The sequence below is a fragment of the Suncus etruscus genome, chromosome 14 (genome assembly GCF_024139225.1).
Source record: "Suncus etruscus isolate mSunEtr1 chromosome 14, mSunEtr1.pri.cur, whole genome shotgun sequence".
Taxonomy (NCBI): domain Eukaryota; kingdom Metazoa; phylum Chordata; class Mammalia; order Eulipotyphla; family Soricidae; genus Suncus; species Suncus etruscus.
Window position 1 is genome coordinate 60,799,193 of NC_064861.1, and position 144,179 is coordinate 60,943,371.

General features: G+C 46.9%; 2 protein-coding genes and 1 long non-coding RNA gene across 3 annotated transcripts; 2 read left to right on the forward strand and 1 right to left on the reverse strand.

The window, feature by feature from the left end:
• Positions 1-7,891: 7,891 nt before the first annotated feature.
• LOC126027485 (uncharacterized) lies at positions 7,892-72,587 on the reverse strand. Its single transcript, XR_007502275.1, has 3 exons — positions 72,552-72,587; positions 68,354-68,425; positions 7,892-7,911 (listed from the first exon to the last, which is right to left on the reverse strand). It is a non-coding gene; the product is annotated as an uncharacterized LOC126027485 (long non-coding RNA).
• On the forward strand, positions 25,425-56,492 carry CDH5 (cadherin 5). The gene is made up of 12 exons (XM_049786355.1): positions 25,425-25,459; positions 34,239-34,457; positions 40,014-40,302; positions 41,164-41,271; positions 42,726-42,890; positions 43,544-43,731; positions 44,208-44,458; positions 47,409-47,551; positions 50,324-50,448; positions 50,775-50,883; positions 52,933-53,178; positions 54,608-56,492. Exons 2-12 carry the CDS (start codon positions 34,257-34,259, stop codon positions 55,108-55,110), a joined length of 2,328 nt encoding a protein of 775 aa, XP_049642312.1. The 5' UTR covers positions 25,425-25,459; positions 34,239-34,256; the 3' UTR covers positions 55,111-56,492.
• Positions 72,588-90,545: 17,958 nt separating the features above from the next.
• BEAN1 (brain expressed associated with NEDD4 1) lies at positions 90,546-123,596 on the forward strand (the record flags this gene model as incomplete). Its single annotated transcript, XM_049787414.1, has 4 exons — positions 90,546-90,984; positions 117,883-118,396; positions 121,233-121,469; positions 123,042-123,596. Coding segments are annotated over 4 exons (1,608 nt in total), but the record flags the coding sequence as incomplete, so codon positions are not given.
• Between the last annotated feature and the right edge of the window lie 20,583 nt (positions 123,597-144,179).

Here is a 144,179-nt window from a genome sequence, read left to right on the forward strand (position 1 = left end):
CCCCATGGGCAGAAGTTGGCACATCTGCCTTGCCTTACAAGCAGATGCCTCCACTTTCAGCAGCTCAGGGCAAGAGTTGGATTTTGAGCACAACTTCTATCTGGGCCTCAGTGCCACTTTTGGCCACTCGGCTTCCTCAACCTACTATAGCCCAGCAACACAGCCCACACATGTGACATTATGAGCACATCCTATAAAGCCAGCCCTGATCCCTGCATGCTTTCACATGCTACATTATACATGCTAATTTTCTACAAGCATTTACATGCTATACACACGTATGCATACTATAGGCCTAGCCTACATGTCTGTACATGCTAGGACATATATACATACTGCAAACCCAGGCCTGCTCTCCACACACCCACACACAGAGCCACAAGGACACCACCACTCCACAGGGAGTTGCAAACATATAAATCACACACCCACTTTGTGACTGGAATTCAGAGTTCTTCACTCACACATTACCAACCAATCCTTTAGTCCCTAGTGGCACTGATGGGTGGGGAGTCAAGATGGGAGGGGAGTCAAGAAGTCAAGTAAGTTCTAGCTTGCTACAGGGCTCCTGGAACCAAACTCACAGCCAGGGCTCCCCTACCACCACTGGGATCATACATTCAGGGGCCCAGGGGAGTGGCTTAGTGGTAGGATACCCACCCTACACATGGAACCCTGTTCTACACTGTCTCAAGAAACCAGAGATGAAGTTGGAGCAAGAGTGGTCAGGCTGTCTCTGGCCTCCCTCCCCATGTCCAAACTCCCTGAAACCAGCCGATACTGGCCTTAGTGGAACAGAGATACCCCCAATAACACCATCTAACTTGATTACTGAAACAAAGACACAATCCCAGATAAAGCTATGTTCCGGGTTTCTGGAGTTAGAAGTCAACATTTTTTTTCCTGTTTAGTTTTTTCAGTATGGGAGAGATAAAATTGAATCTATGGCAACCTCTGACCAATGTGTTGTATTGACAGAATCAGCCAAGCCCCTGGGACCAACCAAGCTCTGCACCGAGGCTCATGACTAAGTTGGTGAGAGTCAGAGGCTAAAGCTGGTCAGAAGGTCCCTTGGACTTTTCCCGCTAACCACAGCACTGCACCTCCACCGGTCCCCACTCTGAGCTTAAAGGTTTTTCATTTTCAGTTACTCCTTTTATCTTGCAAGCTCATCTTTCTAGAAGGATGAATGGCTTTATCTGTGTTCTGGGCTCATTAGAACTCGATCAGCAAGGTCCACATGGGCCCATTTTCACAGTGGAATAAAGTCAGCCTCTTGCACAAAGCATAGATTACCACTTTAAGTGAACCGTTTTCTGCAAACGTGGTCACAAATTGAGTTCCCTGTAACAAATATTCATAGTCTCGGATGTAAAAGTCTACAGTCCTTGGAACTAGTAAAAGAACTCTTCCATATTTCAGGACTATTGTCCCCTTGTCCCTTTAGGAAAGGCACTTGGGCAGGAAAAAAATATCCACTTTGGGATGACAAAATACAAAATAAATACAGATTTAACTTGAATTCATGGTAATTGGTGTGTAAAGATTCGCTGCCTATTTATTGTGAATCTAACCAAAGGGTGAGGGTAAATCTGGGATTTCACAGCCTCCAAAGTGCCTGTCCCTCTCCACACACCAAGTTTTAATTTAGATTTTGGGATCACGCCCATCAGTACTAAGTGATCACTCCTGGAGGAACTAAGGGGACCAGGGATGGAACTAAAGTTGGACATAGGCAGGTCAAGTATCCCCTGTACTATCACTCTGAAACGTGAAGCCTCTGGCCTTGGCAAAATTTTACACAAATGAGATGAAAAGTGCAGCCCAGACAGTTCTACAGAGATCCTGCAGAACACTCCAGGGCCACCTTAAATAAGACAAAGCCAGGTCCAAAGCAGAGTCCCCCTCTTTGTCTGAGCTGTAATTCTATGTCTCAGTCCATGGCCTTGACAAAGTGGGTTAACTCTCTGGAGCCTTGGTTTCCTCCTTTGTACCTTGAGACAATACTATGCTACTGTGAGAACTCATGAGGGCCAGTCTGGATACTGAGCACTGTGAGTACACCACTTATTATTCCTGCCCCTCTGCTTGAAGATAGTCTTTTCCTATCAGTCCTCTTTGGCCCAAGTCAGACCTCCCTCCAGGGGCCATCCATGGTAATATGGAGCAACCCAAGGAAATAAAGGCCTCTTAATCCCAATTTAGGCAACTCTGGGGCCCATTTTAGCTGCAGATCTCCTGACAACCCTCTACCTGGTCCTATTTTCTTCCTCAGACATTGATGCCCAACCACATCCTCCTCCTCCTTTATAAATGTCCCTGACTTTTGACACTTCCCAGGAAATACCAGATGTTCCAGAAATGTCTGACTCATGGTGGGATATATTTTGGCACTTATTAGGCAAGGCTGGAGAGATAGTACAATGTATAAGGCACTTGCACAGTTCACATATGGTCACCTGAGCCCTTTACGAGTGATCTGAGTGAAGGCAGGAGTAAACTCTGAATGCAGCTGGGTGTAGCCCTAAAAACAATTAATAAAAATTAGAAGATGTTGGGGCCGTAGCGATAGCCTGGTGGTAGTTGCTTTGTACGTGGCCAACCCAGGACAAACCTGGGTTCAATCCTCAGTATCCCTGAGCCTGCAAAGAGCGATTTCTGAGTGCAGAGCCAGGAGCAACCCCTGAGTGCCACTGGGTGTGGCCCAAAAAACAAAAGTAAGATAAAATAAAGTTTTGGGCCAGAGAGATAGTACAGCAGTAGTGCATTTGCTTTGTATACAGCCTATCCAGGATGAACCAAGGTTTGATTCCTGGCATCCCATATGGTCCCCCGAGCCTGCCAGGAATAATTTTTGAGTGCAGAGTCAAGAGTAACCCCTGAAAGCTGCTGGTTGTGGCCCCAAAACCAAAAATATTAAATTAAAAGATGTTATAGGTCCAGGGACATCCTCTAGGATTGAGGAATCATGTGATGTCCAGATCCAATTTGCCTTAAAAATTAGAGCTTTAAGGGGAGATCTTAGAGTGAGGTATGAAAGGAAACCATCTAATGATGCCTCTTGGCCCTGGGGCTCTAGCTCTACTCCAAGGGATTGGGGGATAGGGAAAGGGGGGAACAGGGAACGGGGTCTCTACCTCATTGCCCCAAAGCTCCAAGGCAGAGACTGAAAGAAAGGTGGGAGATGTTGAAATGTCTTCTGGAGCTTTTCTAATGCTACTTTAAGAGGTCTCTGAAATGTCCATTATTATGCTCAACCCTATCACACAGCAAGAATATCTGGGGCAAACAGAAGAACAGGGCTTAGACCAGAGCAAAACAGATGTGGGGAACAGCCTTAGTCAAAGGAGCTTGCAGCAGGAGTTTCACTAAAATGTATACATAGCTCCATTTTTCTTTGCTTGATTTTTGGGAGAAGGCCATAACTGGCTATGCTTACAGTTTATTCCCAGATCTGTGCTCAGGGATCACCCCCAACAGTGCTCAGGGGAACCATATGTAGTTCCAGGGATCAAGCCAGGGTCGAAGGCAAGACACATTTACCCCTCTACCATATCTTAGGCTCAATGCCCCTATTTTTAAAGGGAATTCTCTCATTACTATAATAAAAGGAATATTCTCAGTCATGGGAAAAAGGAACTATCATGTAGATCCTAGTTCTTATCCTTAGTCATGGACTTGTGTTCATGATCCCCCATCACAAGCAGCCATGGACAGCATGAAGCTAGAGCTCAGTAAAGGAAAATCTGTGCTTGCAGGAATATAGAGGGCTTATCCCCAATAATAATAGAAGAGCTGTGTTCAAATCACCAAGGGGAGGCTTCCTGGAGAAGGTGAGGTTCTAAGGGCATCCTAGGAGATGGTAGAAGCTCTCCTGCCACAGAGTACAGAGACTTTCTAGGTAGATGAAACAGCACATCCTTGAGCACCTGGACCTGGACCCCTTAAACAAGCAAAGAATTTTTAAGAAAAGTTGAGACAATTTGGTTTGGTTAGAGCAGGGGTCTCAAACTCAATTTACCTGGGGGTCACAGGAGGCAAAGTCGGGGTAATCCTTGAGTGCAAAGTCAGTAGTAAGCCTTGAACATTGGGGGGTGTGACCCAAACAACTAAAACAAAACAAAACAAAAAAAGATTCTTCTAGGGCAGGCCACAAAATGTTGTATGGAGGACCGCAAGTTTGAGACCCCTGGGTTAGAGTTTCAGATACTTGAGCAAAGATGTGCGATTGGAAGTTGAGAGATGGTTCAGGGAATCTGGCCAGAATCCCAGATCAGAGAACCCACCTCTTGTTCTGAAAAGGATGGAGCATCCCCCAGGAGCTCCTCAGCAAGACACCTGCCCATCAGATAAGGTTTCTAGAACTTTCTAATGGAGGGTGCAAGGGATGAGGTGAAGGGCTTATGTGGCCAGAGCACAACTCTTTCTAGTTTGGGCTGGTCAAACAGAAAGTCAGAATTTGGGCTTTGCTACATGGAATCAGGAAGAGAACCCCAGGCTAGGAGAAAGGCAAGATACCCACAGTTAGAGTAAAGGAGGGAGCTAGAGCTATTTTCTTGAAAACAGCTGTGCTGTACCAGCTTTGGGATTTGGTCTGATTATTTAAATGGAGTGTACTACTCATTGCCTCTCCTTGTTTAATATCAACATCTGAGGTGGTTGCCACAGTCTCCAAATAATCCGGAAACTTGCTCCCCCAATGACAGATGCTCAGCCCCAGCTGGAAAGCCCATTATCCTGGGGAACTTTCATCAGTAAAAAGGCCCAGATGTTCTAGGATGATTTTCCTGGAACTGAAAAATTGCCAGATCTTAGCAAAGAACTGCCAAGGAGATGGGTGTCTTGGAACAAGATCCCCAGAAACACTCTGGATAGAGTGTTGGGGAAAAGAGGTGCTCCAAGGTGACAAACATCAGACCAGGTAGGAAGAGAGGAAGTAAGTAGGAATTCAGAAGGAGAAGCTGCTCTGCAAGATGGTGGTACTTGGACTTCAACAAGACCTACTGGGTTTCACAGCTGAGAATGCCGGCTCAGGCAACACTATTATAAACATTAATCACTTACTGTATACAAACAAGGCTTGTATCCAGCAGGCACTTAAGTATAAGAGGAAGTGGAAATCTATCCAGGAACTTCCCAATGAGACATGGAGCTGGGAACTTCCTAAAGCAGGGAATCTGACCAAGCACCCCACTAGCCCTCAAAATAGGGAAATAAATTACCCTCTTGGTATAAGAGATCTTGAAAGAGTCTGAGCAGCCAGGGATGGGTTCAGACATATCCTGTTTCCAGAACAGAGATGCTCATAGCTCCCACTCAGAGGAACCCTTGGGACAATATCATGGGATAAATGCTAAGTGGGAACAGGCTTCCACAGTTAGAAATGTGGAGTTTTATGTGAAATGTCCTGAATTTGTTTTTGTTTAAGGGACACATCCTGCAGTGTTGGGTGCTATTTCTAGCTCTGTGTTCAGGATTGATCCTCTGAGGGTGTCGAGGACCATATGTAGTACCCAAGATTCAAACCAGGGTTGCTGCCTCAGCAGCCATATACAAGGCAAATGCTTTCTTCCCTCTTGCACTTTATCTCCTGCCCCTGCATCTCCTCATTTGAAAGTTCGGCAATTTGTTCAAATATCCATACATGTTTTGGAAAATACATTGTAAAAGTTCAATTGATAACGTTCAAATTCTTTGTTCAAGTTCAAAAGTGCCAGTTTTGGCTTCCGGTTTCCTCTTTGATTCTAGAGAACAGCTCTTGCCAGGTATGGGGTTTGGGGAGGCCCTATACCAGAGCCTTTCTCCCTAGCCTGAGAAGTGCTGGGAGGCTTGGCAGGCCCCCAGCCATCCTTGTCTTTTTCCCCTGACTCCAGGCCTTCCCTGGGTGCCAGCTCAGATGGCAAGAAGTGGGTTCAGGTGGACTCTTAGTGGTCCTCAGGTTCCCCCCTCCCTCCGTACTCCAGGAGGGGAGGTGCATGGGGAGGAGGGCAGGCAGACATCTGGCTTCCAGTTTCCTCTTTGATTCTGGAGACCAGCTCTTGCCAGGTATGGGGTTTGGGGAGGCCCCATACCAGAGCCTTTCTCCCTAGCCTGGGGAGTGCTGGGAGGCTTGGCAGGTCCCCAGCCGTCCTTGTCTTTTCCCCCTGACTCCAGGCCTTCCCTGGGTGCCAGCTCAGATGGCCAGAAGTGGGTTCAGGTGGACTCTTAGTGGTCCTCAGGTTCCCCCTCCCTCCGTACTCCAGGGGGGAGGTGTATGGGGAGGAGGGTGGGCAGACATCTGGCTTCCTATTTTGTCCTTGATTCTGGAGACCAGCTCTTGCCAGGTATAGGGTTTTTCTCCCCTGGACTTCAGTCTTTCCCTGGGCACCAGTCTAGGTGGACTCTATAGGGGTCAACAGGCTTTCCTCCTATCTCTCCCTACACTAATGGTAATGTGCTCTGAGAGGAGGGCAGGCTGTTCTAGCACTGGTTTATATTGGGACAGTCAGTGGAAATTTTTTCTCTTTGTTTTTATATTGATAGTATTGTGTGCATATATTCTCTATTTTTTTTTTTTTGGTTTTTGGGCCACACCCGGCGGTGCTCAGGGGTTACTCCTGGCTGTCTGCTCAGAAATAGCTCCTGGCAGGCACGGGGGACCATATGGGACACCAGGATTCGAACCAACCACCTTTGGTCCTGGATCAGCTGCTTGCAAGGCAAACGCCCCTGTGCTATCTCTCCGGGCCCGTGTGCATATATTCTATATATCCATAATATCCATCTTGTATTGGGACCTTGATACTGCTCTACAGAGCTCTTTTCTAATATTTTACTGCCTCAGTCCCAACCCTTACTTCCCCCCATCCTCCCATGTAGGTGCAGCTAATGACATGAAGCTCACCACATAGAGTGATAAGTGCAGTTAGAGAAATAACTACACTGAAAACTATCATAACAAGGTGAATGAATGAGGGAAAAAGAAAGCCTGTCTCGAGTACAGGTGTGGGTGGGGTGGGAAGTAGGTAGATCAGGAAATTGGTGGTGAGAATCCTGCACTGGTGAAGGGGGGGTGTTCTTTACATGACTGTAATTATACAACTACAATTATATTTGTAATCACGGTATTTAAATAAAGATAATTAAATTTTTTTTCAAAAAAAAAGTGCCAGTTTTGAATTCACCCCATGCACCATATTTCCAACCCCAGATGGAAGCATCTAAAGATGGGTAGCTGCAAAGAATTAGTAAGCCAAGCCAGTCAGCAGAGAATCATGGAGTCGCTTGGCTTCTAGCCTTGGTCTCTCTGTGCCCACCAAACTGACCTTTCTTTATTCTCCCAATACAAATTCAACTAGGCAGGGGAGGGTTGAGGGAGATTCAGGTGGACTTTTATATATGAAAGGGATAGGTGAAAAGGAAAGAGGAAGTTGGAGGAATGCCTTTGTTTTGGGTAAAAGCATGATTTCATATAACAATAAAAGCTGCCCAATCTGGTTCTGTTTTGGAGCACAAATGCCTATAGATAACACCCATTTGGAAAGAATGAGGGTCTCTCCAGAATAGTGAAAACCCTGAGCTAACCACTATGGTTGACTCAGGGCTCTCCAGGCCAGCTTCCCTGGTGTGGGCTGCAGGCTGAAAGGAGCCTTGTGGTTCAGAAAATGTGACTCCCCGAACTTGCCAGCCTGCGGGTTGTTGGATCCCTCATGTGATACTGTTTCTGAACCACCTGGCAAACAGAACCTCATTAAATAACTGTTATTGGGGATTCCATAAAGCAACTGTTTTGGGGATTCTCCTTAAAGTGAAAGTTTTGAAGACGTATTGCTCCAGAAATAGAGGGCAATACAAAAATGAGTCATCTTTCCATGATCATTGGTTCCTAGTTAGGCTTGTCTTCAGACTGTCCCTTCTCCCTCATTGAGAGCTCTAGTTAAAGGAGATAGAAAGAGAGAGAGAAAGAGAAAGAGATTATCTATCAACCACTTTTATTTCCACTGTGCTGCTCCTGAGACATTACTAAGATTCAATATGTATGCTTATATTCTCCCTGAAAACTCATCTCCCCCTGACTATACTTCTACTATGCCCCTGGTCCTGCCATCCTACATGTAAGTCATTTCTTTTGACCTATATAAGCATTGTTAGAATGAAATAAGGTTTCCCTGATGAACAACCTAGGACCCATTCTTTCCCAGTTATCATTTGGGGGGAAGGTCCAAAACACACCAAGAGGATGGAAATTGACCCTCGCTGGTCAACTGGGTAGACAGGGAGGATTTCATATTGGATAGCGTCAGACAGTGGTTCTCAACTAGAGGGTGCACTGGCCCTGCCAGGGATATGGCCCATCAATGTTTGGAGATGATTTTATTGTTGCAATCTGAGGAGGGCCAGTACACTAGTGTCTTTTGCGGCTAATTCCAGATTTCTGCTAGATTGCCTATAACATATAATTCTACCACCCCCAATATCAAGCAAGAACCACACAGCTAATGTCAGCCAATGATGAGGCACAGGAGTAAAGGCACAAAATCCTGGGCATAAGAGGGCAGAAGCGTAGAGTCCAAAATAGTCATCACTAGTGGGCCAGAGCAATAGTACAGCTAGTGCAAGGGTGCTTGCCTTGCATGTAACCTTCCCAGGTTGGATCTCCAGCACACCATATGGTGCCCTGAACCCCACTAGAATTAATCCCTGAGTGCAGAGTCAAAGTGTGGCTCAGAAAGACAAATATATATGTACATATATATATATATACATATGGATGCATATATATATATATGGTCACCACTAGTTACATCTGACAACTAAGAATTTGCAATGTAGTACATGAAACTAAGGGACTATATGTTTTGTTTCATTGTCCTCTAAGTTTTATAGTTGGAGATCTAAATACCAACCAATTATTCCCAAGGAGATAGTAACAGCTCACTACAGTGGGCTACAAACATAAGATAGACATCACAGTTTCCAACACATGAAAAAGGACAAAATATATTACTGATATTTTGATGTTGCTGGCATGTTGACACTGTTTGGGATATACTGAATTCAATAAATACTATTGCAATTGGCTTCACCTGTTGTCCTTTTCTGGGACCCACCCCTAAGTGTGTACTTGCCTTGGCTGCTTTGTTCCCAGTTTGGAAGGTGGTTCCTGGGAAAGTTTGGATCCCCAGCAGACTCTCTATCTGACTAGAAGTCTCTAGCACAGAGAGACTCAGCTTGGACACAAATGGGACCTTTCAAACTGTAAGACCCTCACGGAGACTGGTTAGATGAGTCTTGAACTGAGCAGAGTAAACACAGGGATGAAGATGCAGAGAGTGTAGGTGGGAAGTTGACATGAGAAATGGGTCTCACAGATGGTGGGGAGCTCTCAGTGAATAGGGAGATTTCATGAGCAATTGGGTGATGGAGATTGGGTTTTAGGGCACCTCCGGCCACAGAGTGAAAAATCACATCCGAAGAAAGACAATTCTGGCTTTTACAAAAGCTGCTCCCTGAATGTGACTATGAGTCCAGTTCCATGTACCCCTTCTACCACCTGAGAATTCTCAAATGCCTGAATCTATCAGCCAAGCAAGCAGCACTTCTACTTTCCCAGGGCAGGGTCACACCTGAACCTTGCCCAGATGACAGCTGTCTGGCCTTTAATCTTTCCTGAATACGAATAAATCCCCTATTCTTTCTCTCCCCCAGAGGGGAAAAAAAAAAGAAAGAAAAAAGGAGGAAATCTCTGGCACCCCCCCCCCTCCTGCTCCAAGTTCCTAAACTAGACTATGCTGTTCGGAGGGAGATGCGGGTCATAAAGCCCAGCAACCAGCAACACTCCCTACACAATTTGTTTCCGTTCCTTTCTAGGAGGAGAGACGAGATGGTGCAGAAGGCAACAGCTGGGGAATGGGCGCTCCGGGATGTTCTTGCCCATCCACAGATGCGCAGGGAAACAGAGTGCGAAAGGAAGAGCAGCGGGCGCCACCTAGGGGTAGGAAGTGGTAGGACGCTGTCAAGGACCCCAAGGAGGAGCCCAGAACTGAAGCCTCTGGGGCAGTGGGACCTCTTTGGGCTCGCCTGCCTGTGCCTCTGTAGGGGCGTTGGGGGGCTCTTCAGCGCGAGAGCGCATCAGAGTGCAGGAGTGGAAGTTATCAGGATCCATTGACCGTGGGAGGGGAGGAAGCCGAGGAGCCTGGCTCTGCACTAGCTCAAGATTGCTGGGCTCCCCAATTCACTGGGCTATGAATGGGGCCCATACCCTCCCTTGGAGGTTGAGCATGTCATGCGCACTACGGAGCAGGGAGGTTCGACAAGAAGGGGCCAGGGTGTGGAAAGTCTAGGAGAGGGCAGCGACTCACCCCGTTTTCAAGGCCCCGCCTCAGCTCCATCTTCCACATGCCTGCTGACCCCCCAACCACCCTGTTCTGCACCCCAAAGTCCAGGCGAGTGGAAAAGACTTCCTGTTGCTCCCCTTATCATCTAGCAAGGAATCCACAAAATTTGCCACTGGGGTTCTGCCATGAGAGCACTGCATCAGGAGGAGAGAGGGTGCAGGGAAAAGATGAGAAAGACAGGAGAGGGCAGGCATGGTCCACAACAATTAGCAGAGGACAGAATCCCCCAAACGAGTGGAGGCACCACAGTGCATATGACTCAAGAGAGACCACAGAGATGGTGTCATGATGTTCTTCTGCTACTTGGGGGGGGGGGGGGCAGCTCCCCCGCCACACAGGGTTTGGTTGCAGCAACACACAGAACAAATATTTACTGAGCACTTCCCCTGCTCCAGACTGCGCCCCACCCTGGTGTTTTGGTCTCCCTGTCCCCCTCCCTCTGTTCCCCACCCTCTCTGCCACCTCCTGGGGTTCACCACTTATGCTCACTGTAAACCCCATCTCTGCTGCACACACTCCTGCTTCTTCAGAACTGATTAATAGAGGACCCCCAACCCTGTCTCATCCTCAGAATCAGCATCCGAAGTTGGTTTGCCAATGAGGACTCAGAGGCCTGAGGGGTCCTGGTCTCCGCTGGTGACAGCAAATATATGCAAATATTATGACGGGAGTGGACTCAAGGATACTCTTCTGACTGTGCACCCCGCCAACCATGGAATGCAAGATCATGACCAGCTGGCATGTTAAGGAGAGAGGAGCAAAGGCTTCCTGTCTAAACAGAGACATAAGTGCATCCTGACCATCCCTTGCCAACTTGTGGCCAGGCAAAGTATCTTGGCTGTCTCAGCTGCAAGTCAAGCTCCTCCCATCCCAGTATGCAGAAAAGCTGGAAAGAAATGAAGAGGCCTCACGGGCAAAGCTCTGTGCCAAGTAGGAAGAAATGTGTGATGTGGTGGGCATCACAGAAAGGCAAATCATGGAAGAGAAAACTGAAGCCCAGAGATACTAAGTTGATTTGCCCAAGTTCCCAGGACAGCCAGGTAGGGTTTGAGGCTGAGACTCTGCTCTCCCAGTTCCAGGATGTTTTTCCCCTATTGTTTCTCCCTGAACAAAGCAGCCAGGCCAGGGGCCTTCACCCAACTGCATATGCATCCAGTCTGCCAGCTCCAGGAGTTTGTCCTACAAGCACTACCCCCACCCCATGGCTGGTTGGCATGACATAAGCAAAAACTCTGGTAGGGGACTCCAGCAGCCATGCAGCTCTGGACACTTAGGAATTCCTGGGCATTTCTTATCCATAGCTGCTCCCTTGTGTTACTGTGAAGAAAAAGATCCAGAGCTCTGGGACTGACAGTTCTGGGATCAGAAGAAAATGCAGTTTTAGGGGCACAGGGAGACAGAGGTGTGGGCAAAGAAAGGGCCACTGGTAGTGTTTGTTTTCATTTAGAAACCATGACTTATGGGGCCGGCGAGGTGGCGCTAGAGGCAAGGTGTCTGCCTTGTAAGCGCTAGCCAAGGAAAGGACCACGGGTCGATCCCCCGGTGTCCCATATGGTCCACCCAAGCCAGGGGCAATTTCTGAGCATGTAGCCAGAAATAACCCCTGAGCATCAAACGGGTGTGACCCGAAAAACCAAAAAAAAAAAAAAGAAACCATGACTTATAATAGTATCTCAGATCTGTCCTATAAGTGGGTTGTGTCACTGTCTTGGCTTAAAGATCCTCTGAGTCTGCCCTCTAATGGCAGACATAATTATTAACTGTTCATCTCTGGCTGTCATTTGAATTTCAAGTAATTAAAATGAAATACGTAGGCATATAAGAGTGAAATACCATGATCAAAATGGAGCCCTTACATGTTTTTATAGCATCCACTTAAAGATGAGAATTATGCAGCAAGTTTTTAAAAATGTAATGAAACCAGGGCTGCTTCAATAAAAATAGAATGTCAGCACCTGAAATAAGTCATGTACCTCTCTTTCTTTTTCTCTCTCTCTTTCTCAAATGCACACATTTTTCTGTGTGATCCTCAGGTATTGTGTCTACCCTCTAGGATCATAAATAATGAAGTTGGTGTTTTCAAAGATATAAAGAGAAAAAAGCATTCTAATAAAAATTAAGATGGTGGTGGCAGTACAATTCTGCCAATATATTAATAATCATTGGGTTGTTAAGATAAAAATATATGCATATTATTGTACGAATATACTTGTTAATTATATCTCAGTAAAACTTTTAGTTTTGTTTTGGAATTATTCCTAGCTCTGCATTCAGAAATTACTCCTAATGGTGCTCAAGGGAATCCTATGGGATGCCAGGGATTGATCTTAGGTCACTGTGTGCAAGACAAGGATCCTACCCATTATACTTTCATTTCAGCCACCAAACTTGTTTTATTAATTTTTTTGTTTTGTTTGAGAAGGCACACCAGGCTATGCTCAGGACTTACTTCTGACTCTACACTCAGGCATCACTACTACCACACATAAGAGAAAGAATGGGGTACTGGGGATTAAACATGGGTCATCTGTGTGCAAGACAAACACCTTACCAGTAAAGTTGTTTTAAAGTGAAGAAGAAGGAGGAAAGAAGAAGGAAGAAAGGACAGAGAAAAAGGAATAGTGAGATTGACTTAGGAGCAGATGACCTCACACACATGAAACCCTGCACGCACACACGCACACACACACACACACACACACACACACACACACACACACACATTAGTACAATTAACCATTAAACCTCCTGGTAAGTGGTGCAGCCTCAAGCAAAGGCCACATGTGTGGAGAAAGGATGGAGACCTTAGGACACAGTATTGTGGTCCTCGCTGAATCAATTGGCCTTTCCCCAACTGGGTTCCATCAACTGTCATCTTCCATAGGGAGTGTTTAATGGGAGAGCTTCCTCCAACCCCAGAATGTCCCTCTGGACACTAGGAGTCCTTTCAGCAATTTTATTCATAAAATTTCTTTCTTTCTCTCTCTTTCTTTCCTCCCTTCCTTCCTTTCTTTCTTTCTTTCTTTCTTTTTCACTCTTATTCTTCCTCTTCTTCCTCTCCCCTTCTCCCCCTCCCTCTCCCTACCCCTTACCATCAACACTGATAGTAGATAGTGTCATGAGGACCACAGGAGCCATATGTCCCTGACTGTGATGCTCCCCAAGGGTCACAAATCAGGCTATAGTGCTCAAGAAGGTTGTATTTCAGGGCGGTGATCACACATGTGTTTTGTGGGGAGGGGGGAGTGCTCACTTCCAGCCAGTACTCACAACCCTCAGTCGTGATGCTCACTGGGGCTCACACTCCATTCCAGTGTCTACATCCCTGATTACTGCTTGAACAGTAATTGTCCTGGCATTAGGGATCTCAGGAAGTGGGGCTGCGAGGATCATGCTGAGCACATGTGGCAGCACTGAGAATTGAATTCACAACCCATTTTTTGCACAACCTTCACCCTAAGCTATGGAGCTAACTCTGCAGGTCCAAGATGAAATTTTGTAAGACTTGCAAGCTACATGGAAAAGATGTTCAATCTCACAAAATCATCACAGATATGCAAACCACACCATAATAGTAAGATTCCATTACATTACATTCCACACTGGTATCAGATGGCAGGCAACAAGACAGCAATTTTAACAAACTAAAACAACCAGTGTTGAAAAGAATATGGGGAGATTGGTGGCCTGTGTGCTGCCTGTGGGACTGCAAAAGGGTGAGATTGTGGAAAACAGAATGGCAGCTCCTAGAGATATTGAAGCCAAAATAAATTGATCCCTGGGTGAGAGAGATAGTACAGTAGATAGGGAGCTTACATTGCATTGCACACGGCTGACCCGGTTTCAATCCGCAGCACCCCCTTATGTCCCCTAAGTCTGCCAGAGTAATCCTAAAGCACAGAGCCAGGAGCACTGCTGGGTTTGGCCCCAAATAAACAAAATTCCATGATCCAGTCAGAGGATAGAACTGAAAAAATAGAGCTGGAATCAGGAGCTTAAATAGACACCCCATGTTCATAGTACCCCAAGTTCACAGCGGTGCTCTTCATATCATGAAGTAGAAACAATCCAAGTGCCATCAACAGCTAACGAACACATGATGAAATAATGAACACATGATAAAATTGTGGAAATTGTGCCAAGTACATCATGGATGAATCTTATAGACTTATTATTCAAGATAAAACTAGTCAGTCAGATAACTACTATCTGAGCCTCTTAGACAAGGCCTCTAGAAGAGTCAAGTGAAAGAGAGACGGACTTGAATGGTGGTTGCTCGGGGCTAGTGTATGTGGGCCAAGAAGCTGTTGTTTAATGGAAGCAACTTCCTTTTTGCAAGAGGCAGAGGTGGCAGAGTGAGGTGTGGTCACTAGCAGCCTGACATGGGAATGGGGGCCTGTACCTCACCTGCTGCCCTTCCTTCCTCTGATGCTTCCATTGGCCCAGGTGATAACCTCATCCTGTCCCAGTAAGGTGCCCCTGGGATACCTGCCTGGAATCATCCATCTAACTCATCCCCACAGGCTCCAACTCAGACTCCAGAAACAGCTTCCATAGGGACCTCCAACCCCACCCCCCACAAGCCAAGAGCAGACCTCTCAAACAGTGCTGCACTAAGCACAAATATTAATGCATTTATTCACTTACAGGTGAGCTAAGTAACTCCAGCCATAACAGTTTCAACAGATGGCACAGACCAATCAGAAGGAACTATGCCACTCCCCCTGATGCCTAAGAGCCTGCCTACGCCCTCCACCACCCCAAAATGCCCCACAGCCACAAAGGGGACTGCTCTTTATTCTGGAGATCTCTGGTCTCTCTCCCACCCCTGCAAACATTCCGAGTGTTAAAGAAAAAGATGGATTTATGATACTTGCAAAAATGGGGACAGGTAGTCTTTCTTGGGAGCTGTTCCAAGAGGAACAGAGCTTTGGAGAGACTGAGTTGGTTGCGGTGAGGACAAGCAGAAATTTCCAGGCTAAAAGCAGGGTGAGTTCAAGTCAGGGGAGGAGAAATGAGTGCCAGGAATGGGAAGGATTCTTGCTTTGTAGATCGCTCTGGGGTTTGAGGTTCTTGCTAAGATAGGCCAAGGAGACCCATCCTCTGGACAAATGATATGGATCCTGAGTCATTTTTGCAGGAAGGTAAGATTGGGTGATTAGTTTGGGGGCCACACTCCTGGCTCTACACTCAGGGACCACTCCTAGTAATCTCAGGAACTATATGGGGTGTCAGTAATTGAATTAGGTTTGGCTGTGTGTAAGGCAAGAGCCCTATACTCCCTCTGTACTATCACTCTGGTCAAGTCCTTCTGTAAGGGAGGGCAAAGGGGATTCTGGCCAGACTGACTTATCAGGGTTTTTGCTAAAATAGGATTTTACCAGAAAGTAAAATCACAGTCAGACCTAGAAGAAGGTTCCAGAGAGAACTTTTCCTGGGAGTGCGAATGGACTCAGGGGCACAGCATTTACACCTGAGACCTTCCTGCCACCAATCCACTGTCCTTCACTTCGTTCTTTTTGGTTTTTGTTTTTTTTTTTTTTTTAAGAAAAAAAATTGGGTCTAAAAACAGGAGAGATGGGGCTGGAGAGATAGCATGGAGGTAAGGCATTTGCTTTGAATGCTGAAGGACGGTGGTTCGAATCCCAGCATCCCATATGGTCCCTTGAGCTGGCCAGGAACGATTTCTGAGCTTAGAGCCAGGAGCAATCCCTGAGCGCTGCCGGGTGTGACCCAAAAATCAAAATAATAATAATAATAATTAATAAAATAATAAAAACAGGAGAGATAGATCTAAGTATGTCCCCAGCACTGCCGACCTGAGCACTGAAATCATATGGTCCAAGTGTCACCGAGAATGACACTGAGAATTCCAATTATCCTCAAGCACCACTGGGGATACTTCTATAAAATTCCGGTTCAAGCGTCTAAGTCCTTCCTGTCTATTTCCCGGGATTTATAAAGCCCCTGAAAATGCAGGTGAAAGGCCTGAAGACGCACATTAGTTCTTACTAATAGCCACTAGGTGGCGACAACACACAACATTTCCTTTCCAAATTGCTGCTTGGGGAACAGGATTTGAATGAAAAAGTTCTGACAGGGAGGGTGGGCGCAGACTGGAAAGGGTCTGAATTCCAGCTCCCTTTCTTTCCAAGTAGCCACATGGCTTTTATTCTCCCAGAAGACACAATTTTGATTTTCCCAGAGCTTCTGCACCTGTAAAAAAAAAAAAAAAAAAAAAAAAAAGGACACTCCCCCAGGGGTACCTAGTTTGAAAGCAGTGAAAAGAAGACAAAGGTGCCCCGTGGCATCTCCTGAGAGCTTTAAAAGTAATGACCTTTAACCCTCATTTAGACTTCTTACATCAGAACCCCAGGGGTGCTTCCTCACTGCTTAGAAAATCCCACCTTGCCTTGCACATCAGGAAGGAGCAGATCTCCAGCAGAGGGCGCAGAGGAACCAGCTAGGCCCTGAAAATAGCGCTTAGTTGGCCGCTCCCACTGCGGGTATGACTTGCCAATGGTCTGCATGAGCCCAGATTGGCCCCATGGGTAAAGGGGCAGAGCCCATTGCTGGTGGAATTAATCCCTACCCCCAAGAAGCCTGGCAGGAAGGAAGTCCCTGTAAACGCAAGTTACTTTTCCTGGCCTTCCACTGAACCTCCGGGCCAGGCCACCTGTGAGACACTCTGGCACCACCTGTGCCCACTTTTGAAGCTGGTCACTCAGCCCCAGCAGAATGCCCAGGAATAATCTTTGAGCCTCAGCTATAAAACAAGAATCGGAGCTCTCTGAGGTCAGGAGTGATGGAAGAAGCTCTTTCCTGCCAAGCACTGGGGAATAGACCATCTTCCTGACCTAGAATTAGGCATGAGTTTCTGAGATCTCATACCCAGAGAATGAGGAACATGCTCCCATAAAACAGTCACAATGATCTCACCTATAATAGCCACAAAGCAGGAAAAAACATATGTCCACAGATTGGGGAGGTCTGTGCAGTGAATTGGAAACCAGTGAGAGTAAAGCCCAGACATAGGAGCAGCATGGAACAGAGAAGCCCATGGACCAAATGAGCCAGTTTGTATGCTATGGCCAGAATCAGTAGATTTGAGTGGGAAGCAGCCCAAATGTCTGTAGATTCAGAAAATCTGAAAGACATTTCTTTGCCTTAATATATTGGAAGACACTATCCCATTTTTTGTTTTGGTTTGGTTTGGGGGCCAAACCAGGTGATGCTCAGGATTATTCCTGGCTTTACACTCCGGAATTACTTCTGGTAGTACTCAAGGACCATATGGGATGTCAGGGATTGAACCTGAGTGTCAGTCACATGCAAGGCAAACACCCTACCCATTGTACTATCATTCCAGTTCCTATCTCACTTTCTTATCCTTTACCTAAAACAAGGAGATAATAGAATGATATATTGAAACTTGTTTGTAAATTAGGAGGTGTTATGGAGGCATTTTCTTATGTGTGAACGCTAAAAAAACTAAGTCCCCTTATAAAGAACACAGCCTTGTTATGTCTAATAAAAATAATATGATGTTCTTTTGTTTTTCTCTTAGCTTCAAACAGAAACATATAACTTGAACCATCTTGTTCTGCCTCACATGATATGATGTTCTTTTTTTTTTCTCTTAGCTTCAAACAGAAACACATAATTTGAATCATCTTGTTCTGCCTCACAAATTGAGGGGGAAATAATAGAGGGCACCAAGACCAAACAGTCGTATGAGCATTGAGTAGAAAAAAACTATCAGACTTGAACACCAATTCCAAAGCCAACTACAACAGAAATGATACCCAATCTATAACAGGCTAGATACAGAAGGGACCACTTATACTAACAGCCTGGGAGGCAAAGGAGGGGTGATAGGGGATGTATGATTGGGAACAGGGGTGGAGGGAGGACAACATTGGTGGTGGGAATGCCCCTGATTCAATGTCACTATGTACCTAAAATACTACTGTGAATGATTTGTAATCCACTTTGGTCAAAATAAAAATTATTAATTTAAAAAAAGAAAACTGAAACATAAAACATTTAAAAAAGAAAAATGATATGATGTGACTAAAAATAAAAAGTAGCCGGAGATTGATGGGAAGGTGGTGAAGTGGCAGCAGCAGTGAACTGTGTATTTCAGGTGAGCAGAATGCTCAGGGATTATTTAGGGATGACTAGCACACAATCTGGAAAACACTGTATGTTTTCTTTTTGTGATTATTTGTTTTGCTTTTGGCCATACCCAAAGCTGTACTCAAAACTTACTCCTGGCTCTGTGTTATTAGATCACCTCTTGAGGGATCAGAGATCAAATGCCAGAGATTGAAACTGGGTCTGTTGCATGGAAGGTAAGGGACTTATTGCTTCACCCTTCCCTTGTGCATGCTTCCTGCAAAGTGACTCAACTGGGAGCCGACAGTAGAAAGAAACTTCCCCATAGTGAACATGGGCCCATGTATCTGCTCAGGGTGTGCCCCAGTGGCAGCCAGACCCTCAAATACAAGCCAGTAGAGCATCAGCCAGACATCAGAAGAGAATTCAGGAACGTAAGAACTCCAGTTTCCTATTTTCTCTTGTTTTTGTGTGTCCCCCAGAAAGGTCATCTCCCAGGGTCCCTGAGCTCCTCACCTTTCATGCCATCTGTGCAGGGGGCTGGTTACCCTCTCCTGGGTGCTCCCCTAACTCTAAGGGTCTCCCCTTTTCTTTTGTTTGTCTCTGGCCTTAACAGTTCCTGGGAAGACACAGTTGGAGTGAAGGATGGCTTTAGAGGAATGATCTAGTCAGCCTATGGATTTGAACTTTTGCAGGGACACTCAGGGACACAGCCCCAACTACCCTCCGGGGAGAGAATGAGTCAAACTGGGCCAGAACTGGATGTAAACTGCCAGTTAAGGACTCTGAAATCCTCCAAAACAGATAGCTATTTGCTTGAGACAAGGGAGGAATTTGAGTTCTTTGTTTTGGATCACACCCAGCAGTGTACAGGTATAACTCCTGACTCTCTGTGTTCAGGGGGTCACTCAAGGTGCTCAGGGGACCATATTGGATGCCAGGGAGCAAACCTAGATCAACTGCATGCAAGACAAATCCCTTACCCACTGTACTATCTCTCAGCCCCAGAATTTCAAATTCTCCTGAGATTCTTAGTGGGTAAGAACCACCCACCCATACCCCAGATTTTCAGCAACCTGCGTGGGCCACTTCAGCTATCTGAGACCTGTAATCTGGAGGTGGCCTGGAGAAGGGGCACCAACCTAAGCAGAAGGCAGTTGCCTAGGATGACCAGGCTGTGGTTACCCTCCCAGAGGTCCCTCTGCTGCCCCTGGCTCTGCTTCCAGCCATTGTTCTGCGGATGGGGATGGGGTATACAGGATCTGCAGAGAGGAAGGTCAGCTGGGGCTCCACGCTCTGCATATGGGGAGGCAGCCAGGGGACCATTGTCACTCCCCAGAGCCAGGCTTCCAACTCTCTGTGACTCTGAAGGTGCCCAGGGTCTGTTCTGTGCTACAATTGCTGACATGGGTGGTGATGGCAGAAGGAATGATACCCCCCACCCACAAATCTCTTTTTTTTTTTTTCGGTTTTTGGGCCACACCCAGTGGTGCTCAGGGGTCACTCCTGGCTGTCTGCTCAGAAATAGCTCTTGGCAGGCTCGGGGGACCATATGGGATACCGGGATTCGAACCAATCACCTTTGGTCCTGGATCGGCTGCTTGCAAGGCAAATGCCGCTGTGCTATCTCTCCGGGCCCTCACCCACGAATCTCTTTACATGGCTGCAAGCCCTCAATCCCCTCACACCCTCATAAACACAAGGTTGCACCAATATAGGCACCGCCCCTAACTGCTCGGCTCAGCCTCTGCCCCTGGCTATGCCCATACCCCACAGCACATGAGTCCAGTGCGATTCTTCTCAGAAGAAGGTGGATAGACCCCCTGGTCCCCCACAGGCTCTAGGGGCAGGCATGCACTCATCCCCATGATACAGAAGGGGAAATGGAGGTCCCAAAGGATGCATGGCTTTGTCTGAGAGCAGAAGCAGTTATGCCTGGCACACACACATTCTGTCACCCCACTGCCGTGGGTTACTCCAAAGCCTCCCGTTGCCCGGATATTGTGCAGAGAGTTAGAAGCAGCTGGGAAAGTCATGGGAGAAGGTATTGTCCTCTGGCGGGAACTCAGCCTTTCCTGGCCAAGGCGCCTCATGGCCACTAGTCCTGGGATTGCTTTAAGCGCAGACGTCCGGCCCTAGCCCCAATTCTCCTGGCCTGACCTCAAGCACACAGGTGGCCAGAGGAAGGACATAGAGGGGATTGGGGGGTGGCTCTAAATCCAGGATTCCTTGGGGCACTGACCCTCAAATCCCCAATGGTTTCCCCAGTACCTCCACTCTTCACACCCCAAAGGTATACTTGCACCTTTTACCTGTCTAACCAGCTCCTGCCATCCTTTCCTGCAGTTTAGGGACTCCTCAAACAGCTGGGTGCAGGCACGTAGGACTGCACCACCCCCTTTGTTGATCTCCCACCTCCCACATTTCTTCCACTGGAAAACACCTCACCCCTTCTACTGCCTCCCTAGTACCCAGCCAGGCAGAGCCAGGGCAGTGTCCAATGCACCTGTAAATACTAAATGAGCACTGGGGCCAGAGTCACAGTAGAGAGGCTAAGGCGCTGGCCTTGCATGTCATTGATCTGGGTTGGATCCTTGGCATTTCATATCCTGAGTCCTCCAGGAATGATCCCTGAGCACAGCTGGGTGTGACTGAAAAAAAGAAAAGAACAAAGAAAGCAAAAATGAGCATAAGACACTACACAATAAGCTGTCCAAAGGGCCTGGAGGGGTGCTGGTTGGGGAGCCAGAAGAAGACCCTGACATGCTCGGGCTTTGTGACTGGCTTGAATTACTCAGCCTCTCTGAATCTTGACTCTCTCCACAGGGAGATGGAAATGGGACTTGTGACTCAGGTGAGAAGACCCCTATGCAGGAGCAGGAGGCAGGCTGCAGACACATCCTCAGTTCCCTGCACTGGTGATTGGGCCAACTCCTGGTCGAGTGTACTAAGGGGCTAATCTAGTCTCTGCTTTTCTCAGGTCCCAACGCAGCTGAAATCCAGTGTCCTGATTGAGGCCATTGAAGAGGGAATCAGCCAGGCCCTGAAACACACCACAGAGCACCACTGTGTCCCGTGTGTGGGTACCTTGGGGGGGGGGGGGTCCACTCTGTGCCCAACCTGAGTTTAGGACTGAGCACCCAAAGGGCAGCCCAGTTTTGTTCCAGAATACATCCTCTTATGTTGCAAGTCAGCCCCTGAAGAGGTTGACTGATGGTGGGATGGAGGATGAGGCCTTTCTCTTCCAGCTCGGAGCACACGTCTGCCACCCTGTCTAGCCGACGGTTCAGAGGTGAAACAGCGGGTAAACAGCTCGAAGACAGTCAGACTCGTGGAAATATTCGCTTTATTCGGTGGACAAGACTGAAGTCCAAAGACTCAGCTTCAGTTCCAGCCAAAAAGCCCTGGCCTCCCACAGACCCTTGTTTTTATCCTCCAGAATCAGGTACCACCCAATGGTGGGATCAGATACCAACCAATGGTGGAAGCAGAATCAGGTACTACCCTAGGGTGGGGGCAGAATGCCAGGTCACACCCTAGGGTAGGGCACAATCACCAATCAGTTTAGGGTGAGTAACATAGTAATCCCCTAAAATATTTATATACACAACACTCTCACATCATAGCTAAGGGCAAGCATCCTGCTTCTTGGATCCCTATTGCTGCCCTGCACTGATCCCGGTTTCATCTCCCCTGGAAAGTGCTTCTAGTCACTCCCTGCAGCTAGCAGCCCCCCCAATCCCTACCAAGCAAATAGGTTCCCTTTGCCCTGACCTCACAGGGCAACACAGCCACTCCTCAGCTCTCCCCTGCAAATCCCACTACCCTGGCAAGTCAGGACCCACCATCACTGCTACTGGGCACCCTGGAGAACAGAGAAAGGGACTAGAAAATTCTTCCAACTTCTATGTGAGTCCCGGGAAAACATCCCCATTTCTCCTGTTGTCTAACTTCACAGGCCCCTGTAGCTGCTTCCATGTCCTCCCACTAAGATTAAGCACCCCAGAAGGGTTCTACATTCAGAGGGGTCTCCACAACGGGGATACAGGCTAGGTTACCCACACTGTCCTAAAGAAATTGCTGCTCTGGCCCATGAGCTACAGCAGGAGAAAAGCCGAGCAGGGGGACAGAGAGGAATGATGATGGGATTTCCCCAGCTGTCTCTTCCTCACCTTCCTCTGGCTACAGAGAAAAGGCAGTTCTGCCATGCCCAGCCTGTGCCAGGCCCAGCAGTGGAGCCAAGCTGTAGAGGTGCCTTCCGGGATAACCACACCTCCAAGACCTCAGATCTAGTGGTGCTGAATTCCAGTCATGGCCCCTCTGTGTAAGGGGTAACATTAGCATGGACCCTAGGGATGAGCCCCTGCTAGAGTCCCTAGGCTTGGGGTTCTCAAGCAAGAGTGCAAGTACCTGGCCCCCACAGCCCACAGCCCACGGCTGAACATGGAACGGGGTTGAGGGCCCCTGGGGTCACTTATTTCTCTTCCTGCTTATAGTCTTTGTGGGTGGCAGAAATCAGCAGGGTGCAGGGGCAGCAGGGAATCCTGTACAGAGATGAAGAGATTATGAGAACCCCACAGAGCCTGCAGTGAGCATGGCAGGATCCCGGGCTGCTCAGCGGAGCTCAGAGCCCACCGGGTGCCAAGCAGGGCCTGCCAGGCCACTCCCCACGTCTCCATCCTGCAGGACTGCCGGGTGTCCCCAGCCCCCTCGCCCACCATTGGACACACTCCCTCCCCCTCACAGTGGTTTCCTCCTAGGCCCTAATCAGGTCCCCCAGACTCTCCCATTTCCTGCTGGCTGCTGCCTCCTCAGCTCCATGGGCATTTCCTGGCCTGATGCCCTCCATCCCTTCCCCTGCTGCCAGAGGGACTGTGGTAGGGCCTGGGGATGGCAGAAATCAGGTCTGAGATCCCTAGGGTCCTCAGGGTCCCTCACCTTCCTCTTGTGGCCTGGATCCCTCCACGCAGAGACACCCCCCCTTCCTGGCACAGCCTCTGTTTATAGATGGTGGGAGACAAAGGAACTGGAGCCATACCAGGATCTGTGCCCATGGGCCGACAGCATTAACAACAGGAAGTGATGGCCAGTCGGGCACGTTCCTCCCTATGGGCTCAGCTTGGGAGCAGGCGGGGTGAGAGGAATCGACTGCAGCCCAGGGAAGGGGAGGCTGGCCTGACCCCTGAAGTAACCCCCATACACACACCTCCCCAGGAGAAGGCAGAGTTCCTTTAGCTGGAGGAGGACACGGCTGTTTGTTCATTCCAAAGCAGGGAGGGATGAGAAGTGTGCGGCCTCTCCGGACTGTTCTCTTTCCAGCTACCCAAGCCCTAGCTCCTTCGTCTCCCCTATGGTCTCTGGGGTCATGCCCCAACACAAACATCAGAAGGGTCAACAAAACAAGCACCCCATTCCCTGCAGTGTCCCCTACTCCCCACTCCTCTCCCTATCTCCTCCCCCTCAACACACACTCAAATTCCCAGTTCACCCCATCCTGCTGTGGCTCCCCTTTCTTCCTCCCTTGTTGGGTTTCTCATAAAGCAGCCACAAAATTTAGGGTCTCTCTTCATAATACAGCTGCACAGCATCTCTGGAACCCCTGTGTCAACCTTCTCACCCTAGTTCCAGCTTTATATCTTGTGTCCTTCTGTCTGCACCCTGTCTCCTGTGCTCTCCATCTGCCTCCAGCCTCATCCACTCTCCAGCAGTCCTGCCATGAGCACTTCTGTAGTCCAAGGGGGCAAGAAGCTGAGGACAGAAACCTTTTCTCCTCTCAGAAGGTTTGTTTTCCCCATTGCCCCTTCATCCTGTACATTTTCTTTTTCCACAAGCACCAAGTAAGGCCCCCCTCCTCTCAGCATCTGTTTGCCCAGCTGCATGGACGTAGCCAGCTAGGGACTTCCCAGTCTCTGGTTCCAACCTCTCATTCAGCCTTGGAAAAACAAGGGCAGCAATTCCAAAGATGGGGCCCCCTGCCTGCCTGAGAGTTCCCAAATCAGCAGGGGGAGGCCTGGCCCAAGACAAGCAGATTGTAAAGGCCTCATAGGTTCTCCTGTGACTAAACTCCATCCCTGAGACTCCCAGCCTATTGGTTTGTTTGTGGATTGTACAAGGCAGTGCTCAGGGGGGCCCAGGCACTGTTGAGGCTGAAATCCAGGCTTCCTGCACCATCCCCCCAGTGGCTTTGAGGGGCTCAGTTCCCACCTCCCTCTTGTGGGGGCTCCACCTTCACGCCCATTCATGCAGGTGAGGCTACGACTATCCCATTTTCACAGATGAGAACATTAAGGTTCAGGGTGGGGTGCGCCCAATGGCCCACAGTCTCATGAGTGGTGGAGTGAAAGCACTTGAAGGCTCCTGAAATCCCTAGACTCAGGCAGTCTCAGAATCCCAGACAGGTCCAACACAGCCTGGAAAGACCCCAGGGGCCGTCCAGAGCCAGGAATCATGGCCTATCTATTCTTCACCTGCCGAGAGGACTATGTGCCCCTCATCTAAAAAGCAGGTCCCTCCAGCAGTGCACCCTGGAGTCATCTGGGTCAGGGTCAGGTCTGAGCTGGCCAGCTGGGTGGCCCGACAGTGTCACTCAAGCAATCTGAGCTTTGAGATGGGTTTGACTGTACCAGCCCTAAGGGCTACCTGGAGGGTGAATGCAAACCCTTGGCAGGGCTGAGCTCAGGCACTAGGAATGAACCTGGTGCTGGGGATCTTCGCTAAGCGTCCAGCGTCCAGGAGAGGCCGAGGCAACCACCCACCCCAGGCTCTCACAAAGGAACAATAACAGGAAGCCATCCCGGGGGGAGTGAGCGGGGCCAGCTGGAAAACCTGCAGGGGCGGTGGCCGGGCCTCCCTCCCAGCATCGGGTGTGGCTCCCCAAGGCCAGGCCAGCAGAACTCACAGAGTCCCGCTCACCGCCACACAGAACGGACAGCAAGAGCTCTCGGACCTGCACTAGTCCTGCCACGGTGAGTGAAGCTGCCCACCGCAATCTCCCACTGGACAGGTACACCCCCCCCATGGGTCTCGAGCTGAGGCTGGCTGGTTTTTGGAGCTCCGAGCAGAGCTGTGAGACCCCAATAGCCCTCTCGGGGCTGAGGGAGGGATGCAAGAATGGTTCTAGGGTAGAGAGAACCCCACCCCCCAGCCCAGCAGATTCTGAGGACCCAGAGAGGTCAGCCAGTTCAGCCCCTGGACCGGCTTCAGTTCCTCTTTAGTGACCCCACCTACACTCCCAAGCCTGGTATTGAGTCTGTCCCCAAAGACCTGCTTGCATTAGGAGAGGAGGTTTTGGGTGGGGACCCTTGTCCTGGTCCCTCTGTCTGCTGCTCTCTCCCATTTCCCAAAGAGGTTCTGAAACTTAAGGTTTTGCCTAGGGCACTGCCACCTCTTTGGGCCTAGACACTGAGTGGCCAGGGAGGCACCCTGCTCTCTCCTCCCACCACCCAGAGCCTACAACAAATAGTCGTGATTTTAGGGGGCAACTTCCCCCCAGTTAAGGCTTTGAAGAGCATTGACTTCGGGGAAGAACCCAGTCAGCAACGGTCATCCTGGCACAAATGTCAGATCTATTGTTCACTTCCTGTGTGACTTAAATCTCAAGAAGCCTGATGGCCCTAGGAGGGAAATTTTCAGAGAAAGGTCAAGCCCTAGGAGTGTGGCCTCTGGCAAGGGAGAGACTGTATAGCCTTTGAACCCAAGTCCCCACTGATGCTGGGGGAGAAATCACCAGAGACTCCCTGGAGGAGGAGTCCCAGAAGCTCCTGGGATCAGAGGGGAGGGTGGGGAGTGAACACATACATGGTTCTTTCTGCAGCTGAGATAGCTCTGTCTTTATGGAGGTAGGCAATGAACGGCTCTGTGACAGTGGTACTTATTCTGTTCTTCCTAGGAGTTACTTGTGCTCTTTACACCACTTTTCAGTGGAGTCCATGGCAGGAGGGTATGGGTTGTGGGGTATGTGTGTCTCATGAAGGAGCCTGTCCCCAAACCCAGCTTCCCCATCTGTAAAAAGGAGAAAAAGGCCTTCTTGTGGCACAGCTCAGAAGTCAAGTGCTCAAGACTTCAGGGTAATTTCTCTGTGTCCAACTGGAGGAAGCATGGGGGTTGAAGGGCTGCTCTGGGCCCAGTACTGTGGTGCTACCTGAAGAGTGATATGTACTGACTGGAGGTGGGGGTTCCTGAGAGCCAGGCAACTCAGACTGGGGTGCTGGAGGCAGTGAGGCCAGAGGATTTGCAAGCAATGGATAACCATGACCAAAGTTAGAAGGATCTGTGGGACTCCCCAGTCTGGCCCGAATCTAGCCATTTTCTGGGGAGACAAAAGGCAATGTCCAAGTACCCCCAAAGCTTCAGAACCCCAAGCAGCCCTGCCAATCCTGGCTTCTTTGCGGTAAAGGGCTACAGAATACCCTGGCCTTGAAGGGGTTAAGGACCGCCTCACAGTCCAGCCTGAACCCTGAGCGAGCAATTGTGTGGCTGAACAAGGGCCGGACATGGGCAGGAAGTAGAGAGGCCACCACACTCGGTCTCCCCCCCATTGCATTATTCACCCCCACTCTGCTGCCTTCGGACAGCAGGGAACATGGAGGCACTGGCTCAGGGAAAACCTTGGCTAGACATCTCTGTAAATTCCCCCTCCTACCTCCCTGCTTCAGTGTCTCTTTGGCATATGGGACAACTGAGGCTGAGCAAGGCCAAAAAGCTGGTGTGTGACCATTGTGGATATGAGTTTGACGTAGGATGAAGCAATGCTAGCCTAGGGACCCCACATCCCCGACCATACAATGAAGTGACAGCATCAGGTACCAAGAAAAACCCAAAGTTCTTGATCCTAGGGAAGGAACATCCTAGGACAGAGGAGGATGCTCAGGACTTGAGGCCAGGGAGAAACTGCAAACTTGTCTCCATCTAGGACCCATGAGTGGTGGGGAGAAGAAATCACAGAATTTCACAGAAATCACAGAGGAGGTGAGGGAGTCAGAGCCTCAGAGGATCCTGGGACTGTGGGGATCATACTCTGGATCTCAGCCTTCTTTCCTTCTCAGGCCAGAGCTAGGCCCAATTGGTCCCTACCCCCATCAGGACCTTCAGACTGTTGGGCCTGAGTATCACAGCTTGTACATATACTGGGAGGAGGGGCGAGTGGGCCAAGGGCCAGGCAGAGCAGGCAGGGAAAGAGATTTCCTTTTGGAGAGGAACCGACAGGGCAAAAGGAGAGGGAGGCAGGTCTGGGCAGATTCAGGAAATGAGGTCAGATGTTAGTCAGTTGGCTGAGCCTGTGGCCCCCAGGTTTACATGTCTCGCAGAGCACTTACAGGGCAAAGGGCTGAGTGTGACCTGGTCTCATGCCCATGACCCTGGGAGTAGGTCTTGTCACCTCTACTGGGCATGAGGAAGCTTGGTGAGAGCCAAGGATGGGTCCCATAGCTCAGAGCCAATGAGGAAAGCTCATTCCATTGGATCCTATGGACCTGGCTCAGACGAGCCCAACTTTGGGGGTTAAGAGGGCAGATAGAACCATGGTCAAGCCCAGGAAGCCCAAAGATGCAGGAAAAGGCTCCAGAGGCTGGTACTATTCTCTCCTGGAAGCTCAGAGGAATAGACCCAATGACCCTGAAGACAGACAACTCAGCACTGATTTGTTCCTGATCACAAGCCATGTCAACTAGATCAGCATTGACCTCCGAATACTGTAGAACATTCTGGGACTAAGTTTAGGTTCAGGGGTAACAAACTCTGTGATTGATTAGTGATGTCTGTATAGGCAAATGGCGATTGATGAACTCTGTTTCCCAGCCATCCTTTAAGTAAACTTTCTGACTGAGTTCATCAGGGACCCCTAAGAAGGAGGATTTTGTCCTGAAGAGTCAAAGTCCTTATGTCTGAGTGCCTGTCTGTTGGTATTAGAGGTGCTCTCTGCAGGCAGGTAGAAGGGTCTCTGGGTTGCACCCACTATTGTACCTATTCCTGGCCTCTAAGATGCCATCTGCAGTCATGCAGGTCTGTGTCCAATTCTAAGGGTTAAAGAAGAGCAGGAACAAGCCCAGATTGGGAGGCAGGCAGTGTGACAGGCAGCAGTATATACACCGATGCCCCGGGAATGTCCAGCCTGGGGAAAGCTGAATTCAGTAGTAAAATGCCAAGCAGGAAATGGGCTGGGTTCCAGAACCTTCCTGTTCAGGGACACTCAGGCCAGCAGATGGCATGGGGAATGTGCTCTGGGCTGCAGAAAGAACTGGAGCCACCGGGGCCAGAGAAATAGCATGGAGGTAGGGCGTTTGCCTTTCATGTAGAAGGTTGGTGGTTCAAATCCTGGCATCCCATATAGTCCCCTGAGCCTGCCAGGAGTGATTTCTGAGCATAGAGCCAGGAGGAGTAACCCCTGAGCGCTGCTGGGTGTGACCCAAAAACAAAAAATAAAATAAAATAAAGAGAACTGGAGCCACCCCTAGGGGGGTTAAAAAGGAACCACATCTAGGCCCAGGCATTAAAAAAAACTGCTAGAAGCTGAAGGGGATCTATGTGTTCCAGAAACATCTAAGGAGAACAGGGAGTGGCAGGGGAGGGAGCAGAGGGGGCCAGGGGTCATGCTGAGCCAGCATCCAGGGCTGGCTCAGGAGAAATCACTGGCAAAAGATAGAGCCAGCAGGGACCTGAGAGCAGAACCCCAGGAGGAGGGGACCAGGGTGATAATACAGCGGGGAGGGTGAGGACCAGAGTGAGAGCACAGCAGGGAGGGCCCTTGCCTTGTACACAGCTGACTGGGAGTCTATCCCTGATATCCTGTATGGACCCCCAAGAATCTCCAGAAGTGATTCCTAAGTGCAGAGCTAGCCATCGGTACAGTTTGTTCCTACTGAACCTGGCTCAATCCAGGAATCTCTTACAGAGATACTAATTAGGAGGAATTAGGGGAGGTATGCCTCCCCCAAATTAGGGGAGGTATGCCCCCCAAATAAATAAAAAAAAGAACCTCAAGAGGAGGAATTGTGAGCCTTAGATACAAGGGGGCAGGGGCCAAGTGAGTTGCCCTTTCGAAGAGTCTTCAGTCCCACCCTAGCACAGCCCACGATCCATCCCCCAGAGCCTCATCCTGGCATCTGCTGTGCTAGTGGTTGCCAAGACCAGATAGAAATGTTGGGGCTTAGCAGGCAATTTAGGGATCCCTGGGGTAGGTTAGGGATCATGAGCTCCAACCTCTATCTGTCCTAGACTAAGGGTCAAGGTGGAAGGGAGAGCTGCCAGGCCACACAGGGAGTGAGCCCAAACCCCTCCATGGCTCAGGGACTCTCCTCCCACCCATTCCTGACTCCTGACCCTTGACACTCCCCCCCTCCAGCTGGCCAACAGTGTCTGTGCGAGGCTGGGCTGGGATGCGGTGTCCCTTCACCCTCTGCAGCATGGCCTCTGCAGCCAGGTCTGTGTGCTGGTAGGGGCAGGAGTGCTCCCCTCTCCAGAGCAGGGGCTCTCAGGAGCTGGCTGCGCTGATGGGGTAACCGGGGTTATGTGCACATTTATGAGTGCAAGTCTACATGGCCTATGTGGTACCTGGACCTTCAGGCTTCTCAACCCCTGCTCAAGGAGACCTGCAGAGCCCAGACAAAGATGCAGAAACAGGCCTGGACAGAGTTGGTGCTCCTTAGCCCTCCTCTGAGTACAGGGCACATTGCTGAGCAGAATCAACTCTTGCCAGGCCAAAACCCAGAGACAGGCAGCAGTGGCACTAGGACAAAGGGGTCACCAAACTCACTCTAGCACCAAGATCTGCAAACCAGACCAGCAGATTTCCTAAACCTTCCAGTGAAGCACAACAAAGGCCCCTCTGAGTAAATCTTGGTCTTGTCCCCCACAGACAGGCCAGGAGCCGAGCAGAGTCGGAACTCCATCAGGACTGCTGAGTTGTTCACCCAGAGATTCTGGAGGAAGCTCAGGGAAGGCAGGGCAGGGATACTGAACAGGACAGGGGCTGTTCAACTTGTGGGTGCTCATGGAAGCACTAGAATAGCTCAGACCCAGCCAAAGAGCTGTTCTTCACTGTCACCTTCAGCAGCCCCTTGCTTGACCTGAGGACTAATCTGCAATCCAGGCCTAGGAACAAGTACTGATCTGGGTATGTGTGGAGAATGTCAGCAGATAACTATGACACAGCCTCTATGAATGACCAGCTGGGAGTGTAAATCTCTCTCTCTCTCTCTCTCTCTCTCTCTCTCTCTCTCTCTCTCACACACACACACACACACACACACACACACACACACACACACACACACACACACACACACACACAGAGCAGAAAGCTCTAATAGGGGTCAAAGGTGCCTAAATCCAAATCCTGGCTCTGCCCCCTTGCCACTGTGTGGCATGAAACATTCTGTCCCTCTCAGAGTGGTGCCTGCAAACAGATTAGTAGCCCCACCCTTGCAGGATAAAAGATTTAATCTTATTTAGGGGTTTTGTTTAGGGGTGACAAAGCAATGCTCAGGGGCTTACTCCTACCTCTACACTCCTGGTTGTACTTGGGAGATCTCACAGGATGCCTGGAATTGAACTAGGTTAGTCATTTGCAAGGCAAGAGCCCTGTTGTATCATCTCTCTGGTTCCAGGCTGCAAAATTTAAATCCATTGGCACCCCAGAGAAGGGGCCCAGTTCTTTTTTGCACCCTCCACTGGGTACAAAAGGGCCAAGGGAAGCATCTAGGAGATTCCTGCCCATCCAGAAACTTTGACCTTGCTGGTGAGGCTAGTCAAAACATCTTAAAAACTTGGTGCCCCCAGGAGCCTTCTGGGTCCTTGGTTTAGTCAGTGCCATAGCTATTCTTGGGGGTTTCTTTCAGCCTGGGAAACCATGCTCCATGCAGGAGCCCCAGAAACAGGGCAATAAGATTTGATGGCTCCCAAGAGGTTACCCAGGCTTCAGAGGTTTCCTAAAGAGGGTCTGATGAGTTCTCCCTCAAATGCGCTCACCCCCATGTTCACACTCTCAATAAGGCCCCAGCTACCCCCAACTACTCAGCCCTGAGCCCATGTCAAAGACATGAGGCATCTCTGTTTACTTTTCCTGAAAACAAAACCCAGTGCAGCCACCACTCCACTATCTGAACTCCCAACAACTCCACTGAGGAGGCAGCAGCTACTTCCTGAGGTCCACTGAGACTTCACTTCCCCTGGAACTTTGGGAAAAGCTCCTTCCAGGCTGCCCTATGTGACCCTAGACAGCCTGACCACGTCAGTCTCCGTGGCATAAACATGCCCATAAACCTGGCACCTGGAAATAATCACATTTACTTGCATGTGATGGGCAGGAGTCAGAGTGGACATGAGCTAAGCTCAGGACTACATCCTCTTGGAGGCATTAGGGTAGAACCCACCTCCTGCCTTTTCCTACTTCCAGGCATGCCTGGGAGCCATGGCTTGTGGCCCCATCTCTTGCCAACCTCCATCTCCACAGTTCCTTTCGTTTCTTGTTCAGACAGTCATGCATCAGCTTTGCACTCGGCCAACCCACATTGCCCAGGGCCACCTTCCTATTTGAGATCCTTGAGATAAGGCTCTTTTTTTATGATGGGAGGGAATAAATATACTGGGGCCGGGAAAGGGGGCTTCTCATTTCTGGCTGACCCAGGGGTCTTCTGATTCTTCAAGCACATTCACCTCTCTACTCCAGGACCTCTGTACATGTGGATCCCTCTGCTTTTGGCTTTGTACAAGTGAGTTTCAGCCTTACCTGAGCACTCATATATACCTCACTCTGCTACCACCCCTGGTGATTCCCCAAGTGGCTCTGATCACTAGCTAAGGTTTTTTTCCCTCCCATTCTCTATGCCCTGTGCTTCCGAGAACAACTCTTGTCTGCCCTTGTGCCCAAGTCCTGGTGCCCTGGCCAGCAATGGCACTCTATTCCACTCAGCTCCATGCTTACTCAGGCCCTTCTAAGAGCTCTACCTCCCAATTGGTTTCACTTCCATCTGCTTTACTCCTTCATTCTGGAGTTCCCTCCTCCCCTGAGGAAGAAAGCAAGAACCAAGACTTGCAGCAGTTCCTTCCTAGGCAAGGGAGGAAACGAGCTAGCAGGCCTGGGCCCAGAGAGGCTGGGCCAGGGGTCACGGCTGCCGCCTTCCCTGAGTTGGGCCCTGCTTCCTGACAGCGTTTCTGTCCTCCCCCATGCCTTTGTTCACCGCCTTCCCACTCTTCCTCCCGCTGGAATAGAGGCCCTGTCCACATCCTACTTCAGAGCCACCTTCACCTCCCCCCTCAGGACTGAGGATTCCAGTACTGGGTCTTGCCCAGCCCCCTTCAGGCCTGCTCTAGGCTCTGATCCACCATAACCCAAAACCCCTACTTCCTCCTGGGCCAGTCCAGGCGCCAGAGTTTCTGAGGAAATGCTACTTTAGTATAGAGGCCCCCAAGTCCAGCCTCCCCTTGGGCCAGGCAGGGGAAGGCCTAGAGGAATCTTCCCGCCCCACACCCGCACGGTCCTGTCCTCCAGGAAAGACGCCTGATGCCCAGAGCCACCCACCCTCCTGCTTCCTCCAGCACATTCCAGAAGCCAGAGGTCAGTGCCCGGGTCCCAGCCTTGGTGAGCAGATGGGGTCTAGGCTGAGAGGGTATGGCCATAGGGCAGAGGGTAGTAGCCCTCATTCTGAAACCCATCTCTGAATGCCCCCAGCTCTTGGTCCCAGAAATGTCACCTCTCAAGGGCACACACCCCAGCAATCACATGGTTCACCTTGCTTTCAAAATCCTGACTTGGCCTAATGGTCTTCTGTTGCCACCTTGAAATTCTCCACAACTTGAACCAAGCTCCTTGAATTTTCATCATGCACCAGAGTCAGTGCTATAAACCCAACCTCTGCCCTGATTGAACACTCCTGTTCTTGGGGTGGCTCCTAAATTAGACTCCTCTGTGTGTTCTGGGAGGGGGTTGACCCTCTGTGCTAAAATCAGAGAGATTAACATAGCAGTAGGGCTTTTGCCTTGCATGCGACGGACCCGGGAGGAGCCCAGTTCAATTCCAGGCGTCCCATATGGTCCTCCCAACTTGCCAGGGGTGATTTCTGAGTGCGGAGTCAGGAGTGGCCCCTGAGCACCACCAGGTGTGGTCCAAAAACCAATCAATCAATCAATAAATTTAAAAAATCCTGGGATTCCTTTCTTCAGAGCCTTCTAGAGATATCCAAGGCACTGGCCAAGGAGGTTGGGTCATGGGAGGAAGATGTTTGCTCCAAGAAACTACAGTCCTAATTTTAACAACTGCAAGGACACACAGAGGCAGAGAAAAGAAGAGACACTTCAGGGCCAAAAGACTGGGGCTGTCCTGCTCTGCAGGGAGCAGTGAACATTCTTGAGGTTTCAGAAACATCCCTCAGATCCTGGTGTGTCACCTCATGGGAAAGTTACCCACCTCAAGAGATCCTAGCAGGGCTGAATGGGGTGACACAAAGGACGTTTGTTAGGCAAACAGTAAAAGTTCAGAAATGTTGGCCATAGAGATGTATAGGAGTTAAGATGCTTATCTTGCCTGCTGCCAACCCTGTATATGGACTCCTGAGCACACAGCAGGCAGGACCAACCCCTGAGCACCATCAGATGAGACTCAGCCTCTTCCAAGCTAAACGAATAAGCAAATCCAGATTGCTGTTGAGGTCATCTTCCTGTGCACTATCCTCATCCGCAACTTGTGCCGATGTGAATGTAGCCTCTGCAGTGACCCCCTACCAGCCCTAACAGAGTGACCTCTTTCCCCAGAGTTCTGCCTCCCAGAAGATGCAGCTGTTCCCCATGCTGCTCATCACAGGGGGCATCTGCCTGGGACTGCTGGCTGTAGCTACAGCAGGGGGTCACCCCTCCAAACTGGACACCCCTAGCCTGAAGCCCTCCCACCGGCGCCAGAAGCGAGACTGGATTTGGAACCAGATGCACATCGATGAGGAAAAGAACAGTTCGCTGCCACATTACGTGGGCAAGGTGAGACTCAGGTTGGGTGGGGAAGAAGGAGGGTGATGAGAGCAAAAGCATGATGGCAGGAAAATATGGGAAGGGCAGAGGGAAACTCCAGTGCTGACACAGGAGGAAGTGGAAGTGTCCATGACATGGAAGGGGCAGCAGGGGTATGAGAGGGAAGGACAAGGCTAAGGGCTACAGGAAAGGGGCTACTGGTGGTGATGCTGGGGTACCAGTAGGGGCAGGCTCTTCTGGTGGTTGGGATGATGATAAAGGAAGGCTGGGGGGATTGTAGTGGCACTGATGGTGAAAGGGAAGGTGGTGGTAGAGGTGATGGTCGTGGTGGTGGTGATAGTGTTGAAAATGATGATGAAGAAGATAGTGATAATGGAGGTGGATGGTTATGGTGGTGGTGATCATGTTGTCAATGATGTATAGAGGAAGGCTGAGGTGGTTGTATTGGGGAATACAAAGATGACAGACATAAACATGATGGGGGATATTTTGGTGGGGACTCTGGTTCATTTTCTCCCAGATTTTAGGCTGTTGAGTAAATGCCATCTGATGCTTCATTCTTAGGAGAGTCATGCTGGTTACATGGTGTATCATGCAGACCCAAGTTTGCCAGCTTTGTCTGGCCATTGAACCTCCTCAAGGCCTTTTCTCTCACCTCATTCCTTGAGGTTCTCTGCCACCCCATAAAGCTTCCCAGATTTAGGGCACTTGTATAAATGTGCCTACCCCAAGCCTGCCTTCCAGGGCAGTGCTAAAGCACTATCTCTCACTTTTTTGTTTGTTTTTTGTTGTTGTTGTTGTTGTTGTTGTTTTGGGGTCATACCCAGTGGTGTTCAGGAGTTACTCCTGGCTCTGCACTCAGAAATTGCTCCTGGCAGGCTTGGGGAACCATAGGGGATGCCAGGAATTGAGCCAGTGTTCGTCCTGTGTTGGCTGCATGCAGGGCAAATGCCCTACCATTGTACTATCACTCCGGCCCCACTTTTTTTTTTTTTGTGGTTTTTGGGTCACACCCGGCAGTGCTCAGGGGTTACTCCTGGCTCCATGCTCAGAAATTGCTCCTGGCAGGCACGGGGGACCATATGGGACGCTGGGATTCGAACCGATGACCTCTTGCATGAAAGGCAAACGCCTTACCTCCATGCTATCTCTCCAGCCCCCCCACTTTTTTTTAACTCATCCTAGGACCCAAGTGTGTTGGCTCTGTGGCTACAAGTTACTTGCCATGTGAGCTTGAGGTTCTGAGTTTGATCCCTGGTCCTCCCCATATATGCTGAGTACAGTCCCAGAAACTCTGCCTAGATTTAAAACTATTCTAAATGACCACTGTCTGCGAAGTCGAAATAATGCTGATATCAAAAACACAGTCTAGGGCCAGAGAGATAGTATAGCGGGTAGGGCACTTTCCATAGCTGCCCAGAGTTTGATCCCCAACATCCCAGATGGTCTGCCAAGCACTGTCAGGTGTAATGCCAGGAACTTCAACAGATGTAGAACAAAAAAAAAAAAACAAAAACAAAAACAAAAAAAAACAAACAAAAAAAAGAAAATAAAACAAAAACCCTGGAGTCGAAAGGAGGAATTTCAAACACAACCTCAAATAGGAGCATTAGGTATTTTGAGAGTCTTCATAGAGAGAGAAGATTTTTTTCCAAGCACTTTAAAATCTTACAGTCTAGGGGCCGGAGTGATAGTGCAGCAGTAGGGCATTTGTCTTGCACACAGCTGACCCAGGATGGACCTCAGTTTGATCCTTGGTGTTCCATATAATCCCCCAAGCCAGGAGCAATTTCTGAGCACATAGCCAGGAGTAATCCCTGAGTGTCACCGGGTGTGTCCCCCAAAAATAAAAACCCCAAAAACTTAAGATCTAAAAACATGGTCATCAACAAGAAAGAATAGAGCAATATGCTTTTGGGTTGTTTGGCATCAAGCAGAAGGCATGAAAAGTGCTGGGGGGTAACAGTGGTCAAAGATAGGCATGGTCCCCACTTTCATGGTGCTTGTGATCTAGAATAAAGACCAGTGGAACCAGCCCAAGAGTTTTATAAATAAAGTTTTATTGGAACAGAATCATGTTCATCATGACTCTGGTCAGAATTTCCAATGTTCGTGGTAGCCTTTCTAGCTCCACAGCAGAGCAAGACCACACAACCTGTGATGTCGAACATATATCCTCTCTGGCCCTTTACAGAGTTTGCCCACCCTGGTCAGCATAATCAAAGAATCATTGGACAATGATACTGAGGCAGCCTCATGATATAATAGATTTATTATTTTTTTAGTTCGGGGGTCACACCCAGTGGTTCTCAGGGGTTACTCCTGGCTCCATGCTCAGAAATCACTCCTGGCAGGCACGGGGACCATATGGGATGCCATGATTCAAATCACTGTTCATCCTGGATCATCTGCATGCAAGACAAACACCCTACCACTGTGCTATCTCTCAGGCCCCATAACAGAATTTCTTAACAGGGACCCATACCTCGCCCCACTCTGTGGGCCACCAGAGTATTACAATGGGACCAGTGGTGAAAATTGCATCAGTGGGGGTTAGGAGGTCATGGCATAAAACTAGGGGGCAACCAGGCCAGGGGAAAGGAAGTGGAAAGGAGTCCGTGGTCAGGCAAAGGTTGGGAAAAAGTGGAGTGTAGGAGCAGTTAGGGAGGGCAAGGAATTACCCAGAAATGTCAACACACTGAGGAGCCCCCATTTGTTGCCCCACCCAGCAGCCAGATCAGCTTCTCTGCTTCTCCTAAGGGCTGGGAACTGTCACTGTCCCATAGAGGTGACGTAAGGAAGAATAGGACAGAGTCCAGAAGCAGGGGCCGCTGGAAAGGTCAGCGAGCCTGAGTTCCAGCAAGCTCCAAGGTGAGCGCTGAGTCAGACGGAAGCTCAACCCCAGCAGTGCCTCAGCCTCTGGAGAAAGATTATGATGCCCAAGGAAGTCTGTGGTGAATCAAAGAGACTCAGTAGAACAGGCCAGGGGTCCCCCCATAACCCTGACAGAACAGCCTCCAGAAGGTTCCTCCAGCAGGAAATATATCAGGCCCCAGCTGTCAATCAGCTGGAGCACAGTGGTCCCCACTGTGGGAAGCAGCCAGGGTAACTGGAAGAGGCAAGCACAGCCCCCTTCCCCTTTATCTCCAGGATCCTGAAGACACCCTAGAAGGAAGGAAGGAAGGAAGGAAGTTTCCGTTTATCACAGCCTAAGCCCAGTGCCTCTGTTTATAGATCGGGATGGACATGGGGAGGGGCATTTGAGAGACTTCTGAACCCACAGCATGGAAAAGAGAGTCCCCAAAACCAATAACCTAGGTCTGTTATGAGTATGAAGGATCATGTATTTTGGGGAGAGGCAATTCTATATAACAGCCATCAGTCCCTAGAAAGCAGCCTGGGGTCATCTAGAACAGTGAAGGTGGCATCCAGCCAGGTGCAAAGAAGGTCAATGGCTAGATCAGGTGTACATAGGAGTCTTGGGGACCCCAGGATAGAGAAGGAATGTTAGGAGAAATCCAAGATGACAAGTGGGGCATGACAGAATGTCCTGCTAAGCACAAGGGGGAAGGGGCCGACATGAGTGGGGGAAGGGGACAGGCTTTGGGGAGTTGTACCTCTTCTCACTCTTTCTAAAAGAGAAAAAGTTTCCATCAAAGATGGATGCAGGATGCAGAGGCCCAGAGAAACTTGTATGGGGGTGAGTCTCCTGAGCCGATGCCAATAAAAGATGCTGACTCACATCCTCCTCACTGCCCCCTTCCCAGCCACACACGCACCCAACAGACTCCAACCCTTGAGTTGTACCCCTCACAGATCCTGAGTCTCCTGTCCCCTCAGAAAAGTGAGGAACAGCACCCTTGCCTCACCCCCTTCCTGCTCCCTGCAGCTGTTCTGTGTCCAGCTTCCCCAATACCCCCTCAAAATCCTGCTCCTCTTCCAGCTGCCATGCCTCCCTCCCCATTCACCAAAGTAGGGGCTCCTCCTGGCTCTCTACTTTTTCTGCTTCACCTTCTCTAAACTCTGTCCTTCACCTCTGTCCTCACCACAACCCAACCTTCTCTCTTCCTCTCACCTTTCTCCCCTCTGTCCTTGTCTCTTCTCTTCTCACTCACCTTTGCCCCAATTCTCTCCATACTGCCTAATGCATCTTCACCAAGCCCCAGCATTTAAGGCTCTTGCTCCACTGTGGCCCTTCCTCAGTCTCTGAGGCTCTGAACCCTGACAGGAACTGCAGTACGCCATCTGCCCCTCACATCCGTAGGCCTCTCTGGTTTAGATATGTTTTCATTAAGCTTCTGTCTGATTATCCTAATCCTCTTGGAAAATGTCATTCTACATGAACAAAAGACAATTGTTATGTTCCTCACAATCTCCACATACAATACAATACAGTACAGCACAATACCATGCAATTCATACAACAGCATATAACACAATCTGCAGTCTCTCAGAGGCTATAAATGAAAAACTCCCTCTTTCCCCTCAGCCTCTAAGAACACAGAGAGCTAGACCAAGTGAGATCTGGCATTTGCAAGACTATCAAACAAATGAAATCCCCACATCTTCTCCTTGGGTTCTAGGAATTGTGTGAAATTATAGGAATTGGGGGGATGGTCCAGTAGTCAGAGACTCTTGCTTTGCATGCACGGGGACCTGTGTTCGAACCCTGCCCTATATGGCAATCTGAGCACTATAGGTACAAATTGGTCTGTGCCCAGGGCCCTAGCATCTCATACTAAACTGGGGGTTAGCCTAGTATCTTCAAAAGTGACCCCCAAATCCCCAGAGCATTGCTTCAGAGGCCAAAAAATTAAAACCACACCAACAAGCCTGTAGCCTATAGTCAGTCTTTTGATAGTTTGCTATATGGGTGGAGACACCCTGTTTCTCTCAGGCCAATAGAATTTTGTTTCTAGTTTCCCCAATGTTTGCTGTGCCTATGCAAAATTAAAAAAAAAGCCACATTTGCCCCTCTCCCCATTTTTTTCATTTTTAATTTTATTTATATTCTAGATAGGGGCTCTTGCCTTTTTCATAGAACCATAGAACTTGAGTCATTTCAATCTGTCTCATATTTCTATGTCTTCCTACAAATTGAGAAAAGAAAAAGAAAGTAGATTGGGCCAAGGGGCCAAGTGGTCTCAGGAGCATTGAATGGGGAAGTAAAAAAAGAGGTCAGATCTAAATACCCATCTCAAAGTCAATGACAATAGAATCAAGACACTCAAACTACAACAAGCTAAACACAAAATAGACCGTTACATTGATAGTCCTGGGAGCAAGCGGTGGAGGTATGGAATGCATGTGGGGAACTAGGATGGAGGGAAGTCAACACTGGTGGTGGGAATGGCCTTAATTCACTGTCACTATATGCCTGAAATACAACTGTGAAAGACTTGTAATTCACAATGGTCTCAATAAAAAAAATTAAAACCACAGGCCATACTTAGAGTAGCAGGCCAGCACTTGACACACCTGCAGAGGCACACGGGCATGTGCACACATGATCTATGCGTCTGTACACATGTTTACACACAGCTCATAGGGCCTCTTCTCTCCTAGATCAAGTCAAGCATGAACCGCAAGAATGCTAAGTATCTGCTCAGGGGTGAGGCTGCTGACAAGGTCTTCAAGGTGGACGAGAACACGGGCGATGTGTTTGCCTTCGAAAGGCTGGACAGGGAGAAGGTGTCCGAGTACCACCTCGTTGCCCTGGTGGTGGACAAGGACACCAACAAGAACCTGGAGGCACCATCTAGCTTCACCATCAAAGTCCATGACATAAATGACAACTGGCCTGTGTTCTCACGCCAAGTATACAACGCCTCTGTGCCTGAGATGTCAGCTGTGGGTATGTGCCAGCCCACACCATACACACAGCTTCAGACTCAGTCTGCAGGGACCCCAAAACCCCCAACCAAAAGTTCACTGCCAGGGTCAGGACTGAGGAGTGAAGTAAGGACCCATAAGGCCCTCCTTCCTGTCACTTTATATGATGTGGGAAAAATTCTGGTCCCTAATCTTCCACTCTGATAGACTAAACTTAACCCTGACCCCGGAATGAGACAGATCCCACCCTGGACCAAGCCTGACCCTCTCACACCAACTCTAACCCCAATCCTGACCCTTCTCACACTAACAGTGGTCCCTCTTATGCAGACCCTGATCCCTCACACTGACCCTGACCCCTCTCACACTGATCCTAAACCCTCACACTGACCTTGTACTGCAGAGACCCAAGACTATTTTCTTCTGAAGAAACCTTTCTGGCTTGGGCTCTCAGAATGAAAGAGAGATCAGGGCCATAAAAGTTCTGTCTTGGATCAGTGCAGGAGGAGGGACAGCCCTCACCCCAAAGAGTGTCATTAGCCAGATCTCAGGCCTCCTTCCTCTATTCTCTCCCAGTATCCAGAAGATGCCAGAATCAAGTTTCTTCCCCAATCTCTCTATCCAGGCTTCCTGGAACCAGAGCTCCCTATGAGAATGAGATGCCTTGAGCCCATAGAAACAGCTGAACCCCACCTGCCATTGAGAAGCAGCAGCCTCTGACTTCTCTGTGTCCTTCTCCTGTGTCCCCCACCCCCGCATAGAACCCCCAGAGCCAGGCTTCATCCCCACACAGGCTCCTCAGAAAGGGCTCAGCCTGCCCCCCCCCACCTGCCCTCATGTGGGCTCACATGGCAGCACCCTGGCTTCTCCACAGGGACCACAGTCATCCAATTGACAGCGGTGGATGCCGACGACCCCACGGTGGGAGACCATGCCTCTGTCTTGTACCAGATCCTCAGCGGGGAGGAGAATTTTAGCATCGACAACAATGGTATGTAACACCCCCGTGGCCATGTGGGCTGGAGGGAAGAGAACCTTTCTGATGTCAGGGCAGGCTTGTCTGACAGGTGTCACTCACCCTGAACCACAGTGTCCATCTGCAGATGGCAGAGGAAGTAGACAGGGCCTGATGCAATAGCACCAGGTCCCAGTGGTAAAAGAAGGAATGCAGGCAGTATGTTAGGGTGGACAGGGAGGGTGCCTGGGCCCTGCTCTGCTCCTGCACCTACTGGAAACTCTGGACAAGGGAGCCAGCCTCAGACTAGGACTAAGGAAGTGGAGGGTCAGCAGGCAGCAGACCCAGTTTGATTCCTAATATCCTTTGAGCATTGCTGGGAATGACTCCCCAGCACAGAGTTGAAAGTAGCCCTCATGCACCTTGAATAAGTTGTGATATCTGAGTCAAGCAGGTCTTGAGAGACCAGGCCCATGGGAAGGATCCACTGAGACAAAAAACTGCACTGGTGGGGGGGGTGGAGCCAAAGCAATAGCACAGTGGTAGGGCATTTGCCTTGCATGCAGCTGACAACAAGGGTGTCGATACTCAGGTTCAATCTCTGGCATCCCATCTGGTCTCCCTAGTTTGCCAGAAGTAATTTCTGAGTGTAGAGCCAGGAGTAACCTCTAAGTGCCATGAAGTGTGGCCCAAAATTAATTAAAGTATTTAATTAAATATTCAAATTAAGGGACTGGAGAGATAGCACAGCAGCGTTTGCCTTGCAAGCAACTGACCCAGAATCTAAGGTGGTTGGTTCGAATCCCGGCGTCCCATATGGTCCCCCATGCCTGCCAGGAGCTATTTCTGAGCAGATAGCCAAGAGTAATCCCTGAGCACTGCCGGGTATGGCCCAAAAACCAATATATATATATATATATATATATATATATATATATATATATATATATATATATATATATATACTCAAAAAATTTAATTTGAATATATATATATATTCAAATTAAATTTTTTGAGTATTTCACTGTTTTAAAATTAATTGTCTGGACAGAGTGTAGAACCATGAGACCCTCCACGTCTTCTAGCATGGACCTTCCCCCATGAGTACCACTGTGTGTGAATCATGTTGAAAATAATGTTTATAGTGTTTAATGAAACACTAATGGCTCCATCTCTGGAGCTGGCAGGCATCAGAGCAGGTCACACTGTCCTTCAGAGACTGACCAGCAGAATCAGCCTTAACCCAGGATGCACCAAAGCAGGTTCCCATTCCCCTGCTCCTGCTTACTCTGAACCCAGCAGCTTCCCATCACTTCCCCAGCGTGAGGTACTAGAATCTTTTGCTGGCACCAATTCTTTGGGCAGCTTTGGAGATAAAGGGTAGTTGGCTCCTCTGCAGCAGGTTATGGGGCAGCCCTAAGTCAGGGTGTCAGGGATGAGCTGGGCAAAATATCTTGGGGTTTTGGCATCTGACAGGACCCTTTTTGCAGGAGTCATTCTCACGAAAACCACAAACTTGGACCGAGAGATTCAGGCCAAATACGAAGTGGTGGTGGAAGCCCGAGACGCCCACGGCCTTCGAGGGGAATCGGGCACGACCACTGTGCTGATCACACTGAAGGACATCAATGACAACTTCCCCGTGTTCACCCAGAGTGAGCTCCCCATGGGGCCCAGAGCCTGGGGGCTCTGGGTAGAGGGAAGGGCCTATAACTGCACCCCCACATCATGTACTCCTTTAGGCTAGAGGGAAGCAAGAGGGCTCATTCCCACAATTACTCATCCATGATCCTATAGACTCAGGAGAATGCCCATGAGTAAGGATGAGGGTTTGGTAAAGCTCCAGGACCCCCACCCCAAAAATGTCTCACCCTACAGCAAAGGGGCTGTACCTCCAGTGCTGGATTTCTGTACCCATATTCCCTGTGGGGGGTAGTGGGTAGGAGGGGGATTGCCAGTTCCTGAAAGCTGCAATTAATGCTTCTGGAATCTTCAGGTACCCCCAAAGAGATTGACTCAAAGGGCTGGAGTGCATTTGCAAGTAGGGGCCCCAAATTTCTCCCTGGTTTTCCAGGGTATCTCCCCAACTTCAATCAGTACCTGGCTTACAGAAAGTGCCCGGTCACTGGAGAGTTGGGGAGACAAACAGAGCCCTATTACCTGGCAACCCCCAAATTCCAGGCAGTCTCATCCCTGTCAGTATTATTTTTCTTGTCTCAGTTCCTGTTCCCAAGTGCGCTCTGCTCATAGGAAGCACAGGTCTGGAGTGTCTTGCTGACCCCTGTTCTTGGGCCTATTTTGGCATCAGGCAAATACACCTTCTCGGTACCTGAGAACATCCACGTGGGAACCTCTCTGGGCTCCCTGTTCGTGGAAGACCCCGATGAACCCCAGAACCGGATGACCAAGTACAGCATCGTGCAGGGCGAGTACAGGGACACCTTCACCATTGAGACGGACTCCAGCCGCAATGAGGGCATCATCAAGCCACTAAAGGTGTGTGAGCCCAAAGAAGAGGCATCAGACAGGGGTTGGGCCCTGGCACCATCCCTGACCTTGCCCAGGATGCACGCTGGGGGGCACTAGAGTCAGTGGAGCTGGAAAAGGGGAGCCAGGGAAGAAGTACTTTAGATAGGCCAATTCCTGAGCAGATGTGGAAGCAAGGGTTAGAGTGTAAGAAGTTCTTAGGGAGATGACTCTAAGAACCTGAGGGGCAGTGAGGGGAGCAAAGGGTCCTGTGTAAGCAGGGTGGGGTGGGGTGTAGCTGGAGATAGGCAGCCAAGTTCAGCCAGACCTTTTCTCCCTTATGATCTTGGAAACCCACTTCTCTGGGTCAAAGACCCATCTGCACACAAGGTGTCCTCCCAGTCCTATCCTGCAGGGGCTAGTGCAGGGAAGAGAGAGCAGTGCAGCTCAGACAACACCAGCCTGGGCTCATGTAAGCTGTATTTCTCCCCCGGTTTCCCCCACAGCCACTGGACTATGAATACATCCAGCAGTACAGCTTCACTATAGAGGCCACAGACCCCACCATCAACCTCCGCTACCTGGGCATCAGCCCCTCCAAAAATACCGCGCGTGTTATCATCAGCGTCATCGACGTCGATGAGCCCCCCAACTTCAAGGAGCCCTTCTACCACTTCCGGCTGCCGGAGAACCAGAAGAAGCCTCTGATCGGCTCCGTGTTGGCCACAGACCCTGATGCTGCCCGGCGGAGCATTGGGTAAGAGGGCATGCAGGGGACATGAGCACTGGGTGGCAGGGAGAGACTGAGGCCAGGGCTTGGGGGAATCTAGGCCCTCTGGCCTGCCCATAGAAGTAGGATTCCTGTCTTCTACTTTGGGTCACAGATATACCTTTTCTCTTCCTCTGAACATTTTCTGGGCGTGTCTGTGAAGGCCTTTATAGGCATATCCTCACCCTCCTCAACCATGCTCCAGCCCTTCAGAGGAACATCTTTGTAAGCTATTCTGCTCTTTTTTTCTCTCTCTTTTTTTCATTTGTTTTAAGGCCACAGCAGGTGGAGCTCAGTGCTTTATTCCAGGGACCAAATGGGGTGTAGGGAATCAAACCCAGGTTGGCTGATTGCAAGGCAGGTGCACTGCCCATTGTACTAGCCAACCTAGCACTTTCTTTTCTTTTGCTGATGTAACAATTATATCTTCTTATATATATATATATATATATATATATATATATATATATATATATATATATATATATATAATTTAAGTAAGATGATCATATTTGGGTTACAGTCATAACCAGAACACCCCCTTCACCAGTGTAACATTACCCCCTCCCCCTTCCTATCCCCTGCCTGTATTCGAGCCAGGCATTCTACTACAGTTATTTGTTTTTAAGTTCAGTAAGTTGTACTTTTTTTCCTTAAAGGATAAGAGTAAAAAAATATAGTAAAGGTGTGATAGTGGCAATCGCCATTGTTTTCATAGGTCCAGAAAAATGGGGAAAATGGGAAAAAAATCCTTGACCTGATTACAAAAAGGCCTCATCCCAGAAGTTTATTGGCATAAGACAGACTCTGGGTTCCAGGCATACCAGTCTATCCAACTCCAGTCATTCTCAAGGTCCCGGTGAAATTTTTTCACACTTTAGCTATTGTTGGTATGAGATTCTTATATTTAAATACTCTGGATTCTGTGCATTTCTTTCATCGACGTCAGGCTCCACAATTATATCTTCTATGTCAGTTTTTTTCCTTTTCCTCCTCCTCCTCTTCTTCCTCCTTCTCTTCCGCCTTCTTCTCATCTTCTTCCTCCTCTGCAAAGACAGCCACATGCAGCTTCCATCACTGCTGCTCAAGTTCATGATCCCCTTCTTCCTCCTTCACACTGTCACTCTTGTCTCACTCATCCCTGTATTCTTTCTAGACTTTTCTACCATTCTTCCCCCCCCTGGGCTGGGTGGCAGATCCCGTCATACTAGTGTCTTCCTAGCAAGCTCTCCTTTCTATCAGTTGTAGCTGCTGCTCCAGTTGATGTCACTGCTTTCTGGACTCTTGTCTAGGCTTTTGTGCCAAGAGTGGCAGTGTTTTCTTGGCTGGTGTGGCCTGACTTTTTTTTCTGTAAAGGAAGGTATTACCTCCTTTGTTGGCATTGTGGTGACATTAGCCAAAGTCCCTTTTTATCTCCTTCATTACTAACTTTTTCTTCCTCATCATCATCACTGTCTTCTCCTCCCTTATGTGGGGATAGATACTCCATTGCCTTGAGATATTTTTGTTGTGTTTTTACTGATCTTTGGGCACTTCACTTGAATGTGGCTTGCCCAGAGGAACCTGAGAGACATCATGGGGGTTACTGGAACTGAAAGGCCTGGAGAGAATCTGAAAGACCATAAGCAAGGACTCAAGACTGTGTCCAGATTTTAACACTGTTACCATAGGTTTGGGGGCCATAACCAGCAGTGCTCAGTTCTTACTCTGTGCTCAGGGTCCATTCCTGGCAAGGCTCAGGTGATCATTTTTGATACCAGGAATCAAACCCAAACTGGTTAAGTATTAGCTAGTCCCTTCCCAGCTATCCTATCTCTCTGGTCATTCTGACTAGGCTCTTTTCAGCTTCTTCATCTAGATTTGAAATTTAAAATATTGCATATTTATAAATATATTATCTTTAATATGCCATATTTCAGGGGCCAGAGAGTTATTACAGAAGGGAGGGCACTTGCCTTTTACATGGTCAACTTGGGTTTGATTCCTAGCTCCCCATATGACCCCCAAGCCCTGTCAACAGTTGATCCGTGAATTCAATAAAGCTGAGCACTACTGGGTGTAGGCTCCAAACCAAAAACATATAGTTAAAAATATTTCTGGTATCAATGACCTCTTCTGATCTGCAGGTGGAGGCTTCTTTAATATTAGAAAAGTTTTCCTTTATTGCTCCTTTTGTTATGTCTCCTGCTCTATTTGTTCTGGCAATTTTCTCTGTAGAAGTAAATGTCTACATTGGGGGAAATACTTTTTTTTTTTTTTTTTTTTTTTTTTTTTTGGTTTTTGGCCACATCCTGTGACGCTCAGGGGTTACTCCTGGCTATGCTCAGAAGTTGCTCCTGGCTTCTTGGGGGACCATATGGGACGCCGGGGGATCGAACCGCGGTCCGTGCGCAGGCAAGGCAGGCACCTTAGCTCCAGCGCCACCGCCCGGCCCAAAGAGTAACTTTTTTTTTTTTTTTTTTGGTTTTTTGGGCCACACCTTGCTCAGGGGTTACTCCTGGCTATGTGCTCAGAATGGCTTGGGGGACCAATGGGACGCCGGGGGATCGAACCGCGGTCCGTCCTAGGCTAGGCAGGCACCTTACCTTTAGCGCCACCGCCCGGCCCCTGGGGGAAATACTTTTAAGTATCTAAAAATTTTTAAGCATTACTGGAAATAGTATCTGATACAGTGTATACATTATCTTCTCTTGTCAGCTCTTTATATCCTTTTTTTTTGATTTCTTGAAGAACTTTCCAGATTATTCCTTCACAAATTAAATTTCCATTTGTTACTTCTTACATCTCCCAAAAGGGACTGTCTCTGTACCACATGGATAACAGTGGAGAAAGGGGAGTCGGGGGAGGAGAAAATGACAGCCTCATACTATATCCAGTTGAGGTTATTAGATACTTGAAAGAACCACAGAACCCATGAATCTCTCTCACTTCTCGACAGATACTCCATCCGCAAAAGCAGCGACAAAGACCAGTTCTTCCGAATAAACAAACAAGGGGACATTTATAACGAGAAAGCACTGGACCGAGAGATATACCCTTGGTATAATCTGACTGTGGAGGCCAAAGAGCTGGACTCTCATGGTGAGTCACCCAGGGTCTGTTTCCTTTGTTTGAAGTCGCAGAACCTGACATTTGGGATCTCTGGAGCTAAGAAAGGCTCCTGCTGAAGCTCCATTTGTCTGGGGTCCTTGGATCCTGCATTACCAGCTAGATCAATACCCTCTGTGTCACCCAAAACATGGTGAGAAGAGTAGGATATTGGATACTACTACCAGACCAAGCCTGGATCATTCCAACTGATTGACTGTTGAGAAAGTCTAGAAAAGAAACAGGATGTTGGGCAGCCATGATGAGAACCAGCCCATGGTACTTCTAAAATAGGCCTCAGATCTCTCTGCCTGGAGATTCTTGTCCAGAGAGCCAGAAATGCATCCACTTAAGGAAGGGATGCTGGACCAGAGTGATAGTACAGCGAGTAGGATGCATGCCTTGCTCACGGTCAACCCAGGTTTAATATAGCATACTATATGGTCCCCTGAGCCCTCCAGGAGTAATTCTTTATATATATATATATATATATATTAATAATTTTTATTTTGACCAAAGTGGTTTACAAATCATTCACAGTAGTATTTCAGGTACATAGTGACATTGAATCAGGGGCATTCCCACCACCAATGTTGTCCTTCCTCCACCCCAGTTCTCAGCCTGCATCCCATATCGCTCCTCCTTTGCCTCCCGGCTGCTAGCTAGTACAAGTGGTCCCTTCTGGGTCTAGCCTGTTGTAGATTGGGTATCGTTTCTGTTGTAGTTGGCTCCAGGAGTAATTCTTGAGTCTAGAGCCAAGAGTAACCCCTGAGCATTTCTGGGTGTGGTTCCCCACCAAAAAAAAAAAAGTGGTTTGGTTATGTGGTTTGGTTTTTATTATTGTTGATGCTCATGGGGAGGCCATACCCTATAGTGCTCAGGGCCAATTCCTGCCTCTGTGTTCAGGAGTGATCTCTAGCAGTGCTCAGGGATCTGTACCAGGGATTTAAACTGGTTTAGAAAGGTGCTAAGCACTTTAACCCCTGTACTCTCAGGCCATGAGCAAGCTTTTATTAGCATGAAAAAGGCTAAATTAGGGATTAGTCTGTTGAATTCCAACTAGAAAACAGCTTCACCTCTGGGATTCTTCCTATCTAGGAAGGGCTGTCCCCTCTGCCAAAGGCCCAAAGCACTTGTCTCCATGAGGCACTTCCACCCACCCACCAGGAAGAGGGATCCCATCTCCACTGTCCTTGGGAGGGCATGACTTTGCCAGGCCCTACTGGACTACCCTGGAGGACCCCTGCTTCCTGCTGGACTTTCCTAAACTCCCCATGTGACCATCAGGCCAATCCCAATAGATTCCTGTATGTTTTCCAGATCAATCTTGACCCTTTAATTCCCCTCTATCATCTTATGCATAGAGTTTTTACCCTTTATAAGTAATAGCTTGTTGCTTGGTTTTATTTTATGGCCACACCTGAGCTCATGACTTACTCCTAGCTCTGTGTGTGTGTGTGTGTGTGTGTGTGTGTGTGTGTGTGTGTGTGTGTGTGTGTGTGTGTGTGTGTGTGTGTGAAAAACAGGAGCCAGGGAGACAACTAAAAGAGCAGGTGCATTTTCCTTACAGACACAAAGACCTGAGTTCCATCCCTGTCCACATGATACCACCCCCCATCCCTGGCAATGCTAGATGTAGCACCACTGCCCTCCAGCTTCACTAAGCCCAAGTAACACTAACCCCGAGAATTGAACCATTTAGCTCAGTTTGCCAAGTTTTCCTGGGAATGGACCCAGGTTCCTTGAGTATTGCCTGGGAACCCCTCAAAAATTATAACTCATAATTCAAATGGAAAATACAGAAAAGGAAAAGAAAATTATACCCCTATAATGCCACCATACGAAGATAATTACTATTAGCACATTGGTATATGTTTCGAATTCACATTTTTATACAAGTGAGATAATAATATTTGCATCAAAATCGTATTGTACATTATTATTATTTCAAAATCATGTTCATGGTGCTAAAGTGTTTCCTTTAAAATGCATTTAAAAGCTCTAATAGGGCTGGAGAGTGGGTAGGGCGCTTGCCTTAAACATAGCCAACCTGGGTTCGATTCCTGGCATCCTATATGGTCCTTGAGCACCGCCAGGAGTAATTCCTGAATGTAGATCCTGAAGTAGTGTAGATCCAGAAATAACCTCTGAGCACTGCTAAATGTTTCCCAAAACCCCAAAATTAAAAATAAACAAAAGCTCTAATATGGAGTGGGATATGGATCAGTGAGCTTTGCATGTGGGAGTTCCCTGTTCAGTTCCCAGCACTACATGATTCCTTGAGCACCAAATTGAGAGTATCCATCCAAGTGTGATGCCCCCCCCCAAAAAAAAAAGAATTTACAAGGGCTTCTAAATTTGCCACATACTATCTTCTTTTAAAGTGGAATAATTTATTTCTTAGCACAATTCCACTTAGATTGTTGGTTCTTGAAATTGTAATTAACGAACTCTAATTGGGACATGTCACATTGAACATTGTAATTACTCAAAATAATGACTAAAATTTAATTATTCAATTACTTAGTAGTCAAAATGCTGGATTAAGTTAATTTAGATATTCTGTTCACTTAAGCTGTTTACCCTTTTTGATTCTGGCAAGTAATACTTGGGTAGAAATGAAGTTTTATCCCTTCTTTCTTCCTTTCATTCCTTTCCAGAGCCTCCAAAGGCTCAGTCCCTTCTGCCTACTGAAAGGGCTCCTCTTAGGCTCCCATCTATACACCCCTCCCTTCTGCAAGTGATGACCAGTATGTTCCCTTACAGGGAATCCCACGGATAAAGAATCCATTGTGCAGGTTCATATTGAAATTTTGGATGAAAACGACAATGCTCCGGAGTTTGCCCAGCCCTATGAGCCCAAAGTGTGTGAGAACTCGGTGAAGGGCAAGGTGAGTCTAGCTTGGGAAGGGGCAAGGCAGCGTCCCCAACCCACTGGGGGGCTAGCTGAGGGTCAACATCTCCCATCCCACAGTAGGCTCTCTGAATTTCAAGTACCCTACATGACAGCCCAGGGAAAGGACAATGTTGTCACTTTCTAACATGTGAAGAAACTGAGGATCAGAGAATCCATGGGACATGTCACTTGGCAAGGGAAGGGATGGTAGAAAGAGGGCTTTGGGGCGGATCATTTAAGTTAACGTTGTAGGTGAAAGGCGGTGGGAGTCAGGTCTGAGTGAAGATTTTTGCTACTAATCCCCAATCTTCCACACTCCAGCTGGTGGTGCAGATCTCAGCTATTGATAAAGACATAACTCCACGAGATGTGAAGTTCCGATACTCCCTGAACACCGAGAGCAGCAACTTCACTCTCACGGATAACTACGGTGAGGATTACCCTACCAGTCAGCCTGGCTCTTTGCTGCTTTGTACATTTGAGTCCGAGAGTGACTAGGACAGTGAACAAGCCCAGGAACTGACCCGCTGTCCCTGGGAGTTTCCATATATGGCAGTGAGAGTCCCCAGATCAGACTGAGAGATCCTCAGGGCCTGCCCATCTCCCTTAGATGTTCAGGTCAGGAAGGAGAGAACTTCGGAGGGTGCAGACAGCTGTGTTCAGAACTGCCCAAGAGACTCTTTCCCACTCCCCATCTCTTCTCAGCACAGTTTACTCCGTGTCTGAATGTCATTCCCAAAGAATCAGAAATTGAAATGCAAAAGTCCCAGGATACAACAGTTTAATTTGGCTACACGGACTACTTAAATGCAGGTAGTCCTGAGCCAGAAGTACTCTAGATGGCTTCACCAATCACAGCCCAGAAAGTCCTGCCTTTTCACTGTGGCCAATCAGAGCTTCGGATGAGTGTGTGGTTAAACAGGGGCTGCCATGTTGTTTGAGTTCAGTCAATAGTAGACAGGCTTCTTCAAAGAGGTAAAAGTCTACATAGTTTACACAGAACAAACTTTGCCCTTTTCATGGGGAGGGGAATCCATGCCTGTCCCTGATAGAAAACCTGTGAATAAAGACAATCCCTGTATAGAAACAGGCATCAGCCTCTCTTAGGAAGGTTTGGGAGTAAGGTACTTGGGGGCAGCCAAGAGTAAACAGAACAGGTCTGAGCCACTGGTCAGCCTTAAAGAGCTTCTGTTGGGGTTGCAAAGGTAACTGTGTGTTCAGCTGTCATTAGTAGAAAATAAAGTGTCAATAATTATCCATATGATCAATCCCATGTCCACCCCAGTCTCACATCAACTGATTAGGTCAGCTAAGAGTTACCTCCAAGACAGCCTATATGTAACCAGGAGACAAGCCTATTAGTCTCAAATTCACTTACAGCAGGAATGTCCTGATATAGTTTTCAGTGTTAGATTAGAAACCTCTCATTAGTCTCCTAAAGTATCTCTAGTCACATCAACACTATTATTGATTATAATGATAATTATAATAGTTATAAGGCTGCTTGAGAATGAAATCCATTAAACTCGCTGTATTTCAAAATATACTCCACTCATAGTACATATCTTCATCCATCTACCAGTATATTTTAAATTAAGGAATCAAGAGCAAAATACATACACTCAAAATAATTATCACCAAACATGTTGGGATCTCATTTGAAATCTAAAAGCACTTCCTGGGGCCATAGAGATCGGTAGGGCACTTGGCTTGCATGCAGCTGATCTGGGTTCAACCCCTGACATACAATCCCCTGAGCACTTCCAGAAGTCAATCCTGAGATCAAAGCCATGAATAAACCCTGAGCATGGCTGGGTGTGCCCACTCAAAAAAATGCTTCCCTTGTTTTCCACTGGTCTCCCAAAGAGGTGACCAGCTCTGGGTGAGTCTTAAAGTAGGGAATACTGGGGCCTCCCTTGTCCATCAGCTTCAAGGTCTCCAAGAATGCAAAGGCTTTTATTCCAGGAAACTGGAGATCGAAGCTGGGAACCAGAGTCCATATTTGGGCAGAAGCTTAGTCCCAATTCCAACCTGCCCAGGAAATTCTCAGTGACATCTGTCATCATTTCCTCTGCATCCACCCAGAGATGTGGACATGGTATTTAAAGTCTACCAAATTTTCAGATGGCAGATATAATCTCAGAAGTTAGTCCAAAGATCAAACAGTTTGAAAATATAATTTTTCTCCCCTGCTTGCTCGTAGAAACTTAAAACCAAACATTCCTTTTTATTGGAGTGGATTATAGAAGCAAAAGAGGTTACTGGCAAGGACCTGATATTCTTGTCAAGGCATTCTCAGAGACTGGGTGAGAGCCACCGCCCAAAATATCCTCTCTCTGGAGCCATATACACATATACCCCCATCAGAATGAGGGTCTGTCACAGTACAGGAGGACTTCCTGGAGGAAGCGGGCCAGCCATCCAGTATGAATGAGAGGGCAGGAGAGCCAGATACTGAGGTTTGAGTACTTGTTTGCAGATAACACCGCCAATATCACCGTCAAGTATGGGCAGTTTGACCGGGAGCAAACCAAGGTCCACATGCTGCCAGTGCTCATCTCAGACAATGGGCGCCCAAGCCTCACGGGCACTAGCACACTGGCCATAGCTGTGTGCAAGTGCAATGAAGATGGCGAGTTCACCTTCTGCGAAGGAGTGGCGGCCCAGACAGGTGTCAGCATCCAGGCGTTGGTGGCCATCTTCCTCTGCATTCTCACCATCACAGGTCAGAGGGGGGCACCGGGTGGTAGAGGGGGAATCCAGCACCCCACTGGCCTCAGGGGCCTGGATACCAAAAAAAAAAAAAAAAAGACCTTGGACATAGAGATGTGAGGTCTGGCTCCCTAGGGGCCTGGAGAGATGGGGAGAATAGGGGCAAAAGAGCTTAAAACCCTCTCCCCCTTAAAATGTGTGGCATTAGGTTATTGAACTGGTATTTTTAGCAGTTATTGTAGACCAGGCCTCATATCTAGTAAATTTGCACTAGCTTCTCTGCTGCCACATTTTTAGCACAAAACCAGGCTATAAGAGCAACTCGACTATAAATGATCAAATAACTAGGGTCAGGAAGATGGCTTCAAGGGTTGACATGAAGGCTTTCCACCCAGGATACCCAGGTTTGACCCGTGACACTGCAAGATTCTCCAACAACACTGGAAGAAACACTCTCTCCCTGCCCCACAGCCCTATGCACCACTAGAAGTTTCTCAAAAGAAAACAAAATAAGATAAAATAACAGGCCGGATAAGGGAGGGTGTTTATATTTGGTTTCTATGACATGAGGCTCCCATCCCGATATCATATAAATCTTTATAATGGTCTGCACAGATGTGGGCAGGCATGCTGATCTTAAAATAGTGAGTGGATGAGGGCCAGGAGATTGTACAATAAAGGTTGACCCAGGTTCAAGTCCCAAGATTTTACCAAATTCAATCCCAACGTCCCCTGAATCTCACCTGGTGCAGTACTGGAGGCCCCTGAAAACCACAACGGATCCTCAGAGAATCTCCAGACTGCAGGGCCCATGAAGCATTGCATCCTCTAACCCTTGACCCACTAGCCCAGCTTCCAAGAGAAGCTGCTTCAGCCACAGAGGTCTATCCCCCACTCCTTTTTTTGTCCATCATCTCAGCACTGCTGTCAACAGCAGAGAACCTTCCAACTCCAACTTCCAGCTCAATCCCTTTTACAATGTATGCCTTGCTGTTAAATTGCTTTGGAAGCCACACCCTGCAATACTCAACTCAGTTCTGGGGTGGGGGGGGGGTGTCACTCCTGGGGTACTTGGGATACTATGCAGTGCCAAAACTAAAATTTGCTCCCCTGAATGTAAAACATGCTCTCCAGGCCCTTGAGCTCTCCCTCCAGTCTGCTCTTCCCCATTTCATCCCCAATCGCTGGCCTCCTGTCCTATGGACGTGCCCTTGGGTCTGTGCTGCCTGATGCAAAGGCAGAAAATGAAGCTGCAGAGAGATGGGTTGAGACAAGCAGGTGGGAAAGGACTTGAAGAAATCTCTCTGTTCCCGTCACCACCCCATGAATGTTGACCACAGCCTGGAGGCTCCTCTTGTGGTCCCGGGAATTTGCTGAGAGTCAACGGGGTGGGAGGCCGAGCCAGCTGCCTTTTGACTAACTCTGGCGTCTTCTTCTCGCAGTGATCACCCTCCTCATCTTCCTGCGCCGCCGGCTCCGAAATCAGGCCCGGGCACACAGCAAAAGTGTGGCCGAGATCCACGAGCAACTGGTCACCTACGACGAGGAGGGCGGCGGCGAGATGGACACCACGAGCTACGATGTGTCGGTGCTCAACTCGGTGCGCCAGAATGAGGGAACAGGGTCCATGGGGGCAGCCAAGCCGCCCCGGGCTGCTCTGTACGCTCAGGTGCAGAAGCCTCCACGGCATGTTCCTGGGGAGATGGCCACGATGATCGAGGTGAAGAAGGATGAGGCGGACCACGACGGCGGGGGCCCGCCCTACGATACTCTGCACATCTACGGCTACGAGGGCTCCGAGTCCATCGCCGAGTCCCTCAGCTCGCTGGGCACCAACTCGTCCGACTCAGACATTGATTACGACTTCCTCAACGACTGGGGGCCCCGCTTCAAGATGCTGGCTGAGCTGTATGGCTCAGATACCCGGGAAGAATTAGGGTTTTAAAGGGGTCAGAGGGTGCCAGCCTCCAGGCCCGGACACCCAACCACAACTGCTCAGACTGGTGGGACTCCAGGTGTTGCATCCTGGTAGGGTTGTGCACTGAAGTCCCAGCCGGGCACCCCTTCCTTGTGGGTCCTAGAGACCTCATCAGTTTTGGAAGTCAGTGCCAGCTCCCCAAAAGGTCCTGGAACTCATTTCCGGGATATCGGTCCTCATGGATGAACAAGCCAGTGTAGAGATCTGTCTCAGCATGGACAACATAACCCTATGTCTGTTTTAAGGTTTCTTCTGGCCCTTCAGAACAGCTCTGCTCATTCACTGTCTGGGTTAAGGGCTGCCCCGGAACCCCTGGACCCTCTATGAGGCTGGAGATGTTCTGGGCCTTTCTTCCTCAAGGTATAACTTGGGGGTGGTAATTACAGCTCAGACTCAGGGGAGACAAACCACCAACCTCCTTACACACACCCCAAACCTCTCACCTGTTCCCCCTGCCATTCCCTAACCTTCCAGAGCAGGAAGGGCCTTTCTGCAGCTTCCTACTGTGGGTGCTGTGGTCCCCTGGGTGCCCTTAAGCCAAGCTGCACTGCACAGCCAAAGTTCATTCACTTAAAACTGGAGAAGTGACAGGTTGACTTTGACAGCAACTGTGAATTCCTACTGGAGGGGACAGCCAATTTCTGGGGCAAAGGTTGGCAGAGTATCTGTAACCCCAATCTGCTCATCCATCAGTGCCCCTGCAGTTTTGCCTGGGAAGTGGGGCAGCTGTTCCCAGAGCAAAAAGCCTTGCCCCATCTCTGCCTTTCCTGGTCACTCATACAAGCTCTTTCTCTTCTTCACTGTGGGGGAGAAGGCTTCCCAACCCCCATCTCTTTACACATGGCTTGACTTTAGAGGCATCCTGTATACAGCCTACCACAACCCAGACATTCTGCATAACAGAGCCGAATCATCTGCCTTCACACCTCATTGTTGCCCCATCTCAGGGAATCCCAGCTGGGCCTCTTCCCACCTCACCCTACAGAAGGCAGAGCCCCTGGCCAGCCCACATCCTGCGCTTAGCCACACAGCTCCCACTGGAACCTTCTACTGTGCATTCACCCTAGGGAGGAGGCTACCTGCGGTCAGAGGGGCAAGGAGGAAAGATCCAGGCTGGGACTTAACCCTCCTTATCCCCTGGGGTGCTGCCACACTAGCCAGGACCACACTGGAGTCTGGGGAATGTTGATAATATTGTTGCTTTAACCCATAATTTTTCACAATTATTTTACTAATAATACTTACATGTTTCTAGCTCTCACAAGCATATAGAATAAGGGGTTCACACAATAAGCTGGTTTATAGTTATATTTAGGTTAACTTTTTAATTCAGGGTTTTTAGTTAAACAGATTCCCATAATCTCTGTTCTTATCATTGTAGTAATTGCTCTGGAAATGACTGTTAGTGTCTGGGATGTACTGTATTTTTTTTTAAATCTAAATAAAGTCTTTGACATTTCTCTATGTCTGAAGATGAATGCTCATGTACACTCATCCATACATACCACTGCCTTTGTCCAGTGTGCAGCTTGACAACACTAATGGAGGTCTGACTTTATGTTAGAGTATAGACTCCAGCATCAGCACAGCCTACACAACCTCCAGAAGTGAGGCCAGGGTACCCTCATGTCAGTCTCAGTCCTGAAATTAAGAATGGATGAAGTTCAGTTCTGCAAGTTTCCTGCCCCTAGATTCCTGTCAGCCAAGTTTCTGGACAGGTCTTCCCCCAGGGTGACAAACTGCTCTAGACAAACTTCTTAGAGAGCTCTTGGACCATTCTGTGGTCATTTCTTTTTTTTGTTTTGTTTTTTTTTTGTTTGTTTGTTTTTGGGCCACACCCGGCGGTGCTCAGGGGTTACTCCTGGCTGTCTGCTCAGAAATAGCTCCTGGCAGGCACGGGGGACCATATGGGACACCGAGATTCGAACCAACCACCTTTGGTCCTGGATCAGCTGCTTGCAAGGCAAACGCCGCTGTGCTATCTCTTCGGGCCCGGTCATTTCTATTTTATTCTAACTCCTTTTTACTTTTTTGGGGTGGGGGAGCCACACCCAGAAATACTCAGGAATCACTTCTAATGGTGCTCAAGGGACCATATGGAATTCTGGGAATCAAACCTTACCTGCTATGTTATCTCTCTAGCCCCTCCTTGCAATTACCTTTTCAATCTATTGGATATTTGGGAATGTCTCATTTTATTTCCATCTATTTGACACGTTTTCTTATCATCACTGATTTTTATTTAATTGTGGCCAAGGATCATTACTTTTATCACTTTAATCACTGTATTGAGTATTGAGTCTTGTTTTATGTCCTGACACTTATTTTATCTTGAAGACTATCCATGTGCATTAGATAAGAATTTATTTTCTACAGGTCTAGCTAACTTAAATTTAGATCATTTAAGTGTCAGGCAAGTCTTTTATTTACTCATTTATTTTTGTCAATAGCATGCCCATTATTAAAAGTAAAATAGTGGAAGCTCCAATTCTGTGCCTTTCTTATATAAACAGTGTCTTTTGTAAAAACACAAACACACACATTATGTACAGTGGGATCCTAGAGTATGTATGCATCCTACCAATATTTTCTTTTTGACTGAGCTGCTTATTTCTTTCATGTTTAATGTAATTACTGTTAAGTTTAGATTTATGTCTGCTATTTCCTTCCTTCTTATAATGCTAAGTTGATATTTTCTAGTGTTTCATTTTAATTATCTTGTCGTGTCATTTATCATCTTTACTTTCTTAGTGGTTCTGCTAAAACCACAATATCTTACATCTTAACTTATAACAATTGTTAGAAAATGTACTGATCTTGAATATACAGTTTATAAAACTTGACTCCTGTAACATTCCCATTCCTTCTTCCTTCTCTTGTAGTATCATTGTGAAATATGCATAGCAACAGAATCCATTCATTTGTCTTTTAAGTAATATAGACAGGAAAGGAGACTAATCATATATAGTTATACAGACATTTATCTGATATTCCAGCTTGCTGATTCTTTTTCAGCTAACTCCTATCTGTTGCAGACTCTGAGGAAACTTTTCATTTTACCCATTTAGCACCAAAAACTTCTACTTTGGTTCCTTATTATTTCAACCTCTTTATTAAAATTCTCTATTAGGGAAGTATCATTCCCACACTGCCTTAGGCATAGTTTCTTCTAGTTCTGTAAACATATTTGAAATAACTGTTTTTCTTTTTTTGTTTTTGTTTTTCTTTTTGGGTCACAACTGGCAGCGCTCAGGGGTTACTCCTGGCTCTGTGCTCAGAAATGGCTCTTGGCAGGCTTGGGGGACCATATGGGATGCCGAGAATTGAACCAGGGTCCATCCTCAGTTGCCGGCATTCAAGGCGAACTCCCTACTGCTGTGCTATTGCTCCTGCCCCTGGAATAACTGGGTCTAACTGTCAATGAAGTCATTTGGGTTTCTTCAGGCATTGTTTCTATTGACTGACTGCCTCTTGGAATGGGTGTCATTTTTATATGCCTCCTAACCTTTGTATGACACTGATATGTTAAGTAACCAAATATGGCATTTGTGAGAAGCAGATTCCCCTCTTCTGGGGTTGACCATTGTTTGGGGGTTTTATTGTTGCTGCAATGATGTCTTTCCTATACAAATGCAGCCAGGTTTTCACTCTTAGATATGAATGAACATGGAAGTTTCTGCTTAGATTATGTCAGTTAATGATCGCAGAGAGATGAATTTAAATGTCTCAAATCTGTAAGTTTCTCACCATTTGTTGAAAGATAATGTAAATGTTGGGGAACTCCTTTCTTGGTTCAAACAGCTGACAACTTTGCCTTCACCTTCACTTTCTGACTACACTGAGCCATGAAGTAAGTCAGAGGTAAATGCCTAGACCTTCTTGAGTCTTCTGCACATATTCACAGCCCTGCACATGTGAGGAGTCTTTAAGACTTTTAGACACACTTCTCAGGGGCTGACAAGATGGCGCTAGAGGTAAGGTGTCTGTCTGCCTTGCAAGCGCTAGCCAAGGAAGGACCGTGGTTCGATCCCCTGGCGTCTCATATGGTCCCCCCAAGCCAGGGGCAATTTCTGAGCACTTAGCCAGGAGTAACCCCTGAGCATCAAATGGGTGTGGCCAGAAAAAAACAAAAATTAATTAATTAATTAATTAATTTTAAAAAAAAGAAACTTCTCAGAGCCCTCTGGGGACAGCTCATTGCCCAATTTTTCCTATTAAAGATGTTTTGATCTGTGTCTTGTTTATCTTAGATACTGACACTGCCTTGGGCAACTGCAAAAAAAGTGATTATCACTGATTTTTTAGAGCAGATGACTGCAGAAGAAAGATTTTAGGGGCTGGAGCAACAGTGTTGTGGATAAGGTGTTTGTCTTGCATGTGGGTTTGATCCCTAGCACTACATATGGTCCTCTGAGCCTACCAGGAATGATCCCTGAGCATAGAGTTTGGAGTAAGCAGTGAACCCTGCCAGACATGGCCCTAAAACTTAAAAATTCAAAACAAACCAGGAAAGGTTTGTTTTTTGTTTTGTTTTTTGTTTTTTGTTTTTTTGGTTTTTTGTTTTTGGTTTTGGGGCCACACCCAGCTGTGCTCAGGGGTTATTCCTGGCTCTCCTGGCTGTCTGCTCAGCAATAGCTCCTGGCAGGCACCGTGCGACCATATGGGACACCGGGATTCGAACCAACCACCTTTGGTCCTGGATCAGCTGCTTGCAAGGCAAATGCCGCTGTGCTATCTCTCCGGGCCCAGGAAAGGTTTATGATCAGTGCCTAGACTCTGCTCTCTGTGTTGAGAAAATCCCTGAGACAACAGCTCTCTCCCAGCCCTGGAGAGAGAAAGGCTGGACTCCTGCATGCTTGGCCACTCCCACAAAAAGTCAAGGAAAGATGGAGCTCACTGCATTGAACTTACTTTCGCATTGGCCATAGCCTGAGTAATCCTTGATGTGGAAGGTTAAATATTAATTTCTTTTATAGAATCTAGTCCCCAGAAGACTTGTCCAGCAAAATAACAGGATACACCAAATAGAAAATTTACTTTAACATCTCTATCTGAGGGCCAGAGAGATAGCACAGTGATAGGGTGTTAGCCTTGCATGCAGCCAACCCCAGACAGACCCTGGTTGAATTCCTGGCATCCCATATGGTCCCCTGAGCCTGCCAGGATCAATTTCTGAGTGAAGAGCCACAAGTAACCCCTGAGTGCCGCCAGTTGTGACCCAAAATACAAAATAAAGAGCCAATGTTTTTTTCTTTAAAAATATCTATCTGTACTGTACTTACACAAAATAACTGATCAAAAGCAACACATTTGGTAAATGCAAGGTGAAAGATAAAGAGAAAAATGTTTCAGTTACATGCATTCTTTGTGGCAATTGATTCTAATTCTCTTCATCATTTCTTTCAACTTTCACTTTATATTTGCAAACTAGAATCAGAAAAATTGCCAAATGGCTTTTCAAAGCCTTAGAAACTATTTTGTTTCACCTCTAGATAATGGCACTATCTAGCCTAGAAAATCCTTTCCTCTTACATGTAGCTAGCAATAGCTAGAAGCTAGCAATAGCACTGGGCTTATGAAGCAAAAGCGTAAATAAAATTGCCAGCCCTGTATCATTTTTGGCTACACAGCTTGACAATGGGATTTGGGTTGACCCACATGCCCCAGAGAAGTGGCAGCAATTGCTCTATAGTAGAAAATTTCACAAAATGTATTTGAGGAAGGCTATCAGAACTCCAGATTCCCTATCCAATTCAGGGTGTGCTAGAAATAAAAGGCCACCAATGCCTGAATGGCAGAGACTGACCACGCCTAGACTCACCCCTAGTAGTTCTCAAGACTTATCAGACTAAACCAATTAAAATATCCAGACCCCAGAAAATAAAGGTCTGTCTCCACAACTAAGCTCCTTGCAAAATACCAGGATGGCCACTGAATCTCCCAGGATAGACTAGTTGAGGCTCACAACTCTGGAATGGGGGCAGAAATAGGGGCAGGCAGATAACCCTTTCTGACACAGCAGTCCACAACCCCATCCAGCTCCTTCTGACAAGCAGCCAACCGAGTTCCACAACTAAACCTTATGAAACTGTTAAGCCACCAAATTTCTCCAGATCTAAAGATTGCATGGTGTGTATGTGGCCACCTATGTGACGCCTCAAAATTTCATAGTACTGTCAGAACAGTAGGTTTAAAAAAAATCTTATGAGAAAGTTTCATCAAAGACCATCAAGCTTAGTGAGTCTAACAGGAACACAGAATGGTCAACTAGCACCAACTGCAACCCAGAAAATCCTTAGACACTGACTTTAGTAACACCATGGATATAACAATCTTTACAAATTGATGCCTATTGATTTAACAATATGAAGTAAATTTGTTTATGCCTTCAAGGGGGCAGGCTAGGGTAGTGGGTGGAAAACTGGGGACACTGGTGGAGGGAAGGTCACACTGAAGAGAGGATTAGTATTAGAACATTTAATGCCTGAAACTAATTTACCAAGTATTATGAATTTAAATCACAGTATTAATAAAATTAAATAAAACAGTATTTAAAAAATTAAAGAAAAAATAAAATTTGTCTAGGCTCCCAAAAGAAATAAAAATTATTCACTGTAGGAGCCATCAAAAAGGGAATACTGAAGTAATCAAGGGAAACTGTCTAATAAATGCCAGAGCTAGAATGACTTTTTTTCATCCATTGAAATAAATTGTTATTAAAAATTAAAAACTATGAGGCTGGAGAAATAACATGGAGGTAAGGCCTTGCATGCAGAAGGACGGTGACTAGAATCCTGGCATCCCATATGGTCTCCTGATCCTGCCAGGAGCAACTTCTGAGCATAGAGCCAGGAGTAACCCCTGAGCACTGCTGGGTGTGACCCAAAAACAAAAAACAAAAAAAAAAATTAAAACCTACAACTTAAAATTATACAAAATTAATGTATGCAGGGATCATTAAAAATAATCTTGACATATGTTTAGTGATCTATCAAAATCAGTTTGGGGAAGTGGTAAAGATATTGTATAGGAAAGATCTTGGACATTTTGGAATTTATACCACTCATCTTTTTTTTTTTTTTTTGGTTTTGGGCCACACCCAGCAGTGCTCAGGGGTCACTCCTGGCTCTCTGCTCAGAAATAGCTCCTGGCAGGCACGGGGGACCATATGGGACACCGGGATTCGAACTAACCACCTTTGGTCCTGGATCGGCTGCTTGCAAGGCAAACGCCGCTATGCTATCTCTCCGGGCCCCATCTTTTTTTTCTTTTTCTTTTTTTTTTTTTTTACCACAGAGGTAAGTTGAGCATGCCATAGATCCAAAGGGTGCTTAGTACACTTGTTTGATGCTCAGTTTTAGAGAGGAAGTGATTTACATGTTTTAAGAATGGAAACATTTCTAATTTATTGTCTCAGCCCAGGGAATTTCATTTTTTGGATTCCCAGAGTTTTGACAAGTCTGATGCAAAATGTGTTCATTATGGTGAGTGGCAATAGCCTATTCAAGAGTAAAGACTGAAGGTCCCCAGAACTGTGAAATTAAAGGTTCTATGAAGATCTTGAATAAATATTGAAATATGCCTAGTCTTAAATAGAAAACTGATTTGAACAGAAATTGTTTGCTTTTATAAGAGAGAAGTTTTTTCATCCTCTTTCAGAGACTGGCACATTGAAATGAGGATTCTCTTGATGTTCTTTTTTATTATAACACCACAATTTAACTCATAATCTAGTCATATCAGGCATTAACTGTTTAAACATTGATCCCAACACCAGTGTGACCTTCCCCTCACCAGTGACCCCAATTCCCCATCCACCTCTCTAGCCTGCCCCCTTGCGCACACAACCTGACTTTGTATTGTTTGTTATAACACAAAGGCAAATGGATATACCAAAACTTTCATAAGTATCAATTTGCAAAATTGTTCTATTTCTCCATGGTTCTTACTAAAGTCGGTGTCTAAGGATTGACTGGGCTGTGGTTGGTGTTAGTTGAACCTTCTGTGTAACTATTGAGGTTCCCTGAGCTGGGTAAATTTCTAAGTAACTTTGCCATCAAATATCAGCAATACTACTAGACTTACACTACTATGAAATTCAGTCACATAGTCCAGGATCTATAAAACTGAAACAAATTTGGTGGTTTGACAGTTTGAGAAAGTTAAGCTGTAGAACCGAGCCATTTCTGTCTGAGGATGTTGAATGTGGCTGTGGGCAGCTGTGGTTTTGAGTAGAAAAGGGGGGGTCTGCTACCATACATTCTGAAAAGGCCCCAAAGTGATCTGCCTGGAACAGACTACCTGGGAAGATTCAGAGGCCATTATTTCCTTTGGGGGCTTAGTAAAGAGTGGGGCTGATTTTCTGCTGGGAAGATTTACAAGTAACTTTTAATTCTTGTTCATTCATGGATTTATCCCCTCTGCCCCCATTCAGAGAGTATTTCTACGAAGCCAGAATTGTCTGCAGGAGAGGAACAATGGGCACTGCAATATGGTTTCCCAAAGGAAACTCGGGGCGGTTTTCTAAACAAGGGAAACTGCTCGTTCCGGTCCACCACAGTGGAAAATGGTTCAAAGATTACAAGCAGCTTCCCACTTGGGAAAGATGCTGTAACCATGTCAGACAAGACTTTATCTTCCATGGGAGATAAGACTTGGGTAACTCTAAGTTGTGCTTTTAAGGAACATACTGAAATCCTAGGTCTCCTTCCTGACTCAGTAATTGTGGTGGAGGAATTGATCTGGGGATGACTGGCTGTCTAATTTCATGCAAACATCTAAATGCTCATAGCTCAAGTATTTATTGGTTTGTACTGACCTTTTGACTGAGTGGGTAGAGCCCTTTGCCAGCTACCAGTAATGAGTGTGAAAGCCCACAGAAATGGGAGCTAATATTTTTCTGCACAGACTCTCCAGTATATGAAGAAGACAACAAAACTTATGACCATTATCATCTCAAATGCTTTGCCCTCTAAAATTCCAAGCATCTCTCTATCTTTCTCTCTTTATTTCTCTCTTTCTCTCTCTCATACACACACATTTTCTAAATAAAACAGTTTTGTTTTATTTTACTATTCAAATACTCCTGAAATTATTTGCAGGTAGGCAATGAATCTGGGATGCCAGGGTGGAAGTCAGGACTGCCTTTACTTTCTCTGCAAAGAACTATACCTGGTGCTTCCATTAGTAGAATCTATCCCAGTGCTCCCTGAAAAGTCAGATGGTAGGAATAGGTTCCTGCACAGCAGACATCAAGTTCACAGCTGCTCTGGGGAGGTTTGTGGGTCACTAACATCCACACCATGCAAGTGCTCAGAGGCATTGCCAGTCCTGAGACTCTGGGGCAGGGGTTCTGGGGTAAGGAAGAATGTCAAGGGCACCTGTCACAGCACCTCTGTTGGCACTTCATTGATGAGACAGGGACGGCCAAGCAAGAGGGCAGAAGCATTCTCTCTCAGGGCTGCACCCGCATCATTCCCACTTCTCCCAACAACTTCAAGTTGACTTCAAGGCAGAGGATTCATTTCTGAATGTGAAACTGTATACAGACACTACAGGAATATTCAGTGCCCTCTTGGATCCATTTGACATTCTGCCCATGACCCCAAGTGTGGCCAGATAGACCAGGAACTGGGAAGGACGCAGAGTGATTCATTCTCTATTACACCTAGGTGCCTGACATATACTTTCTCGTTTAAAAAAGATATATATTTATGCCAGAAAGGGTTTCAAAGCCACACAGCATGTTAGAGACGAATCTGGGGTAGCTGCCTCTTGAGTTCCAGGAGTGGTAGGGATCTACTAACTCTTCCCTCTAAATGGAAGGTTCCAGAACCCAGATCAGAAAACAACCTGGAACTGTGATTGTGGTCCTTGAGAAATGACCACTAGGAGGCGCATGGCATCAACGAATGCTCAGCCCCAGCCAGCTGCTGGACCCAATGGTGGATCCTGATAGTCTCATAGTCTACAGGCTCCTGAGACCCTGAACCGTGATGAAGCAGCCAGATCAGGACACAGCAGCAGGGCCCCACGACCCTCCTAAATTTCATGCCATAATCCCTGAACCAAGCTCTGAAGAGGAAGTTAGGGACTTAGTTACCCCCTTCCCAGGCAGAAGTGGCACCACAGCCCCCAGCAACACCCTCTAGGAATCTCAACCCTCAGGGAACTTAGTTGGAAGCCAAGGTTTCTTAGGTTCCTAATGACTGTATTGCATGGATTATTCCTCCCTTCAGCAGAAGCCTCGGCCCTAGGGCCTACACCCAGTCTCCTGTTCTCCCAATGTATCCAAGAGCTTTCTTTGACTCTGGATCAGAAAGAGGGACCAGACCTCAGTGGCCTGATTCCAGAATCCCCTTAGGCCAAGATCAGTCTTACTGTCCTTGAGTCTAAGGTCCTCACCACTATAATCACAGATCACACATCAATCTCCTGCTAAGGACTAAAATCTAAGAAGCACACACAGGGTCTGTCTATTCCAATGGGGATTCCAGGTGATATACAAAACAGAAAATATGTGGAAGCAACAGTAATACCCAATAGTAAATTATCGATTATGCAAATTATGGCAGAAATATAAAACTATCTGGGACAGGTATGTGTGTGATTATGACATAAGATGAACAGACAGAACCAAATTATTTACAGTCATATCCCAGGTTTTTTTTTCACTAGTATATATCATATTCAGGTTTTTAAATTATGAATTAGGAAAAAATTGTTCCTTTATTCTTAATTTGGTGCTTCCAAAATTTAACTATAATCAGCATTATGTTTTTCATCAGAAAGAATTTTATTAATGTAAATTTCTATTTTTTTTATTTTTGGGCCACACCCGGTGACGCTCAGGGGTTACTCCTGGCTATGCGCTCAGAAGTCGCTCCTAGCTTGGGGACCATATGGGACACCGGGGGATCAAACCACGGTCCGTCCAAGGCTAGCGCAGGCAAGGGAGGCACCTTACCTCTAGCGCCACCGCCCAGCCCCTAATGTAAATTTCTAAACACTTTATTCCAATGTTTAAAAAAGTAAATTTGGGGGGCCGGGCAGTGGCACTGGAGGTAAGGTGCCTGCCTTGCCTGCGCTAGCCTAGGACGGACCGCGGTTCGATCCCCCGGCGTCCCATATGGTCCCCCAAGAAGCCAGGAGCAACTTCTGAGCGCATAGCCAGGAGTAACCCCTGAGCGTCACAGGGTGTGGCCCAAAAACCAAAAAAAAAAAAAAAGTAAATTTGGGGCTGGAGAGATATATTGATTAAAGCACTTGTCTTGAACACAACCCACACTGATTCAATATCTAGCATACCATTTTATGGCCCCTTCCCTAAGCACTACCAGGAGTGACCCCCTAAGCACAAGATTAAGCTCTGAGCATCACTAAGGGTCCTCTCAAAGCAAAATAATAAGTTTAATAAGCTGAGGCTGTCTACAAATACCATTTTAAGATTTAAAAAAATTAAGTGTTTTAAGTTCACTATTAATGCAGCAGCTTTCTATGCGTATGCATTTGTATGTGTGTGTGTTTGTGTGTGTGGTGTAATGCCAGAATGAAATTCAGGCATGTGCTCTGCCACTTAGTCATATCCCTGGCTGCAACAGCTTTTTAATGAGCTAAATTGTTTTAAGATAACTCCTTTGAACCCAACAAAACTGTACTGAAGGGCTGATTCATTTCATTGCTTTTAATTTTACTGTTTTGAAAAACATTCCTCTGAGACTGAGGAAGCAAAGACTATATAGCTTTGGAGTTCTTTAACTCTACACTTCTAGCTACATTCTGACTCAAAACAATTGTAGGCATGAATGAGGGGAGTGCCTGGTATTCCCTCTAGTTTACCCCCGATGGGATTTAAAAGTGTAGAAATAACTTCTGTTCTTCTGTCTAAAGATCTGAGAAATTCTCAGTGCCCATCTCAGAGCCAAGCAAAAATGTCTCTGCCTCCTAGCCCTCAGGGATTTAACAAGGCTTACTACTGTGCTTTACGTAGACTAGAGTGAAGAAAGCACAGCTAAGGAATGAAGTTCCTGAGTTATGAGAGGTGGTAGATGGTTCTTGGGATGACACGGGAAGCTGTGCATTGGGGATTTTGTTTCCAGATGGGGCTCAGAGCTGGAAGTGAGTCTTAACCTCAGAGAAAGCTAACAAAGCTCCATCTTTGAGTTCAGGAAAACAGAGATGGCTTTTCCTGGCTGAGCAGAGAGTGCTACTGACACAGGGCATTAATGAGAGATGGAAAAGTTCTGGTGGGTCTGGTGAGTGGGTCTGGGGCTTTCACAGAGATGATACTTAGAACTTTTTGTCTATGGTCCTGAAGGAACCATGAACATATGTGATGAAGGTCTTGAGGAAAGCAAAGTGGGTCATGCAAAGCTTACGTACAAACTGGGGTCAAATGCATGCAAGGCATGCACTCAAGCCTTCTGAGCTATCTCCCCAGCCCAAAAACTAGTTTTTTTTATCAAGAATTTTAAATTTTATTTGGAGGGTGGGGCCACACCCAGCAATACTCATCGCTTTACTCCTGGCTCTGTGCTTAGTAATCACTTCTGGAGAGGCTCAAAGGACCATATGGGTATTCTGGATTGAATCCAGTCAGCTGCATGCAGGGCAAGCTCCTTACCGACTGTACTATCTCTCAAGCTCATAATATTTAAAATTGAGATGAGAGATATTGATCAGGCTCTCTGTATAAGTGATTGATCCATTTGGAACATCACTGACACATAATGTCAGGTATTCACATATATTAATTTTCTTTCCCAGACATCTTTGGATGATAAACCAGATTTCCTTCCTCTTGTTCCTATTATCTCCTGCAGCTGTCTCTTCCCTTTTGGACTGTCCCAGTCTTGGGGTCTCTTCATTTTCTCTTATCCATTTGTCCCAATTGCTCTTCTTCTCTCTAGCCCTGCTTCTAATCCTGGTGCCAAACAACAAAGTTCAAGCTTCCTGAGCCTAGTGTCCTAAGCCATGCCTGACTAGATATGTTCTCTATACTTTCATCTCCATATGGTCCTATTTCACCCCCATACCATTTCCCTCCCCTCTGTCATGTGGAATCTTTCCCCGACCACACTGTGGATTGTTTTCTTTTACAGAATAGGCCCTGCCCTTCCTTCCCCTCTTTAGTGTCAAACTCCCTAACCCACTAATATCAGCTCTGTTTACATGACTTTGTTCAACTACAATGTGTGTGAAAGACACTTACCATATAAGAGAAAACCTCAAAGAATTGGTGCAGGATCCTGCCATCTTTCTCTTTCATCAGCCATGAATCATTCTGTGAGAAGAAAACAATCCATTAGTATCATAGGCTCTGAGACTGAAATGGGGTGCCTCTGACCCAACATAATTCAGCTAAGATACCTAAAGTCCTCCATTAGAACATAAACTCTGGGGTCAGAGAGATAGTATTGGAGGTAAAGCACTTGCCCACTCTTTAGACTTAATAATTAAGACAGCAATAAGGAAAATAACCCTAATCACCAGCCAATCCTGAATCCCAGCCAATTGTCTAAATCCCAAGTCAATAGATGAATGAATATTTGAATGGACTCACACCTTTGGGTCCCAGCACGTTCTCCCACTGACCCTCAGAACATCCCGGCTTAGCATGGGAAATGAGCTTGGCTTGGGATATGTACTGCTGACCTGTGGGGATCATGTGCACATGGATTCCTCTCTGGCCCTCTGCTTCTATCTCTACTCTTGTGGGCTGTGGGAGCTGCTGGGGAAATGCAGGGGAACTGGGAGACTCAGAGCTTCTTCCTAGTCTATCCCCTACTGCTTGATTCACCTGGCAGAAGCAACCCAGGAATTCCAGGGAAGTCCATGCAGCAGGTCTGCAAGCCCCAGAGTCTCTTCTCCAATCAATTGCTCACAGAGGGCCAATGAGAAGAGGAGAAAATTGAGTAGATGTAGGAAGGGAGCCACAGAAGAAACCTATCTCTGTCTCCATAGTCATTGCAAGGCAGGCTTCAGGATGAGACCAGGAGTCCTCTGAAACCAGGCATACAGAGGCTCTAGGTATAGCCAACTCCTCCCCAGAACACTTTGCATCTCAAATAGACTCTCATTACAGACTTTCCAGGGATGTCAGGGGAATAAGGGAGAAGTAATTGAGGTTCATTAACCAGAACTCAGCCTGAAGGGAGAACTCCAGGATCTCCAAGTGTTTGTGAGTCACCAGAAACAAATGAAGTTTCTGCACAGTGGGTGTGTCCACGCTAAAGAGACCGGGAAACAGAGGAAGGAGAAAGACTTCTGCTGGGGACACAGTGCTGGTCTAGGACACACACATGTGCCATGTGGAAGTCTTCAACAGAAAGGAATCATTCGATTAGTGAATGTCACAGATACACCAATAGCATCGGACTTAGGTTCATTTCCTGTCTTGGCTCTAAGGTTGTATGGTTTGGTGTCCACAGGGACAGCTAAATGAAAGACACCCACAAACTCTATTTGCATAGTGTTTCTGTAAGTCTAAAATGATCTTTAAGATCATTTTTAGGTATTTCAGGTGGGTGAGGAGAGAGTGAAGAGGGTAAAGCTTTTGCCTTGCCGCAGCTGACCCAGGTTCAATCTCCAGAACCCACAAGCAATGATCCTTGAGCACAGAGTAAGCCCTAAACACAGCTGGTGTGGCCCAAACTACCACCCCTAAAAAAGTGTGTTTTGTGGGGCTAGAGAGTACAGCAGGTAAAGTCTTGCATTCAGCTGACCTGGCCTTGCTCTGTAGAGCCACATACGGTCTTCTGAATCCTATTGGGAGTGATCCCTGCATAAACCCTGATCACTGGCAGTTATGGCCCCCAAAGTAAAAAAATAAATGAATATAGCTTATTCTCATCAAACCTGGTTTTGCTAAATTTTCTGTAAATGTGGAGTATTTATTGAGTAGTCATGGGTATTGTTCTCTGAAAACTCCTACACTTCCTGTGAAGATTAGCTGTTGTGGATGGAAGGAGAGCTAGAAGGACACTGAGGCTTGGCAGAAAGTGAAGGAGCCATGCCCAAGCACGAGGCAAGCCTATGCTCCAGCACCACTAACCCTGATCTGACAGGATCACCTTGTCTGCAGAATCCCCCACTTTGTACAGCGTTCATGTGCAGAGCCCAAAGCCAATCCCTAGCTGGGGGTGCAGGATGGAATAAAACTTAGTTGCTGTCCTTTCAAAGGCTCAAAATATAAAGGCATGAACACTACACACACACACACACACACACACACACATACACACACACACACACACACACACACACACACACCATTTCCAAGTCTATCATCCTGCAATATGAACTGATGGGATGCCAGAGGCAGGAACTAATGAATCAATTAGTTCATGAGAGAAGATGAGGTAGGAGAGAAACAAGAGATTTGAATATGAGAAGTGGATGAGCTGTGAGCAGTGAGGTTAAGAGTGGTTAGGAGTGAACTCACAGATAGAAACAAGGGCCAGACTGTAAAAAACCTTGACTGTCCTTCCCAAGATAACCTTGACTCTAGCAATTAGAAGAGACCAAAAAGTGGAAGCAGGGCAAGGATATGGGTTGAGCTAAGGAGATGCTCAGGAAACTTAAAGAGAAACATCTTTGCAGGGTGAGCCTGGGAGTGGTCTATGCCCTGCTAAGATATCCCAGCTCCTGTGTGATGGTGAAAATGAACATGAACCTCACAGAAAGGCCAGCTGGCTTCTAGTCCAGGGAGCCAGACTCTCTGACCCACCTCTCTGACCCAGGGGCTGTCCTGCCTTACCCAGAGAGCAAAGGTTCACTTGTCCTGGCAGGGATGATTGTGACAAGCAGATGACAGTACTACAGTACTAACCACTTCTCAGGGACAAGTTCTCCCAGTCATTCTCCAAGTTCCCTCTGGGCAGCTCAGGCTGCCTGAATCACTTCTGGTCCTTCCTGAATCCTACCTTTCCTCCTGTTGAGTGTCCATAACAAGAAGCAGAACTGGCTTCATTGCACATGAAGGTTTTCTAGCTATGGCTTTACTCATCTTCCTCACATCCTGTGGTTTGCCATCAAGAATCAGTCACTTTACAGTCAATACATACACCATGATGTTTTCTCCAAGTGAATAATGAATAAATAAATAAAGTTGTTTCAAATAAGTGGGTTTGGACAGAGTAAAATTAAGTTTAGGACATGGAAGAAACTAATTCCAATGATACCAAATAGCATCATCCCTGTGCTCACCTAAGCCAGATCTCCAAAATGATTGCAAGGGCCCCAGGAGAGAGCACTGTGAATTGGAATGTATGCCTGGCAAGCAGAAGGCCAAGTTTGATCCCTGGCACTGTATAGTTTTCTGAATGTTCCCCAGTACAGCACTGGTGGCTCCTGAGCACCACCAGGCAAACTTTGGTGGCCCCCAGCACTGCTACACCAGATCTAAGCACCAAACTGTCTAATTCACTTGTCTGAGTATCACCAAGAATGTTCCCAGGGCCCCTGGGAATTGCTTGGGAATGGACCCCTAACCAAAAAAAAAAAATGACTATAAATAGCAACCAATGTATAGGAAAGTCTTTCATTGCAAAAGTCACATACTAGGAGCAGGAGAGATAATTCAATGACCTGGGGCACATGTTTTGTACACAGGAAAGCTTAGTTTCTGCCCTCCCCAGTACCAACATAGTCCCCTGGGCACATCAAGGAGCAGCCCCTGAGCACTGAGCTCAGAGTTGCACCAAGCACTACTGGGTTTGACCCAAAACAATTTTTTGAAAAACTCACAGTATTCTGAGGTCAGAGTGATATAATAGAGAGTAGGGCATTTGTTTTGCATGCAGCCAACCTGGGTTCAATATCTGGAATCCCATATGGTCTCCTGAGCTTACCAGGAATGATTTCTGAGTGTAGAGTCAAGTAACCCCTGAGTGTCACCAAGTGTTGACCCCCCCCAAAAAAAAATCACAGTATTCAAGAGATTTTTAAGAAATAGAAAATAGGGGCCAGTGAGGTGATGCTAGAGGTAAGGTGTCTGCCTTGCAAGCACTAGCCAAGGAAGGACTGCAGTTCGATCCCCCGGCGTCCCATATGGTCCCCCCAAGCCAGGGGCAATTTCTGAGCACTTAGCCAGGAGTAACCCCTGAGCATCAAACGGGTGTGGCCCCCCCCAAAAAAAACAAAAGAAAATAAGAAATCGTTCAGAAGAAATTACACTACTTTTGTTACCGACATCAGTTCTCCCATGGCCCACATGGGAATGCCTTTCCCTCTGGGTCTTCTTAGCTTTGGCAGGAAGCCTGTCATTCCTTGTCAGGCACATGCTTAAAGACAGGATGTTTTTGTTTTGTTTTCTTTCACTTTTTATCAAATTAGATTATACTTAGATCTCAGATTACAAAACACGTAAGTGGAAGTTAGGAAGACAGTTCAAGTGATGAAGCACATACCTGGCATATACAGGACGGCAAGTTCAAAATCTTCAAAGCATTTTCTGTTCTCCATCACCAGGCATGGCCCTGATAACTCTTGAGCACTGCTATATGGGCCCTATAAAAAAATAAATGAGTATAAGGGTACATACATTGAATTTTCACAAATGAAATGCACCTGTGACTTCAACCCCTAGACCAAGAAACAGCAAAAACTTAAAGATTCTAAAATAACCTCTGGAGAAACCAGATCAATCATACATAGGTAGGTAGGGCATTTGCCTTGCACATGGGGCTTGATCCCTGACATCTCATATTGCCTCACAAGCACCACCAAGAGTAATCTTTGAACACAGAGCCAATAGTAACCCCTGAGCATTGCCGGGTGTGGTCCAAAAATCAAAAAAATAAAATTAACTAACTTCTGAGAAAGAAACATATCAACAAAATGAAAAGATCCTGTATTGAATTAGAGAGTTATGAAAGAATAACTGTGAATGACATCGCTGATATGGATTCAATATCCAATATATATTATCAATTTATATAGGGGCCGGGGCAGTGGCACAAGTGGTAGGGCATTTGCCTTGCACACACTAACCTAGGACGGACTGCGGTTTGATCCCCCAGTGTCCCATATGGTTCCCCAAGCCAGGAGCAATTTCTAAGCACATAGCCAGGAGTAACCCGTGAGCATCACTGGGTGTGGTCCAAAAAGCAAAAAAAAAAAAAAAAAAAAAAATATATATATATATATATATATATATATATATATAATTTATATAGCTCAACAGCAAAACAATAATAAAACAACTGGTCTAATTAAAAATGATCCAGTTAGGGCTGGTGAGATGGCTTATGTGCACCAGATGTACACCAGATGTGCACCTGGTGGTGCACAGGCTGAGCACAGGCTTTTCATGGGGGAGGTGCAGGTTTGATCCCTAATCCCACATGACTCTCCCATACCCTGAGCACTGCTAACTGTGGCTGAAGCCTACTTCCTATGACCCAATGAAAACCAGTCTAATTATTTTTCTTAAAAGTAATTAAAGAATCCATAGTAGGACTAGAATCATAGTATAGTCTGGGTAGGGCTCACGCCTTGCAAAGAATTGATCTAGGTTTGACCTCCAGCAGCATATCTGGTCCCCTAAGTACTGCCAGGAGTGATCCCCGAGTGTTGAGCCAGAAGTGAGTCTGCTGGATGTGACCTAAAACAAAAAAGAAAAAGAAAACATAGTGATGACCAATAAATAAAGGAAATATTATTGATGTTGCAAATAATCAGAGAAATGCAATTCAGAACCAAAGTGAAATACCACCATATACCTGCTAGAACTGCTATTATCAAAAGATAAGATTAGCATTATTGTTGGAATCCTTAATAGATATTTGACACTTCTCTTTGTAGTGGTGGAGTGTTTCACCTTCTTTTTCTCCTTCATCTCTCAAACCAATGACGAGAACCTCTAGAAGAATTCCGCTTATTTTCGGTGTATTAGACTTTTACCCCAGTTTATTACTTTTCTCCTCTTCAAACAAAACCACATAACTTGAACTACCTAGTCCTGCCTCCCAATTAGAGGGGGAAATAAGGAAGGCATCAGGACCAAACAGGTGCAAGACTACTAAGTAATAGGATAGGTACAGAGGGGACCACATATTCTAGCAGCCCTGGGGGTGAGTGAAGAGGATATGGGAGGTAGGACAAAAACGGAGGAGTAGGGAGGACAAACCGGTGATGGGAATCCCCCTGATTTTATGTAAATATGTACCTAAAATATTATTGTCAACAATATGTAAGCCACTATGATCAAAATAAAAATAAAAAAAAAAGATAAGAATTAACAAGGACTGGTGAGGTCCAGAGCAACAGTACAGTGGGTAGAGAGTTTGCCTGCACTTGACCAATCCAAATTCGATCCCCAGAATCTGATATGATCCCCCAAGAACTGCCAGGAGTAATCCTTAAGTACAGAACCAGAAATAATCTCAGTAATTCTGGGAGTAATCCAAAAGCAAATAAAAACAAAAACAATCAAGTACTGGTGATATGTCAAGAAAGAGCTTCACCACACCAGCTAGCATCCACCACCCACAATTGCCACTTTATCAATTGCCCAGTATCACCACTCAACTACTGCTCTCTGCAGAGACACCAAACTGACCAAAACTTCAGGTATGCCAGTATTTGGGCTGACATCACCAGGACATTTTTGGAGTGAGTGCAGGCATCCTCTTGCTACCTTGTACTTCTGAAAGGCCTAATAGCTGAAAACATGCCCCCATAATACAGCAGTATCAGCCACAGTGCTTGGAATTCCTGGACTTAAGGGCAGCATATGTAATTGCACAATAGTTCCAAAACTTTTAATACAGTCATCCCAGTCTGAACACACCAATTTAGATGCTAACGTGTAATTGAAGCCACCTAATGTTCCAAAACAAAAGAAGTAACAGAAAGATCAATTAGCAACAAGAGTTTAGTAGACCTTCTGACAATGACTTAATGACCTAATTGTGAGATACAATAGTTTCCACAAATTTTCTTGCTGCTCTACTCTTTAATTTTTTTTGCCTCTTTCTTTTGTTTAATAACTTCACTTTCACTTACCTAGAAATGAATGTATTATGATCAACTATGTAATACATGTCTTTAAATAAGGTTTTGTATACATATAATTACATATACAATATATTTGTTTATATATAATACATATCATAGACAAAAACGATAGGAAAGCATTTGCTTCAGATGGGGAAGGGTGGATTACAGAGCAATGGGTGCCCGTATCCCATCTTATTTGCAAACCTAAACAAAGTGAAGGTTAGACTTTGGGGAAGAGACAGGATAAGGACAACTGTCCTATCACTAGAAAATTCTGTAGTTTGGAGGGTGAATAGCTAAGAGTTGCCCTTGCTGAGAGAACTTGCTTCTCCTAACTCCTTTGGGCCATGTTCAAATTCCCACTATCATTTTTACATTTCCTCCATCTTGTGGGAAACAGGAACCAAGTCAAACTATTTCTTATCCCAGAGTCATGTGGATGATGACCTGATGGGGTGGGGGAGGGAATAGCCCTTCAGAAGCAGATAATATTATGCCTTAAGGACCTCATCATAACAAATTCACCCAAGATCTTTGGGGGTAACAAATTTTTCTTTGGAAGTAATTTTTTTTGTCCTTTTTAAGGATACATCCAGCAATGTTCAGGGATTTCTCCTGACTCCACACTCAAGGATCACTCCTAGTAGTGTTCAAGAAACCATGTGGAATTCCAATGATCAAACCCAAGCCAGACATGTGCAAGTCAAACACTCTACCCACTGTACTATTCTCAAGCTTGGATGTCTGCTTCTTTATAGTCTTCCCTTAAGAATACTTTGAGATGTTCCATAATTCAAGTTCATTTGATTCATTATTTGAAAGAACTAGTCTTTCAGTACTAAGAGCAGATAGTTCAAACTTAAAAGTGGTATCTAAATCCTTGGTGCAGAATAAGAGACAAAGAACTGGAAGGAGTGAGGAAGGGAAGGTAAAATGGAAAGAAGCTGAAAATCTAGTCCAAAGTTTTAAGAATTATCAAATATCAGCCCTCAGGCTGAAATCACTAGGGTGAGCTCTCGATAGTCAATGCCAAGCTTCCCATCTCCAGCTCAGATGGTCTTTAGAAGAGGATTTCACGCTAAATCAATGCAAGCCGCAAAGAAAAGCTGGAAATGTTAGATTAGAAAATCATAGCTAGATAATAGATCTCCACCTTTACCACTATTCTACTAAATACAGAGAGAAATTTCATTGACCCCTAATAAACTTGGCCAGTTGTTTTTTAAAAGTACATCAAGATGAGGGCTGGAAGGACTGGCTCATGATATGAAGCTTACCACAAAGAGTGGTGAGTGCAGTTAGAGAAATAACTACACTGACAATGTCAGTGAGTGAGAGAAGTAGAATGCCTGTCTCAAATACAGGCTGGGGGGCAGTATTGGTGATGGTAATGTGTTCTGTATATGACTAAAACCCAACTACAATCATATCTGTAATCAATTAAATAAAAATTTATAATATTTTTTAAAGTACATCAATGGGGCCAGAGCAGTGGCACAATCAGTAGGGCGTTTGCCTTGCATGCACTAACCTAGAATAGACAATGGTTCGATCCCCCGGCGTCCTATATGGTCTCTCAAGCCAGGAGCAATTTCTGAGCACACAGCCAGGAGTAACCCCAGAGCATCACTGGGTATGGCCCAAAAAGAAAAAAATAAGTGCATCAAGAACAGAACATTTAACTTAATTTTCTATTCTGAATACCACCATATAACCCCAAAATTTTGCTGAGAAAAGTCTTGAAGTCTGGCTAAGATGAAGTTGGTGATTCCTGTATTAATTTTTACATTAATGTTACTATTTTCTATGTCAAGAGTCATCCAAGGTTTGGTCTGATACAATCATCAGGTCAGATCAATGAGCCAGAGATGGCCTTGACATTTTCAGTCTTCTTGACCTAATATACAGGGCTGGTAGCAGCACCAGTTACTTTTGACAGAGAGGACAGGGTCCAGGCAGTGGTTACATATCTCAACACTCTTTATTCCAAAGCCTTGAACATTCCCAGTTTCTAGTTGGGTCAGTTTACCAGACTTCCTATTTCCCTGGAAGAAAACTTGGAGGTCTCATAGCTAAATTTTGTATATTTTCCCTGCTTTAGGGGTAGAATCATTAACTAGTAGAACTGGTTTAGGACAATAAGAAATCTGGCATGTCTGACTTTCTCCAGAAGGAGAGCAAATAAAACTGCTCACAAGGTTCTCCTATACTGTATCAGAAAGAAGAGGTGACCTGTAGAGGGAATCTTCCAATAGAACCAGTATCTCTAGGATATTCATAGGTCCAGTTTACAAATAAGATCATGGAAAGTCTATTACAGAAAGGAAAGATTTGTTTCCTGGATTTAATCCAAACACATCACCTTGGAACATAAAGATATTACTAAAGGTGTCCTGAAGAGAGAAATGCAAACGTTTCTGTTATACTCCTAATTAGTGCAAGCTATCAGGTTGTTGCTGGTTACAGCTCAAAAAGGAGAAATTTTAAACTTAAAAATATCTTAAAATCTTATTCACCCTACATGATTCATATAATCCCATGTAGATCTCAATCTTTTTTTGTTTTTGTTTTTGGGTCACACCCGGCAGCGCTCAGGGGTTACTCCTGGCTCTAAGCTCAGAAAGCGCTCCTGGCAGGCTCAGGGGACCATATGGGATGCTGGGGTTCGAACTACCGTCCTTATGTATGCAAGAAGGTAAACGCTTTACCTCCATGCTATCTCTCTAGCCCCAGATCTCAATCTTTTATAAGGGGGGGAAGAGGTTGGATTCATAACTAGCAATGCTCAGGGTGCTCTTTCCTGGCTCTGTGCCCAGGAGTGACACCTGGTGGTGCTCAAGGGACCATATGTACTAGTAGGAATCAAACGGGGTGAGTGGCGTGCAAGGCTCTCTCTACAGACCTGCAATCTGCTACAATTTTTACGTGTCCAGTTTTTCTTAAGCTTTTCAGTTCTTAGCTCCCATGACAAATCTGTACGCCAGAGTATTCATCAAAAGTCTTTTCCCATAGATTTCTCTGAATTGAAAGCATTAGATCCATTCTGTGAACAGTAAAAGGCTTCTGGATGCTCAAAATCAAAATCTTTTTATTTTAGTTCTGGCAAAATTTTGCTCAATTTTTAGACATATAATTTCCTAAAACTCATGACTAGACCATATCAGTCCTTCAGGAATTTTATATGCTTTTAAAATACCCATGTAATTCTCCACATACATGTTTAAAAGGTTAAGCATTTCTCCTTACGTGGCAATGCCTCTTATGAAGCTTAGCAGGGCAAACAGGCCTAATCCACATGTATTTCTCTTTTCATAAGAGAAATTAATTATTATTCTATGTTTTAGGATTATTTCTCTGATCTCTCTTCAACAATTTTAAGAATCCACTCTTTTCTTATTTTAATTTCTAGGAAGTTTTATCTCACAGGTATTAAAAAGATTTAAAACACTAATACAAATTACTATGATACGGTACTTAATTACCCATTAGTAGAAAATATTTCAAACTACAAATAAAACTTAGCGTTCTCATGGGGCCAGAGTGATAAAATAGCAGGTAGGGTGCTTGACTTGCACATGGCTGACCTGGGTTTGATCCCCAGCATTCCATATGGTCCTCCTAAGCAGTACCAGGAGTAATTATTGAATGTAGAGCCAGGAGTAACCCCTGAACTTCTGTGGGTATAGCCAGAAACAAAACAAAACAATTTAATTAAAGACCCTTAGTTCTCTTAAAAAAACAAGACTAGGTTTAAAGGCCTGATGATAACAAACATCATAAATATGACTGCAGCCTCTCTAGGTTATTTTAATAAATGTCTCTTCATTCTCTAAGCACACTACTCAAATAATTTACTGTCTGAGAAAAAGCTGATCACAGTATAAGGAATACTTTTGTTCTTTAAGCAAAGGAAAGTTAAAATATGATTTTACTCAAACTGCAGATAGTAAAAACTGTACTTTTAAATCTTTATAGTAATTCATTATATTTAAACAGTATTAACCACAATTTTCTTTCCCTAAGATTCGCTGTTTACAAACTTTCTGTACATTCAGTTCTACGCTAAAACACAATTTTTCCTTTTTCCTCAACAAAATACATCAATTAATTATACCTTTCTTCATTTTATACCCATTATACAACTCTAAAGTTTCAGTCACAAAAAAAAAAATTCTCAAAGACCACTTATTGTTGGACATTTATCTCATTTGACTTATTTTTTCCACTCCTTAGCAAGCTTACCTGACCTTGATAGTAAATTGTCCTTTGCACAAGTGATTTCATTTTCTTTACGGTAGTCAGAAACATTATAAGACCAAGTAACTTACCCTGTTCAGAGAAAATTAGTTCATTATTATTACTAAGCTCAAGTAAAACTTTTATATTTAATTTTATAACTTAGAGATATAAATTTCTCAAACTAAACCATTATATTCTAAACCAGTTACAAACTACTATCATTACAAAACTACTATCAGGGGCTAGAGCAATGAATGGGCATTAGTTTTGTACATGGCTAACTTGAATTCAATCCCTGGCACCCCATATGCTCCTTCAAGCCCTCTTTGGAAAAAAAACCCTTTAGTACAGAGACAGGAATAAGTCCTAACCACTGTTGGGTATATAAAAAAATACCTAATCTCAGGAGTATTTGGGGTCATATAGTCAAACAATTCTATCCTGAAATAAAAGTGGTGACACAAACATACATTTAGACACAAAAAGTCTATTGGGGAACTGGAGAGATAGTACAATGGGTAGGGCACTTCCCTTGCACATGGCTGACCCAAGTGTGATCCCTGGCATGGTGTTCAAAGCTGGTCAGGAGTGATTTCTGAGTGTGGAGCCAGAAGCCACCCTTGAGCATTGTCAGGTGTGACCCTACAAACAAAAACCATATTAATCAATAAGTTTCCTTGTGGACTGGTCCACAGAGGCACACTTACCTACAAACCTAAACAAAATAAAGATTAGGTTTTAGGGGCAAATGGACAAATGAGGACAATTATCCTTACCTCTTTTGGAAGGGAAGGTTTTAAGTGGAAAGGAAGGTCCATTTTCCTTGCCCAGATGAGCTTTCTGCTCCTAATTCCTCTGGCTCAGTTTCACTGGAAAAAGTATGGAGAAAAGAGATGCCCCAAGCACTGTTTGTAGGAATGTTCACTACAGAGAATATGGAAGCTCCTTTAAAAAATTAATAACAACCACTCTCTTATGATCATAACAGGAGGTTCTGTGATGACCCAACAATTCTGAGTATTTGTCTGAAACAAACACAGACACTAATTTAGAAAGATGTCTGTAAGGGCTGGAGAAATAGTTCAAGTGTGGAGCCCATGCCTGGTGTATGCTGGCCCTGCTTTAGATCTGAGTATCACATTCTCTGTCCCAGTCCTGTTGGACATGACTCCTATAAACAGAAAAAAAATTTTAAACTTTTAAATATATATCTGCAGCCTCATTTAAAACAATCTAGACAACTCTAGAAATTTTCATGGAAGAATAGCCAATGATTTCCAATGACCATAGCAATAGTACAGCTGGTAGGGTGCTTGCCCTGTGTGTGGCCAACCTAAGTTTGATTTCCAGCATCCTATATGCTTTCCCAAGCACCACCAGGAGTAATTCCTGAGTAGAGAGCCAAGAATAAGCCCTGAGCACAACCAAGTGTGGCCAAAAAGAAAATAAAAGGCACATACACAAAACAAAGAAAAAGAAATTTGTGTCAATTATACTCTCCCTCTCTCTTTCCCTATCTTTTTAACAATTAAAAAAATAAAAGAGGGGCCAGAGAGATAGCATGAAGGTAGGGTGTTTGTCTTGCATGCAGAAGGATGGTGGTTCGAATCCCAGCATCCCATGTGGTCCCCCGAGCCTGCCAGGAGCAATTTCTGAACATAGAGCCAGAAGTAACCCCTGAGCACTGCCGGGTATGACCTAAAAACCAAAAAAAAGTCAGATAGGCCAGAGCAATAGTACAGTAGGTAGGGCACTTGCCTTGCACTTGGCCAACCTGGGTTCAGTCCATGGCATCCCAGATGGTCCCCTGAGCCCACCAGAAGTAATCTCTGAGCACAAAGCCAGGAGTGAGCCCTGAGCACTGCTGTGGGTGGCCTCAAAAACAAAGATAAATAAAAAAGAAAAGAAATAGCATTATCAGCTGCCTGAAGTCCTCTCCCTACCAATACCTCATGTAGGGTAAACAGACTTCTAACACCATAGATGTGTCTTTTCCATGTTGGAACTCAATATAAATGGAAAGTGTGTAGTACTTATTCTCATTACTACTGAGTTCTGAGCATATTATTGTGCACTTATTTTCTGTAGATGGGTAATTCTGCCTATTCTTGATTGGGAAAATAAAGATAATCATAGGCTGCACTTGGATTTTTCTATTGTTAATATATTTTAGTACTGAATCTCATTATTTTTCAAAACTTTAAATTTAACTAAGATCCTGCAACTGAAAACTGTCAGTCTGGCAGCTAATATTATTTTGATTACCAAAATCTATTTTGGTAACCAAAGATATATCTTAGTCTTGTGGCCAAAGGTAGGACAAAGAAAGAAGAGTGAGAGAGTCTAACCCAGTTCTTCCTTCAGAACTTAGTCTAGGATATAGTAAAGCACCATATTTCTGCACCCAGCCAACTTTATAGACTCACTCTCTTCTCTAAACAGATGTAAACCAAGTTGTGAAAAATCACAGATACACTGACCACACAGCTGAAAGCTGGCAATCTAAAGAGGACAATGTGGGCCAAGTGCCTGCCCCACTAAAGCCACACCTGCTGCACCCATTAGCCACTATTGCAGTGTCACCAATGATCCTGCTTCATCACTCTTTCATAACTCTCTGCAGAGACACCAATCTGACAAAAACTCTGGGTATGCAGGTATTTGGGATAACACCTTCAGGACTTTTATTGGACTGAATGAAAGCACACGCCCCCAATTCTCCTCACCTTCTCATTCTTTTGGAAAATCTGGCAACTGAAAACACATCCCACAAAAGCTATATATAAGAGTATCAGCAATAGTGCTTGGAATTCCTTAACCATGCAAAACTTCATTTTTGTTTAATACCGTGATTCCATAGGAACACATGCCAATGTGTATCGGAAGCCCCCTAATGTTCAGAAATAAATTAAGTGAAAGAAAGTCCAAACAGTAACAAGAGCTTACTAAACCTTCTGACAATAACTTAAGAACCACATTGTGAGTCAGAATAATTTTCACAAATTTTCTTGTTGCTGTCTTTCTTTTTTTTCTTTCTTCTTTTATTTTTTCTTGTTTAACAATCTTACTCCCACTTACCTGGGAACAAATGTATTATGAGAAACCATGTCAACTATTGTGATATATGTTCTTTAAGTAAATTAAATTTTTAATAATTTATCAGTGAGTGCTTATTAGACAAGACAGTAAATAATAACAGCTACCACTTACAGAACCTGTAGAATAGAATAGAAACAGAAGTATTTACATTCATTTCCTAGTTAATCTCAACATACCTGAGTTGACAGGTGATAACTTTGCAGGGTTTTTTTCCAGCTCACAAATCCCTCCAGATCTCTAGCAAATCTCTCCTCATACATATGTCCATAGCCGCCATGTTTCGTCTCTAAGGCTCTTGGTAACTGTTGATTGGACCAAAAATCGACAATTCAGTTCAACCAATCAAAGTCTTTCAGAAATTTGCATTTGTGATGGATGATCAGGAAAGTTGACTTGTGGCTACAGTTGAGGTGGTGTGAACTCTCTCCCATGTTGCAGTATACACATTTTAAGAAAATAATGGAGATTGATTATTGTAATGATAAAGAAAATTTATAAGACTAAGCAGAGACCAGAGAAGGAGTTTTTTTTTGTTTTTTCTCTGACCCTCACTCCAGAACTTCAAAAACCCAGAAGAGTTCTATTAAATTCTCTTATTTTGCTTAAACATTTCAAGTTGGGATCAGAGAGACAGTAGAGAGGGTAAGGTGTTTGCCTTGTATATGACCTCCATGGTTTCAATTCTCAACACTCCATATGGTTCCCTAGAACTGCCAATATTGATTCATGGACAATAATAAATAATAAATAAATAATAAAACAATAACTTGAATTAATCCCTGATCATTGTCAGGTGTATTCTCCAACAAACAAAACATGGCAAGTTGACTACCATGAGTTACTAGCAAAATTAAAATTTCTAAACTAGCATTGGTAAATCTCATTTTTCCCTTTCACATATGAAATGGCAGAATTAAATTGAATTGTTGCACTCTAGTTGGTATCTGGAGTGTTGGAGAAGTAATTATTGACATGGAAATACCTGACAATCTAGAAACACTGCCATTCTAGCCTTCTCTTGTACCTATCACATTCAACTTCACTCACAATATGCCAAGGTACCTATGGGCATGGTTTCACCATGACCACTCAACAGCCATGCCAGCACTGTACAGGCATGCTTTTTACTCTTCCACAACATCAACATCAATCCCATCCACCCAATAAGGTCTTAATTGAACTTGAACTTAAGTCAAGGAACTCACCCTAAACAAAGTCTTTTCTAACCTCCACATATTGGTCTAAGAGTCTTGTCTTTCTGCAATCATTTGTTGGCATACTTGTCTCTTGCATACAATCATGGGCCCTTCAGAACAGCTTCAGGTTTCTTTTTTCACCAGTACACAGGAAGTGTTGTGTCTGTATAAGATACTAGTAACTATGTATGGGGGGGAGGCATCAAATAGGTATGAAATGCCTCAGTAAATAAATACAAATTGGATACATGGATGAATAGAAGGGTGGGTAAATGGAGTTTGTTGGTTGAATGACTAGGACAAAAGAAGAATATATGAATTGTGAGGGAATTGAATAGATGAGAGGAAGGATGGACAGACAGGTAGGCAGATGTAGGTGGATGTACTGGAAGAGAGAAAGATGGGTAGGTCATTAAGTGAGATGGGTAGGTAGGTAGATATATAGATGAATAATAGGAGAGAAGAAAGGATATTTTGAAGAATAGGAAGTGGATAGGTGAATAGTTAGATGAATCAGTTCTTACCTGTTGAACTCTAGGTCGTCTTGGTGGACTCTTCCCACAGTTATGTTTTCTGATAATCACATGAATCAAGTCAAAATTAAATTTGTCTTTCCAAACCTTAGTCTTTCTAGGGTTCTACTCCTCGGAAAATATCTATACCATCCAGCTAACTGTACCAAATATCCTTGTCTTCAGGCATCATCCTTGTCTTTATTCTTTCCTTCAAGCCCAGTCCCAAGACAATCTCTAAATCCCTCTGATGTTACCTCTGGCATCTCTCTAACAAACTGGTCCATCTTTCTCTGGCTTGGATAGTTTGGGCTATAATCCTAAGTTCTGATTCCCATTAGTTATGGGACCTTAATTTTGCTACTATGTGTCTACAAATCTCCCTGCTGCAGATGGAAAAAGATGAATAAAACATTGTTCCTTCTACAGGGTGCAGGGGGATAAAATTAAATACACTGCATGGCTGACAGAGGCATTGGTCGCTATGCCTGAGGGCACTGACCAGCAGCAGGAAAAAAATGCAGTTTCTGCTCATCCCTTTGTCAGCTTAGCCTGAAGGAAATCCAGCTACCTTAGACTCAATCTAAGAAGCTCCCTAAAATAGGCATCTATATTGGGGGGAGCTTTAAACAGACCTCAGCCATCATCCTTCTGAAACCCATGCCTCACTCTTGGTCCTGCGGTCTTGGAAGTCCAGGTCTCCCTCTAAACCCTTCCCACTCTCCAAGTGGTCCCTTCCTTTTTCCCAAAGCCCTCTAGGGCTGACCCAGGCCCATAATGTTCTTTCCATTCAAAAAAAGGAAGGAAGGAAGGAAGGAAGGAAGGCAGGAAGGAAGGGAGGGAGGAAGGAAGGAAGGAAGGAAGGGAAGGAAGGAAGGAAGGAAGGAAGGGAGGGAGGGAGGGAGGGAGGGAGGGAGGGAGGGAGGGAGAAAAAGAGGGAGGGAGGGAGGGAGGGGAGGGAGGGAGGAAAGGAGGAAAGAAGGAAGGAAAGAAAGAAAGAAAGAAAGAAAGAAAGAAAGAAAGAAAGAAAGAAAGAAAGAAAGAAAGAAAGAAAGAAAGAAAGAAAGAGAAGAAAGAAAGAAAGAAAGAAAGAAAGAAGAAAGGAAAGAAAGAGAAAGAAGAAAGAAAGAAAGAAGAGAGAGAGAAAGAAGAGAAAGAAAGAAGAAAGAAAGAGAGAGAGAAAGAGAGAAAGAATGAAAGAAAGGAAAGAAAGAAAGAAAGAAAGAGAGAGTGAAAGAAAGAAAGAAAGAAAGAAAGAAAGAGAGAAACAGAAAGAAAGAAAGAAAGAAAGAAAGAAAAGAAATGAAAAGAAAGAAAGAAAGAAGAAAGAAAGAAAGAAAGAAAGAAAGAGAGAGAAAAAAGAAAGAAAGAAAGAAGAAGAAAGAAAGAGAAAAGAAAGAAAGAAAGAAAGAAAGAAGAAAAGAAAGAGAGAAAGATAAGAAAGAAAGAAAGAAAGAAAGAAAGAGAAGAAAGAAAGAAAGAAAGGAAGGGAAAGAAAGAAAGATAAGAAAGGAAGGAAAGGTAAGGAGAAGGAAGGAAGGAAGGAAGGAAGGAAGGAAGGAAGGAAGGAAGGAAGGAAGGAAGGAAGGAAGGAAGAAAGAAAGAGAGAGAAAGAATAAAAGAAAGAGAGAAAGAAAAGAAAAAAGAGGCCGGGCGGTGGCGCAAGAGGTAAGGTGCCTGCCTTGCCTGCGCTAGCCTTGGACGGACCGCGGTTCGATCCCCCGGTGTCCCATATGGTCCCCCAAGCCAGGAGCAACTCTGAGCGCAATAGCCAGGAGTAACCCCTGAGCGTTACCGGGTGTGGCCCAAAAACCAAAAAAAAAAGAAAAGAAAAGAAAAGAAAAAAAGGTCATTCAAGGGTCCAAGCCCTGGTGTCTCTAATTAAATACCAAGCTGCCCAGATGGATAACCAGCCCCATCTGGATGCAGTTCTGCTCTCACCACAGTTAGAGATGGCTTTGGGGCACTGCACTGCCAGTTCTCGGGGGCTACTCCTGGTAGGTCACTGGCAGTGTGGGAGTATTTCTGGGGGATGCTTGACAGCTCATGAAGGAAAAACTAGTGCTCCCCAAAGTCTGCACTCCAGCCCTTGGATCCATCTCCCTAGCCCTAAGAATAGTGTTTCTTTTTGTTTTGTTTTGTTTTGTTTTGTTTTGGGGTCACACCTGGCAGCGCTCAGGGGTTACTCCTCCTGGCTCTGTGTTCAGGAATTGCTCCTGGCAGGCTTGGGGACCATATGGGATGCCAGGATTCAAACCATTGTCCTTCTGCATCTAAGGCAAACACCTTACAGCTTTGCTATCTCTCCGGCCCCAGGATAGTGTTTCTTAAAGAATTTAACTATGACTAGTCAGCAGACATACAATGAGCACAGCAAAAATTTTATCTAGTTAACTAGGAGAGGGACTAAAAAGACCTAGAACACAGGGGAAGAATCCAGAACCTGGAGCTTTTAGCCTATCCCCAGGAGGATGCATTTTCCACACCTGCTACAAGCATTTGTATTTCAACAGACAAGAATCATAAACAATACAACCAGCTTTGTGGAACTTACATAGTGATAAAAATAGTGCAGATTCTAAGACAGGAGACCTCTTAGAGCAGGTCTTCCCCTAAATTAATTGTAACCTTTATTAGAACAAAAAAAGAACACCTGCTCAGCTTATTTGCTTGTTTTAGAATGCTTTATCAACTTCAGATGGAAGAGAGTACAGTACTGTATTTTTCGGCGTATAAGACGACTGGGCATATAAGATGACCCCCTAATTTTGCAGTCAAAACATAGGTTTAGGCCTATATTTGCTGTACCAGGCAGAACGTTCCTGTGCTGCATGTGTTCCTGTGTTTATGTACCACTGTGAGCCAATCACAACAAGCAAAGGTTCAAAGGTTATACTGTAATAGACTTCCTCTCTGACTCTGGCCAATCTGAGCAGGCTTTTTACAGTGTAGATTCAGGTCCAGAACATTGTCTAATTTGCATGCATAAAAAGCCTGCTTGGATTGGCTGAGTTAGAGAGGCTACTGAGCAGCCTTGCAGTGATTGGTGCAGGATCGAGTTGGAAAATTCGTTTTGTGGCAATATTCAGACAATTTTCGTTTAGTGGCATATTGAAACATTTTTCAGGATATACTCGGCATATAAGACGACCCCCGATTTTCGGTTGACTTTTTTTGTTCCAAAAGTCGTCTTATACGCCAGAAAGTACGGTAGGTAGGTGCTTGCTTTGCACATAGCCAACCCAAGTTTGGTCCCCAGAACCTTATAAGTTCCCCTAAATTCCACCAAGAATGATTCCTGAGCACAAAACCGGTAATAAGCCCTGAATACTTCTAAGTGAGGACCCAAACAACTAATAATAATAATAATAATAATAGCATCATTTTACCTGGCATTAACAGTGGTGCCTCTCTGGAGAATCACTTCTTATGGAGGTTTCAGTCTCCTCATCTGTAAAGTGGGATGGAAGCACAATAAACTACAAACTCTTAGGTTTGGGGGTTATTCCTGGTTCTGTACTCAATAATTACTCCTGGTGTACTCATGGATGTCAGGAATTAAACCCAGGTATGGGTGCAAGCACCCTACCCATTGCACTATCTTTCCCCCAAAGCTCTTTGGTACTACAGAAGTAACTGTTTCTAGTTTTCTAGAGAAGAGCCTTCTGTAACTGGGGATTGTGGGCCTTAGAAGGACAAGGTGGGTCTTGCCTCCCAACCCCACAAAAAACACATTTAAGGAGGACCCTTAGCAAAGATAAAAAGGAGGAGGAGAAGCAGCCACGCTGTCCTCACACACCTCACAGTCCTTCCCTTTTAAGGTACCAGATATTCCCTATCCTCAAAGTCCAGGAGAAGGCCCTCAGAGTTCAAGCCAGGGCAGCTGAGCTTCCAACCTAAGTCTAGACAAATGGTCTTTCCCAAGGTGGAGTGGGCTTCAGGCCAACACCACCACCATCTACACACTGAGCATCAGGTCCCCCAATAAAATGGTGTTGGCCAAACTGAGTGAGATAAGACCACTCCTAAGCAGTTTCTCGGCACAGACCCTAGAACATTCCAAAGGTTACAGGTGAAAAAATCAAGTAAATGGAGAGCACAATTTTATGGAGATAACCAGTAGGTGGGCAGGTGGCACAGGAAGAAAGCAGGGCAGAAACGAAGCCAAAACGGGAAAAGGTGGAGACATGGTTTTAGAATCTAGGGCATCCTAGCACCAAACCCCAAAGTGTGTTCTTTGGGGGCTCTCAGAGTACCTAATTGTCCTGCATGTCTTCCAGTGGCCCCTCCCTACAGCCTCTCTACCCTTCCCTTGGCTAACGACCCAATATACCTCTGTGTTTCTCTGGTGTATCAGAGCTGCATGTAGCCCATGAGACCCCCTGTATAAACCTCAAAAACAGAGGAAGCCCCTGAAGTCACAAACTATCCCCGGGCTGGCATCAACCTGTCCCAGAGATGCTTACTGCAGCATTACTGAGCAAAGCTAGTAGCTCTCTGTAGAGCATAGAGTTTGGTGACATCAAGAATATGCAAGGCAAGGCAGAGAGACCATGTAGCTGCAAGTGACCTACCTGGAGGGAACTACCCTGCAGGGGGGATGCAAGAATTGTGAGAAATGGCCATGACTACTAAAACTGGAGGTGATCTGCTATTACCCAATTCTCTCTTCTGTTTTTCACAGCTCCCACAGGAAGTTGGCCTGGTGGATGGGTAGACAGAGACTCGCCGTTCAACTGCAGGGACTGAGACGTGTTGCCAGCAGGGCCAGTAGCAGCCAGTTCCTGTGAGGAAAAGTCAGGTGCACCCAGTCAGTGAGGAAAAAGACTAGAGTGTCCACAGGGATAACTGACTCTCCACATACGGCCCCATATGTGCTACTCAGCACAAAACACACACAAACTGCCACCCAACAATGAAAACGTCCACCTGTTTAGCAGAGCAGTGTGGTGACACTGCCCACCCTGGCCTGGGAGCCCTGGCATCTCCAAGCCCAGCCTTTGGGTCCTGGCCTGTGTCTTTCTTTTTTGAGTACTTGTTCATCAACAAATCAAGGCCTGGCCTTGATCAAGGGTCTCCCAGGGCTGCTGGCCCTGGACTGAATGCTGCTGCCTTCTGTTCTGGCTCCACCCCCTCGGCCTGGCACCAATGCACTGATATCAGTCTCAGAGCTGGAACTCTCAAACCTGGGCCCACCTAGTGTGGGGGACACCCAGAAGGAACTGTCACCAAAGGAAGTAGGGGGAGTCACTCTCATCCCCCAAGGACCACACATCTTCCTCTGCCTCATCCAGGAAGCTGAGGCCCACAGACCCCTGAGGCAGGACCAGCATGGAAGGAAACTGGATTTCTCCACCAGAGCTTCCTCTGCACCCTCTTACCAGACCAACTGCCCCTCAGCTCCTTGCCCTGTCCCTCTGACTCCCCTCCTTCTCCTGTCTCCCCAGTGTGCAACCTGTGGCCGCATTTGATCTTTATGAGCCTCTCTCTAGCTGCCATCAACAGAATTGGAGTCCATTTCTCCAATGTGCTTCAACAGGGTCCCTGAGAATTGGTTTGAATAATGGCTTCCACTCCCTGCCAACGTGGCATCAAAGGGGAGCTCTCATCATGAAGAAAGGAAAGCGAGGAGGTGTCAGTGGGCCTATGCAAGGCCCCAAAATGGAGGGAGAATGAGAAGACCAGGAGCCCTGGCTTGAGCCAGACCTGATGGGGGGCAGACATCCTCTGTCTGGGTGAACTAGGGGTGTGCAAGGATTGCAAGGTTGTGTTCAGTGGGCACAGGGTGAGGTGAGGGGGCTGGAAATTGGTGTGGGGGCCAGACTGGGTAAATAGGCTTCACGAGTGACCAGCTGACATCTGGGGAGTGGGTGGCAGAGACCCACTACCGCCCACCGAGAGCAGGAGACCCTCTGGGGCTCACTCGCCTTCCCAGGGCCAGGGCAGGGGTCCCCGAATGCCCACCTTAGTCTCTCTTCCTCGGGGTCTGGTCGGCCTTCCTGGGGCATGACGTCCATCCACTTTTCTCTGGGTTTGTGCGTGTGTCTGCGTGTCTCTGCATGTGTCCCTGTGTGCACGGACATGCGTGCGTGTCTACGTGGACGTGTGTGCCTGTCTGTGTGTGTCTGGCTCTGTTCGCGCCTGTCTGGGTTCCTGGCCCACGCCTGTCCGTCTTCTTTCTACAGGTCTGTCCGTCCGTCCATCTTCCTGCGTCAGGCTGGCGCACTGGCCTCCCTGCATCTCTCTGCCCCGCCCGCTGCTGTGTGGGTGTCGGGGGCTGGCTGTGCACAGAGGGGCGCGGCTCGGACCTCCCCCTCCGTCGCGTCGCCCCCCAGCCCCCCCTTTTCTGGAATGACCCGCGCGCCAGTCCTGCCTGCGTCGCTTTAGCCCGGGAGCAGCGGAGCAAAGCGGTTCTCGGCTTGGGACGTGCCACCTAGCGGGGCGCGTGAACGCAGCAGACGTGGCGTGGCGAGCGGCTGGACGAGAGTGCGACCTGGCTGGACGCAGGCCCGCCGGGGAAATCTCCCCTGCCTGCGCCTTCGCCGACCCGAGACTGTGGTCTCCGTGGGCATCGGGTGCGCAGAACCTGATCCCGACCCGAATCACCTACCCCGCCCCTCCGCGCCCTGCGGGTCGAGGCCGAGCGGCGCGCCCCTCGCGACGCCAGCGCCCGAACGCGGCCGCCAGGGAGCCGAACCCCGTGTGGCATCCGGCGCGTGAGCGGGAAACCCAGCTAGAACCGAAGCTGGAGCCGGCCGTGCGACACTTCGAGTGGAATGAGGCGTTGGAGCCTAGTAAGGGGCGCGGGGCCGGGGGCGCGCTGGGGAGGGGTGGAGAGGGGGTCCCGGCCCTTTCCTCCGCGCTCTGCGGCGGCCCCTGGCACCCGCACTCACGCACACCCGGGCGCGGGGCTCCCGGTCTCCGCGCGCGGGGAGGGCGGACGCGCGGTCCGGTGCGGGACCGCAGGGCGCACGAAAGCGAATGCCCGGGACTCCCGCGGCCCGACCCCCGAGACCCTGGGAGGACCCCCGCGCACTGAGCGCGCCCTGGCTGCCCTTAGAGCTAGCCTTTGCGGGCCAGGGGAAAGCCCCCCTAGGTTTTGCGTCCCGGCGCGTGTTCCCCGAGGCGAGGAGGGCTTTAGACAGTCGTCCCAGCGTCTCTGCTTTCGGGCACCCCTAACGATCACCCCCATCCTAGATGGGGAAACGGGGCGCACCTTTGGGAAGCGTAGAGGAGAAGGAGGGACCCAGGTGTGCGGAGTTGGAAGTTAAAAGCCCAATCCCAACCCCTGAGCCAGGAAGTTTGACCCTCCGACGGGCGATAGATCCGCTGCGGAGACCCCCCGCTTCAATGTGCGTGGCGCAGGCCTTTATGGGCACCCGAGGAGTGATTTAGGGGTGCCTCCGCCACCTTTTCCCCCCCCATGGGGGTGGGGTGGGGGAGCAGACACGCTCGTGCGCGCTAAATGGGTCCGGGTCGGCGCGCGCCACCCCTGCGGCATTACTGCCTCTTTGCGCACGCGATCTCGGAATCTGGGGTGCGCCCACCCCACCCCGACCAGTTCGCGCGCACCCCTCCCTCTCCTCCCGACCCCATCCCGCTGCGTAATCTGGAGGTGGGCGCGCGCGGAGGGCTGGAGGCAGGGACGGGGGGGGAGCGGGCCCCAGGCTGATGGAGAGGGGATGAGCGACAGGTGTCAGTGTTGGAGGAGGCGGGAGGGTTTTTTTCCAGGAACTTGGGCCCACTCCCCTCGGGAGTTTTGGCCTCCAACATGATGACCGCTGCACTGAAGCCTGTGCCTTGATTTCCTCGACTGACAAAGTTGGTGGGATTCCGTTGTGAGCAGACGGAAAGGTTTTCGGGACCCGAGGGCGCGCTCGGCAGCATTCAGAGGGGTGCCATCTTTTTGGCAAAAACATTTAATCAGCTCTTGAGCCTCGCCCCTCCCCCCACCTGGCGCCTTCGGGGCGGGGGCGGGAGCAGGAGCGGGGGGGGGGGAGGCTGAAAACAGATGCTGCGTATATTGGGGTCCACTATGATGGCCGCTTTCGGCCAGCCCAGCGGGTTCCTTGGCTACAGGTGTCATTTGATGAAGTGTGTGCCCGCAGTTGCTGGGCAAAGTGAGTTCCTCAGGTGATAGAACCCTTCAAAATGTCCTCCTATGAGATCTCTGAGTGTCCCCCTCAATATCTCACTGACGTCTTTCTGTGACGCAAAGGCTCTGTAGCCCTTCCTCCCACTCCCTCCTCCCCCCGCCTCCACCCAGGTTGGAAAAGACCACGCAGCTGAATTAGCTTCTCCGAAGGCCTTGGGCCTTGATCCAAGGCCCGGGCAGAGGATTCCCAATATAAACCATTCAATCTACTGGGAATTTGGCACCTCTCCCTTCCCTCCAGAGGTCTGGGGGTGGAGGGGATTTGTTTTCCTCTGAGGCCCAAGCTGACAGGTGGTTAGAAAGTTCCAGTCGTGATGGTGATGATCACACTGGCTGCGGAGAGCAGCTACTAGGACCAGGGGTTATAAAGGTGGGCGGTGGTCTTCAGCCTTGAGTTGGGCTCACCTTGCTCTCATCTGACCCCCCAGGTGGCTGAACCTTGAAGCACCAGAGGTGGGAAGAAAATGGAGCATTGATTAAGTGGACAGACACCAAAATGAGAAGCCCCCCCCATAAGAAAGGTCCAGTTTGCAGCTGAGGGCTCCCACCCAAGAGCCTAGGAGGCACATGAGGTCCTTGGGGGCACCACAGAATAGGTCATCAATATTCTTTTTGGGAAGAAACCAAAGGTCTAGCTATTTGTCCCAGTTACCTGTGGCTCAGTTACTCAAAACAAGGGGTGCCAGAAAGGTGGGTTCCTGTGAAGGATTTGGTGAAGGGGCATGGTGTATGACAGCCTCAAGGCACGTTTTACACAAAAGAACCCCCTTTCTTCTTCAATCTGACATCACTCCCCCCCATTACCCACTAGGATGCCACACCCCTACATCAGACCTCTCACCCCTCTCCCTGACATTCATCAGAAGCTCATGAAGCTCTGCAGCTGCTGATTTGGAATCTTTGGAATGACACAACTTATAGGAGACAGTATTGGGGTCTGGAAGTTTCTTCAGGAACCCTTTATGAGGGTCTTTCTGGGGTCTGAGCCTAAAGCCTTGCCTTAGAAGAGCTCAGAGTGCAGAAGAAGGGATGAGAAGGGGCTAATCTGCTGTGAGTCCTCAGGGGAGAAACTGAGGCTGGGTTGGCTTCCAGAGCTCCTTAGCAATGGTTGAGAGTTGGATTTCCCAGATCTGTTCTTCTGGGGTTCATAGCACCTGATTCTGGCCAGGTGGACCTTTCAGAGCATCCATTTTCTCTTGAAAATATAAACAAACTTGATATACCTCCTTACAGTTCTGAGGAAAGAAGAACATGACAGGAGACATAAAGCTAATGCAAAGGGAATTTGATTCCCAGTTTCGAGGGCCTAGTGTATCACTGTTTTCTCTTGGGCTTGTTTAACAGCCCTTTCATGGAACCCTGGTTCCATTTTCTGGATGTGACTGCTGAGCCTAGAAAGGTTTCTATTAAACTTAGCCGAACTAGAATATTGAAAACGCCTCCATGACATCATAATTTTGAGTCAGCAAAATTGATAATTAGCACATTGTATGTGCGATGATAATTAGTAACTAGTTATGACAATGCCTTGATGAGTATCTTCAATCATTTCAAGCCTACATGTTAATTGCCCAAAGGTCATAGAACTTTAGGAGATAACTTTAGTAATCAAAAGAGCAGCCCTCCTATGGAAATACACAATGCACTTACCCATTTTTCTCCAGAACATTCCCCACCCCTGACATGCAAACACTTAATTTATGTCCTTATTGCCTGCCCTCTTCACTATAAACTCTCTAGAGGCAGGATCTTTTGACCATTTTGTTCACTATATTCCCAGTGTCTAGAATAGTCCTCCAACACTAATGATGTGTTGGCTAATAGAGACACGTATGAAGTGTCGTATGAAGTCTGATATTGTTGTTTTGCCAACTGTATACTTTGGCAAGACGGTGGTCATATGCCTGGGACTATGTCCTGAGAAGTGCAGTGTTAGGCACCTTTACCACCATGTGAACATCACAGGGTATAATTATATACACGACAACACACCTAGACATTAAGGTGCAGCCTATTGGGGCCACATGGTTATATGTCTATCATTGACCAAATTGTTGAACAACTTGGGATTAGAAAACAGGTGGTTTTCAACCTTTTGAAAAGGTCCCGTGCAAAAAGGAGAAATATTTTGCAGATTTGAAAAGCAAAAACAAACCCCATTATTTACAATAAGATGACCCCATGATTCAGGCACACTATATGTTAAGTGGCTTTAGCTTTTTTTGTGGATGAACAGGAAATTTCTGTGGATTGGCACTTGTGGTTGAATAGCTGCAGAAAAATATTCAAATTTATAACAGAAACTGTTTCCTTTAAAAAATAAATTTTAAAAAGAAAAAAGCAAAAAAATCCACCTGGCAAGTAGGACTTGCTAAATGTCGGGGGAAATGTGATGGACATTAAATATAATAAAGATCATTTTCCAAATAATTGAATAAAGTACCTTATTAGTAAATTCAAAGACAGATTAAAGTCTTTGCAACAACAAATGGCATTCAAAGGCTCTCAAAACCTTTCAATAAATTAGCTATCGCTGCCTAAATTTACTCTTCACTTAGCACAAAAGGTTTTATCTTCATTTTAATGATTTCTTTTACATTTATGAAACTATTACATGCTCTATGGTGGAGAACTTGGGAAGTCGTACAAATAAAATTAAGCACAGGGGGGAAAAAAATCCCTTTTTGAGCCCAGCACTATCCAGAAGGGTAGTATGGCTGTGAGCCTTATATTTATTTTGTAATAGGGGCTACAATCAGTAGTTCTAGCATGGGGAATGGAAATTGGGAGGGGGAGTCAGTGGTTGATGGGACTGGGGGGGGGGGGACCTGGGAGGACTGAAGATTCATGTATTTCCCTGTGCTGAGCATGACTTGGGTCGGCTTCACACATGTACTCTCTCCCCTGGGCTGTCCTCCCAGCCACTGTGAATATCTCCTATTTCTTTTTCTAATCTTTTTATTATTATTATTATTATTATTTATTTTGAACCACCCCCCAGTGATGCTCAGGGGTTACTCTTTGGCTCTGCACTCAGGAATTACTTACTCCTGGTGGGCTTGGGGACCATATGGATGCCAGCAAATCCAACCTGTGTTTGTAGCGTGCAAAGCAAGCACCTTACCCATTATATTCTATAGCTCTGGTCCCTTGTGTTCATTTCATTTTCTGACATGTCCTCCACCCCCTTTTCCATGCTCCAAAGGGCCTGGTAGGGCAGGGGGGTGGGTGGGATAAACAAGCCCCTCACACTCCCTTCATTTCCCTGTAGCAGCAATCAAGGGGCAGGGCTTTTCTGTTTGGGAAAGATTGAGAGCTTGACAAATATGCGGGGCCAGAGTGAGCAGAGCCACCGCAACCAGGCACGAATATAGCCGTTGGGTAGTGCAGCCCTCCTCCCCTAATCCCTCTTCTGCAGCCCTCCTCCCCGCACCCCCTCCTCCTTGCAGCCCCCCCTCACCGCAGCGAAGGGGTGATCCGGGTCCCTTGGCTGCGCGTGCGTCTGGGCTCGAGCTGCGCCACCCCGCGTGACCGCGCACACAGCCCACGCACCCCTGCAGAACCACTGCCCCGGGTACCGCGCATCCCCTAGCGTGGTACGGTGCCCCCCCCTTCCGCAGTACGGCGCGGCCCCCCGTAGCATGTACAGCGTACCCCTCCCACCGAATTGCGCAGTACGGCGCGCGCCCCTAGCATGGAACGGTGCCCCCCTCTCCAACCTTTGCGCAATACCGCGCGCCGCCCCGCCCACTGTTACCACGTTATTAGGTGCCATCAAGCAACTACCCCCGCACCAGCCCGAGCTCGATTATCGTCAGCTATCCCGCATGCTCGGATGCTCTGGAGCTGTGCCACCAGGTCTGAACCCCACCTTTGCAGGCAACCCTCCGGAATGATGCCTGCACTTCATTCACCCCCTTACTACCATACCTACCCCCGGCGCGCCGCCATGCGGTACCCCGGGTAGCAGACAGGGCAGGGCAGGGCAGCCCCGTAGTCCCTCCCGCAGCCCTGGCCGTGGAGCCAAGATTTCCCGAGTCTGTGGGGATGGATAACCACACACGCATCTGTCCAGATGTGCGTGTCGCTGCAGCCCCGGGGCAGGAATAATCCCAGTGAATGGGGGACATACGCCACATTGGATTACTTTAAAGCCTTGGTACGCCCCCCCACCCCACCCCCCGCCCATCCCCGTCCAGACAGACAATCCAGGCGAGAACGAGCCCTGGTGCGGGCCTGTGACGTAGGCTGATGACGTGGACCGGGGGGCACACCCCTATCCCTGCGGTCTTTCACACCGACTCACTCTCAGGCCTCATCCTCAGGCCCGCAATCCATGCCGCAGTGCGACTGTGGCCATGGCTCTAGTCACGACCCCTGGGATCTGGCCATTCACGCCACCCACTGCTGTCTCTGTCTGGCAGCTCCTTAATGAGCTTGTCTAGAGTACAGATCTCAGGCATTGGTTGTCTGGATCCACCCTTCGAGGGTCATCCCTTCCCTCTGACTCTCCCATCCAACTCGGTCCCTTTCCTCTGGACCTGTCTAAATGTTCCTTGAACCCCACTTTGGTGGCCCCAGTCTGGTTTCAATATCCCCTCCTCTTCTCCTTTCAAATTTTTGGCCTCCAAATTCAACCCCAGATTTCCTGGCTGTCAACTGAGTCCTAAAAATGCCCCCCTCAGAGCCCCCCTGGCTCAGTCCTTCAGGTTCCCTTCAGTCCCTCCAGGGTCTCCCCATCCCACCTGCCCTGGGGTGCTGAGCCTCCCTCCCTCACCAAACACCCCTTCCTCATCCTCTCACTGCTTTGAGAAGCTTCTACCACAGCTGCCCACACGGAAAACTCAGCTTGTCTCAAACAGACCCTCCACCTCCTTTCCAGGCTGAATTCACTTGGTTAAGGCAGCATCAACCCCTCAATTCCTCAGACCAAAAATTTAAGGGATGCCCTGTTCTCCTCACACTCTTTTGCCAGAGCCAGGGAGCCCACCTCAATATGTGTCCCTGGGAACTACTTCCCTGAGACTGTTTGGGGGGCAGGAAGGAAACAACTGGGGCCTGTGAGGAGCAGAATCAATAGCAAAGCAGAAAGGAGGGGGTAGAAGGGAGCACCCCAAAGTTGGGGCAAGAGCCTCTGTGTGGCTTGAGCCCCCTCAGTCTGCATGATCCACCACTGCCTGGCACAGATCAGCCATGTTATCCTCAAACTACTTAAGATCCTCGAATGCTCGATGCCAAGGTGCACCTCCCCAACCCTGGCAGAGTGCACTCTGCATCCCATGATTTCTTCTCCCTTCCTCTTCTCAGGTCCCTAGACTCACTCAGAGTCCATACCAGAGCCCTCTCTATGCTTAAAATGCACTAAAGGGGTGCTCAAGCCCCAGGGCCTCTCCCTTTCTCTTCCATGCCAGACCCTCAGTTCAGGAGCAAATGCCAACCCTGGCACCTTCAATTCTGACCCTGCCCTGCCACCTCGACCCTAGGCAAGGCACACTCCAGTGCTCCCCTGGACCACTATCTCGGATATCACCATCCCTCCCTCCAACCTCCACTTACAGCCATGGAAATGGGTATAGACAGGTCGACCTGGGCTCATAGCTGCCAAATTTCTCCCATTCAAAGCCCTGATCAGGTCAGCCCCACCCACTGAGCGACTGAGTTCTGACAAGAATGCTCATGTTCAGGGTAGTAATGGGGCCACAGCTACCACATTGACTTCTGAACTTAGAAATCTTGCCAAGGTATGCTGAGTTGTCACCACAGTCCCCAAAAGTCAGAGTTCTAGGAGGATGTCCTGTGTGATCACCAGCCTGAGTAAGGGTGGCCCCAATTTAGCTGCCTGAAGATCTCCTCAGATGGGCTATGACCCGGATGAGGCTGTTATCCTCGTGGGTCATCACCAGAAGATATATGTGGACCCCACCTAAATAGCCCCTCACCAGAGCAGTAAAGGTTTTGGGGATACAAGTTTACATGGTCCCTCTAGGTGCTTAACATTACATTTCACCCTTCCTCAGGTTTTTCCCACTATTCACTTTGTCCCCCAAAAATTGACTTCTAAAGGAAGCTTTTTCTGAACCATTGCCTAGACCTCCTTTTGTACCATCACAACCTTGCCTAGAGTGGTTTTCTCTGCCAAATCTCAGGATCGTTGTATCCACCTCAGAATGTGGGGTTAATGTGTATGGCGGGGTGGAGTTGTTACATGACCTTAGCCTGATGCAGCCCAAGCAGGAAGAAGCCAAAAAAGGGGCTCTTCCAAATACCACATATGCAAGATGTTTCACATCATTAATGACCATGAAGTGAGCGACCATAGACCAAGTAGTCTGAGTGTTTTGCTTGTGTTTTTCCCTTTGGCTCTGAAACCAAATGTTACCTGCAGAGCACCTATGATTTGTCCCAGGTGTGTGTGTAAGAGGGATGCATCTTTCCTCCCTTTCCCCACTAGCCACAGATTGGTCGAGAGATATCAAGGACACCTTCATGGGACCGCCAGTCCCTGCCTAGATACACAGCAGAATCTCTAGGAAAAGGAGCCGCTTCCTACAAAACTGGTCTGAGGTTTTCTACTGACTTTAGGAATTCGGCCCTTACTGGCTTGTGCCAAAGTGTACCCAGGGCCATGGTCACAGGGGTCCCTCATGTGACTGCCATGGCTGGAGTGTCAGACTTGTTCACCTGCCCCCACAGCAGGGATTGAGACCACTTAAAGAGTATAGTCTCAACCCCCACCCCCATTTCCACATGGTCCCCTGATCCCCCAGGAGTGACCCTTGAGAACAGCAGGGTAGGACCTCTAATCCCTTCACCTCTCAAAAGAAAATGTCACCCAAGTTCTGACTTTAAAATAATAAAGGGGGCGGGGCCCGGAGAGATAGCACAGCGGCGTTTGCCTTGCAAGCAGCCGATCCAGGACCAAAGGTGATTGGTTCGAATCCCCGTGTCCCACGTGGTCCCCCGTGCCTGCCAGGAGCTATTTCTGAACAGACAGCCAAGAGTAACCCCTGAGCTCTTCCGGGTGTGACCCAAAAACCAAAGACCAAAAAAAATAAAATAAAATAAAAATAAAAAAGGGTGATCTAGATTCATAGTACAGCAGATAGGGTGCTTGTCTTGCTCATGGTCAACATAAATTCAAGTCCCCAGCACCCCATCCAGGTCCCCCCAAGCATTACTCAGGGAGTGATCCCTATGCACCACCAGGTATGGCCCAAAAATAAGTTAACTTAATGACAAGGGGTGTTCCAGGATGGCCCTCTGAGGCCTCAGATCCAGCCCCCCAATATTTATCCCCCCACTATCCATTATAGTCCCTCTCTACCCCAGGACCCTTTGAGGGTCTCTGAACAGCTAGGAAAGAGCCCAGGCTCTTCCTTCACAGGATCTGGAGGGATATTTAGTTTGTTTAGAGCTTTAGAGCTTCTTGAGCTGGCCATGGGAAGTATGGATATACCAGCTCAAAGACCACCCACAGCAAAAGTGGTTACACCAATGAATTTGTCAGGTGTGAAATTTACACAACGTGGTACTACTCTCCTATCTTGGAGCTGGTGACAGAACCCTCACTGTGTGTGACAAGACACACAGGCATGGCAGTCCATCAGCATGGTGCCTATGGGCCTCACAACTAGGAGCACTCTCACATTGAAGAAAACACCACGCCTTGCTCCAAGTCCCTCTCTAGTCACCACCAGGCCCTACCACAGACACTATCTAGTTTCTGTCACCATAAAGGTGTCTTCTCTCCTGTAGAGGGGCCCCCCTGTGGTGCTTCAGAACCCAGGGCCACTCCCCAATCCCACGCCCCATTATAATAAATCTGGTGAGACTCTACTATACCTAACACACGACTCTGTACACAGCACACTTTACACACTGTACACACAGAACACACACTGTATACAACACGCACTCTTATGCATAACAAACTCAACTCACAGTACAGTCTACACACAGGACACTATATAACACAGCATATTTTGTACACATAGCACCTATTCTGTAGACACAACACACGCTGGTACACACTGCACACTACACACAGCACACAATCTGTACATGCACCCTGTACATACTTTGTACCCCTCTGGGTTCTCTCTCTGAGCCCTGTTTTTGAGGCCACTTCTGGTGGTGCTCAGGGCTTACTGCTAGCCTCTACACTCAGAAGTCATTTATGGCAAGGCTCTGGGGACTATATAAGTGTAGGGATACTACCTGATGAGCCATATGTAAGGTAAGTGCCCCTAACAACTATACTACCCTCTCTGGCCCCTCCCTTATGTTTCTTGCCTAGCTTTATAGTTCAGGGTACATGAGGAGGCTGAGGTGTATCTATCTGGATCCTGTATCTGTTTGTTTGTTTTGTTTTGTTTTGTTTTGTTTTGCTTGTTGGGTCTTGGACCCATATCTGCTGGTGCTCAAGATTTTCTCTTGGAAGAGCTGGAAGTTGCAGCTCACCTCAGGAAGCTCACCACAAAGAGTGATGAGGTTTAGTTAGAGAAATAACTACATTTTGAACTGTCCTAATAATGAGAAATGTATGAGGGAAATGGAAAACCTGTCTAGAGTACAGGCGGGGGGTCGGGTGGGGGAGGAGGGAGATTTGGGACATTGGTGATGGGAACGTTGCACTGGTGATGGGTGGTGTTCTTTACATGACTGAAAACCCAAACACAATCATGTATGTAATCAAGGTGTTTAAATAAAATATAAAAAAAAAGATTTTCTCTTGGTCTGTGATTAGAAATCACTCCTACTGGGTGGGGCTCAAGGATCATATGGAATAATCGAGTTTGAACCCAGGTCAAGCATGGGTAAGGCAAGTACCCTACCTATTGTACCATCTCTCCAGTCCAAGAATTCTGATTATCTCCAAGATCTGACAGTTGGGTTTCATCTGGTGTTTTTCATTTTAGCCATTCTGGGAATTCCATTTAAAACTTCTCTGATAAATTTGATGGAGTTAACACTCTCACCTATTGTAAGATAATTATTCAAGTCTTTGGACTTGACTTCCTCTTTGAGATTTGTTTTCATATTACTTTTGAGGAATTTTGTTTATAGATTCTGAATCCACATCTTTTGTTGCATATGTGATTGGAAAAAAGTCTCCATTTTTAAATCTATTGCCTTTTGACTTGAAAACAAGATCTTGGGATGAATCAATCATATTAATTTTTTTTTTTTTTTTTGGTTTTTTGGGGTCACACCCGTGGTGCAGTGGCTCAGGGTTATTCCTGGCCCAGGCTCAGAAATTGCTCCTGGCACGCACGGGGGACTATTATGGGACGCCGGGATTCAGAACCGATGACCTCCTGCATGAAAGGCAAACACCTTACCTCCATGCTATCACTCTCCGGCCCAATCATATTAATTTTTACATATAAATTATTACTTTTACATAACATTTCCTTGCATATTTAAGTACAGAAGAATACCATTAAATCATACAAACCTTGATGGCTACAGAATACCCTTTATATATCTTAAAAGCTAAAAAGTTTTAGCGCTTGAGCTTCAGAGTCAAATTTTACCAACCTACAAGGCTAATCTAAAGGTTTTACCAACCTTGGTAAATGAGATGCCCTTCTTGTTCAGAAGAGTTTTTGTATCTTACTGAATCTCATGTTTTCACACCAAAGGAAATGTCAAGAATAGCCCAGGAAATAAGTTAAACTCTTTCTGAAATATCATACTGTTTTATGATAAAAAAAAAAGGTACCTCTGGGATGGTAGGGGTTCTTAGCCTTGCATGCAGCTGACACAGGTTTCAATCTCCAGCATTCCATATGGTCCCCTGAGCATTGCCAGGAGTAATTTCTGAGGTTCATAGCTAGGGGTTCACCCCAGGGCATTGCCTGGTGTAGCTCCAAAATAAAACTAAATCAAAATGGTACCTTTAACACTTTAAAATATTGACAATGATCCGAATAATTTAAAGACTGTTGTGTTTGTGCAAGATCAAGTGTGCTGGGGGCCCTGGCTCCCAGGTTTCTCCCTGGTTAAAAAAAAAAAAAAAAAAAAAAACCACAATGGCCCATTACAGCCATGCCAGCCTGGAGCCCCGGCAAAGCTACCATGCAGAAAATCCAATTATCTAAAACAACACAACTGTCAAATTCCCAGGCGGCAAGTAGTTATAACTGAATTTGTATGTGCAGAAGCACGTGCTCTTTAAATTAAAACAGAAATTAGATTGAGCATTAAATAAAGTCAATGAACTCATCACCACGGGAGCTGAAGTCGAGCATCGGGCTTACCCTGCATTTGCCAACCTGGCCCTCTTACTCCTGCTGGGTCTTAGCCCATTTTTCCAGCCGTGGGATGCAGTTTACATGCAGGAAGATGAACTACACCTCTACCTGTGTGATCTTATTGCAAGAACCAAGGGGCTGGAAGCTACTAAAACATTCAGGATGGAAAAGGTCTACATGATGTTCCCCATTGCTTTCTACCAGTTTCATTTAGACTCAAAGGTTACACACATAATCTAACAGGAAGTGCACTGTTCCAAATTTAACTCAGAAACCAAAAACTATGCTCCAATTGTGAAAGTGTTGCAGGATGAGATGCACCAATCGTGGCTAATACTGAAATACAGATCACTAGGGTCCAGGGATGACCTGGAACACTCTCACCCTTTGCCTGTCCATTTTCTGAATAAAAAAGGAATCTTTCAAGGGTTTTCACTAATTGTAATAACTTGATAAGAAGCTGGCATAATCCCCTTGCTGAACACAAGACCTAGCTATCAAAATTCGTCTTCTTATATCATCCTTAGACAAAGTCTGTGTTCTGTTAATATGTTTTGGCATTGAACTGGTCTAATTGAGGGTATTACTATGTTCCTAAGCATCCCACAAATAACAGACCTATTAGCATGAGAGGAAAATTGGGGAGTCCACAAAGGTGCAAATAAGAACCCTACTGAGCACTGAGATCTACTCATAAAGTGCTGGGACGTGTATGGAAAGGTGCCTTTGGAAAGCAATAGTCAGAGTTCTGAGGCCAATAACCAAAATAAGAGTATTTTGTAAATCTTTCAAACTTCCCTGCCTCCCTTCTCGGCGCCTAACCTGGCTTCTGTACACCCTCTTAGTCCTGAATATTTTATGTGGTTCCCCCTTTTGACTTCAAAGCCCAAACTCCTCCTGCAGATGTTCAGGACAGTCCAGCTTCTCAGATAGTTATAGTTAGTGTCTTTGTATCTTTGTCAGAGGGATACCAGGCTGGAGCTGGGGCAGGATTCACATGTTGCAATTGGGAGCCTGGGATTCAGTTCCTAGTACCACATAGTCCCCCCTCAAGCACCATTGCTGAGAGTGGGCCACAAAGGAGGGAAAGAATAGAAGTTTTAGAAGTGAAGAGATAGCAGATGGAAGAGATAGGACAGCAAGAATGGCACATTGCCTTACTTGTAACTGGCCTGGGTTCAGTTCCCGGCAGCCCCATATGGGCTTCCCATGCATCACAAAGAGTGATTCCTTAGCACATAGCTAGGAATAGACCTCTGAACAATGTCAGGGTGAGGCCCAAAAAAAAATAAGAAGTGGGAAAATATGCCCCAAATGGGTAGAATGCCTGCCTAAAATGTATGAATCCTCTGAGTTCAATCCCAGCTCTGCATGGTCCAACCCCAACACAGGACACATGGTTGAGCTCTGCCAGAAGCCAGCCCTATTAAAAATATTTTTTTTCCTCTTAAAACCTCATTGTCCTGCCTTTCAATGGCCATTCTTTGTGTCCAGGGGATAGTCTCAAGATTTAAGTTGAATCATCATTGAGCACCTGTTGTCTAAACTGCTTATAGCAGAGATTTGTGCCCAAGTCCCAGAGGAAAGGACAGAGTCTTAGAGAATAAGAAGCAGTGTCAGGAAGTGAGCCCAGAACTGACTGTGGCTGGAGCAATGAACAGGTATGGAGCGCAAGGGCAGAGGTGCTCTCCACTCCTCCTGGAATGTGGTCCAGAAGTAGCTGCCTTTTTCACAGGACCCCAGCACTGTTTTATGCTCAGGAGAATAAGTTTGGGCCTGGGCCAAGGTGGGCTCCCCAGGCAGCTTAGTGTCAAAAACTAATCTTGAGAGATGGGTAGGAAGAGAAAGGGCTGGTCCCCCAAATACCCCATGTTTTTAAAGTTATGTTTGAGGAACCTGAAAAATTATTCCCACATTCATAGTTTGGAGGGATGCTGAGTCTTTAGACCTCTAGGTTTCATCTTGGTCCAGTGGCACCATCTCTGTGGTTCCCAGGGATGCTTTTAATGTGGGGCAATGTACTTTTTGGGGGGCCACATCTGGCTGTACTCAAGGTTTAATACTGGTGGGCTCAGTGGACCATATGGGATGCCAGCGATCAATCCTGGGTCAGCCATTTTCAAGGCCTATGTGCTGGACTATCTATTTGGCCCAATGTTCAGTGCTGCCTTGATCTTAAACCATCCTTGCATTCCTGATATGCTCTTTCTGAGATTAGAGCTATTTTTAGTTTTGAATTTTTTTGTTTATTTTTTTCTTTTTTTTTTTTTTTTTTTTTTTTATTTTTTTTTTATTTAAACACCTTGATTACATACATGATTGTGTTTTGGGTTTCAGTCATAAAAGGAACGACCACCCATCACCAGTGCAACATTCCCATGCACCCAAGTCCCAAATCACCCTCCTCCCCACCCAACCCCCGCCTGTACCCTAAACAGGCTCTACATTTCCCTCATACATTCTCAATATTATAGGACAGTTTCAAAAATGTAGTTATTTCTCTTAAACTAAACTCATCACTCTTTGTGGTGAGCTTCCTGAGGTGAGCTGGAACTTCCAGCATCTTTTCTCTTTTGTGTCTGAAAATTATTATTACAAGGGTGTCTTTCATTTTTCTTAAAACCCATAGATGAGTGAGACCATTCTGCGTTTTTTCTCTCTCTCTCTGACTTTATGATCACTCAGGCATAATAGATTCCAGTTACATTCCATGTAGATAGGAAAATTTCATGACTTCAGTCTCTCCTGACAGCTGCATAATATTCCATTGTGTATATGTACCACAGTTTCTTTAGCCATTCATCTGTTGAAGGGCATCTTGGTTGTTTCCAGAGTCTTGCTATGGTAAATAGAGCTGCAATGAATATAGGTGTAAGGAAGGGGTTTTTGTATTGTATTTTTGTGTTCCTAGGGTATATTCCTAGGAGTGGTATAGCTGGATCGTATGGGAGCTCGATTTCCAGTTTTTGGAGGAATCTCCATATCGCTTTCCATAAAGGTTGAACTAGACAGCATTCCCACCAGCAGTGGATAAGAGTTCCTTTCTCTCCACATCCCCGCCAACACTGTTTATTCTCATTCTTTGTGATGTGTGCCATTCTCTGGGGTGTGAGGTGGTATCTCATCGTTGTTTTGATTTGCATCTCCCTGATGATTAGTGATGTGGAACATTTTTTCATGTGTCTTTTGGCCATGCGTATTTCTTCTTTGTCAAAGTGTCTGTTCATTTCTTCTCCCCATTTTTTGATGGGGTTAGATGTTTTTTTCTTGTAAAGTTCTGTCAGTGCCTTGTATATTTTGGAGATTAGCCCCTTATCTGATGGGTATTGGGTGAATAGTTTCTCCCACTCAGTGGGTGGCTCTTGTATCCTGGGCACTATTTCCTTTGAGGTGCAGAAGCTTCTCAGCTTAATATATTCCCATCTGTTAATCTCTGCTTTCACTTGCTTGGAGAGTGCAGTTTCCTCCTTGAAGATGCCTGTAATGTCCTGGAGTGTTTTGCCTATGTGCTGTTCTATATATCTTATGGTTTTGGGGCTGATATCGAGGTCTTTAATCCATTTGGATTTTACCTTTGTACATGATGTTAGCTGGGGGTCTAAGTTTAATTTTTTGCAAGTGGCTATCCAATTGTGCCAACACCACTTGTTGAAGAGGCTTTCCCTGCTCCATTTAGGATTTCCTGCTCCTTTATCAAAAATTAGATGGTTGTATCTCTGGGGAACATTTTCTGAGTATTCAAGCCTATTCCACTGATCTGAGGACCTATCCTTATTCCAATACCATGCTGTTTTGATAACTGTTGCTTTGTAGTACAGTTTAAAGTTGGGAAAAGTAATTCCTCCCATATTCTTTTTCCCAATGATTGCTTTAGCTATTCGAGGGTGTTTATTGTTCCAAATGAATTTCAAAAGTGTCTGATCCACTTCTTTGAAGAATGTCATGGGTATCTTTAGAGGGATGGCATTAAATCTGTATAATGCCTTGGGGAGTATTGACATTTTGATGATGTTAATCCTGCCAATCCATGAGCAGGGTATGTGTTTCCATTTCCGTGTGTCCTCTCTTATTTCTTGGAGCAGAGTTTTATAGTTTTCTTTGTATAGGTCCTTCACATATTTAGTCAAGTTGATTCCAAGATATTTGAGTTTGTGTGGTACTATTGTGAATGGGGTTGTTTTCTTAATGTCCATTTCTTCTTTATTACTGTTGGTGTATAGAAAGGCCATTGATTTTTGTGTGTTAATTTTGTAGCCTGCCACCTTGCTATATGAGTCTATTGTTTCTAGAAGCTTTTTGATAGAGTCTTTAGGGTTTTCTAAGTAGAGTATCATGTCATCTGCAAACAGTGAGAGCTTGACTTCTTCCTTTCCTATCTGGATTCCCTTGATATCCTTTTCTTGCCTAATCGCTATAGCAAGTACTTCCAGTGCTATGTTGAATAGGAGTGGTGAGAGAGGACATCCTTGTCTTGTGCCAGAATTTAGAGGGAAGGCTTTCAGTTTTTCTCCATTGAGGATAATATTTGCCACTGGCTTGTGGTAGATGGCCTTCACTATATTGAGAAAGGTTCCCTCCATTCCCATCTTGCTGAGAGTTTTGATCAAGAATGGGTGTTGGACCTTATCAAATGCTTTCTCTGCATCTATTGATATGATCATGTGGTTTTTATTTTTCTTGTTATTGATGTTGTGTATTATGTTGATAGATTTACGGATGTTAAACCAGCCTTGCATTCCTGGGATGAAACCTACTTGATCGTAGTGGATGATCTTCTTAACGAGGCATTGAATCCTATTTGCCAGGATTTTGTTGAGGATCTTTGCATCTGCATTCATCAGTGATATTGGTCTGTAATTTTCTTTTTTGGTAGCGTCTCTGTCTGGTTTAGGTATCAAGGTGATGTTGGCTTCATAAAAGCTATTTGGAAGTGTTTCTGTTTGTTCAATTTCATGAAAGAGTCTTGCCAAGATTGGCAGTAGTTCCTCTTGGAAAGTTTGATAGAATTCATTAGTGAATCCATCTGGACCTGGGCTTTTGTTTTTCGGCAGACATTTGATTACTGTTTTAATTTCATCAATGGTGATGGGGGTGTTTAGATATGCTACATCCTCTTCCTTCAACCGTGGAAGATTATAAGAGTCCAAGAATTTATCCATTTCTTCCAGGTTCTCATTTTTAGTGGCGTAGAGTTTTTCAAAGTAGTTTCTGATTACCCTTTGAATCTCTGTCATATCAGTAGTGATCTCTCCTTTTTCATTCCTGATACGAGTTATCAAGTTTCTCTCTCTCTCTTTCTTTGTTAGGTTTGCCAGTGGTCTATCAATCTTGTTTATTTTTTCAAAGAACCAACTTCTGCTTTCGTTGATCTTTCGGATTGTTTTTTGAGTTTCCACTTCGTTGATTTCTGCTCTCAGCTTTGTTATTTCCTTCTGTCTTCCTGTTCTTGGGTCCTTTTGTTGAGCATTTTCTAGTTCTATTAGCTGTGTCATTAAGCTACTCAGGTAAGCTCCTTCTTCCTTCCTGATGTGTGCTTGCAAAGCTATAAATTTTCCTCTCAGTACTGCTTTTGCTGTGTCCCATAAGTTCTGAGAGTTTGTGTCTTTATTGTCATTTGTTTCCAGGAACCTTTTTATTTCCTCCTTGATTTCATCTCGGACCCACTGGTTATTGAGCATGAGGCTGTTTAACTTCCAGGTGTTAAAGTGTTCTTCTGAGTCCCTTTGGAGTTCACAAATAATTTCAGAGCCTTGTGGTCAGCGAAGGTAGTCTGCAAAATTTCTATCCTCTTGATCTTATGGAGGTATGTTTTATGTGCCAGCATGTAGTCTATCCTGGAGAATGTCCCATGTACATTGGAGAAGAATGTGTATCCAGGTTTCTGGGGATGGAGTGTCCTATATATATCCACTAGGCCTCTTTCTTCCATTTCTCTCCTCAGGTCTAGTATATTCTTGTTGGGTTTCAGTCTGGTTGACCTGTCCAGTGTTGACAAAGCCGTGTTTAGGTCCCCCACAATTATTGTGTTGTTGTTGATATTATTTTTCAGATTTGTCAGCAGTTGTATTAAATATTTTGCTGGCCCCTCATTCGGTGCATATATGTTTAGGAGAGTGAATTCTTCCTGCTCTACGTACCCCTTGATTAATATAAAATGTCCGTCTTTGTCCCTTACAACCTTCCTGAGTATAAAGTTTGCATTATCTGATATTAGTATGGCCACTCCAGCTTTTTTATGGGTGTTGTTTGCTTGGATAACTTTTCTCCAGCCTTTTATTTTGAGTCTATGTTTGTTCTGACTATTCAGGTGCGTTTCTTGTAGGCAGCAGAAGGTTGGATTGAGTTTTTTGATCCATTTAGCCACTCTGTGTCTCTTAACTGGTGCATTTAGTCCATTGACGTTGAGAGAAAGAATTGTCCTGGGATTTAACGCCATCTTTATTTCAAAATTTGGTGTGTCTTTTGGGTAGTCTTGTCTTAGATTAGGTCTTTCAGTTTTTCTCTTAAGACTGGTTTTGTGTCTGTGAAGTTTCTGAGCTGTTTTTTGTCTGTGAAACCATGTATTCTTCCGTCAAACCGGAAAGTGAGTTTTGCTGGGTATAGTATTCTGGGTGAAGCATTCATTTCATTCAGTCTTGTCACAATATCCCACCACTGCTTTCTGGCATTGAGCGTTTCTGGTGACAGGTCTGCTGTAAATCTCAGGGAAGCTTGCTTGAACATGATTTCCCCTTTTGATCTTGCTGTTTTCAGAATTCTGTCTCTATCTGTGGGATTTGTCATTGTGACTAGGATGTGTCTTGGGGTGGTTTTTCTGGGGTCTCTTTTGGTTGGTACTCTTCGGGCATGCAGGATTTGATCACATATATTCTTTAGCTCTGGAAGTTTCTCTTTAATGATGTTCTTGACCATTGATTCTTCCTGGAAATTTTCTTCCTGGGTCTCTGGGACTCCAATGATTCTTAAGTTGTTTCTGTTGATCTTATCATAGACTTCTATTTTCGTCTGTTCCCATTCTTTGACTAATTTTTCCATTGTCTGCTCATTTGCTTTAAGTTTTTTGTCCAATCTCTCCTGCTGTATGGAATTGTTATGTATCTCATCTTCCACAGCACCAAGTCTATTCTCAGCTTCTGATACCCTGTCCCAGAGCTTATCCATTTTGTCATTCACTTCGTTTACTGAGTTTTTCAGGCCTGTTAGTTGACATGTTATTTCAGTTTGGAGTTTTGTCATTTCTGCCTTCATATTTTCTTGGTTCTTATTAGTGTTCTGTTCAACTCGATCCATGGTTTCTTGGAGTCTGTTGAGCACCTTCCATATTGCTAGTCTAAAGTCCTTATCTGAGAGGTTGATTAGTTGTTCAGTCATTATCTGGTCCTCAGAATTGTCATCTTCATTCTCTATGTCTGATGCTGGCCTGCGCTGTTTCCCCATTGTCACATTTGTATTGTGGGTTTTTCTACGTGTTGTAGTGGTATTCATTGTCTATATGATGTAGGCAGCACACTCCTCTGGCTCCTCCCTTTCTGGATGGGCTGACTTGCCTCTAAGGGAGGGGAGTCCTCCGTGGATGAAGCCTCACACTGGGTCAAATCTTAGGCCCGAGCATGTAACAGAGAAGACAGTCCAGAGAGAAATGTTTGCTTCTGTGATATAGCGCCGTTCTTAGTGTGATTTTTCCTTCTTGTTGCAATGGAGTTCTTTCCTTAGAAAGAGTGCACGGCCGCGTAGCGAAGCGGAGCGGCCGTGCTCCTCTGAGCCTCTTTTTGCCCCACTCGCAAGAGTTTCACGCAAGAGGACAGTAGACAGACATAGACAGGTCACACTCACAGTCTTTCACAGCTGAGCCCCACTGGGCCGGTGTACTTTCGCGGATTTTCCCCGCCTGGTGTCACACACAGGGAGCCAGCTTTTGCACACAGGGAGCCAGCTTTTGCCTATTTTTTTTCTTTAGTAGAGAAAAATGCAGAGTGTTTTTGCTTGGGGAGAAGAGTGGAGAATTAGTGTTTTTGGTTGGGTTTTTTTTTTTTTTGAGGGGTGTTGGTGCAGGGCTTCAGCACGTGAGTCATATGAGTCATCTGGTCATATGCTCTTCTGCTCTCCTCTCCCCTTATTTCTCCTTTCCTTTCTGCCTCTCCCCCTTCTCCTCTCCCCTTCCCTTTGATTTTCTTTTCCTTATACCCTCCCCTTCCCTTCTCCCTCTTCCTCTGTTCTCTCCTCTCCCCTCCTATCTTTCTCTCCCCTCTCCCTTATTCACTCTCCCTTCTCCTTTTCCTTACCTAGAAGAGAGCAGAGGGGTAAAAATAAGCTTCCTTTTAAAGGAACAAATCCTGGTGAGCAACCAACCCAGATTTGATTCTTTGAGCCACCCATGAATGATCCCTGAGTGTAGATCCAGGTGTAAATCCAGGGTACTGCTGAATATGGTCCCAAAACTAATTCTTATAACATTAATAATGATGATTAAACAAATCCTATCTGGAGCCAGAGTGATAGTACAGCAAGTAAGGCATTTGCCTTGCTTGTAGCCAACCCAGATTCGACCCTCAGGCATTCCATATGGTTCCCTGAACACCACCAGGCGTGATTTCTGAGTGCAGAACCAGAAATAACCCCAGATAAATGCTGGGTGTGACCCAGAAATAACAAAGCAAAAACAAAAACCCTATCATGGGATCTCTACCTCCTAGAAGTTCCAGACTCTAGCTACAAAGACACCCCTTGAACTTGATGAGGAGGCTTCCCCAGCAGTGCTCAGGGATCTGGGACACTTCTGCCACTGCAAGCCTATTGAATCATTGCTCTGAGCCAGTGGGGCAGGAGGGCATCTAATGTGACATAGTGGTGCTAGGAGATAGGCCTGCAGCACTGGGGATGACATTTAGGGCTGTGAAGGTACAAAACCTGAGCTCTACACTCAAGCTAATTCCTTGGCCTCTTCCCTTAATGTGGGTTCTGAGCCCTAAGGCCAAAATGCAACACTCAAAGGAAGGAGGTTCCACTACCACAAGAAACACAGCCCTGGGCTGGTTCAGTTTATGGTAGAATTACTGAAAGCAATTTTCAAGTCTTGTAAATTTAACATTTTATATATCAATTACACGCGAACTTGCTGTGATGTTCATATTGGCCCTTATTCCTGAGCTGTGGTTTTAAGCCAAGATGTAGGAGTTAATTCCTGAATTCCTGTAGTGATGGGTGAGTCAAGCCAGCCCCAGGCATCTGCTACTCCACCTAATCCCACTGCTCCAACCTCATCTAGCAGGTGGAAAACCTCATTCTGCCATGGTTGATGTTGCAGTCAGCCAGTTCACCAGTTGCTCTGAAGAAATAGCAGAAAATGGTTTGCAAAACCATCTCAGTAAGCTCTCAGTAAGCTTTCCAGCCAATTAATAAATTGTTCATGAAACCAAAGATAAACCCTTAGTGGATGATGATAATGCAGCAAACTCAGGGAATTGGGATGTGTAGAGAAAATGTGAGTTAATTTTCATAGATTTATTTAAGTGGCAGAAACTATCCTAATAGTGGAATAAATTACTTTCATCTCATATTTATAGAATCACAAGTGGCATAAGGGAGGTCATTTAAAAATTTCCTGTTACATTTCAGTGCAGTGGGTGAGCAGAGGTGCTCTCTCCAATTAACCCTCATACATAAAATACAAATAGATTGACTTTGCATTAGTGATAGCAGGGAGCTCTCTGATGTACCAAAATTTGTCCCTCTCAGCTGAAGCAACTCTGTGGAACTTCCGGTTTTCTACAGTATTAGAGGTTTGTCACAGTCTGAGTCATGATCCCAATGTTCAGTAATATATCCAAGCATGGGATAGGCACTTGGTAAGTACTGGCAAAGGATAGACAATAAGTGGATGGATGGATGGATGGATGGATGGATGGATGGATGGATGGATGGATGAATGGAAAGAGTAAATGGATGATTGAGTAGGTAGATGCAGATGGTAAATTTGTGGATGAACTAGAGAAGTAGAATTGATTACATGAACATTTTGGTTTGGATAGATGTGTGGATGGATAAGTTGGTGGATAGATGAATTGGAGGAGTGGATGGATGATTGAATAGATGGATGGAAGAATTGAAGGAGATGGACTAGACTAGATGGAGGGGTGGTTATATGGATGGATGGACAGGTAACTTGGATGTGTAAATTGGAGTAGATGAAAAACTTTATAAATAACTGAATAACATAAATAAATATGAATGGATGAGTTAGAAAATAGGAGGAGCATATGGATCACTTGATGATGGATATATATATATGAATAAAAAATGGATATGTGGATGAATGAACACATGGATGGTTGAGTGAATTAATTGGAGCAGAAGGATAACTAACTATCAGAACCTATGGGATACAGCAAAAGCAGTACTGAGAGGAAAATTTATAGCTTTGAAAGCACACATCAGGAAGTCGAAGAAGGAGCATACATGAATAGCTTAATGATGCAGCTTATAAAATTAGAAAATGATCAACAAAAGGAACCAAAAATAGGGAGACAGAGGGAAATAACAAAGCTAAGAGCAGAAATCAATGAAGTTAAAATAAAAAAAAAACCAATTCAAAAGATCAATAAAAGCAGAAGTTGGTTCTTTGAAAAAATAAACAAGACTGATAGACCACTGGCAAAGCTCACAAAGAAAGAGAAGGAGATAAATTTTATAACCCATATTGGGAATGAAAAGGGGGTGATCACTACAGATACTGCAGAGATTCAAAAATTATTTAGAGACTACTTTGAGAAACTCTATGCCACTAAATATGAGAACCTGAAAGAAATGGATAAATTCTTGAACTCATATAATCTTCCACGGTTGAATAAAGAGGATGTAGCATATCTAAACACCCCCATCACTATTGAAGAAATTAAAACCCTAATCAAAAGTTTGCCCAAAAACAAAAGCCCAGGCCCAGATGGATTCACGAATGAATTCTTTCAAACCTTTCAAGAGAAGGATAACTAGATGAATGAATAAGTGAATGGATAAATGTGGAATAGATGCCTATGTCAATAAATGCTAAGATGATAAATGATTTGTTGATTAAATTAATTTAGAGATTATTGATGAATATGTGGATATATTCACAATCTAGTTATCCTTTCCACCATAATCTACCCACTCACAGTGCTATAGTTACTAAAGGTGCCAGGTTCCTCATGGCATATTAGCTGATTTTTCAAAGATATATTCCCAGTGTTGGAATATTCCAGGACACCAATCAGTTTTTTCTTCACCACATAATCCAAGTGTTTAGTTGCCATCTATGTGATATCCCCACTCTCCCCCAACCCCCAAAGTACTGGGCTCTTTCCTGAGATCTGGGTTTGATCCTCAACATCACAAAGAGAAAGAAAGACAAGGAAAAAGAGAAAATAAAAACAATTGGTCACAACCCTAAGAGCATCAGACACTGAGACAGCCTTGTCCATGCTCACTGCCCCCACCCTGCACGGTCAGGTCCTCTTCACCATGGGCCATGCCCAGGCCACCCCTCTGGAGTTTTGGATATCCCCTGCATGCTCAGCTGTTGAGACACTTTCAGACTGAATGAACCAAGTGTTCTGACACATCATTTTAGTAATAATTTTCCTCTAAAAGATCTGAGAAATCCAAGTCTCCCAGCACCAAGTTCACGGTAGCCACAGACTAGCCATTGGCCAAGAACTCAGGGCATCGATAGCCCCTGCTCTGGGACACTCTCCATAGTTCATGTAACTAGAATTGTGTGACCATGTGACTTTGACCTGGAAATGACTTCACCTCCTGTAGCTCTGGCTCCCCATCTATGAACTGAAGGTCCTCTTAAATAAGTTTAAAAAAGAATTAAAGGAGATGACAGAGTCATGGAAAGTGCTAGGTGTTTGTGTCACCCACAGTGAGTGTTCAGGAGCCACTTGTGTGGCAGAGGGTCCCAGATATCACAGGGCAGAGCCCATACCTGAGAGATACCATTTCCTCTAGCTTATGGGCCCCTGGGGAGAAAGTTCTTTGGAGGCAAGTTTGCTTCTTACTCTGTCTTTGTGGAGCTGGTACATAGGGGAGGGAGACAGTTTTGCCACTGTCCTATTTTCCTCTGTGCTAATAGGGGCTCTACCTTGGGAAACTGGGAGTTTACCTCAAAATGTAAAATAGTGCCTGCCTCTGCCAGGCTGCAGTAACTGGATGGTGATATCCCAGTCAGCCTGCAGGCAAGTGCCTGAGCCAGCTGGCTCCATGCCTGGCTGTTCCTGAACCTGGCACTAAAACTGCACTAGCAGGAGAGTTCTCACCTGCATGATGACCATGGAGTGGGGGCATCTTCAAGGTAACTTTACAGGGCTGGCTACTAGGCACTGAGTGCTGGACACACACACATCCAACCCTCAGTTTTCTTTCTGGGCCTCTGCAGCTGTCCTACAGCTCTGGTAGCACCAAAGTGTGATGGGTGGTTGTGTGTCTCAAGTGGGAGCAGCTGGAAGAACAGGACTTCAAATTCCCCATTACTCCTACTATCACTTCACAGTTGACACAATGGAGGAAGGATGAGGTGGTCTTGATAGGAGAGCCAGTGGTCTGGATTTAATCAGAGGACCCCAACAGCACAATGACTACTGACCCAGCTCCAGTCCCAGTCAAAGCTGTGGCCAGTGGCTCCAGCATTATGGACTGTGGTAATGAGATAAGTGTGGTCCATAGTGGTCCTCATGTGACTGCTTAGAGCTCTGTACACAGAGGCTGAGAAGTAGCATCCACCAATATTACCCACCATGGGTCACCCACCAAGGATGTCATTGCTTCTGCGTGGAATCTAAACCAGATCACTGAGGCATGAATCATTTAGGAGGAAAAAAAGGGGGGCACCACTTTACAGTGCCCCTGACATACCTGTAGATGCTGAAGGCAGACAGGAAACTTGAAATTAGGGTATCTAAATGTCAAGCCCTTCATCCCAAACTCAGCACTTCTCAAAGAGTAAAGAATATACCCCCGCAAAGCAGAGACTATGTGCTTGACTCAAGGGGGGCTGTAAGTCTCCAAGTTCTCCCTACTCTTCACAATTGCTTCGTGGATTTGGGAGACTCTGTGCTTAGGGCCATGTACTTCCAACTGGTCTACACTGCTCTGAGCCTTTTGCCTTTATAAGAAAGTCCCTCTTGGTGGCTGGAATGATAGCACAGCAGGTAGGGCATTTGTCTTGCACGAAGCCAACCTAGGGTCTATCCCCAGCATCCCATATTGTCCCCCTCGCCTGCCAGGAGTAACTACTGAGTGCAGAGCCAGGAGTAAGCCCTGAGGGCTGCCGGGTATGGCCCCAAAAAACCAAAACAATAAATCTGAAAAAAAAAAATAATAAAAATAATAAAACAATAAATCTGGAAAACTAGATCCTCTTCAGATCAATTTGGGGCAGGAGTAATAGCACAGGGTAGGCATTTGCCTTGCACATCCCATATGGTCCTCCACACACCCCTAGGAGTGATTCCTGAGTGCAGAGCCAGGTGCTCAAACCTGAGCACCACTGGATGTGACCCAAAAACCAAAAAAAAAAAAAGGGGGGGGGGGAGGTCCCTCTTAAAGGGACCAGAGTGATAGAACAGTGGGTAGGGCATTTGCTTTGCACCCAACCAACCTGGGTTTGATCTCCAGCATCCCATATTGTCCCCCTAGCCTGCCAGGAGTAACCTCTGGCTTCACCCATCCAAATATAAACAAAAAGGTCCCTCTTACCTCTAGTGGCATCTTCTGTTTTAAAGACTTGTTTTGTTTTTGAATGTTCATGTAGTTGCTCTGGTTTTCATTTTGTGGATGGGGGGGAAGGGGAGCTGTGCCCAGGAAGCCCTGAAAGCTGAGGAGTGGGCAGGGTCCTGTGTTCACCATGGTCACCTGAATGCACAGCAGTTCTTTGAGCTGTCTCCTGGGTCCTCCTGCTCTTTAGGGACCTTTAGCCATGGATCTCTTTGATCCTTTTACTGTTCCAAATCGAGGCTCCTGGAGACAGAAGAGAATTGAATGGTGGATTCAGGCCAAGTTGATATCTCTGCCCATTGACTGCAAGGTCTAATCTAATGCTGAAGGGGATTATCTTGGGTTTACATCCACTGGTTTTTACACTTAGAATGTGTTGTTCTTCTATTTTGTACATTTCAATCAAATGTCTACTAATTCTTTTAGTAATTGTTTTTTATTTTAACTCTGACAGTGCCTTGGAGGTTATTCTAGAACTTTCCATATAAAATACCAGTGAAAACTAAGTTCCTCCTAGCTCTCTCTCTCATTCCTCCACCTTTTTTGTTTGGGTTGTTACTATCAGGCATTCGAGAACTTTTCCAGCTCCTTATCTTATTTATGAGACAGAGACCCCAAGGTGCTGGTGTACCACGCAGGGCTACTCTGGGTAGGGGACTGTTGGTAGAGGCCGTTGGCTTGGTCCTCATTTTGCCTTCTAATTAGATGTCTCTAGAGTCGTTCCTTTAGTTTTCTTGTTAAAAAGATGTTTCCCGAGTGCCTCTTCATCTAGCTTTTGCCCCTCCCCTTGGGGGTGGGCTTTGTTCATCCCAATAAATGCTACTCAGGAGGCCTGGAGGAGGAGCTGCCATTTGGTTCGTGGTTCAACATGGTGGAGCGACTAGCTTGTGGGTGAACAGCTTGCAGTGTTAGTTTCTGGCCTGTTATACCTTCCCAACTGTGTGTAGATTAGTTCCTGCAATGGAATTGCTGTCGAACCTGTGTCTCTTGTTCTACCCAGACAGGGGGCATGAGAATCCCTCTCACTCTCTGCGGACAGTGGAACACACAACCCGCCTTTCAGGGGACTGTGCCTAAGAATGTGCTGCAGGAAGCCTGGGCTGGGCTTGGTCACTGCCACTGAGGTGCTGGCCTTGTAGGTGTTCACTGACAATGCTCAGCCTCAGCCCGATCTGTAACAGAAGCAACTAGGTGGCACTGCAAGGTGCTAGTCAATCCTGAAAGCAGGCAGTAGGTCTCACCCTCCCAGGGCATTGGTGTCCACACGCCTTCCTCTTCTCCTGGGCATTCCCCACACAACCCCAACATCTTCCCACTTTAAAATGCTGGGATGGAGGAGGAATCCTGGTGGCAGCACCTCAGGACACTCTAATCAGGATCTCTTCTCTCTCTTTTTCTCTCTTTTTCTCTTCCTTCCTCTCTTTCTCTTTCTCTCTCTTTCTCTCTTCCTCTTTCTCTTCCTCTTTCTTTCTCGTTCTCTCTCCTCTCTTTTCTCTCTTCTCTCTCTCTCCTCTCTTCTCTCCTCTCAGCCCTGTACAACCAATCTGGCAACTTCTTCTACTCCAACGTCGTGGCGAACTATGATCACAGCCTACTGCTGTCACCAGTGCTGGTGGCTAGCGCTGTGGTGGGCATTGTGCTCCTCCTCTCCTGTGCCAGCATCCTAGCGGGCAGCATCATTCGGGAGCGCCAGGCACGCCTCCAGCGCCAACGCCGGCGCCGCCGTCACCACTCGGACAATGATGATCACCACTCCGACAATGATGAGAATCAGGACTTCAGTGAGTCACTGCCCAGCAAGACCCTGGGACACCCATCTGAGTCTCATGCAACTTGGGGGCAGAGGGGAGAGGCCAAAGGTGCAACAGCGCTTTCAGGAAAGGTGCCCAGAGCTCAGAGGAAGAGCAATGCCATGCTCTCAGCTACACCCCAGGGGATTTCAGGGGCAGAAGAGGGTGAGGCTGTTGGCCAGAGGGGGCCAGGCTACTGCTCCCCGGTACTGACCACTGGGTACAAGCTGTTCCTGCAGCTGGCCCAGAAAAAGTGTGGAAGGGAAGGGCTGACAGGCAGGCTGGGGTGATCAGGGGTAGGCTGGGCTGGGCTGGGAAACACAATGGTCAGGGGGCATTTGGTGCAGAAGGAGGTGGGTGGAGGCATGAGTGGGGTGGTGTTTGGGTCAGGGAGGTGGGTGGATGGCTGGATAGACAGACAGGAGGGCAGGGGTTGGGGTGCCAGGTAGAGGGAACCAACCTGGAAAGTCAGAACTGATTCCAGAGCTCCCAATCCCTACACAGGAGCAGCAATTCATGTGACTAATCCCAGAAGGATCCACTGGCCCAGAATGGCCAAAAGTTTGCCAGAACAGAACCGCCAGCTCCACCAGCTCCGTTAGATAAACCAGGGCGGGGGCTCCTCTCGAGCCTGCCCTTGGGCCCAGCCTCTCCTGATACCATCTATGGGCACCTTCTTGCCTGTGCCCTTCCCTCAGCCCCTGCCTCCTCCTGACACACCCTGTGCTGCCCACCTGTCCTGCCCTGGCTTGTCTCTGCCTCCACACTCCATCAGAGCCCTGGCAGGATGGCTGCATTACACTGCCTTACCCCCAGAAGGGGGTCCCAGCAAGTGCCAGAACTGCCAGGCTTCATCCTCATAGCCAGAAACTCCTTACCCCTCCGCCAGCCTGGGCAGTGGGTGAGTGAGGAAGGGAGTGGAAGAGTAGAGGGGGAGGAGGGAAGGATGGAGGGGAAGAGGGAGGGGGAGGAGGGAAGAAAGGGAGGAGAGAAGAAGAGAGGGAGGGGAGCTGGAGGGGGAGTTGGGAGGGAAGAGGAAGGGGAGAGGGAGGGGGAAGAGAGGAGGAAGGGAAGGAGAGAGGGAAGGGAAGGAGGAGAGGGAGGGGAAAGAGAGAGAACGGAGGGAGGGAGGGGAAGAAGGAAGGGACAGAAAGTGAGAAGGATGAGGGGGGAAGGACAGAGGGAGGAGAGGAGGGAGAGACAAAGGGAAGGGGAGGAGGGAGGGGAAGGTGGGAGGGGGAAGAGGGAGGGACGGTAGGAGGGAAGGAAGGTGGGATGGAGGGAGAGAAGGGAGGGAAGGAGGGGGAGAAAGGGAAAGGAGGTGAGTTGCGGGGAAAGAGGAGGGAGAAGGAAGGAGGGAAGGATGGGAAGGAAGGAGGAGGAGACAGAAGGAGGGCAGCAGCTGGAAGGAGGAGAGAGTAAAGAGGGCTGAAAACACTTTTCCTTCCTTGGAAAGGTGTGGGGCTTGGGTGGACTGGGCACTGCAGCTCCTCTGCTGTACTGAGAAGGTGAACAGGGGGTGTCTGTCATGAACTGGGAGAGTGAGTGAGGTGGTGTGGTAGCAAGGGCCCAGACAACAGTGGTTTACCTAGACTGGGGTTCAGTAGGACCCCAGGTGTTTCTTCATTGTGATGAAGAAGGGGAGTTCAAGTTTGCCTCCCCTGAGGGGGAATGGGGCATCCTTCTGAAATCTAGAACCCTTGAAGTCTGTGCAGAATAGAAGGTAGGAAAGAAGGAAGGCACAGGTGGGGGATGTCTGGGACCAGCTTTGGTCTTCCTAGGATTGGGGTCAGTCAGGTGAACCCCTCAGCCTCTCTCCAGAGGACAGCAACTCCCAGGGTATGGGGATGAAGAATAGGAATTAAGGAGTCTGCCTGCTAGTGCAGGAGAGCCCCGCTCCTAGAATAAGGGGTGCTACCACACCTGCAGTGAAGGCACTCCCAGTGCATGTTGTCCAGCCTCCTTGTGTTTCTCCCCCAAACATTCTCATCTTGCTTCTGGTGCCCAGTGGAAGCGAACCTCATTTCCCTCAGCTCCCCAGGGTGCTGTGAGACAAGTGAGGCATGTTCAAGTAGAGAAACTTAAAGATGGTACAAATAGGAGAAAGTGAGGGTCATGGGAGCTCCAGATAACCCTCTGGTCAGTTAGTCTACCCTCACCATTGTATCAATGGTGGGAAGGCCATGAGGAGGAAGTGGGGGGGCAGTCTGGAACTTAGCCATGAAGTAAGAAAGCATAGAACCAAGGTTTGCATGGGTCTGCAGAAGGGGCGGGACCAAACATATGCCCCGCCCCAGACACACCCAGACCTCAGTCAAGCCCTGCCCCCTGGACCTACAGGAATGGCGCTGTGACCTGCAGCAGTTGGCCAAGCCTCTCTGAAGAAGAGAGATTGTATGCTGCGAGGCTGTGAGTGCAAAAGGGCAATGTCTCTCTTAGCTGCAGGACTTATCAGAGGTTTGGAGCTGCTAGTATTCAGAAAAGAACCCCACAAGAATGCTGTGTGCAGAAAGGCCAGAACCTGCAGGAACACCTCTGGTGCACTGAGAGGGGAGGGTGTGTGGGAGAATAGAGCAAGATTCCAATATCTCTGCCTCCTCCTGGCACCACACTCTTCTCCCCATTTCTCTTCTTCCTCCTCCTCTTCCTTCTTCTTCTTCCCAGCCCAACTCCAGAGCTCCATGCTTCACATCACACTTCAATTGTTTGGTGCTAGTGAATGAATAAACCCTGACCCTTACCCATGCAAACATATTCTCTAGCCCTGGGCTACATCCTGGCCTTATGCCACCCTCATCTTCTCTCTCATCTCCTTTCTGGCCTTAGGCTGCACCTTCCCTCTGTCTAACCTACTCCTTTTCCCCTGACTCATTCCTATCAAAGACAGTACTCAGGGATCTCCTCCTCCAGAAAGTCCTTCCAGACCTTCACACCCTCTCTGGAGTTCCAGGACAATGTCTCCCAAAGCTCAATGTGCAGGGCAGGGGTTCCCCAATTCACACCTCATTGGACAAGGCCAACTTTGCCTCCCTTGAACACCCAATGTCTGGCCCAACAATAGTGCTCACATGCTAAGACTATCCCTGAAGGAGGCAGAAACAGCTGTGCATGGGGAGATGGGGAGAACAAAGCCAAGAGGCACAGGCCTCGGTCTGGGCTAAAGATCTGTCTGTTCATTCAGTGTGGAACTGGCCCAACAACTTCAACTGCAACCCAAGCTACATTTGCGGCTCCAATGTGGAATGGCCCCAGGCCTTGGATTTCAGCTATCGGGGACACAGGAATGGCCCAGTGAACCATCCTCTCTACCCAGACATGCCTCCACGGTAAGAGGGTCATGTGGGAGAGGAGGACACGTGAAGGCAGGGTCCTGAGCACCCCTTCATGAAAACAGCATTCCCCAATGCTAATTGACCTGCTCTGTGGGTCCAATTGACATATCCCAGTGAGGGGGACATGGGGAAGGAGGAAACCAGGATCTCAGTTGATTCTCAGAAGGATACCCTGTAGTGTGGGTAGGGACTCAGGGCTGTAGTAGGCCAGGTTCTGTCCCTTTAGCAGATGGAACAAGAATGTATCACAGTGGTCATGGGGGCCCATTCAGGCCTGAGGTTCTGGAAATAGTTCCTGAGTAGCTATAAGTAACAGTAGGAAGCTAATAAGGGCACAGAAGTCCACATGTCCTGAGGAAATTCTGCCTCATGCTACTCTGGTCCTGTTCACTTCCAGGTTAAAGGTCAAATGTGACAAGGAAGCTAAGGGAGGAATGGGGAGCAGGGAGTGGGCCTGCATAAAACTAGAAGGAACTCTTACCTTTAGAGTGGGGGGTCAGAAACCCCAGGCAGGGAAGTGAAGCCCTCAACAAGGAGATTTCTGCCTCTCATCTTCCGGTGAGACCCATGGCCTCCATTTGCTCCTTTGTGCTACAGAGCTGAATGTGCCCCCCTATCTGTTTCCTAAATGGGAAACTGGCTTTCTGGGGTATGGCGTGATTGAAAGCCCCTTCTCCCCAAGTTCAGCCTCCTTGAAGAGAACACCCCAGGAAATACCCACCCACTGCTGGGCCCCAGCGAGGCTTCTAGTCAGTAATGAAGCAGCAAATGGCGGGGTTCAGTTAGATGGGGGAGACAGATAAGATGTGGGCAGGACCGGGGGTTGACTAGACCATGGTGGGAGCAGGACTGGGAGTCTTGGTGGCCTCAGTTGCAGCCACTGCCTTGGGAATGGGCAGACTTCTCATAGAGTCTCAGGCCCCAAGGGTTCCAGAGCCAGTGGGAAGAGGAGATCAAAAACCTGACACAGAAGAGCAACATGTGCCCCCAAAGCATAATCCTGCCCTTTAGGGGATCCTGTGTCCAAACAGCACTTAGCCATTATGGCCTCTTCCACTGAAGGTTTCTTTTCTGGGGCCCAATGACTTTCTTGTCTTCCTCCCCACAAAAGCACATAGATTCCCCTTCCCAATCAGCAAGAGAAGAGGCTTGAGACCCCACAAGACCCCAACACACCAATACTCTGCATGCTGCCCCCAATTTTTTTTTTTTTTTTTTTGCCCAGAAGGCCCCAGAGAATCTCTTCTAAACTCAAAGGGAGTTTTGGTGTGACCTGAAATTGTTCCTTATCCAGTATCAGGTCTGCCCTGATAGTCTCCCATAGTCAGGAGCAGTCTGAGCCCAGAGTTCAGTAGCTGCTATTCTCATCTGTCTTGAGACTCTCAGCTCCATAAATTCAAGTCCTCAGACTCTAGGTTGTTATGGGGGCATTCTGGGGTCAGGACCTGTGGACACCAACACAACAGTAGCCTGGCCAGGTCCAAGCCAGGGCAGCACATTGCCGCAGGTGACCTAAGGCCAGCTCCCCCTTCACACCCTCCATTAATTCAGCCTCTTCTCTTCCAGCTATGAAGATTGTTTGGGGTCGGGGGCCCAGATCTACATCCCCACTGATGACCCACCACCCTACTCGCTCTTCGACTCCGACCCACTGCAGTCTGACAGCCTGAATCCAATCACCCTGCAGCCTGGTGTCCTGAATCCGGGTGCCCTGGAGGCTGGTCATCTGAATCCAGCCAACCTGCCGCCTGTCATCCTGAATCCAGCCACCCTGGAGTCTGGCAGTGGCCCTGATGGCTATGGAGCTGAGCAGGGGCAGCGCATCCCCCAGGTGCAGATCATTCCGACAGAGCCTCCGCCTCCTTATGAGCTGATTTTCGCCAACCCCCGCTCAAGCCTGCTGCCGCTGCCGGGGCCAGGGCCCGTGAGTCCCCGAGACTCACCCATCTGCACCCAGCCTCGTCCTAGAGAGGAGCGTGAGTGAATCAGCAGCAAGGTCCTGCCAACCCCTGAGGTGCCTCACCTCATCTGTTAGAGCACGCACACACACACCACACACACATACACACAAACACACACCTCTGCACACAGATGCATGCCTGCACACGAACCCACACGATGTACACAGATAAACATCTGTGCACAAAGACACACAATATACACCCATAGAGTCACACATACATGCATATGCACCTTCATTGGTGCATACACAAACATATTACACACACATTCTATACAAACACACACTAGCGTATACAGATGCACTCTGGCATGCATATTCACACCTAGTATACATACATACATACATACATGCACACTTACATGAGAACACACACTCACACATATGAGAAGGTCTCATTACTGAGAACCTTCTCCCCAGCTGTGTGCCAGGCTCTGGGCAGTGCTGGGAGGCGGGCAGGACTGGCTTTTGCTCCTGCCATTACCATCATCCCCCCCATCAGTCTGTCTCTGCCTCGCCTGGTAGCCTCTGCCCACGTTTTGATGCTGCCTGTAGAACTGCTGTGCCCTCGCTGTTGTAACCTGTCCCCCACTCACCCAGGGCAGCTTGTCCTTGGGGAGGCTCAGCGACTGGCTGTTCCTCCCTAACTGCAGGACAGAAGGGCTATCGCACCACTGCCCTGCTACTTACTGGGTGAGGGACATGAGCTGGGAACCCAGGTACAACCTGAAGGCTCCCAGTCTGCCTTGCTTTTCCCCCACACACCCCAGTGCCGTGTCTGGTGGTGCTAGCGGAATCGGCTTGGAAGCCTTACCCCGGGCCACGGGGATGAGAAGGACCCTCGGCAGTCACAGCTGGCATTGTCCTTGGTCAGTTTGGCACTGCCCAAAGGGGACACGTGATAGAGACGCCAGATCTTGGCTTGTGAACCCCAGGAGAAATGGGGCGAATTGAAGAGCTGCCTGCCAGAGGTTGGAACCGAGTGTCTCTGAATGGGGTCCTAGCATCACCAATCCCCGTGTGCCCCCGCCTCTCTCCCAAGCAGTAGCACCCCAGCTGTCACCTCATTTGTGTTTTATTGTCTCCAACGAAGGGCTAAATATTTAGTATTCCCTTTCTTAGGTAGAAGGGGAACCAAGATGACACTTGAGTATTTTCCTTAGATGTAAAATTCCTGGTGCAGAACTTGAAGGGCTCCGCCCAGAGGTCCCTGGTGTCGGAGAGCCTGACTCCGCAGGGGAGGGGCCTGTTTACAGTGTTCTGTCACCGTCCACCTTCGTGCCGTACTGTTTTCTAGGTGAACCCCCTGTCTGGTGTACTGTATCGCTTTTCTATTGCTCTCCAGGAACAAGCCTCTTCAACGCACCCCGCTTTCTACCAACTCTGGGGAATACTGGGAATGGGGGGTGGGGGCGGGGGGAAGGGGTAAACCCTTGTCAATGGTGTGAGTGAACAGCTCAACGCTTTCCTTGTTCCTGGATTCGGCGCCTCTAAAGCAACAATGTACCTTTTCTGTGTTCAAAATATATGTATCATCTCAATAAAGATTTAAATGTTGTCAAAAATAACCTGGTTCCAGCTGTTTGATACTCCGCATTCCCTGCTCTCCTCCCTAGGTATGAGTAAGTAAATAATGCAAACAGGAGCCTGAAGATCTCAGTAGGTCCCTAACTGGAGTCTGGTCATCTCTGTCTTGTAGACAGAAATGGGACATCCGAACCTCCCACAACAATGCTTGGCGGCCACCAGTTATACCCAATGTTGCTCGGGAACCGTGCAGTGCCAGGCACTAGACAGGGCCCCCTCCCTGCACCAGAAATGGGTGCAGCCATTTCTGCCTGAGCCTGAGTTACTTGGGATGTATGGTGGGAGGAAATTGGGGGTCACACCTAGAGGTATTGTAGTCAGCTCTCCTGGCACTCAGCCCATCTCAGTGTGCTGAGGACAGATTTCTCCCTTTCTGGGCATCATTTGCTCAACCCTAGAACCATGTCTCCTACCCCTAATTCTTTCCTTTTTTTTAACTCCACAAACACGTGTCACTTCTGAGACCTATCTTCGTCAAGGGCCAGTGACTACATTCAAGTTCATAGCTCACACATTGTACTTAACAACCACACCCTCAGCACCCTAGTGGCTAACCCTCCCCCCCCCTTTCCTCCGCAGTGGGCTCAGTTGTGATTTAGATGGAAAACTATGAATTTCTCCCCCTCTCTGGAAATGCTCCTTTTCCAAAAGACACCTTAGTCACTGATCTGTCATGGGCTTCCTCAGCCACCCCTGGTCCCATTGAAATTCGAATGGGGGGCCCGAAGAAATAGCACAGCGGTGTTTGCCTTGCAAGCAGCTGATCCAGGACCTAAGGTGGTTGGTTCGAATCCCCGTGTCCCATATGGTCCCCCATGCCTGCCAGGAGCTATTTCTGAGCAGACAGCCAGGAGTAACCCCTGAGCAATGCCGGGTGTGGCCCAAAAAACAAAAAACAAGGGGCCGGGCGGTGGCGCTAGAGGTAAGGTGCCTGCCTTGCCTGCGCTAGCCTAGGAAGGACCGCGGTTCAATCCCCCGGTGTCCCATATGGTCCCCCAAGCCAGGAGCGACTTCTGAGCGCATAGCCAGGAGTAACCCCTGAGCGTCACCGGGTGTGGCCCAAAAAACAAAAAACAAACAAACAAACAAAAAAAAAAGAAATCCGAATGGGTGCAGGAGAGTGGAGCTACAAGTTCAAGACTTGACACTGGTCCTGGGACACAGGAGCTGGCGCCCAGTTCTAATCTTATGCTGCCACCTGCTGACCATCTGTTGTCATGGTCCCAGACCAAGGCATCAGCCCCAGAAAAATGCAGCGATGCCTTTCTCCCACCTTCAAATCCACCACCTATTCCTAAGAAAAAAGCAAAAAATGCCACTTGGGTCCTGGGCTTATCTGCATGAGGTCAAATCCACTCAAATATTATGTTTTTAGGAGTCACTTCACACATTTCCCCACAATTTTGTTCTCTCACCTCCTAAACCTAAGCACTACCTCCCTACCTTGCAATTCCTGGCTACAAAAACTACTGTTTGTCTGTCCTCCCAGACACCAGCATGCCTGGATCAGGGGCTATCTTTATGACCTGGGAATACACCTGTGTCGGGGGTGTGTGAAGGGGGAGACAGCCCCCATGACACCCAATAGCAAACTCATAAAGACACCACCAGCCCCAGGTCTATCCACTTTCCTCCTCCCACAAACATGCTGTTAGGTCACACAGAGACAGTCCTGAGCCCATAAAAAGCACTGGGGTCAGAAATGGGCAGAGGGGCACATCCAGGATTTAAAAAGGCTCCCTCAAAAAATGGGATGTGAGGGGTCAGAGAGATAGCATGGAGGCAGGGTATTTGCCTTGCATGCAGAAGGATGGTGGTTCAAATCCCAGCATCTCATATGGTCCCAAAGGCCTGCCAGGAGCTATTTCTGAGTGTGGAGGAAGGAGTAACCCCTGAGAGCTGCTGGGTGTGACCCAAAAACCAAAAAAAAAAATGGGAGGTGAGACCATCAGTCTGGGGTGATGGGAGCATAAAGAGCCAGAGCGGGGCGGGAGCAGAGGGTACAGTGGTGTTGAGCCCTGGAACCCACTACGACAGGGAGGAGTTAAGTGGAACTGAGGAAAGTGTGTCAAGGTGAGCTTTATATTTTAAATTTTCTTTTGGGGCCACACCTGGCTGTGTTCAGGGCTTACTCCTGATTCTGAGCTCAGAGATCACTCCTGGCAGGCACAGGAAACCTTACGGGGTGTCAAGGGTCCAACCTGGGTCTGCCACATCCAAGGCAAGTTTCTCACTAGCTGTGCTATCTCTGTCCCCCACCTAAACCCCTTTCCGGGTCACCTCCTGCCTTGAGATTCTCAGGTCTCTATACCCTTCACTAAGGGATGGTCACTCATGCCCCAGTGCAGGCCAAACCCACCAGGTGACCACGATGGTCATGCATGAAAGCCCCTAACACTCAGAATGAACTCAGAGTTCAGAACCACCCCCATACTCCTCACACATGCATATGCCCCCATCGGTGCCCACCTGAAGGCCACATGGGCTCTGATTGTGAGAGTATAAGGAGGTCTGTGTCTGAGACCTGACAGCATTTCTCCAGGTCTGCTCAGGTGTTCCCAGCCCACCCAGTGCCCAGGTATACCCAGTCTGAACCCTGATAGACAGCCAGGAGTCGGGTCGATGGTGAGTAAAGCCATTGCTCTGGGAGCTTCTCATCTGTGCCCTGGCTCTCTCCAGGCCTGCAGGACCCTCCAACTGCCATGAGACCACCGCCTGTCCTCAACAGCCTAGCTCAGGAGATCCTGGGGTTCCCCGAGTCTCTGCCTCTCAACTGGTTGCTACCAGAGGTCTGACACCACCCACCCCCATATATCCAATTTAATCAGGGAGTCATTTGGCATTAGAGCAGTGGCGCAACAGTAGGGCATTTGCCTTGCATGCACTAACCTAGAATGGACCACAGTTTGATCCCCTGCGTCCCATATAGTCCCCCAAGCCAGGAGTGATTTCTGAGTGTATAACCAGGAGTAACCCCTGAGCATCACTGGGTGTGGCCCGAAAACCAAGAATAAATAAATAAGTAAGTAAATAAGAGAAGGAGTCATTTACAGGCTCCAAATGATTCAAGCAAAGGTTCTGCTTTTACATTGTACAGATTTAATGTGATCCCTCTAAAGATACCCATGACATTTTTCAAAGAAGTGGATCAAACACTTTTAAAATTCATTTGGAACAATAAACACCCTTGAATAGCTAAAGCAATTCTTGGGAAAAAAGAATATGGGAGGCAATCATTTCCCCAACTTTAAACTGTATTATAAAGCAATAGTTATCAAAACAGCATGGTATTGGAATAAAGACAGACTCTCAGATCAGTGGAATAGGCTTGAGTACTCAGAGAATGTTCCCCAGACATATAATCACCTAAATCTTTATAAAGGAGCAAGAAATCCTAAATGAAACAGGGAAAGCCTCTTCAACAAGTGGTGTTGGCACAACTGGCTAGCCACTTGCAAAAAGGCGAACTTAGATCCCCAGCTAACGTTGTGTACGAAGGTAAAATCCGAATGGATTAAAGACCTTGATATCAGACCTGATACCATAAGGTATATAGAACAACATGTAGGTAAAAACACTCCATGACATTGAGACTAAAGGCATCTTTAAGGAGGAAACTGCACTCTCCAAACAAGTGAAAGCAGAGATTAACAGATGGGAATATATTAAGCTGAGAAGCTTCTGAACCTCAAAGGAAATAGTGCCCAGGATACAAGAGCCACCCACTGAGTGGGAGAAACTATTCACCCAACACCCATCAGATAAGGGGCTAATATCCAAAATATACAGGGCACTGACAAAACTCTACAAGAAAAAAAAAATAAAACATCTGATCCCATCAAAAAATGGGGAGAAGAAATGGACAGGCAATTTGACAAAAAAGAAATACAAATGGCCAAAAGGCACATGAAAAAATGCTCCACATCACTAATCGTCAGGGAGATGCAAATCAAAACTATTATGAGGTACCACCTTTCACCACAGAGATTGGCACATATCACAAAGAATGAGAACAAGCAGTGTTGGCTGGCGGGGATGTGGAGAGAAAGGAACTCTTTTGTGTGTGTGTGTGTGTGTGTGTGTGTGTGTGTGTGTGTGTGTGTGTGTGTGTTTTTTGGGTCACACCCGGCAGTACTCAGGGGTTATTCCTGGCTCCAGGCTCAGAAATTGCTCCTGGCAGGCATGGGGGACCATATGGGACGCCGGGATTTGAACCAATGACCTCCTGCATGAAAGGCAAATGCCTTACCTCCATGCTATCTCTCCAGCCCCAGAAAGGAACTCTTATCCACTGCTGGTGGGAATGCCATCTAGTCCAACCTTTATGAAAAGCGATATGGAGATTCCTCCAAAAACTGGAAATTGAGCTCCCATATGATCCAGCTATACCACTCCTAATGATATACCCTAGGAACACAAAAATACAATACAAAAATACCTTCCTTACATCTATATTCATTGCAGCACTATTTACCATAGCCAGACTATGGAAACAACCAAGATGCCCTTCAACAGATGAATGGTTAAAGAAACTGTGGTACATATACACAATGGAATATTATGCAGTCATCAGGAGAGATGAAGTCATGAAATTTTCCTATACGTGGATGTACATGAAATCTATTATGCTGAGTGAAATAAGTCAGAGGGAGAGAGAAAGACACAGAATGGTCTCACTCATATATGGCTTTTAAGAAAAATGAAAGACATTCTTGCAATAATTTTCAGAAACTAAAGAGAGGAGGGCTGGAAGTTCCAGCTCACTTCATGAAGCTCACCACAAAGAGTGATGAATGTAGTTAGAGAAATAACTACATTGAGAACTATCCTAACAATGAGAATGAATGAGGGAAGTAAAAAGCCTGTCTTGAGTACAGGTGTGGGTGGGGTGGGAGGAGGGAGATTTGGGACATTGATGATGGGAATGTTGCACTGGTGAAGGGGGGTGTTCTTTACATGACTAAAAACCAACCATAATCATGCTTGTAATCAAGGTGTTTAAATAAAGATATTAATTTTAAAAAAAGGTTCCGCTTTTAGGTGCAGCTGGAGTTGGAGTCAGGGGTGGTATGGTGGCTCTGCCACCTGCCATGTGGTCTCATGGACATCATGACATCATGGGATGCCATCTTGACAGTGTCCTAGATCCAGCCCCTGAGCCATTGTTTTATTTTTTATTTGATTTCTATATTTTATTTATTTTAATTGTTTGGCTTTAGGTAACACCAGGCATGCTCAAGGGTTACTCTTGACTCTGTACTCAGAAATTACATCTCTACAGGATGCCAGGGATCGAATCCAAGTCAGCCATGTGCATGTCAAATGTCCTAGCCACTATGCTATCACTCCAGCCCATTTTAATTTTTTATTTAGTCACTACAAAACTACAAAGTCATTCATGATTAGGTCTTAGGCATACAATGTTTCAACAATCATCCTTTCACCAGTGTCCTCTTCCCTCCACCAATGGCCCCCATTTGCCTTCCACCTACCAGTCTGCCTATCAAGGGGCCACTATATATTTATGCCTTTAATATGTCATGAGTTTTAACCACTGGGGTTCCATCTTGAATGTGTCATGGGTGCCAGATCCTCCATGGACACCATCTTGAATTTCATGAACACCTGACTCTTAGGACGCCATCTTGAGTGGGCACCCTATTCCATTAGTGCACAGAGAGAGGGGCAGGAGCTAGCAGCAATGTCCAGAATTCGCATGAATGTGTACTGGGACTTGTGGACATAGGAGATACTCAAAGAAAATACTTTGCCCACACTTCAGTGGTTATCAAGTCTTACTTCCCAAAAAGAGCATAAGAAGCCCAGAGCCCAAGGTATTTCTCAAGTATGAGCCTGAGAAATCAAAACAATGACCTGACTGGGAGGTATTAGTGCTGGATTACAGCATCTCTTCCTCCTCCCAGCCTTCTCTTGAAGGTGGGAGTCTTCCCTGCCAGACTCAGAGCCCTACTCCTCTCCTGTAGCAGCGATTAAGGTATGACAAATTAGAAAAAACATTCTGTTCTGTCAAGTACACTGGTTACACCCTGTTGTCATGGCCTTGAGCACCTAGTACACTGCTCCCATGGCCTTTATGCTCTGGTTCTACAATGAGCTGGGCAGCAGTGGTGGCTCATGCATGGACCCAGGCTCCAGCCTGTCCCTGCTTTTGTCAACATTTTACCAAGGACCCTGGGCCAGACTTTTACCTTCTCTGGGTCCCAGGTCACCCCCACACATCAGTTTACTTGAGCCAAAGCAGTCCTGGGAGTCTCTGGTACATCCCACCCATTCTGCCCTACACTCTCTCCAAAGCTGTGCTCCTGGAAGACATTGAAAGCTGAGTCACTAAACCACTCACTCCTCTAAAAGCCCAGGAAGTGTGAATAATGCAATTAACACCAAATCTAACAGCTCCTGGAGGCTGCTGTTGGCTGGCAGTGAGGGGAATGAGTCCAGGCCCCTGCCCAGGATTTCACTCTGACGCTCCTGCAGGGACAGATGGTGGGACGGTGTTCAGAGGCGTGAGGTGAGGAGCTGTGGACAGATGGCCCTAATAAAGTGTTCATATCAGGGAGAACCCAAAGCAGGCTGGGGTGACATCACAAGTTCTGGGAATTAGGACACTGACACTTGGTTCATTGTAGAAATTTATCTGATATCCACGGCTATGTTTTTCCAGTGGCTGAGCACTTGCCTTTCAAGTCTGAGGTTTGGAGCGCCAAGACCAGGGTGGGGAGTTGCTTGTTTGAATACAAATCCCAAGTGAGCAGCACATCTTCCTCCATCGGCACCGCAAGGTGCATTGTTCAATATGGGGGGGTGCTGCCCTCTCACACAAGTCTATCAGTTCCTGAATCTCAAGACCAGTGATGTGCCCCATCCAGGTCTTCTGCTATGTCCCAGTGTGTGGTGGGCATAGTCGGGGCTGGCCCAGCCCAGTGTGGGTGAGACCAGTCTCCTCAGAGCCTGCAGCCAAGAGAACTGTCATGCCCAAGCTCCACCTCTTCCCATCTTGCAAATGAGGAGACTGAGGCAGAGAGAGGGAAAGCTAGGGTTGAAACCCAAAGGTGGCCCAAGTGCATTCTACTCCTGAAGCCAGAGCCCAAACTCAGCCTCACTGCTCTAGAGAACCTCCTTTTTCTCACGCTTCCCAGGTGTTTCCCTGTAATCTTTGACTGGGACTCCTTCCTCTGTCAAAAGCAAATGTGACTCTTGCTTCTCTTCTACTGCTTTTTTGTTTTTTTTATCACCTAATCTTCTACTTGTACCTCCAAACTCCCTCTTAGTTTCACTTATTTCTTGGTTTTTAGACCACATCCAGTGTTACTTAGGGCTTCCTCCTACCTTTGCAGTCAGGATTTACTCCTGGCAGGGCCCCATATGCTGTGACAAGGATCAAACATAGGTTGGCAACCTGCAAGGCAAATATCCTACCTGTTGTATTATCACTCTGAATCATCCCTCTTACTTTTGGAGAGAGGTGTTTGGGCCACACTTAGTGGCACTCAGGGATCAGACCTGGAGGCACTCGGGGAACCATACACAGATTCTGAGGTGTGCAAGGCCTTACCCACTGTACAATCTCTCTGGCCCTTCTGACCTCTCCATTAAAGACTCTTGTCATTACATTGGGCCCACCTGGACGATCTCTGCTTACCTCATCTCAAAGCCCTAATCTTTTTTTTGTTTTGGTTTGGTTTTGGTTTTGGTTTTTGGTTTTTGGGTCACACCTGGCAGTGCTCAGCAGTTACTCCTTGCTCTACACTTAGAAATTGCTCCTGGCAAGCTCAGGAGACCATATGGGATGCCAGGATTCAAACCACCGTCCTTTTGCATGCAAGGCAAACACCTTACCTTCATGCTATCTCTCCAGCCCCTGAGGCCCTAATCTTAATCACCTGCTATAAAAGGTGACATCACAAGTCCTGGGAATTAGGACACTGACACTTGGTTCATTGTAGAAATGTATCTGATACCCACAGTTGTGTTTTTCCAATAATATCAAAGATCTGTATGTGCATGACAGACAGGAAAAGGAATATATTGGACTCCAGATATTGACTATCACAGTCCTGGAGAGAAAAAAATGTAAATGAAGAGAGACTTAAGTCTCTCTCTCTCTCTCTCTCTCTCTCTCTCTCTCTCTCTCTCTCTCTCTCTCTCTCTCTCTCTCTCTCTCTCTCCTTGTGACTGCAGGTATTTACTCTGAGGGGAAAACTGGAGCTGTGTTTGATCTTTTTCCCTATCAGTAACCAAAGTCTCATAAATTGGGACATGGAGATAAATCTGCCCTTCCTGTAGGATTAGTTTTAGGGTTTTTTGTTTTTTCTTCTTCTTCCTTGACACTGTTGGGGATTGAACCCAGGGCCTCAGATTTGTAAGGCAAGTGCTCAGTCACTGAGCTCCAGCCCCAGTCTGCTTCAGGTTCTCCCTGATTTGAGCAGTTTACTCAGGCCATCTGTCCACAGCTCCTCACCTCAGGCCTCTGAATTCTGTCCCATCATCTGTCCTTGCAAGATCACCAGAGTGAAATTCTGGGCAGGGGCCTGGATTCATTCCCCTCACTGCCAGCCACCAGAAAAGAAAAAGCCACCACAGCTGGGGAGCTGGGGACATAGATGCAGGGAGCAGAGACCTCTGTTTCTGACATCCCAGATGGAGTGAACTCAGGTCTACAGCAGCTCCCAGGCCAGGCCCAGAAGATGCCCTTCCTAGAGCAGAGCTGGAGGCCAGTATCATGTTCTAGAAAGAAAGTAACAACCAAAAGCCAGTCATCTGTGGACTGTGCTACTAGGAGGTAACAACCCCAAGTCCCACTCCTATCTCACCCCAGGGCTTCAAACTCCCAGAGGAGGGAGCTCTGTATCACATGGGCCTCCTGAACCCCTGGGGCTGGCATGGGATGGGCACAGGTTATCTGCAGGAGGACCTTGTTTCCCAACACCATGCAGTCTAAAAGGGACTCCTGATCCAAGAGAATCTTGGGGTTGTGCCCCTCACACCCCCTTCAGCCTGCAGCTGAGGTGCCCAGAAGCCAGAGAACAGGGACCCTGTGCCCAGATATGTCTGGACACAGTAAATTTCCACTCCGCAGCCCAGAGAGTCTCCTCTGCAGTGCGCGCTCCCGCTTTGAGAAATACAGACCCAGGGGGGCAAGCACGTCACCATCACCAAGAGACTGGCTGGATGAGTCGTGATTCATCCTTGTTCAGGAGAGAGGGAGGGAGGGAGGAATGGAGGAAGGGGAGACTGGGCTATGCAGAAGTGTTTCTGCTAGTTCCTCACCAAGAACTGGGGGGCAAATAATTTGGGGGAAAGCAATCCCGGGAGGCACAGAAAGAAATGTCCTGCAAGGGAACAGGAAAGCAGGTTCTGAGGGGATCAACCCCACTGGAAGGAAATTCAGGAAGGATAGTGGGACAGTCCTCAGAATAGAAACACCACAGGCCCTGCAAAGCTCCCCAAGATGTGGCCCACCACAACACATGAACACACACACAGACACACAGAAAGACATACATGCACACACAGCTGGACTTTGCGCACAGAGTGAGCTTCTCAGCTTTACAAATATTCACTGAGCCCCTGATGGGCTCCACCTAAACACACAAACACACAGAGACAGAGACAGAGACAGAGACAGAGACAGACGCACACAGGCACATAGCTGTACTTTGCACACAAAATGAGCAGTTCTGCTTTACAAATATTCACTGAGCCTCTGCTGGGTCTACCTGAACACACGAACACACAGAGACACATAAGACACACAGACACATAAGACACACAGACACACAGACACACACACAGACACACACACAGACACACACACACACAGACACACACACACACACACACACACACACACAAAACGCTGCACGCAGAACAGCTCTGCTTTACAAATATGCACTGCGCCCCCTGCTGGCTGGCCCAGGTTCAGCAAGGCCAGCAAAGAGGCTCCAAGACATCGGGTCTCAGAAGGATCTTCCTACCCTGAGGCATGAGGCCCCAAGCAGTCATGATGCTTGGGTTACCCACATCCCCCTGCCTCCTTTCAGGGGCACAGCTGGTAGGGACACCTCACAGAAAGAGTGGCATCTTATAGGGTTCCAACCCCACACACACACACTCCACCAGCTGTGCTGGGTGTGTCCAGGCTCTGGCTGAAGGGGCAGAAGCAAGCTCTTTTGTGGGGATAGAACTGCAGTGGGGTGGGGGGCTCTGCTCAGACTCTTCCCCTACAACTCCTCAGGGGATCATCCTGGCAACGCTCAGACCCCTGAACAGTGCAGGGCAGAGACTGACAAGGATCCTGTCCTCCTTGCCCTCTCCCCACTGGGACAGTGCCCTGAAGCAGCACTTAAGGGCCCTGCCAGCCCTGACTGGACCTCCTGTGTCACCTTAGATAGGTGGGAAGGGGGATATGCATGGCCCTGGGGACCCCGTTCCTCCATATCCCTGTTGAGGCTACACCCTCAGGTCATTTTCAGCTATTCAGAGAAGCAGGATGGAGTGTCCCTCCTGCCACCCCAGCCTGTCCTACCTCTACCAACTGGTGCCTGTTTCATGCCCCCCCCCCCGCAGCTATGTGATTTTCACCCTCTTGGAATATCCTGGTGGCTCATGGTCCCTCAATGAGAAACACTGGTGCAGAAACATCAGAGAAACATGGGTGTAGACACACCCTGGCCTACACAGCTGCCAGTCAGCCCATTTCCCTGTCACCTGGTTGAAGGGAAGCAGACCAGAGTGACCCCAAGCCAGAGCTCTTACACCTCAACTCAGGCTAGGGTCAAGCTCTTCACCCCACTGGGCCAGTCTAGAGTAAAACCTCTTCCACCACTCTTTTTGTTTATTTGTTTTGGGAGCAGGTCACACCTGCTGGTACTCAGGGTATTTTCCTATCTGCACTGGAGATCACCCCCTCACAAGTTTAAGGAACCATATGGGGGTGCCAGGATAGAAATCTGTGTGGACAGGGGGCCAGAGAGATAGCTTGGAGTAAGGCATTTGCCCTTTCATGCAGATTCCTGGCATCCCATATGGTCCCTGTGCCTTCCAGGAGCGATTTCTGAGCATAGAGCCCGGAGTAACCCCATGAGCGCTGCCGGGTATAACCCAAAAACAAAAAAAAGAAAAAAGAAAAAAAAAAAGAATCTGTGTGGACCAAGTGCAAAGCAAATGCTGAACCCACTGGAACACTCTGGCCACATATCAAGCCATCTTTGACCCATGTACACACCAATACCCTTAAGTGCCTCACTGAAGTCTTCCAGAGTGCAGTCTACCCTTCCAAGCCCCCCATGACAGGTGGCAGTGTCCTCCCCCATACAAGATCTTGTCCCTCCAACAGGTGGGCTTAACGTCCAGTCTGGAGAATGAGAAGCAGGATCAGGGCTAATATGAATACTGTCTGGGGGCTCCTATACCACACATCTGGGTTCTGTCCAGCTAAAGTCTAGATCCCATGTAGATCCCCAAGCTGGGCTTCCCCTCCCACCCACCCCACACACATACTGGGGGTTCTATGGGGTCTCTTCTAGGCCCATGCATCCCACCTATAAGAACTTAAGCCCCTGCTCTAGTAATCCCCTTCTCCTAAAACCACCCCTTTAGACCTTCAGTAGTGGGTACAAATCCCCACATCCCCTTCAGCCCATTATTTCAGACGCGGCCACCCCCACCTGCATTCACTTAGGTCCATTTGTGGTTGTTATTTTCTGTTCCTGTTCTGTTTGTCCACTCAGACATCAGAACTGCACTCTTTTCATTAGAGGGTTTATATTATGTTTTGATGTCTTGGTAAGGCTGGTCCTCCTGTCAGTTTTTTATTTTCAATGGTTTTCCTGGTTATTTTTGTATGTTTGCTTTTCTCTGTGAACAATAGCCGGCAATGTTTCTATTGGAACTGCAGTGAATTTGTAAATTAACTTAGAGAAACTGACATTTTTGATTAATATTGAGTCATCCTAGCAAAGGACAAGATGTCTCCATCTGTTTGAGTCCTTTGTTTGGTGTCTTTCAGGGGCCTATTCAAAATTTTTTTTGTCTGGTTTTGTATAGTTCTTGTTAACTTTATCCTGATTTCATCTCTAGACTGACAAGCATGGGTCTGTTTACTGCTATTATCTCCCTGGCTATTTACCGCTATCACTTCTCTAACCTATTTACTGCTATCACCTCTGGTTTTTTTACCACTATCACCTCCCTGGGTTTTGTTTTGGTTTTTTTGTTTTGTTTTGTTTTGTTTTACTGCTATCATCACCCTGGCCTGTTACTCTCTCTCCTTTCTGTCCATGCATTTACTTTGCATCTTGAAGTTTTCCCAAGACCCTGAGTTGGTTTCCTCATGGATTCTATGGGATGTCTACTTGCCTGGAGGCTCAATTCCTGACCCCTGGAAAGGGAAAGCTGAGGCAGTCTGTGGATGCTCTGCCACCTAGCCATGGATTCTCAGGCTATTTTGAGATATGGGCAGTTGTTAAGAAGTAAATTTGCAATTTTCTCAGTGGAAGGTCCATGTGGATGCTGCCCCCAGAGTAGACCTGGGAAGTCAGTCAGGTCAGAGTTGGTAGATAACAGGACCCCGGTAGAGATGCTGGGAGATTCCACTGTCCTGTCCTCAGAAGGAGAAGTACAGCTGTACCAAACACTCAGGTTCTGCCCTGCTGAGGCATCCCAGCCTCAGGTTCCACCAGGAACTCTGCCAGTGAAGGTTTGAGAACGCCTGCTTTCCTCTCCAGCTGGAGGGCAGGAGAGTCAGGCCTGGTTCTGGCCCTTTCCTCTTCCCAGCAGCCACCTTTCTTATGAGGAAAAAAACAACTGTGGTGGGAATGTTGCACTGGTGAAGGGGGTGTGTTCTGTTTATGACTGAAACTCAATTACAATCATGCTTGTAATCATGGTGCTTAAATAAAGATTTTATATATATTAAAAAAAAAGACATCATAGGGCCAGAGCTATAGCACAATAGTAGGGCATTTGTCTTGCACTGGGGGGGAATAAAAACCTGTGTCCAGGGGAGGCAAAAAACAGAGCCTGGGGTTCATAAATAGTAACATGATCCCCAGCATCACGTAGTCCCCCAAACCATTGAGTGTGGTTGGTATGTGGTCTAAGGACTCCTGACACCTTAGGGACCACATTCTAAGCGGTTCTAACACAAACATCCGTTGGTAAGATATGCCTGGGAGGTCCTGGGAGGACCAGAAAATGCAGGTGACCTGCCCAAGGTCTCAGAGCCAAGACACAAAGCCAGGGTCTCTGTCTCTCTGTCTCTGTGTCTCTCTCTCGTTCGCTCTTGCTCTCTCTATCGCGCTCTCTCTTTCTCTCTCTCTTTTGCTCTCTCGCTCTCTCTCTCCTCTCTCTACTTCTAGCACCTGCCCGTATCTTGCAACAGATCTGGCTGCTCCGTGATGCAACAGAGAGGGTTGGGGTATGGGTCTCATCCAGCAGAGTAGGGCTGTCAGGATAATGAGGCCACAGACCATGCCCGTGAACCCTAGAGCCCTCGAGAGAAATGGGGACACTTATAAAGAGATAAAGGGGCTGTGGGGCTCTTCAGAGGTACCCCCATGAGGATCAGCATCCATAGGCAGAAGGTGGGGGACTCTTCCAGAGCAGGTCAGCAGGGGTCCCTGAGAACTCTGAGAGCAAGCCCGCTGGTCCTGAGAGGCCCGTTACCATGGTTACCCCTGGCCCGCACCACCATGGCCTGCACCGGCCGCCCTTCCCAGCAGTCTCCTCAGCAGGACCCACGTTTCGATCCACGTTTCCAAGCAGCTAGCTGCCTTGTCAGGCCAGTTGCCTGCACAGTCTGGCCCAGAGGGGAGACAGCAATCCCTAGAGAAGGTGCAAACAGCACCTGCCAGCTGTTTGCAAGCCCATAGCACCCTGATCCAGAGAGCCCCTGGCTAAAGAGGTGGTGTGCAAGAGTGGTCCCCCAAAAGTTGGTAGAAAATAAATTCCCAGGGCCCTCCAGGTCTGTCAAAGGGAACCCAGTTCTGACGTGTCCCCCAGATCCCAGAGTGGAGTGGGAGCCCCCAAGGAGAGAATTCAAAGGGCAGAATCACCAGCAGCTGCAAGACCCCAATAGATGTCTCAGAGGACATATATGCTGTGGCTGGAGATTGTGGGGTCCATCCAGTTTTAGGGGAGTCACTGTCAGAAAAATTGTAGAGTTCCAGGCCAGACCTCAGGTATAAAATTTAAAGAGTTCTTGGGGGGCTGTATGACAGCATAGTGAGTAGGGCACTTCCCTTGCAGGTAGTTGACCTAGGTTCGATCCTTGGTACCCCCATATGGTTTCCTGAGCCAGCCAGGAGTAAATTCTGAGTGCAGAGCCAGGAGAAAACCCTGAGCATCACCAGGTGTCCCAAAGAGAGGACAAGAGTTGGGGCTGGGGCAATTGTACAGTGTGTAAGGCACTTGCCTTGCACGTGGCCATTCTGGGTTTGACCCCCTACATCCCATATGGTCCCTTGAGCACTGACAGAAGTGATTCCTGAGTGCGGAGCCAGAAATAACTCCCTGAACACAGCCAGGTGTCCCAAAAAGAGGACAAGAGTTGGGCTGGGACAGTAGTATAGTGGGTAGGGACTAGCCTTACACACAACAGACCTGGGATCCATCCCTGGCATCATATATGCTCTCCACTACCCCAGTATAGCCAGGATGTGATCCCTAAGCGTGGATCAGCCCTGAACACCACCGGCTGTAACCCAAAATCAAAATCTAAAAAGTTTAAAGGGGTCTCTGCTGCAAGACCCATTGAGTCTGACTAAGTGAAGTGTGTACTGGGGGGGGGGGGCAGTTCCCCAACTTCCAAAATTCCAGCTGCCCCTAGACTGTCTCAGCACACCTGGTTCGGTGGAACTGAATCTGGGCGCTGGCCTTGAAGAAGAAGAAAACAGCCACCAGCGCAGCAATTCAGAACCGCTGTAAATACAGACGAACATTCTGGATTCCCACAAGTGGCACTCGCTGCCCCCCTGGTCTGTGTGCAGGAGGAGGCGTGGGCGGCGAGCTGTGATTAGGGGAGGGGGGGCCAGGCCCTTTCTTGAGTCACGCTCGGCCCAGGCTGAAGATGCGAATCGTGATCGAGGCCTCCTCGAGCGACGGGCGCTGACATTTCCAAGAGCTCGCCAATTATTGTAATAACTGCAGCTCCTCGGGTGGAGAGGCCACGAGGTGATCTTACTCATCGCCCAGACATGCGAGCTCCAGGGAAGGAGGGGGGGCCAACATCATCAGGGGCGAGAGATAGCGGCTGGCTGGGGATGGGAGGTCCCCTGAGGGTGGGCTGAGAAGGGGGCATCCTTTCCTCACTTCCAGAGTGTTGGGGGGGGGGTCTCTGAGCTGGGGCCTGGGAAGCCCCCAGACCCATCTGACTCTGGAACAGAGCACCACAGTCTGCCTTGAGCTGGAGCCTTAAGGAAACGAAAACAGAAGCCAGAGAAACAGGGCCCCCACTTGCCTCCCCAGAGAGGGAACATCTTCTGCTGTTTTCCAATCAACACGTACCTGGAATATTCTGGAACAGTTCTAGGCTTGCATGTAAACTTTCTAAAACATAAATGTAAAAAAAAAAATGTAAATAGGTTCATTTGTGAACAAAAGTGACAGAAGTAGCATTTGTTGCTTGGGATTTCTTTCAAGGCAGTGAAGCCAGGTAACTCTGGAGCAGGACTGTACTCTGGGGCCTGGCGTGGGGGAGGCCAACAGCAACCCTGGTTTGCCTCTACAGTTCTTCAGGGACCTCAACCCTGCCTGGCTACCCTGCTCAAACCCCTGAGAAGCCCCTGCTGGGATCCAAGCACTGACTCCCTGTTTCCTGCCCCCACCAGCCAGCCTGTCACTGCGTAGTCCACCCTCTCCGGGGTGCCAGTCAGGGGTGGGAGAAAGTGAGGACCCTCTTTACACTCCACAGCCTAAGTCAGGAAATGGGACACTTAAAAAGGCATTATTCTAAGTGTCAGAGAGGAATAGGGAGATAAAATTCAGCAGTGCCAGGTACAAACTAGAAGTAACCATTAACCACTAACTCCAACTATTTTTTTTAATTATCTTTATTTAAACACCGTGATTATAAATGTAATTGTAGTTGTATGATTACAGTCATGTAAAGAACACCCCCCTTCACCAGTGCAGGATTCCCACCACCAATTTCCCAGATCTACCTACTCCCCACACCTGTACTCGAGACAGGCTTTCTTTTTCCCTCATTCATTCACATTGTTATGATAGTTTTCAGTGTACTTATTTCTCTAACTGCACTTATCACTCTATGTGGTGAGCTTCATGTCATGAGCTGCACCTACATGGGAGGATGGGGGGAAGTAAGGGTTGGGACTGAGGCAGTAAAATATTAGAAATGAGCTTTGTAGGGCAGTATCAAGGTCCCAATACAAGATGGATATTATGGATATATAGAATATATACACACAATACTATCAATATGAAAACAAAGAGAAAAAATTTCCACTGACTGTCCCAACATAAACCAGTGCTAGAACAGCCTGCCCTCTTTCCAGAGCACATTCCCATTAGTGTAGGGAGAGATAGGGGGAAAGCCTGTTGACCCCTATAGAGTCCACCTAGACCGGTGCCCAGGGAAAGACTGAAGTCCAGGGGAGAAAAACCCTATACCTGGTAAGAGCTGGTCTCCAGAATCAAGGAGGAAACCGGAAGCCAAATGTCTGCCCGCCCTCCTCCCCATGCACCTCCCCCCTGGAGTACGGAGGGAGGGGGGAACCTGAGGACCACTAAGAGTCCACCTGAACCCACTTCTGGCCATCTGAGCTGGCACCCAGGGAAGGCCTGGAGTCAGGGAAAAAAGACAAGGACGGCTGGGGGCCTGCCAAGCCTCCCAGCACTCCTCAGGCTAGGAATAAGGGCCCCGGTAAGCTCAGTTTTTCTGATCTGTTAGTTCAGTGTGAAAATTTCTAATTTCAGTTGACAAATCTTTTTTTTTTTTTGGGGGGGGGGGTTGGGTTTTGGGCCACACCCGGCGGTGCTCAGGGGTTACTCCTGGCTGTCTGCTCAGAAATAGCTCCTGGCAGGCACGGGGGACCATATGGGACACCAGGATTCGAACCAACAACCTTAGGTCCTGGATCGGCTGCTTGCAAGGCAAACACCGTTGTGCTTTCTCTCCAGGCCCAACAAATCTTCTTGATGCTTAATTTTGCTCCAGTCAAGTTTATCAATGCTTTTTTTTTTTTTGAGCTCCCTGAACATTTTCCATAATTCTACTCTAAACTTCTTATTTGAGAGGATATCTATTTGTTTCATAGTTTTTAGATTATTAAAGGACCCATCTTGATTTCTGTAAATATGGGGGTGTACTGCAAAATTACCCCATTGGCAAGGCTGTAGATTGCTTCTTAAAATGTACAGAAATGGAATTCAGGGGTTACAAGATAAGTGCGGCAGCGAAGCAGAGTGGCCGCATTTCGGGTGTGGGTCCTGAAGAGGTTATAGTCCTTGGAGTGTAGGCAGGCTCAGCAGAGAAAAGGCAGAGAGCAAGACCGCCGTGGTTTGTAAGTCTCAGGGTACCCAATCACGGCAGGAACTGGCCCCACGTGCATTGTAGGGACATCTTACCGGGTGTGGGTCCTGAAGAGGTTATAGTCCTTGGAGTGTAGGCAGGCTCAGCAGAAAAAAGCAACTCCAACTATTTTTTAATAAACAAATTATTTAATTGAATCACCAGGATAGTTACTTTTATGATTGAGTTATAGTCATGCAATATACAATGATCTCCAGTGTCCCACCACCAATGTGCCCAGTTTCCCTCCCACCTGCCTGCCCCCACAGGCCTTTTTTTCCCTTCCATTCTTTCTTTCCTTCCTTCCTTCTGATGCTGTGGTTGACAGTATCATTCTTGAAGGCAACGCCAGCTCTTAAGGTGCAAGGCTTCACTGGGATGTACTGGCTACTCCAAAGCACAAAACATTTATTGATAATAAACCATAAAGAAATTTAGTTTACAACAAATTTTAAAGATGTTTTCTGATTCCCCCCATGTTCAGTTGTGTGACGCCATACAAGTTTGTAATCCACAGTTTCACAAGTTATGGATTACATTAAAGAGATGATTCTCTTTAAGTTAGAATTTAATAATTATACATAAAATCATTGCTGTTCAAATAAAAAATTATAATGTACTAAGTATTCATATGATTTTACCTTTTTGAAAAGAGAACATCATAATTAGGATTTTTAGAAGAAAATTCACTTAGTTACTAAAATGAATCAGTGACTTAACTACACAAAACTATTAGTTCTGTTCAGGCTACAAGGATATTTAAAAAGAAAAAGGCATAGAGACTTGTATTTTCTTTGGCAGTGCTGGGTATCAAACCCAGGGCAGGCTTACTAATTTATAATTTTACTTAAAAAAATAAAACCAAAGAGGAGGATATAATACCCAGCTATCAACCCCAAAGGTGTTCCCCAAACTTCCTCTTCCAAGTAACCTCTTCCTTTGATATGTAAAAACCCATTAGATAGTTACTTTTCTTTTTCTCTCAACTTAACCTCCTGGTATAGGGATTGGGTTTGAATTTAAAAAAAAAAAAAAAAAAGAGCAGTTCGGGGCTGGCGAGGTGGCGCTAGAGGTAAGGTGTCTGCCTTGCAAGCGCTAGCCAAGGAAGGACCGTGGTTTGATCCCCTGGCATCTCATATGGTCCCCCCAAGCCAGGGGCAATTTCTGAGCGCTTAGCCAGGAGTAACCCCTGAGCATCAAACGGGTGTGGCCAAAACAAAAACAAAACAAAACAAAAATCTCTGGGTGGGGGGAAGAGCAGTTCTAGCTTTTAGGGGGCAGAGGGAGGATGAGGCAGGGACGCCATGAAGTGAAAAGCAGACTGACTCCAATGACTCTTTCCAGACTGCTTGGTGTATTATTTCTCCACTGTTACCCTATCTTGCTTCATCAGACCTGTCCACTGAAAGTCTTAGAAACATGGCATATGGGCAATCTCAAATCCATGGATTTTATTTAACAGGAGGGGTGCTGGAAGTGGGGGAAAAATCAAAGAGGAGTCTTCTTTGACACTGACTTCTACATTTATTTGTTTATATTTTGGTTTTTGGGTCACACCCAGCAGCGCTCAGGGGTTACTCCTGGCTCTAAGCTCAGAAACCACCCC

Excerpts from the sequence above, each read along its gene's own strand:
- CDH5 (XM_049786355.1), top strand. The coding sequence starts at position 34,257 with ATGCAGCTGTTCCCCATGCTGCTCATCACAGGGGGCATCTGCCTGGGA. Across the intron at positions 42,891-43,543 it reads CTTCCCCGTGTTCACCCAGA|GCAAATACACCTTCTCGGTA; the intron begins GTGAGCTCCCCA and ends TTTTGGCATCAG. Across the intron at positions 53,179-54,607 it reads CTGCATTCTCACCATCACAG|TGATCACCCTCCTCATCTTC; the intron begins GTCAGAGGGGGG and ends TTCTTCTCGCAG.